The sequence below is a fragment of the Oryzias latipes genome, chromosome 23, assembly GCF_053564925.1.
Source record: "Oryzias latipes strain Hd-rR chromosome 23, Olatipes_Hd-rR_3.1".
Classification (NCBI taxonomy): domain Eukaryota; kingdom Metazoa; phylum Chordata; class Actinopteri; order Beloniformes; family Adrianichthyidae; genus Oryzias; species Oryzias latipes.
Genome location: NC_136259.1, coordinates 16,209,369 through 16,321,806, shown reverse-complemented (window position 1 = coordinate 16,321,806; position 112,438 = coordinate 16,209,369). Strand labels below are relative to the sequence as shown.

Sequence of the window (112,438 nt, the reverse complement as noted above, 5' to 3'; positions counted from 1 at the left end):
AAAGTGGTTTGACTTCTCCAGAGTTTTGCCTTAAGTTTTTAATAAAAATAAAAGGGAACAAAATTAAAAATGTCATGGCTTCTTGTTGTTTATCTTTACCTTAGTTTTTACATTTTTACCCGAACACCTTCTGCTTTGAAGTTATGTTTTTCTCTTTACCTGAAGTTTTCAAGCTCACCTGCACTGACACATCTTTACCAGCAGAGGGAGGCAAACATCCACCCTTTTTTACATGAATACAAATGAAAATTTGAATAAACACTTTGGCAAAATAATCTACTGTCATTCCCTAGGGTTAAACATCTCTGGCATTCCCTCCAGAAAAAAAGGAGATCATAATTCATACCAGACTGTCATAAATTTGCAATCAGGAAGAGCCAAGAATTTTAGTCTCAGTGGCATTTTTAACAAGACAAGACTCATGCTGGCAAATTCCTGGAAAACTATTGCAAATCATCTGATATGACAGCAAGATGTTTGCAACTTTACTGATAATTGTTTTGGTTTAATTACTTAATCAGAAAGACTGAGTGGCTTTGTAACAAGGACTGTGGCTCCTTATTTCATCAGGATACTAACATTTCTTGTATTAAAGATGGACACGTTTTTGTAGAAAAACAAAATATTCATCGACAACAATACAAAAAAATGACACATTTGAATTGTTGTGTGTTTAAACAGTAAAATAGGCTTTTTATGTTTCCATAAAATTAAATCTGTTTGTGTGCACAAAAATTCTCTCTCTTTTTTTTGTATTTAAGTGAGTTGATATTTTAGATAAAGCATAACAATGTTCTTTTGGAAGGTTGCATGCAATCTCAACTGATGCCATCAACAAAGTTGCTCATATTTGCAGGGTATTTTACAAAATAAATTCAAAGCAACAATGCAAAACAGGTAAAAAATTCGCAACCATTAATCATTAGGACATGTTTTCTTTATTTGTTTTCTTATTTTCAGAAAATAAGACTTTTTTTTTTTTTTAAACTGAAACTGGATTTAAAATTCAGTTTTTGCAGTGCACAATTTTCCAGCTTTCCAAGCTTTAACCTAAACAACATCAAGGTTTTGATACCTTGTAGTTATTGTTTAGGATGATAAACTATTGTACAAAAAATTTTGTCCATAATTTTTCTCCCTGTTTCATGGAACTTGCGAATTTTGAAAGGATAAAAATGATCATAAAGATTAAATATCTAAATGGCCTCAAGATGTCACAAGTGAGCTGGCAGAGAGTTAAAGTTAAAAGTTAAAACCAACCTTCTGCTAAACCACAGCTGAAATTCATCAATTATGTTTTTTCATTCAGCAATTACGAAACAAAGATGGTTTCACCTGCAGCTCATGTAAAATTTTGAAACAATTTAACCCTCAATCATTCTTGAAAAAGCAAATGAGTGTGGCAGAGCATCTAAAAATTCACTGAATGAATCAGAATTCTCTAATTAACTCATCTAAAATGGCATAAATTGTAGATTTATTTTTAGATTTCAAGCTTGTCAGTCCCTCATTGATCCCTTGTATCTTTGGTTATAGTAGTTTTGTCTTTTTTGTGAGTTAGTCGGAGTGGTAAGTTGGTAAAAACACTTTTCTTTTAGGTACCTTGACTCCAGCCTTTATAAAAGGCACAAAAGCTAGTTTTAAATGCTCATCTGTTTAAATATTCAGTTTTATGTCCTTTTTCTCACACAGTTTGCAGGTGGAGGATGCCCGCTAGCCTCCATTTTCTAACTGTAGAGTGTCAGAAGACGGGTGGCTGGGTTTGATGTTCTTTCTTGTGCAGCATGTGAAGCTCGCTCAGGCAATTCTCAGGCTATTTTGTTGGCTGCATTCAGGATAGCCGCCAGCCTTGAAGACGATAACAGTGTGTCCATAATGGATTCGGCCTTGAAGATTCAGCCTTAACTCACAGGAGATGTTGGCTCTCCCATGCCTTTAGCTGTGTTTTACACAGGTGTGGCAACCGTAGACTTTGTCACTCAAAGTATATGCAATTTGTGAAATACGATGATTTAGTGTTTCAGTCAAACTCTGAGTTTAATAGAGGAAATATTTTTGTTGTTATGTTAAATGTTTTTGTACCAAGAGAGAAGGTTTCCCTGTGGAACTTTATGATTCTTCAGAAAAATCATCTGGGATCAGACAGCTAGGTATCAACTTTCACAATATTTCAAAAGAGCTGGGACAGGGTTGATTCTGCTCTGAGTTTGATCGCCGTTTCTCTGCTTTCACCTGTCAATCCTGTCAAAGTTGGGTCTGCAGAAACCCCTGATGCTCTACAATCCTCAAAAAACACTGGGACATCTGAAAAGTTTGCCCCAACACTGGTTGAAAGTTGTGATCCAGTGGATTGGGTTTGGGAGTTTAGCCATTTAATTACAAGAACAATAAGAATATTAAAACACACTGGGTAAAGATGTTTGAGTTAGCTGTGTGTTAAAATTCAAAATGGACTTTACTCAAAGGAATTACCAAGAGTTTTCAAATGTTACAATGAGCAACCAGCTAGCCAGAACTAGCTTTATTTAAAATCAAATTTTCAAAAACAGAGTCTAGACATGAATAAACTCACTAAACTTAGTAAAAGTCCCACTCTGTTCATCTTTTGATCTACTGTAAAAATGTCCTAGTGGTCTTTAAATAATGACTGCGCCCTTTTTAGGCAACTTAGAAAAAAGTGTTGTTTTCAAGGACATAGTTTTTGCAGAGCAGCAGGACTTCATTAGAAAATCTCGCCCCACTTCCCGTCACCCATCTGTTTACGCCCTCTCCCACTAGCTTAAAGCCTCTCACACCCTTAACTGGTGCAACAAAAAAGGCAAGCAATATTGGAACTATCCAAGTGCCAGCTCAGATGAGGAAAACAAAGACGCACATAGTCGTCTACATGTGGATGCTTAAAAATGGAGCGGAGCATGGAACTTGTGCAACTACAATCTTTTTCAAACTGCATTTTTCCTCTGCTCCTGATTCACAACAATTTGTATAAAGAAATACTCAGAATTACAAATTTAAGCTTAACTTTCTTTATGTATGTCCTCCATTATGAGAAACCACAAGAACCTGTTAAAAACACAAAAAAAACAATTTTTATTGGAGTGGGTCTTTAAAACTAGCTATTCTTATCAAAATTGTGTTAAAAAAGACTTTTTAAATGCCTTTTGTTTTTATGCTATATTAGTTTGTTTATTTTTCATAATATTGTCATGTTCGACAAGCATCTTAATTAGTATTGTCCCTTCCGTCTGCAAAGTCCCACACCTCGTGCTGGTTCTCAGCCACTTGTCTTCTTTGAAGGATTACTGGAAAACTCACCGGGGGTTATTTTTAACGCGGCACTTTTTAGAGTGTTTACATAGCAATTCAGTCATGAGGCCAGCAGTACACAGCAGCCCAGTTGACTTAACAGGAGGAGCCCTTTTAGTGATGGCTGCTCTGCCCAGTGTGCTCCTATTAATCTCATTTGCTTTAAAGGTTGACTTCTAACCATAATTATTTACCGCCCTGCCAGTCATCCTGGATTTTTGGTCCACCAAATCAGTTCTGTTCTGTCAGGCTGCCCCTTTACTCAGTGTCATGTCTCCAGTTTTCCTGGTTTCCTTAGTCTATTTCTAGATCTGTGTTGTTTACTCCTTGTCGGTTTTCCTTTGTTCAGTTTCACTTTGTTCAGTTTTGTGAATTTCTGTTTCTGCTGTGACTTTTCTGTGGTTTTCTTACATTTAATTAGCTTCTTCCAGACATATTCTCCCATTTATTCTTCACAATACTACTCCACCGACTTCCATTGTTGACAGCTTTACAACGGCTTACAATCGTTATTTTTACATTGTTTTTATATCGATATTCCTCCCAGAGCTCAGGGAGCTAGGAAATTAGATGCTTTGCTCTGTTAGTCTGTTAGTCAGTGCCATATCTGCCTGTAAATGAGGACATAAAAAAATATTGATTAGTCTTTGAAAAAAAAAATGCAGTCAGAGGTAGATATAGCTTTACTTATTTACAGAGATAAGAAGGTTGTAACACAAATATGATGGGAAAAAATGCATCCTATATAAATGAAGTGTTTAAGACACTGCAATTTATTAAGATGATGCCAGAGGAGGAAACCTGTTGGGAAAAGTTTCACAACTTTTTGATTAACATGAACCTAAACAGAACTAAAGTGAAACAATAGGAATACACTTAAAGCTTACAGAAACATGTAATGCACAACAGAAATACAATAAATTGCCTTCAAAGAATGTCGATTGATGAATGGGGTTAATATGAGCTAATAAATTGATACTACATTTCCCTTGTGAAGATCCATACTATATTGATTAATCGATTTTTAAAAATCCCAGCCCCATATAGAACCAGTGTTTATAGATCATCCATTGTATGTTAAAGCTTTAGAAAATGAATGAAAAATATCTCGAATGTCTTTCCAATAAAACCAGCTGTTTTTTATCTTCCCCATGACACCAATTACGATATAAATAATAGTTCTAAAGAACTGAAAACCTTCACACAGGAGGACCATCCAGCAGTTACAGACTGCACCCTTGTTTAAGTTCCTGTGTTTGTATTCTTCAACTCCATCATGAGAGTATACTCCCTCAATTACAAACCTTTCCTTTGAACATATCTACCTGACTGAAGATTTTCATCACGTTTGAAGTATTCCTGAAAGGCTGCCAAATGTTCTTTTGCCTGACTGAATTACTGATGCAGCAGGAGACGGACAGTGTTGAGATGTTCCAAGGAGTAAAAGCGGATATTTCTTCGTGGGCTTCCTTCACAACTGCAGAAAAGCAATAAACTGACATCCTCGTTTGGATGCCCTCCGGATATTTGGTGGTAATTGTTGGTAGATTTTTTTTGTGAGAGTTATTCCTTAAGGATGATAACTAGCAGTGGTGGAAGGCCTTCCAGAGGTATTTTGTATATATGTGAGCAGATGAGCTTTGACTTGGCAGGAAATATCAGACAGGTGGACACTGAGGCAGCCAAAGTCCTGTTGGTTCCTCAAGGGGATGCAAATGTTTGTGTGCCTATTTGGAGGTGTGTGTGTGTGCGTATGTGTGGTAATTACTTTTTTCTCCTCGTGTGTTTGCGGCGGAGACAGTGTGATTAGAGCTGGGTGGCGGGAGGAGGGCTTGTCAGAAGTTATCTTCCCATCTCATCTCATCATAGGCAGTCTGGCGGATTCCCTCGATGGCTCAACACCCCAATGCTGCTGTGCCGCTGTCAGTCTGGCCGTCAATGCCTGCACAAATCGATGCCAATCTCCCTTGGTTTCTATTTTTAACTGAGGCTTAGCGCCCGCGCCTTTGATAAGGAAGCTATGTTCTTTTGGCTCTCTTCTGTGCTTCAGATGAGCAGCCCACCCTTCCAAACCTCTGCAGATGGTAGCTGATAGGAAACAGAAGAGATGGAGCTGAAAGTAAAGGCCTATGGTCATGCAGGTTACACATCACAGTAAAAAACAGGACTTTTTATGTATTAAACTACAAATGATTAACATTTTCTTAGTCGTGTTAATAAAATAAAGTCATGATAATAATCTATTTCAATGTTTTTTTAATGTGAGACCGGTTCTGAAAATGAAAGAACTCTTTTTGTTGTTGTCAGTGAAAAAGGATTAAAGACAAGCTTTAGATGATCTACTCATTAGGTTTGTACTGGTGTGGATTCAGGTTTCCTTTTTCCCCCACCTGCCCCTGCGATGTAGCAAAGGGGCTTTTCTTCTAAAGAATACTTGATTGTTATTTAGGAATTCACTGTCTTTCTTTCGGGATGATATCTAAAAAAGTTTTCCTTTCCCAAGTTTCACTGATAATGTTGGAGTCTCATGTATTTCTGTTGTTTTATGTCACCCCACTGGACATGGTTTCAAAACAAAGCTTCACAATTTGTGACCTGATCTTTTTTTTCTCTCAGAGTTGTATTTTATTAAAAAAAGTTTTAAATTGGATCCTATTGTAACTTCTAAATAAGATCATATGGAATTTTAATGTGTTATGATCAGAGTGTATTGCAAACTGCTGGACAAATGATCAAAAAACACACAAAAAGTAATTTAATTTTTGTTGAGCTAAGAATTTTTTATATTTAAGAAAGAAGGACGATTTGGAAGCAAATAAACAAATTACATTTACATGGTTATTCTGGACTACTTGGAGTTTATGGATGTTTTTTAGGGAGAAGACCAGATGGATGAGAGTTGCAGTGATTTGTGCAGGAGTTGAGACAAGAACTGTTGAAATATTGAAGGTCAAATGAAGTTTTTGATACAAGACTGAAAAGAAACATTCCTGTCAAAAAAAACGTCAAAGGTCTTAACCTGAGGAGAGGGGGAGACAGGAATCATTTGGTTTTTAACTTTAAAGTGTAGATTTTGTGCTTAGAAGTAGGTATCTTGTAGAAAAATAGAGCTGGGTGTCATCAGCAAAACATTAGACTTCAGATCTTCTGTTTATAAAACAACTCATTAAAGCAGTACTTTTTAATTTGTTAGCTGACTTAATAAAAATAGTAATTCAAAAACCAATTTAATTTAATTTGGGGTTGTTTTTGAGCATTATTGACAAAGCAATTTTTTTTATATCCACATATGATTGTGAAGGCTCACAATTACTCTGTTGACAAAGGTGGGTTTTCTTGCAAGATATTAAAATTAGTTTTTGTTGTTTTACTTTGTAATTAAGGATAAAAATTACAAAAAAGAGTATTTCCAAAGACTTAAGTAATTTGGGCCCACCTGAAAAAATAACTAAATGGGGCTAAACTGAACAGGTCTGACCAGTCTCAGCCCCAGCACTGACACACTGGGGAAGCTTTATAGACAGGGGCAAAACCATACTGGATACATGAGGGAGGGGGAAACAAATTAATCAAACATTCTAACTAAATAATCTATGACTGCAAAACAGAAAAACAGCCAAATAACAACATTTAAATAATATAAAAGTAGTTTTCAAATACGGAACTAAATAATTTCCTTTATGAAATAAAAATAAAGTCCATGATGAGAGTTGGAAACCCCTGCAGTTTCTCCAATGAAATGTCCTAGTCTCCTGACTGATTACTATGGATGTGCTCACCTGAGATGGAAACTCAGAAAAAAAGTGAATAAACTACTCTTTCACTTAAAACAAATAACTCATTGTTCATTAATTCTAAGTCAACAAAGTAAAAGTGAATGTTTTAATTTAAAGGAAAAAATTAACGAAATACTAACACCTAATGATCTACGATATCTATAATGACTTAAAATAATGGCCCTTGAAATTATGATGGAGCTTTTGCAGTTAATAGATGTTAACCTAAAACCAAATTATACTTATGGTGGGACAAAAAAGTATTTCAAAATCACTGATTCTACAAGTTGTCCCCTTAACTGAGACAGAATGAAGAGACAAAAAGGGGAGAAAGATTGTCAGTGTGATGGCTGCCTACGCTGCCACACCATCAGGGCAGTAACCTCCTGCACCACACCCTACATATATCTGGTCACTTTATTTGTTTGCAGATACTTTTAGATTTCTTTTTCAAAAGTGACACATGTTTGATCATAAAATGTATTAACATGTTTCAGTTTACTTTAGTATAATTTGCTTTATTAATTTGATGTTTTGTTTAAGTTACCAGTGCTAAAGGGAACAATTGCTGCTGCTGCCGCCATCTGCTGCTGGAACAATCAAGTCAGGCCTGACACAAGAATGCATGCCAGTCAGCAGAGGCCTTATATTCAGCAGGCAGCTAATTGGACTGAACCATCACCCAGAGGACAAGGAACTCTTTTTGTGTTTCTTTACTTTAGTTTCCATTTTGATGGTCCTTAGTTTCATTCATTGTATATGTTAATTTATCACATGTTGGGCATTAGTTTAGTTTGTTCTCTGTGGTTTGTCTTAGTCTCTTTAAGTTCCCCCTTGTGTGTCTAGTTGGTTTGATCAGCCACTATATATGTTCCCTTGTGTTTCCAATTAGGAGGTCAGTTTGATTAAGTTTGTTTGTTCAGTTGTCCTCTGTTACATTTAAAAGCTTGAGTTAATTTTGTTACTTTGACCTCTTTTAAGGGCCCATTTTTGCCCATTTACACATTTTGAAAATTAAATTTCAATATTTTTGATTAAATTGTTTGCTGTCCTTGCCTTCTACTGCTCGGTCCACCACAGTCAGTGATCTTGTATTTTTTCCATTTTTTAATAACACAGCACATTTCTTCTCATCAACCTGCTTGCTTATTGTAGATTGGTTCAGACGTCTTGTTCAGTACAGTCTTGTCTCTTAAAAATCTCTTGAGAGGTGGACAGGTTGCAGTCTGACTGTTAAAGGGTGTGGAAAGGTGTCTTTTATATGGACAACCAGTTCAAACAGGAACAGAGTGGACGATAGAAAAGCTTCTTAAAGAAGAAGTAACAAGTCTGTGAGGAACAGAATTCTTGCTGTTTGTAGGAGCTCAACACTTGCTTTCTGGGTAATCATTGAAATAAATTCTTTCAAGTTTACTAACCTATGATGAACATAACAGACCTCTCATCTTTTTCAGTGGGACAATTTGTAGAATCAGCAGCCGACAAAAACATTTTTTTACCCACAATGAACATAACAGTTATTGATGTTCAGAACTGAGCTTCCCACAGAAAAATTACTAAAGAAAATTAGACTTTTTAAATTTGAGTGGTTTTTCCACCTCTCGTACAGTTCACACACAGATTTGGTTCCTCCTCCTCCACCACTCTCTTCAATGTAGTGCTCTGTCACCGCTCCTTCTTAATAATAAAGGAACTCATGGAGTATTAATTCTCTCCTGGGGAGTTAGAGTTTAGATGTTCCACATTAACAATCACCAGAGAGTTGCCGTACTGACAGCAGTCATGTTGAGAATCACTAAATCTGGTTACTGCAGGTGTATTGCAGAAAATGTGCTGTGTTTCTTGTACTGTTCATTCCAAACCTGAAAATCTGATGTTGAGATTTAGGTAACACTTTTTTCGTCAACGTAAAACACAGCCTTTGTTGTGGGGGAATTATTAGAAATTTGTGTAGATTTTTATCTGATAAATAATTGTTAAGGTCCATAACCTGGAGTGGATGCTTTTTGACAAATGTCAAATCAATGTTGCAATTTATTAGAAAGTTTGTTTACAGTTATATTTAGCTGTCTGAAGTTTACAACCATACTAGACTTCATGGTTCTTTTATGTTATTTAGTTTCCTTCAAATATATGCCTGGTTTAGCCACATCTCATTGGATTAGTCTGGACCAAAAGATGGTCTTTTCCTGAAAAATCAAGTTATGAAGAAAACTCCTTTTTGAGCTTTGATTATCTTGCCTTTTAAAAGCAGAGATGACGCTAGCAACACACAAATAACATACGTAATTATTTTACTTTTAATATGATGAACACGAATCAGCTGATTCTGATGTTGAGAAAAGCAGCGTTTCATATCGGCTTTGCACTGATAAATAACACTTTACTTTAGTAAAGTTGCAAAGCTGCTTTTCTTTGTGACAGAATTTGCTTCTTTACGTTAATTTACGTTAATTGTGTATGCACTTCACTGCTGTAAAGTGTTGCTTTTCAGTGCTAAGCTGCTTTTCTATGCTTCAGAATCCACTAGAATTACATTAATTGCGTAAACGGCTGAAGAGTGGTCGAAAGACCACTGGAGCTGAATTGGCTCTAGTGTTAAGCTACATACACACTTGTGAGGTGCATTAAAGATCACACTGAACGTGGGTTTTTGATCACGCTTTTGATTTCCAAAATACAAAAGATTCCATCTCAAAAATTCCCTCTTTTTAGGAAACAAGAAAAATGTGTTTTTAACATTCCAATCAATGCTGATAGGAGGTTTTCGTCTTGTGACCTTTATGTCATAAAAAAGGACAAGATTTTCTTGCAGATTCACTTAAAATGTGGAGTTATCCTTGTTCTCACCATTTAACATTAACAAATTATAATCTAAAAATGTGCAGATTTGTAATTTGGCCATCGAATATGGCGTTTACACATGTCAGTCGCTGTCCGCTACAAGCACATGTACTCACAGTAAGAAGAGTCTTACTGTAAAATGTCCAAGCGTAGCAAATCTTCTGAATCTTTGCTCCAGTGTTTTTTTCTTTCACAGCTCTATTCTGATATATGAAAGACTTGATGTCATATCGTTCCGTTCCACAAACCGCAATTATTAATTTCTCCTTCGTGATCAATTTTCAACTGGTCGGCACTTCCGTGTTTTAAAAGGATGCTACCCTTACGTCACTACTAAATCCAAGTCCCTGATTGGTCAAAGTTCTACAAGTTTTACTTTCAGCTTAAGTTCAATTGCTGCGAGTTTTATACAAACCCCAAAACGATAAAAATGTGCGCATGAACGTGAGAGTTTTAATGCAGAAGCCCAAAACGTGCATTTACGTGCGCTCATTCAGACTTTTCATTGGAAGTGGCAGCTTAAATGTGCGTTTCCAAGCCGGTGTGATCGTAGCATCACAGGGTTAATGTTAGTTTACTGTTTTAAATGGATAAAAATAATGAATATAAACCATTCTTGGTTCAACCTCTGTAGATGTTTTATCTGCATTCACTTGACATTGATGCAGGGCGAGCAGCTGCAGTGAGGAGGCAAAGCCCCTTGCTGACCTGGCGAGAGCTTTGTGCAACTAGGGATTGTCACAGGTTTGACCTGCGGCGCTCGAGAACATCTGTGTCTTTTTGGCATTGTAACCCAGAGCGAACCAAACTGTTCTGTGATCCAGTTTGGACACCATGCTGAGATCTCTAAAACATAATAAAGGCTCAGTGTAGAACAGAGGTAAATAGATTTCAGGATTTGCCCATCATTTCCGCTCACACTGTTTTGTATTTTGGGTACTCAAGTGTTTTGCTGTAACGTTCTTGGCAGATCGCAATACAAACATTATCTTCCTAATTGGATGTTTTTGTGGACGCTGGATTAATCAGCCGCAGGGTATATAATGTTGTTTGGACAGCTGAGAGGTAATACAGCCAAGCCATTATCATATCATTAAAGAGCCCTAAACAGTAAAATTAAAGCCAGAATGCTGACGCTACACTCTCATTAAGTGGACTTCAGCGGGAGTTGTCTTGCTGTGGTACATTACTGTGTAACATTAGGTACAATCTGCGCACAAAAAGAAATGCACAGGTCAAATAGTGGGAGGGCAATTAAAAAAAAAAACACCATCTTTATTTGCTGTCATACTTTTCTTCTGATTTTGTAGTTTCTTAAAGCTGCATGTTGTGGCTCGTTGGATGTTTCTGTTCTGATGAAAACAGTCGGATGCATTTCCATAATTTTTTCATAGGCTTTCAAGATCTCTAATGAAATAATCTTACGGGCTGATAATCTGCTAACTCACCGGGTAACATGTCTCGGCAGCTACAGAGAGGACAATTAAGAAACTCATTACATTTTTAACTGGACTTAACAGAAATTTCAGAGACCCCTTGTTGCACAGATTCATCAAACTTTCTTTTTGGTGTCAACAGGAAGTTTACTTTTTAGTGAATTATCTTAGCAAGTAGGAGTTTATTGCAAACTTTGCTTTTACAACTTCTGTTGAACATTTTAAAAAACATTCAAAAGGACGAATTTAAAACATAAACCGAATGTCATTCTTGAGGGTCTTTCTGCAGGTTTGTCTCATCCAGGCTCAGTTCGTGGCTCCGTTCTGCTTTCCTATTGAGGTTGTGCATATTTATTAGTTTTTTCCTTACAGACATTAACAACAAGGGACAAATCAATATAAAATCAATGAAGAACTACCTGTCTGCTGCCTTCAAAAGTAATGGCATTGGCAACAGCATTTACTTATAGTCTACAAACTCCATGTGATTTCATTTTCATCGTGATGTTGACCAGACTTTGTTTGTTTTTTCATTCATTATAGATTGCAGCGATAAACAAACTGAACTTCGAACAGTGTGCATCAGCACTTTTTCTTCAACAACGGCCCTTTCGTTGTGAGGATTCTTTTTTCCCAAAGGAAAACATCCCATTCCACTGTGTACGCATTTTATTTTGGCTTTAAAAAAACCCCAGTGGTGTTGAGATAAAGCTCTTTTTGTATTCTTGAAGGACTAACAATCTGCTGAGTTTGTCCTGATAAAAACCCATGAGAGGACCTGTCATGCCTAGATGTTTAGTATGAATATAAAACATACAAACAAAGGCATTAAAATGGTTCCTTTATCTCAAACATTTCATTCATCGTCCTTTTTTATTGCTAAGACCAAACTAAACAGTTTTTTTCTTACATCCTAAAAATCTGCCATATAATGTTGACTCATTCTTAATATCTATCCTTTGCAGGACTCATCTGTGTCAATATTTGGATTGTTTTGTACTTTAATTACATATTCCCTTTTGTGCATTTTCCCAAATTCCAGGGATTATCTAATTACCGCCTGTGTGCGCTCAAACAAGGGAACCTCTTTGCATTTTGCTAATTGGAATCATGGGGGGTGGGGAGGTGGGTAGCTCTCAAAGGAGAAATCTATGACTTAAAATTACTGAACAGAGATGGGGGTGCGAGAGAAAAGTAAAAGGAACCCAGAGGTGTGTGGTCTGCCGTGGGCAGCTTGTGGATTTCCTCTGATTTCATCAGAAGAAAGATGGTGATTCTCCCAGACGACATGCAGCTGATGCGTGTAGGCGAGCTCTGCAGCCCTTAATCTCTGTTCGCTGATTTCAGCCGTGGCCCTTAAAATATTTTCCTCCACTTAAAAGCTCTCTTGTATGAAGTAACACAACGCAGCAATTACAAGGTGTTTAATTATTAATGCAATTATACTGTTGCATGTTGCGCCTTGCAGTTATTTCGGGAAAATGACACCAACAAGTGTGTTAAACTGTGTTTTATAATAGTTTTCAAGGTGTTTCAGTCACTTGTATCCATTTAGAACTTGTCAGGCTTCATAATAAAGTTTTCAAACGTACATATTCTTGCCTTTAAAGCACCATTTTGATTTTTTTAATGTAAAATTTCTCTGTTTATAAGAAAAAAATGCAACAATAATGACATTTGAGGTCTGGTGTGCATTTTGGAGCTTGTATCTGCGACATTTTGGAAAACAACACTAAAGAAATAGAAATTGCTCGACTGAAATGAAACAAGAGCAATGCAGCAGGTTGAACTGGTGTAATTCATAATTTATTTAGCAGCACAGAAGACAAAAGAGCATTATTAATTCCTGGGAAAATCAAAGTGTAGCTTGAGGGGGGCTGGAATAAAATAGAACAACACGTATGCATAAAACCAACTGTACACAAACACACTAAATTATTGCAGTTGTCAGAGGAACATAACTTGATGATTTTCAGTTTTTCTGCCCAAATGGGAAGGATTGTTTGACACTGTTAGATCATAACTCAGAAAGCTGTGACACCATAATAAAAAAAATTGCTCATCTGTTACAATGAAAATGAGGCCACGCTCTCTTATTTCACCAATCATTTTAAGAATTCATGAATGTGAGACATGCAGCACAGTCCGATTGTAATGATGAAACGCACCTTGAGGGGAGATGGAAGAGAGCTACAATGTCTTTAAGCACACCTCCCCTCCCACACATTCCTGAGCTGTTTTAGATAATACTACCTCTTTATCACGGATACAGTCATTATTGATTTTTACCTTCGGAGTCCCACAGAGTTCAAATGAAAACCTGCTTCAGCAGCCCTCAATGTATGTTTGCTGTTTGACTATTCTCTCAGACCTCCTTTGTGACTTAATAAAGGAAGGGAGAAAAAATCCCCGTGTGGGAGTGGGAACCTGAGAAATAAATTGAACAGATAATGCAAGCTAAAGAAACCCTCCCACTGAATATTAGATCATAACAACTTACCGCCTTAAATAAATCATTAGACTTCATCAGCCCTCATCTAATTTCAATTTCAGAACCTTGAATAATCATCCGCCTCATATCGGCGCTTAAGTATGGTCTCGCAATTGCAAACATTTGTCAGAATTTTGTATTATCCGGAGATTAATAATTCAGCTTTTTTGGGTTTCATTTCATTTAAGCTTTATATAGATTCTGTTCAGACAAGAAGGGCCAGGAGCTTCTTTCGCAGCATGGACAGACTCGGCTGACATTTAAACCCAAACCCCCACAGCACCCAAATGGACTCGCAAGCAGAGTGATTTGATTTTCCTGCTTAATTAGTTGACACGGAGTTCAGCTCAAGCTGAAAAGCCAGTGATGATATATAAATACCACTTTTCGTGAGTCTGAATGTTGATGTAAATTAAAAAAAAAAAAACAAGGAAAACAAAGGCTTGCATTCAGCTAAAAGTGGGTTCCAAAGGTTTTGGGGGCAAATGAAGGGTTGAAACTATCAAAAAAGTTTACAAAAACACTTATGAAATTAATCACAGAAAGATTTATGTTTAAACGTTGCAAAAATACAAACGAGATTTAGTTGGATTACTAAGCCTAAATTCAGGTTTCCTGCCATAAAAAAAAATTAGATTTACACACCTTTTTACCTCCTCACGTCTTAAACGTGCAACAAAGTTGTGAGCTTGATTGACTTTGGAGATCTCTTTTTCAGTTTATTTGATAATACTTACCAAAACGCGGCCACACAGTCATTTTTTACTCTACAATTGTATTTAAAACCATAGAAAATGTAGATTAACACAAGAATAAATCAGTTTTTATGACTCGTTAGACCCGTAATTGCATTTAAGCCATTAACAACATTTATATTTGACACTATTGACATGTTTTATGCAATTAATGCAAAAAAAACCCACAGGAAATTGTTGCTTTTAAACAGAAACACACCTAAAACTGGCTTTATTTTGGGTCTATTATCATGATTATGATCTAATCTATTTTTTGGAGCTGCCAATAGTGTATAAGTGTGAATATTAGTACTACAACCATATAAGCAGTGATGTGCTGATTTACTTGTAGCAGGAGACTGCTTGTACCCCAAACACAGGGCAAGTAAATGCAGCAAGCTTCTCTGCCTGACCCTACCAAGGTTTTTGGAGGACATCAAAATTCATGCCAGATGAACTTGTCCTTGTGACACAGTCAGCAGGATGTCACCTTAAGATCACCGCCTACTCATACTTGTTTACAAATCTACCTTTAAAGCCCGAATAATATTATAAATCAAAGAAAACCTTCATGTTTATGTGTCTTCTATCAGTGCCAGGATTTTCTTTCTTCTCTTTACCTTTAAAAAATCAAACTGTGCCAAACGTTTCATTTCTTCTGGCTGTATCCTCTATTTCCCATCCCTTTTTTGAGCTCCATTTTTTTGCCCAGTTTGACCCCGGGGCAGAGGAATAAAAGATATGAATTTGAAATTCAGGACACATGCAGTTGACATGCAGGTGGGAAAAGTAGGTCTGCTCACATGAGGGTTTGGTCAGGCTGACTTTTGAGTTTAAACAAACAGTGAGTGGCACTCTGTTGTGTTGAAACCACGAATTTAAAATCGAATTAGATTCATAATTCTTATGTCCTATGAGCATAACTCTTGTTTGAACATTTATTTTCTTGGTGATCTCTCTGTACCGCCTGTACATTCTGGATAATAGGCAGGACACTGATGTGAACATGGCAGCTGTCATATCCACAGGAAGCTCTCTGCATGTGTTGGCCAGCGTGTTGAGCACTCACCGCGTGTTTAGTGGCTTCTACTCCTACATGAACCCATCTACCATCACGTAGGAATAAAAAGCCATAAGACACAACAGCAATCTCACAGGAGGAAGGGAACAGAGGGAAGGAGGAAAGAATACTAATAGAAGATTCCTTGTGGTCATAAAAGGAAAGAGTTGTTCTCTCAGCTGGAAGGAAAGAAGAGAAGAAACGGATCTTTATGGCGCAGGGTGCATGGCTGAGTGGAAAGTTAATTTAGAAGGGGAAGGTTAAATGGGAAGGAGAGAAAAAGGGAGTTCACTTATGACTTCAATTTTGTGAAGATAAATTTCCTTAAAAATGCCGCTCCCATGAAACCAAGCGTCACGATTTGAGTTCTCTTAAAGTTTGTGTTTTCTTGATGACTCCAAGATAAATATCTTCTCTAAACTAGATATTAATATTCATTTAATAGTCTGTACTTAATGCTCCACTGCACCAGAAAGCCAGCGTGCCGATATGGAGGCTGTGTGGTGGTGGTGGTGGGGGGGTTACAGTACAAGTGTGTGCACGCACAAGCCAGGCACGTCCAGATAAATATGTATGACTCCACCGCAGTAGGTTTCCTGCTTTGTATGCTAATGATCTCATTCAAGTTTAATAATGCAACGTAGGTGCGCCGAGGGTGGGGAGGTGGAGGAGGGCACCAGCAGCCATGAACGACCTCATGAGATGAAGAATCGGCAATGAGGTAACAGATTTAATCTCACTAATCAGACTGCAGGAAGAGCTCGGCTTTCCATGGAGACCTTAAAGGCTGCAGCTGACAATAAAGGCCAAAGTGTCTCTGATTAGACATCAGATTAATGACCGTTAATAGGCTTGTTCAAATTAGAGTTTTGATGTAGTATGGTGATTGCTGTTACATCTAATGAATGCATATAGCAAAAGCAGCTCTATTCATCTGGTGCATGACTTATAAGCTGCTATGAATTTGCTTAAATCAAAACACAAAACTTTGAAATGAACTGCTGCTGAAGTGACGGTTAGGCACTACTGGTTAGAGAGTTTGGTGACCAAATCTTATTGATAAATGTCAGGAACACCCCAAACCTTTCACAATGGCTGTCTTGATGCATCCTGAACTGAATGCCATGGTCACGTGCACCCATTCGGGGGCTGTGGGTTGTTGGGTTAGAGGGTCATAGACAGGAGGTATGCTTTACCGTTCCCTTGAGGCTCGTGCGACCACCTCAAGAAACATCATGAAAATGGAATGTACGATTATTGTGCGTGAAGTATTTGTAAGTTACACGAACGGATGAGGGATGCTATCATGTGTTGTCCTTATGCTGCACTTCAGTCATTTGTATGGTGCACATTTTGGTTCCCTCTTGACTTTTCGCAAATGCTGCATGGACAGAGTGTGCAGGTGACACACAAGTCCCCTTAGGACACCTGTAACATGCCCTCTGAGATCTGATTGTCTGGTTTCTTAATTTCTTACAGTCAGGCTGCATGTACAGGGCACACACTCATCACTTGAGCAGCACTAATGGGCTCCTTGGTTTTGGATGGAGTCAAAAAAAAGAAAAGTCCGTACAACACGTCTGCATCTCCCCTACTTCACTCTTACTCACCTTTGTGTGTTGTTTCAGTGTTTGTTATGACCACAGCATGCTCATAGAGAAACATGTGTATGAATGTTTTTGCTCTAGAGTAGTCTACAATCTTTTCTATCATTTCTGGAAAATAATGCATTTTTATTGTGTATTTCTTTTTCTTCAACTCATCAAAGAACACCTCATGGAGTTCCAATTTTAAGAGGTAATTCAAGGAAAAAACATAATTGTCAACTAAATATTCTGATGCTAACCTCGTCATACAAGAGCAATGTTGAGAGCCAGATAGGAGTGTCAAAAGGAGTTTAACAGCAGGTTAAAAACCACCATTCAGATTGTAAGAAGAGGCAGATAAAACAGATTAAACAAAGACAGTTAAATACATTCCTAGATTTTTATAAACTGTTTTTTTATCGTTCTGCAAAGGGCCTAAAGTAAGTCAAAACAGGTTTTTTGAAACATGTTCTTGATTTTTCTAGATGAATAATTCTTTTTTAAATTTTTATTTTGCAGATAAGATACGAGACCTACCATGACCAGGTCGACTGCTAATTCACAACACTTTAACAAACTGAGATTTGCACACATATTATATATAAGTATATATAAGTTATATTTATACAGCAACTTTTATAATTTTTAGCATTTTGCTTCATTACATGGCTTACCAGATTTGTAAAAATGATTTGTGCCTCAAAAATGTGGATCAAAAAATGTTAGTTTTAAGTCAAATGTTTTTATTAGTCACGCCACTTTTACTCGAAAAACAACACCTGATTTTCCCCACTTTTTCTTTTAGTTTGTGTTCATTTGGAGATTTCACGGTAAAATTTCACTTGTTTTAAGTAATCTTTATAGTAGACCATGTATTTTTTTATGGTGCATTCGTTATATTGAAGTTCACCTCAAATGTGTTACTTTGGTACCAAACTGCTCATAAAAGGAAGGTAATTTAGTTTAAGTTTTAAATTAATTGCAGTTCTGTGTTGGAGGATGGGGGTTGAAAACAGTTTTTTTTTTACATTGTGAATATAAATGTTATTTGCTGAAACACTTTATGAAGTCAGGATGGTGGCTGCAGCTCCGGCTGTCGCAGATGTCGGCGTCAGCAAATGAAGAACCCTGTGACACACAAAAAGAAGAGGGAAAAATTAGGGAGGAGGTGCAGGAGTTCTCCTTGAAGAGTGCAATTTTTATTACTGCGCTACAGCTAGTTATTTAATGAGACAATATTAAGGCTTCCTTATTGAATTAATGATCATTAGGAGGAGATTGAATAACAATGCATGCCTTGAAAGACATTTTTGGAGTGTGCAGTTTCGGCTGCCAGTCTGAAAAAGCCGGTGGTCTTTAGAAAGTGCTTCTCCCTGAGAAAGTGTGAAGTCTTAAAGAGCTCACGCTGTGATTTTACCCGCACGCTGACACTTCCAGCTTTCAGAGCAGACAGTAACCACAAACCAATTATGTTGAGCAGCAACTACTTGTTGATGACTTGTGCAGTTTACTACGACTAATGAAAAGTTGATAGCCAGCAGACAATTCAGCACCTGCACTGAGGTGAAAAGTGTTGAGAGTGAACGGGAAAACTCTTTACAAATGTTGCTCCGAAGAATAATTTGCAGTTTGCAAAGGCTGACCCTCCTTAGGAGAAAAATCTGCGTTTAAATATTAATGTATCACTGAAAAGGCTCTGGGAGGTGTTGGGAATAGCACTCCACACAATGAGCTGTGACATCTTCATTGAAAAATGATTGATTGGGCTGCCAGGGAGAGGTGCTGTTTGAGAGACAGATCACTCAAACAGTCAAGCTGTAAAAGCCTGGTAATATGATGAATGGTCTATTTACTCAACATATGAGGAGAGTCTTCCAAAGAGAACCAACGTGCAGATTTTAGACGTGTCCCACTAACAGAACACTAACAAATTCAATAATGTTCGTGTTTGTGCGTCGAAGAAATTATTTTAAAGACCCACTCCAATGAAAATTGGATTGTTTGTGTTTTTAACATTTTCTTGTAGCATTTTTCTCACAACGAAAGTCATATATAAAGAAAATTAGGCTTTAAATTGTATTTCTGAGCATTTCTTTATTCAAATTTTTCTGCTTCAGTAGCAGAGGAAAAAATGCAGTTTTGAAAAGCTTGTTAGGTAAAATCTACAATCCACAGGCAATAAACCCCATGGTCTGCTCAATTCCAATCCATTCACTTATATAGATCCATGTAGCTCCAATATTGCTCACCATTTTTCTTGTACTGGTTATGTTACTTTGAGGTTGTGAGGGGCGTTAAGCTAGTTGGAGAGAGTGTAAACATAGGGAAGATGGGAAATGAAAGAAGGCTCACTCTTATTTTGGCTAAAAACTGCATAATCCTGAATTAAAGATCACTGAGAATGCTTTTAAAATACCGGTAGATAAAAAGATGATCAGAGTGGGACTTCATGCAGACTGTAATTTGTAAAAACCAAAATCCAGATTCTTTTATCACTCAAATGCCATAAACAAGGTCATTTAAAAGCCTAATAGATCCCAGAATCTGTGAAAATTTGAGATTCATTCGTCCTGAATTTACCTTTTTCTTTGTACATAAAGAAAAAATGAGCCTCATTACTGTTACAGGAAAACTGTTATTAGTAACAAATGCTTCACTATCACCAGAAACCCCTGTGCTGCGACACCCATGTATCATAAATGGACCATTAAACACTTAGAAACTACAGCAAGTGTATCTAAAGTCACACCACTTATCACTTAACTAAACTGCTTCTAAGAGGATGGAGAGCAAGGCTTGATAGAGTGACCAATTTCCTCACACGCAGCATCTTTAATTGATGTGCAACAGATATCGCTGCCTCAGATTAGATAAGGGCTTGGCTCTGATGGATACCCAGATAGGCTTTCGTGGGGTGAACAGATGTATAGTCGCGCAGCAGAGAGGGATGGGGTTGCCTCTGATCGTTTCCACCCTGCAGCGAACAAAATAGCCCTCATATATCCCTGTAATCTGCATTAGTACCAGAGCACAAGCCAGGAGATAGCGCAGAGGGGGATGAGTAATGGGACAACCGCTGATTTGGCAGGAACATATTACACCTCAAATCTGAGACATCCCCAAGCGGAGAGAATATGAAATGAGGATGTCACAAACAAGAATTACTCCTGCCCTGATGGTTGGATGTATAAGATTATCACCTCACGATGCACAATGTTTTGTGTGTTTGGCTTAGGGGATATTTATCTTGAGGTAAAGAGGCATCTGCTTTGAAAACATTTTATATGGGGGCAAATGTGAATATTTGTTGACTTATTTTCATTGTAGTTAACCAAAGAGTGCTGAGATGTTTTTGGGTGGTGTTTTTGAGGAAAATTAAAGCCGCTACAGTAGTTAGTTTTATATTTCTGTCCATCCACTTTCTTCCCTAGCCCCCTATATATCCCTTCTATGGTCTTGGGGTTGCCGGAGACTGTCTCGGCTGCTGTTGGGCAAAGGCAGGGTACAGGTTGCCAGTCTGTCACAGGGCACACGAGCACACACCCACTAACAACCTGTGAAGCATGTTTTTGGACTGTAGGATGAATCTGGAGAGCCACACATGCAAACTCTGCACAGAAAGGTCCCAACCGAAGTTTGAACAGGGCCTTCTCACTGTGAAGCGAGGGCGCTAACCACTGTTCCACCGTGGAGCCCTAATTTGAAATTTCCAATGTAAAAATGTTCAGTGGACATAACAAAGTAAAGCTCCATAAGACAACCAGAGATTTGGGTGCTTAAAAGGAGAAGAACATCTTCCAGCCAGAAAATCCGAGCTGTGGCTTTGTTCATTTTTGGTAATGCCTCTCTGCATAAAGGATAATAGAGTTAGGGAATGTCAAAGAGCAAGTGTCATCTAAGATGTCGTTGGCAACATCTTCGGTGTTAAACGGTTGGGGATTAGTCCCAAAAAACATGGCAGGTGTGGATGATTTGCAACCTAAATCTGGTCTGACTGACAAGGAAAACAGAACATTGCAAAAACCAAAGAAACAACCACAAAAAATCCAAATGCACAATTCTCACAGAGAAAGTACCATATGATTATCATGTTTCTTACATTTAAACCACTAATTGGCGAGTGTTCAATTTCTAAATTATATTTAAAAGGTCAATAAATGCTTTTAAAAAAAAAGTTAATGCTAAAAGTATTGATTACTTGAAGAATAATTTTAGACTAAATTAAATGTCTTTTACTTTCTGAATCTTTGCTTTCTCCATTGTCTGTTGATGGTAAACAATGTTAACTTATATAGCACTTTACAGTCACAGTCCCATTCACTCATGCGCAGTCACATTCACACACTGATGGTGGTTCCACTGCTGAGCATTGGTGCCAACATATAACCATCAGGAGCAATGAGGGTCCGTGTTTTGCCCAAGGACACTTTATTGTTAGGCAGGGCGGGAACTGAATCTGCAATCTTCCGATCAGAGGTCAACCGCCTTACCTCCGCACCATCGCCGCCCCAGTAAGTTTGTAAAATGGATCTTCCACATTATTGATAACCGAAAACTCAAGATACAAACAACTGTCTATTTGCTGAAAGCTTGGGGCGGTAGAAGAAATAAACATGTTTATGTGGAAATTGCAAATAGAACGACATTTTCTCTGCAGAGGAAGGCAATATTTTACCTTCACTTAAAGCGTCTGTAACTTCTTGTATGCTGAAAGGTGTGACTCAGCCATTGCACTCAATATTTTCAATTATGTGAGTACATTTTGCAGAACAAACTATGGCTTTAACTTAACCAGTAGAACGAGTTTCATCACAGTTAAATCATAAGAATTAAGGATGCAAAATGAGAACATATGCCCAACACCGCGCCTGGCACTAAACTCTTGTAATGGCTTGTAAGTGGATATGCTTACTTGCAATTGGAAATTAAAGCATAGCTAAAATCCCTTGAGGCCAATCAAGTAGTTAGGCGTATATTCTACAGGGAGACTTATACACACGGAGCACAGTGTTCTCTGTGAATGTGAATCAGCTTCTTCTATGAATTTAGTTTAATTTCCTCACAGAATTCATAGTTTCTTTTGCTGATAAATAGTGTTACAAGCTTGTTCCCATTTACAATTAAAACATCTATTAAGCAAAACACACAGCTGAAGAAAGAGTGTCTGCCCTCTCCTAATGCTGTTATTGTTGCTTCAAATTGAATGGAAACTTGATTATCGGGAGGAGACAGATTGCACGCCGCAACATAGCAAATGGGGCAAAATCTTAAACTTCTTCATCAAATAAATGCAAATCATTTAGTCAATGCTGGTGCATGAAAGCAACAGATGGCGTTATTAAAATTAAATCTGGGAGTGATGTGCAATCGTGCTGTATATGCTCCAATTCAATTCATCAGTTTTTTTTTTTTAGGTAATGCTGCAGTGTGGCTTTTTGTTATACAAGTGACAAACTTACAAAATGGAAATTACATTTAAAAGAAGTTGCGAAAAACAGTGGAAATGATAAATGTTACAGGGAATCGGGATGACTCAAATGCAGGAATGAAGAAGCAAGTGGAGTGAGAACAATGATTTAATTTAGCCAAAGGTTCCAGTCCAAACATATGAAGACATGTTTAGCCTAGCCGAGACCACAAACACCAACAGAAAACTTCACTGTGACACAGAGTACAGAAGCAGGTGAGCTTAAATAGAACAAACTTATCAACTAAAACGCTAGCAGCTGTACACAACATTGCAGGTAAGAAAGGAGAAGGGGTGGAGCCCTCTAGTATGGAGTCCCAAACTGTTCATAATTAGATAAATAAATATGATTTTGTGCAATCACATGATCAACCAATAAATCTCTCATAAATATATAAAGAGATCATGAAATTGTGTGCTTTAAAACAGCATTTTAAAATATTAATTATAATCTGTACTGATTAACAAATATTCATGAATTTGTGTATCATAACTTTTATTTTGAAATCAAGAAATTTTCATGAAAATGGATCTCTTTAGGGTGTGAAATAAATTTCCCAACATCCCAGCGTAAGTTCCCTACCCTGAATGCCACTTCCTGAGTTTAAAGCAAAAACATTTTTTTTGCTTCTAATTTCTAACTGCTAACAATTTAAGAATGTAAGCTCAGACTGTCTTTTTTATTTTTACTGTGAGAAAGATTTCCCAAGTTAAATTTGTAACAAAAACTGAGTTAACATTAAAATGTATTGAATCAAGTAGATTTCAAATAAACCAAAAATAAATTAATAGCCTCATTAACTATGACAGCAATATGTAAAATTATAAGTTGGAAAAATTTGATTTTTAATTCTTCTAGACCCAACATAAATTTTGTGTTTAAATTCGTAATCAAGAGTTAATTCATTATGTTTGGAAAATACCAGGGATTCTGCTACCAGATGTGCACCAGGAAAATACTGAGTGATGCATGTTTGTTTGATAATTATTTTCACAATTATCACATATTTTTTGTATTTCCAAAAAAAAAAAAAAAGGTTCAACTGTTCTGCTGACCTGCACAGACCGGGTATGTGTTTAATGAAGCTCACTTATTTTCAATGTATTTGATCTTATGTTCTTAGACATGCTGCTCATCATAAAAAAAAAATCCTTTATTAAAATGTGTCAAGAATTTAAGAGAATCTAACATTGAATCGTTTTCAAATCTTTTTTGTTTTTGTTTGCCATGTGAATCTACACGATAAAACATACCATAGTCAGTATGTTAACAAAGAGGATTTATTTGACAGTAAAATAACCTCTTCAGATGTCTAAAAAGTGCTCTTTGTCTTCAAAAAATGTGTCGAAAAATGACACAAAAATCCTAAAAACCTTATATTACAAGGTCTAATTTAACTTAATTCTTAAAAGTTATGTCTGTATTTTTTTGTTAATTACATTATGTGCAAATGAAACGAAGACTAATGCTTTTAGGGTCGTTGCAATGTCTCTTACAAAACATAATCCTTTAATGTACAATTGAGAGCACGCTTCTTCAACAGGCAAGCTTCATTGAACTTTACATTCAAGATATAGTAGCTATATGTTCCAATGTCATTAGGAGCCCAGAACTCTCATTGGGCTGCTGTTAAAGTGTGCATGTGTGAAATTCCCTCATTAGTGACCTTTCTACTCCCGCTATTAGTTGTAAGTCTTTACTGTGGCTGTTTTCCACTGCAGGGGGAACAGAAGATTGCTTTTTCTGTTTCACATGTCTCTACAATAAAAGTGCTGAAAAAAGCATTTTGTAAGTAAGTAGAAGATTAACTCCAGCCTTCTGCAGCTTTACAACAACCTTAGCTTTAAGGGTGTTGTTAGCCTCATCACGTATTCTATCTGTTGATGTAGGCTTTATTAGCTTAAAAAATACACATTTTATGTGAACTAAGAAATAAAACGCGATAAAATTGAAGTCTAAAAACAACTTTTTGTGTTTTATGTGAGCTTACATAAAAAAATCTTAAATAATCATCAAATTTGGTCTGCATGTTCTGTTACCTTGTGGTGATGTGACTCTTTTGTTTGTTAAATGCCAACTTTTTGACATAAAAAAAAATTAAAATCACATATAAGTCACACCTGAGTATAAGTCACACCCCTGGCCAAACTATGCTTAAAACTGCGACCTATACTATGAAAAATATGACAGGTTGTTCAAGAGGTAAAAACTTACTTATAACTTTTCACTGAAAGACTTTGCCTTATTTTCAACCCAATTCTGATCTCGAAAATCATACAAAAAGACATGAATTACCTAATTTACGATGGTGGAGTTCTGCTGGTTTTTAAACATGTCTCAAACAGGGAGTCAAAGTGATTTCCCCCTGGTATGGCATTACTTCTCAAATAGAGTTGGTGGCACTAGAAGGTTTCAAACTGTTCTGCACACCACCTATAAGGAAAATCAGAAGTTTGTTTGCATGCTCAGACATTTGCAGGAGCCATTTTTTGCAGGGCTGCATGTCAGTGAAAAGTGACGTCTCACCTGGTTGCCCTCAAGCATAATTTACAGCCTTGCATTTCAGCAGCAGCTGCTTGTCAGGGGAGCTAAAAAATGACACTGACTGCTTTAGCTGAGGAGATACATCCTAAACCTCAAGGCCTCGATGATGACAGCTTCATCACCAGCCTGTCCATAAAAAATGAATTGAATCATTTCTGTGAAATAATAGGACAGGAGACTTTTTAGTGGAATGGCGAGATCAGAGGTCATGTGACTTTACTCGCGAGCTTTCCATATGAAGGTTTAAGTGTTTCTATTACACCTGAAATACATTTGTTCCAGTCACTTATATTATTTTCATCTTTTTACACATTATGTCATATCGATGAAGGGAAGATAAGATGAAAATTATTTACTGTTCACAAATCCCCTTATCTACACCCATGAGGATTTTTTTTCACTTTTATTTGACTCTGACGGGTTTTTCCTCCGCAGCTGACAACAAAGTGAGAACGTTTCTACTAAGCCAATAAAACGCTCATCAGCGAGGGCCTGAATTACTTTTTAATATCATGACATTTTAATGAGGACTGAAGAAGATGGCTGGCTTGATGGCAGCACCTCTTTATCAATGAGTGGCAGGAAAAAAATGACGGTAATAATGGCACTCAAAGAGTTCTCCTTTTCTAACACAGGAACATTAAAAGGCACAGCAGACAATATTTTTACTTGTTTTAGATCAAATGTAATCAAAATGTCATATTTGTATTATTCAGCTGCAGCAAAACTGAAAAAAAACACAGAGATCTTTATGTTCATCTAAGTAATTCTTAGTCTTCTGAAGTTTTCATCTTAAAAACTAGTAGTTTGTATTCTATTCTATTGTATTGTAATCTATTTTGTGTTTAATTTTCCAAATTAGTTTCTCACCCAACTCAATAACTTTTCAAAAAATGTATGGAAAACAAGAAAATCAAAGAAATCATCTTTACAATGTCTGTCTTATTTTCTTAACTATTTCACAACATTTCAAAGTAGAGAACATTTCAAAGAAGAGAATCATTAGAAAGTTGTAAAATTATCCGCAAGTAATTTTCACTTAACAAGACATATGATTATAAATACTGTTTGATAGAATTAATTCAAACTGAATGTTATACAACCCGAAAATAAATATTTCTTTTGCTAGTGCTGAGTGCTGAGTTTTTATGTACCTAATTGTATATCCTAGCTCTTGATGAGAAAAAAATTCTTGACTGTGTTGCAAGTATCAAATAGTTTACAGTGTGTACAGCAGCACACAGACTTCCCTCTGTCATTCCTTTGCTGATCTTGCTTTTCCATCCAAGCGCTACATCATTGATTGGAATTTAATCTGAGGACTTTGAAGTTTACCTGCCTGAGAAAACGTGCCGGATATGAGCTCCGAGATTGATTGCTCTGACAAAAGGTTGTGTTATCGAACTGGAGAGGTTAGGATGAAATTAAAAAACAGCCGGTGGCAAAACACAAGCCATGCGTGGTAAACTTCCTGAAGAAGCTTTATTGCTTTTTATGCATTCATAAAGTGTTTTTTCTTTCCATATTCTGTAAAACTCCAAGGCTCTTTGTGGAGAGGAATTTCACACAGAAATAGCAACAATGCTGAGAGGTGTTGGGAATTAATGTAACAGAAGTTACAAATTTACATATTAGTGACAAAATGTGCTAAACTAGTCATTTTAATGTGACTTTCATTTAATGCTTCACACCTAATGAGTTGTCAAGCAGAAGAACAAGTGGATGCCTTGAATAAAGTTATGATAAGCAGCAAATTACTGTCAGAATAATGTCACTCACTAGGATGGGTCTCTCACTACATCGTGTTTGAGCGATTAGACGTTGCTTTAATAGTTGATGTTCACTTTAAGCTCAGTTTGCTGACTTGGCTGCTCAAGGTCAGAATGGGAGGAGAGCCCCTTGCCCACCAGATGCTAAGAAAAAAAAAGCAAAAAAAATCCTTCCTCTTTAACGCACAAGGTCGTCTCAAGCTTGCTATGCCTCTGCAATTAGCATGCAGCCTGTGGCGTGGCCTGTCTGGCGGCGAACACACAAGCGACGACGTTCTGCTCTCCTAATGAGATGCCAGTCAGCGAGGGTGCCTGCGGGGCTGTCAAAGTATAAAAAAATAAAAAATAATATAAAATAACTAAAGAAAAAAAAAATCTCCTGGGGAGCACATGCCATACCTCTCCCACCCATCTCGCGGGTGGGAGAGGTGACGATTGAAGTGTGCACAGTCGGCCTGGCCAGTGCAGGCTGCTAATTTTACATGACACACGCTGTTTGGCTGTATGCTTGCATTCAAACAATCTACTCTGACAGCATGAGTTTGCAGGGAGCCGCCGAGGCTCCTGCTTTGGTGCTGCTGTATCTACAATAAAATAAGTCTGTGGAGAAAATCCACAGATTCTATGCAAACAATCTTGTCTCCAGTGTCGTGATGATTAATCATTGAAGTAAAATCTTTTATACCAATTAGAGGCAAACACGATCTACATTAAGACATGTGACACGCGACATATTTTTAATCTCAATTTGTTGTCTTTTGCCAATGCAAATACTAACTGTTTGTGTAGAGCCCTTGCAATGACGTGCACCGTTGTCCACCATTTTGGGAGTCAAGCACACATTGTTTTGTTACATCCAACAGATAAAAACGCAACTTTAGTTTAAGAGAAAATAAGAATAGCATCATGCATTGCTGTTGGTTTTCATTGCAGAAAAACTCCAAATTCAGGCATCTCGTTTTCCTGATTTCTGCGGGATGAAGACAAAAATCAACGAAGGATCGCTGTAGTTAAACCGGAAGGGTGGCAGTCTACAGACGCCAGCAGACTCTGCAGAGTAGTGTTGTGTCAGGCGCAGTAGGTCTTAGGCAAAAGTAACAGATATTTAGGGATGAGACCAGTTTAGGTTTTATCTGGTACCGCTGTCTGTTACTTCTGAAAGGGTGCCACCTGGAACTTGGACTTCTTTTTTGTTTTGTTTTTAACATGGATCGAATAACGGAACACTCAAGACCTTTTCCAGAAACATGCAAATGTGAGGAAGCATTATCACAAGTTCATGCAGACCCTGAATGTACCTGAGCTGTTTGTTTCTCGGTCAGTCTCCATTTTCCGCACCATGTGGATGATCAATCATTATAGGACTCTTAATGCTGTTAATGTTCATTGCTTTGTTATAATTCCCCATGGCGCTGCTGCTTTGGGTTGCATTTGAGTGTGGGTTGAGGGTTTGGGGGTGGGAGTGGTGGTGGTATAAGAAGAGACACCAGACGTGGCGTCTGACCTTGCACAAATCTTGCAGATCTTTATTTTGTCACATTTAAGGGGTCTACAGTGACTGCAACTAATTTTGTATATTTGTTAGCGAAATGGAAAAGTCAACCCAATATGTTCTCTGTTGAATAGTTTAAAATTAAAAGTACTGAAATATACTTAAATATGTTAAGGAAATTTTTAATCTTTAAATGGATGTACTCCTTGATTAACTCCTTTTAAACCGGTGAAAGGGGAGATACTAAAATTCGCTTCTTCTTTTATCATTTTTCTGTGTTTGAGTTATTTTTGTGTTTTAGTTTGGAATAAATTGGGTTTGCCGTTAGGTGTATTACTTGAAAGGGTGTCATGCCATGTCATTATATTCTTCTACACCTGTCAATTATTCCCTTTTTCTAGTACGAAATGTTCAAATATCGAGGGAAAAGGCTGATATTGCGTCAAATTTATAGGAAAATGTTTTTTAGCTGTTTTTTTAGCTTTACATGGAGATTGATGTAACAAAAACGTTTTAACATTAACATTTAAAATGATAATATGTAGATTTGACAGATCCTTTCAAACACAGCTTATAACACCTTTACTTAAAACACCTGCTTTTTCTTACTCTCCAAAACTACTGAAATACAGCACGTTTTTTTCTCCCCCCCATGAGGCATAAAATCAAAAGGAACCTGCTCTCACACTGACAGTCTGACACTGCTGAGAGTAAAGAAAATCCCTTAAAGTGGGAATTTTTGTTGTAAAAATCCTTTTTGGTGCAAAAATATGAACAGCTTAGTAGTAATTTAGTCATGTTAAATCACGACTATTTCTGTTCCATGTTAAATCACGACTATTTCTGTTGCATTGTATGATATACAAGAGATGTTTGATGCTCTGCTTTTATGAAAGTTTGTTTCTAAGTCAGAACTAGGTCTGATCCCTGGAGTCATTGGGAAACACAGTGTTCCATGTTTTGATCCAATTTGCTGCATTTTTTCAAAAGGGAGTGATGTAACAGTTCTTTTATTTTTAAGTGGTGGAGTCTTTTTGTGTGAAAACCAGAGTCTGTATGTCCATCTGTTTATCCATCAAGAAAGACAAACACACTGGGTGAGCATTAACCAGCTAATCATACACATCTAGAAGCCGCCCGGGAGGTTAGATGTGTGAAGCGACGACATGCCTCACAAAGCTTCTGTGCCTACTAATGGCACCCCGTTTGTAATAGCATCCGTATAGCACTGCTTGACGAGCTGCCAAAGGGGGCTTTCTGTTATTGTGGAGCCAATCACCCACTAAGTATTTGCTGGCTCCTATTTCCTTCATGCTAATGTGCGAGCCTCCCCAGTGCCGCAGCTAAATCGACTCTTTACGCCTGACTTGTCACCCTGCAGCGACGCACGGAGAATCCCAAAGATGCATCGTCGTTGGTCCAGCACAAAGTCGCTGTTGCTGTGGATACATTTACTGGGAGGGATATGGCTGGGCGGGTTATGATGCTTTTACTGCGGCCTTAAATCACGGGGAAGCAATGGCTTAAGTGATTAAGATGATGAATCTGACGTGACCTTTGAAAGGGGGTTGTTAGGCAGTGATTGCTCACTTTAATGTGTCTTTGGATCCACTGTGTGTGTGGGCAGGGGGTGTTTGTGTACCCGTAAACTGCTTTAATAAAGGCGGGGTAAATGAAACTTGCAGAATGTCCTAATGGTGAAGCATTGCTGGAAATTAAAAAGAAATCAAGATCACCTTCACAAACTAACAGAAATGACACAGCAGCTCAGCAGAAAACATGTTTATACTTATTAACGTTAAAGATTAAATTACAACAGTAAAATACACGCAGATGACTCCAAAGAGAGTAGAAATGGGAAATATTGCTAAAAAAGTAAAATTATTATTTTAAAAAACAATTTATTATGTTCAGACTTTCTTTTTTTTAAATAAATGCTTAACTTTAGTCAAACAGGATTAGCATTAACACTTTTTGTAGTTAATAACCTTGATAACCGCGTTGCGATTTTTATAGAAAAAAACAACTTCTAATACAGAGAAATATTTTTTTTAACGTACAATTAACTTTATCAGCTGACATTTTTCAATGGCTTTTCTTTAGCTAAACTTGCTTGAAAGATGACCTTTGTGGTCATCAAAAAAATGACTTTCCCTCTCTCAGAGGGAGGTCTTCTAAAATGTTGGAAACTCCTAAAACCAGTGGGCACAGCTAAAAGACCCACTCTGATTAAATTGGATTTTTGGTGTTTTTAAAAAAAATGTATGATGGAGGATGTATATGAAGAAAATTAGGTGTAAAATGGCATTTCTGAGTATTTCTTGCTCAAATCATTGTGAATCAGGTGCAGACAAAAAAAAAACATGTTGGAAAAAACGTATAGTTGTTACATAGAAACTTCAAGCTCCCTGCCCCGCTCCATTCCAGTTTATTGTAGATGGCATCTGGCTCAAAACTGTACGGCTGAATGGCTCCAATATTGCTCGTCATTTTTTGTTGCACGGCTAATTTTAGGTTGAGGTTGTAAGGGGCTGTAAGCTAGTGAAGAGCATGTAAACAGATAGCTCTTAGTTAAGGGTAATGGGAAGGGGGGCGGAGTTGCTCTGTGCCAACACCCCCTCCCACAACACAGAGGTGAATTTCTACTGATGCTCTGCAGAAACTTTGTCCTAGAAGGCAACACAAGCTTTTTGATTTTGGCTAAAAATGTCATAAGCAAACTCAAAAGACTATCAGGACTGGTTTAAAAAAAAAAAAAGAGATGTTTGGAGTGGGTCTAAGAAATGCAATCCTCTCTTGGAACATTTGTGATTTTTGTTAAACTCCAATTAGCGATTTAGTTACTGATTGGAGATGCTGTCCCTGCAAAATAAAATGCAATTGACTGCAGCATCCAACTGCAAGAAGCAGTAAAATGCTGACTCTTTTTCCAATTCTTTGTGGAGTGCAGGCAGACTGTCAGTTTTACTGTGGTTCACAGTGAGAGAAAGTACTGCATACTAAATTGAAAGACGGCCCAGTTAAGAAAGGTCACAATTATACTTAAAATGCTTTGCACTTGAAAAATGTTGAGACTCTCCAAGACTTAAAAAAGAAGAAAAGAAAATTGATTTTGCATCAAAAGTTAGAAAACACTAGTCATTATTAGTCATTCTAGCAAGTTATTTTTCTCTGGAGGGACAGTTTAAACACATTTTTTAACAGCTAGGTATCCATTTCTGTCTTGGTAATGCACCTTCACAGTTAACCAAAAAGCAGTGAGTCCTCAAGAAGTCCATGTGGAAATGAGTCATACGTGAAAACGAGTGGAAGTCTAGAAAGCCCAAACACAGTTTGCTCCCCCTCTGTTATCGGGCTGTGCAGATGTGCCTCAGCCTTCTCCACAGCACTCCTATTCTCCACATCCATCACGGAAGAGCACCTTGGGAGACTGAGACGACGGTGCAAGTGCCAAACCTACCATCTGCCGTCGTTTAGAAATAAATGACAGGCCCAAACCTAGAGGGAGCCAGTCTCATTCTGTTGCCAGCGTCGCTGCTGCGGTGATGGGTCCGCCCAACCTTCCCTTCTCCCTGAAATCGATGTGTGAGACCCCTGCCAGTCATGCTGGAGTCTGCTGTGGAGAGAGTGGATTTGGTCGACGAAGCACAACCCTTTACTCAGGGGAGCGGGCAGGTGGAACAGCGTGGTGAAGCCAGCTGTCTCCCCACTGAGAACAGCAGCCAGCATGGAGTGCTGAAGATCTCATTTTCGAGGTGGATCTGAATGAAAAGCAGCAAAAGCTGCAGTTTGTTTGACGAGAGCTTTATTGATGATCTACAAATGGAGAAACCATCATTTTTAATGAGCTGGAATTATCACAGCTGTCTGTTTCTTCTATTCCATCACCTCACCGTAATTGATGTTCCACACAAGCCTAAAATAACGGACATTTTTGCAGCTTTTCTTGGTTGGAGATGAAGGAAAAAAATTAACAAAATAAAATGGACGGCCAAACTACTGTGCAACAGCTGCAGGAATCACAAGAAAAACACGGACTTCACCCTCATTAAAATGACAAAACTCACAGAAAGACTTCTCTTGCTGCTCTTACCTGCTGTGTGATTTTCTGTAACTTGCAGGAAGGGGCCAAAAGTACTACTTCACTGAGTTCCAGTCTGTGACAGCTAATATAAGTTTAAAGTGAGATGGGAGGAAGACTTTATTAATTCCATGGGTTTGGAAATGAGCCGTGATGATAAAGCTATCACTCTCTTATCTGGGGATGGCGGGGGCGTAATTAAGCCGATAGCCGGTGATGATGAGGAAGTAGTGAGAAAAAGGGGGGAAAAAAAGTCCTGTGGGGATATGAGGGCGGAATCTGAAGGGCTCGTTTACCAGAAGGATGACTAGATTGGCACTTAATTGCCACCTTTTCTATTTGTAGGGTAGGAGGTTTTCTTCTGAGACTTCCACCCACTCTTTTCCCCTCCTTTCCTGTGTGGTCAAGGTGAGATTAGAGGATGTTTCATTGTCAGACACGTCAAAGTTTTATATGGCCGGTTAGCTTGAGTCCACCTCCCCTGCCTGCTGGGATATGTGGGAGATTGGGGTCAAGAGTAGGTGGATTGCAGTGTAATGGCACAGGGAAAGAAGGTTTTGTAGAAATGGCTAAATTTGATCCCTTGAACTTAACCAAGAGGATTGAACTCCAGTATTGTTCTGCAGCAAATTACCTACCTTACCAATCACTTTTTTTATTGATTCTCAGAATCAATATCATGACAAATGATGGAAAAATTCACCATCGACTCCAACGGAAACATCCTTCAGCTTAGACGGATGAAAATTTGAGAGGTTGTGAACTAAAACTCAAAAAGTTATTTTTTCCACATCGATTGTCGTAATTACTTCCCAAAATAAGTAGCAGAGAGGCTGACATGTTGCTAGGAGACTGTACTAGCTGTTGCATCGGTCAGATCCGTTGTTTTTGCATTTATTTTAAACCACTGAATTACTACTAAAAGGACTTAAAAAGCCTCAGTATTGGGTCTGTGATTCTTTAACATTTTTTTGAATTACATACATTATTTCCTACTCTCAAATTTCAAAATATAATTAGGAAAATGGAACTAAAAGTAAAATCCTGACACACTAAATAGTTTGTTGGCAAACTATTTAGTAAAGTCAAACAATTAAAAAAAAAAGTTTTAATCTTCTTGTTAAGATGCAAATAAAATATTAAGTTTTCCAAATTAAAGTTGGCAGTCAAAGATGAAACTGGAAGCTTTGTGGTTACATTAGGAAAGAAAAATAATGTTTTTGCAACCTCATTTTGTTTCTATAATGTTATCTTCTGTTTCTTTCCACAATGCAAAAACACAAAATCTTTGTGGAATTTTTGTCTACTTCAAATCTCTTACTACTCTTGATATGAGACAAAACTACTTTTAATGGTAAATTTTCATTAAGATGTAACGACGTGTTTAAAGAGAATAAATCTCTTTGAATCATTAGATCTTGAAAACATCTGATTTTAAGTAACATCTGCAATGATACTAGTTTTTTTGACCCATAATTTAAATATATATATTTTTAACTTTATCTTAAAATGTGAAAGTCTTGTCTTATTTCGAAAATCAGCATGTATATAAATGTGCCAACTTTAAAGATTTTTCTGCACAGAACCTAATATTTCTAATTATCAGAGCAAATCACCAGAATATGAGTGTTTATATCAAATTTCAAGATAAAATTTTGAATTATGCCGTTTATTCTAGTTACTAGAACTAGAATACCCCTTCTGCTGCCAGATTTCTTTTTACTTACAAGGGAAAACATCTTGTGTTCTAGATTTGTTTAACTTGTTTTGAGACCTGTTGTTTCTAAAGCATTGTCTCCAAACTTCTCCCTCTGTCAGAGCCTGAATGTGACCCGATGCTTGAAAAAGTTCTCAGCAGAACAGTTAAGCTTGCAATCATAATTAGTTGAATCAATTCATTGTTGGTTTTGTTTCTGTCTCGGAGACCAAATGAAATGTCACTAGGCTTTAAATGTTGCACTGCCAGCATTAATGAAAGTAATTCCAACACAAGCCTGACATTTATTGAACGTCGTGATTGCAATGTCCTGGATGCAGCTGGGAGACTCCCCCGAGCTTCTGGACAAAAACAAACCACATCCTTTGAGTGAGGCGGCATTTCTCCAGGTGTTAGACTATCTTAGGAGTTCAGGTGACTTTAAATTAACTGTCCATGATTGTGAAATGTGAAGTCAGGCTCAGAACTAATGAAGACCTTTGTGTGAGACACGTGTGAGAACATTTCTCTGGGGGCCTCATGACACCCATGGCACAGTGTAAACAATCCAGGCTGTGGTAAGGGGCTGCGAATCGGTAAAGCTTCCCCCCGTGAAAACATAATCCTTGCTCCTCAGTCAGACACACAGGAGAAAAGAGTGTTATCACCCTGGTTGACATACTCCTGTGTTTTCTCCCTACTTCCTTGGGGGCTTATCACTCCGGCATTTCATTCTATTATCCTGAGCAAGCTGGGGCTGTCCTCGAAGCACGGAGAACGAGACAACTTGTCAGGGTCTTAGAACAAAGAAGGAGCATGTCGAAAAGCGCATTAGACTGGGCGAAGAAGTCTGGGGCTTCAGGGGGAAGAAAGTAGGAGCAAAACGGATGCGAGAAGACAGAAAACCTGAGGGATGTGAGGACTAAACAAGGACGACGGGTTGAGAAGGTTCACTTTCTTCTTACTGTCAATTTCCCTCCAGTAACATGTTCTCTTTGCTTACCTGATGCAACTTCTGGTCCAAATGATCAAAACCTGCAAAATAACAGCATTTTAAATGGCTAACCCAATTTGTGAGAGTGTCGGATCTTTTTAGTTGTGCACAGAGGCCACAAGAGGATGACTCCTTTTGTGAAGACGAAAACGAGGAATACTTTTAGTCGTTATGAAGAAGAGACACTTTTAGTATTCAGTTTCAAGCATAACTTTAACACCTGCTTAAAGTCCCACTCTGATCGTCTTCTGATCTATTTTTAAAGAGTTCCCAGTGGTTTTTTAGCTATTTTTGTAACATTTTTAGCCAAAATAAAAAAAATCCTGTCGTTTTCTAGGATGTGGTTTATGCATAGTGGCAGGAGTTCATCAGAAATTTGCTGCTTTGCCAGATCAGATGCATCGGAATGGAGCGGAGCAGGGAGCTTGTGGCTTGCTGGAGTAGCTCCTACAGCACCTGGAAGCTTTTTCTAACAGAATTTTTTCATTTGTTCCTTATTCACAAAGATTTGAATAAAGAAATACTTAGAAATGCAATTTTAGATGCAATCTTTTATATATGTCCTCTATCATGAAAAAAAAAGTGCCCATCTGCATGTGAAGGCACCCAGATGTGATACATCAGCCCACAACACCTTAAAAAGGAGCGTTAAAGCACAGACAAAGCCATGCGGCAACCCCTAGATCCCACACTTCATTTCGCGTCCTGCCATTCCTGACTGGAGTAAATCAATGCAGAACAATAGCCAGCACCCTCACTGCTCCATCTCTCCACCCTTTCATCCTTCCAAGCCATTTCTCCTCTTTCTCCCAGCCAGCTTCCTTAGATCACCGCCAGGGCCACAATCAACCCCTCTTTCCTTTCCATCTAACCTGTCTGTTTTCATCCCTGCTGTGGATCGTTCTTCCTATCAAGCTGCACAAAACATGTCTGTTGCGATGGCTGACAGCCCCGCCACGCTGCTTTGACAGTAACAAGGTTAATAAGCTAATTTTGCATGCACTTCTGTTACTTCTGTTTGTCTCCCTATAATTTAGGTCTGCCCCATCTCTGGGGATGGCGGTATTATTAGTCCGCTAAGGATTGTCTGGGGTGTTTAAAGATTCCATTTGGTTAAGGGTGTCACTTTACATGTAAGCAGGAAACTCTGTTATATCTTGGTAATAGCTACATTAGCTTCGTTTAACAATCCAAATTGATAGAGCAGCCAAGAGGGGAGATAAAAGCTGCTGAAAAGGTCAAAGTTTCCTTGAGTCTCCATACCAGCCGAGGAAATTATTTATTGTGCTTAATGGCCCACTGCGGGCCTGTTGCAGGCAATTAAAGATGTGATCCATTAATAGCGAAAAAACAAAAGCAAAATGGCCTGTCATGCTCGCTTTATTCAAATGTGTGAACTTGATGCATGTTGAGCAACTCAGATTCAAGGTTAGAGAGCAAACATGCTCCTGAAAATCAAATTGAAGCTTTAAACAAATGTGTTTTCAAGGTGAAAGCAAACTATATGCATTAAAAGAATTAGGCAACATGAAGGTGTTCTATTCTCTCCCAAATCCTTCATTGTGGGAAAGCAAAGCAACCGTAAAAACACTGAATAATTTATCCGTGGGCATTAAACAGGAACATGAGTAGTGATTTGCGAGGTATTTTGGTTGCTAAACAATGACAGTGGTTTGAAAATAAAATAAAACGGTGCATGAAATATTCAAGGGAGCTGTGAAACAGCAAAGCAGGGGTAACAGCAGGAGAATAGCCGGCTGAGAGGAATGGAAAATCAAAGACTTCAATCCTCCCCCACAATGGTTCGCACACTCGGGGTGCAAAACATCCCAGTGGCCCGGATCAAAACCGCAGTGCAACAAACGTAACAGATTTGGGAAAGTTGGTGTTGGTGGAGAAAACAGCGAATGGATAGATCAGCCAACCGAATTAAGTGAGATGCTTAGAAAAAAAACAAGTAAATGCCAGTCTTGCATTATTCATCTCTGTGGCTTAGTAATAATTATGTTACAGGAATTTTGAGCCAAACAGTGAGGATTTGTGTTTTTAAATGTATCGACACAAGGCGGAGAAAATGTTATTTAGTTACAACAAAACATTTCACACAAAGCTGGCAAGTTGCAAGGAAACTTATAAGCTGGAGGGTTGTTTGGAAAGGGGCTTGGTGACACAGAAAATGCTTTCAGACTGGATTAATGTCACAATCCATTCCTTTGTGTGCAACAAAATAGTTTTTATGTATTTAAATATTAAAAAAGGAGAAGTTTTGGTAGAACTGTGAAAGATCACACACAGTTTAGTTACAGTTAAATTGGCTTACTTTTGGAGAAGACTATTTCAGCAACACAAAAAGGTTGTACTATTGTTTGCAATCAGTTACTTCCCCTGTATGTCACCAACATTTTTTAACTGAAACAAATGGTTTATCCTTCTCCGATCATCTTTTGATTGATTCTAAAACAGTTTCAGGTGGTGTTTTATTCCTGTTGTCCTGTTTTTAGTTAAATAAAAAAAATACTCTCATTTTCTAGGGCATCATTTTAGCAAAGCGGTAGTAATTTATTAGAAATTTGCCTCTGAGTTGTGGGTACTAGGTGTGGAGTAAGCCCACTCCCACTTCCCATCACCCATCATTTTACACACTCTTCCAATATTCACAGCCCTTCACACCCCTAACCAAACATTACTGGTGCAACAGAAATGACGAGCAGAATGGAAGCTGTCCAGCCGTACAGTTTTTAGCTAGATGCCAGTTTTCAAGTTTTCCTTTGTGTTAAACTTTCCCCATATCAACACGACAATTTCATTGCAGAAATTGAAGTGTGTCAAGTTCAGAGGTAAATAAAAAGTGATGGTGCTTCAGCCAGGACTTTAAACTGGTCAAAACCTGATATTTTTTATTTTTTTTAAAAAGAAAATCTCCCTTCCACACCATTAGAGACACTATAATGCCTTTTCCAGGTCAGGCAAAAGGTTTAAACATCAAAGTTTCAAGAGTAAAATATTAACAAAGCATTAACTGAAGGCTGTGTGCTTTAAGATAAAACATCTGGTCACACAACAAACAGCTAAAATCATCACTTTCACAGAGTCTTAACAGTTACATTTTCTTATCTACACGATGAAAAAGTTCAAATTGTACCGACCAAGAACATGGATTTCTTTTCTGTTTTTTTTTTTTTGGCCAATATTTATCTGTAAGATCTTTGGCATTTTTTTTTCTCCATCTGCCCTATCAAGCAACATTTTCCATCAGTGTATCGAGCAATTTTCAGCACGCATGTATGGTCTCAGGTACTATCTGGAGTCTGCACGAACAACGATTTCCACTGCTGAAATTTATCAGCTTTCTGCAATCAGAAGAAAAGCCCTCATACAATAAAGTGAAAGCTATTAGGAGCCCCGGGGAACAGAAACAGGAGCTAAAGCAGAGATGTTTAAAAATAGCAGCCGGATGAAGTTTTAGGAACATTTAAGATGATGACTCCAGACAGACATAGGGAAACATGTAGGTGTGTATATAGGCATATAACTTCTATTTAAGTGATCTCTAATGTGTGTTACTGCCAGGTGCTTAAAGTGGCTAAATCTAATTAAAAAAAGTAATAAAACATCTGGAAGTGTGTAACATCAGGATTAAGTATCAGATTTTTAGACATAATCTGCCCTCAAAAGAGGATTTTCTAGAAGTTGGACGTGAAAGCTTTGTAAGTCTGCCTGCTGTTCACTGATAATCAAATATGCATTATAGCATTCATTCATTACGACAGCAAATATTCATTTTTGGAGCGCCCAATAGATCAGTCATAGTGATTATGGCAAGGGGGGTGAGAAATGGTGTGGATGGAGCAGACGGAGGGTGAGCCACAGCAAACACTGCGGCAGCAGCTGTTCTGCAGTGCAACCATTAAGATTGCAGGAGGCGATGCTTCTAGGAGGAAGCCCTTAATGAATGTGCATCTGTGCGCCTCCGCATACCTGCACCTCCTCACAGATAAACTCACCTTCAAACTGAATTTCGCCTCTGAGCTGCACCTTTCTTCTTGTATTTTTGTCAAATTTTAAATCTCCCTTTTTCTTGGGCAAAAGCTAAAAGACGGGGGACATAAAGGAGATGGGCGAAGCGACGGGAGCGAGGAGGGATGAGCATCCCCTGCCTCCTCCCGGCCTTCCATCCCCCCCTCCCCTTACAACTTTTCTTTGGGGGCTCCTTATAAACCAACCATCTATCTCCATTATGCCCCCAAAATTGCTATTTGTCGCTTTGCGGGGAAGGAATAATCAATATGTCTTGTGGGGGCAGCGAGCGCATTAGAGGAAGCAAATTGATGTCTCTCGCTTCAGCGCTCCTCACCCAGCACACTGCAGCACAGCTAATGGGAAGCCTCGCTGGCTGACAGACAGGGAGCCAGCCTGTGTGTCAGCGCACATGAGTGAATGAATGAGCGAATGGTCAGGGAATTTGTTCATGCAAAGTGAATGCCAGTGCTGTGTGTTTGTGTGCATCCTCTCTGTTTGTGTGTGTCCACTGCCAGCAGAACCTTATCTCTCCCAGCCATCCGGTTTGAGGTCTTCAGGCTGTCACAGGCAGATAGCCCTGTCACTACTGCAGCATCCTCCTTCCCTGAGAGCCTTGAAGGCTTCCTACACCAACTGACACTTCCAGAAAATCCCCACCTGATAAGTGCATCGCAGACAGACGTGACTTTCTCACCATTCTTTCTTCTGAGCCTCGCTTTTATTTCGTTATTCCCCTCTATCTTTCTCAATCAGGGGGACAAAAATACCCTATTTGTCTCCTTTTTTTCATTGAATCACAGTTATTCACCCAACAAGTGAAAACGGCCAAATCTGTTGTTGCTTTATTACATCGTCTATTCCATTATACTGGAAAATCTATCACTGAGTCACAAAAATGCAGCTTTTTATCAGAAAAATTCTGCTCATGAATTTCAATTATACTTTTCTATTTGAAGCTCATTTTTCACTTGGGACAAAAAACACTTGTTGACAAGGGAAATTTCAAAGACTGCAAAGATGCAGGAACATGGAGAGACTATACAAGTTAGGTTTGTTTGGAATTTCTTTTATTTTCTGAAAAAAGCACAATTTTAAGCACTTATTCTGCTTTTTAGTTTTTTCTTCTTAAGAAAACAGGCTTTAGATCAAGCACCTAAAAAACAACACGTTCACTTTAAAGTTGAACATTTACGTTTTCAAAGAACCACATTGTTATGTCACAATTGATTTGATGTTTTAATCTTCTGCGTGCCTCAGAGTAGAAATTATCCCAGCGTGAAGGAAACCCAAGGTGAAGCAGCAATAGCTGCTGGACAGTACAAACCCAGCTAAGGAACTTGCATTTTGACTAACAAAAGCTCAGCTCAAGATCAATGAAGTGATGTTTGTCTCTTCAGCAAAAACAGAAAAACGTCTTTGCATGCCTCATATCTTATTCAGCGTCTCGTGTCCTTTTCCAGTGTCCCTTAAATTGTCTGAACTGGCTGAATGGACCTCACACCTGGCATGTTAGCACATGGTGTTCACACTGGACTGTCACTACCGATAGTAGTGTGTGTCTGCGTCCTGCAGTTGGAAGAGGCTTGGTATGAAATTGCGAAGCGGTGCAAATATTGCCAATCTTGGTCCAGGCTTTTTTCTTTAACAGCTCTATTCCGATATATAATTTAATTCCAGCCGTTCACAAACAGCAATCATGAATTTTTCCTCCATGATCAATTTATAAATGGTTGGCACTTCCGTGAATTAAAAAGGACATAACACATACATCGCTACCAAATCCAAGTTTATGATTGGTCAACATTCAACCTGTTTTAACTTTCAACGTGTGTTCACTGGCTGCTCATTTTGTACATACAGCCCAAAAACGGTCAACTTGCATAGAGACGCGTGAGTGCAAGAGTTTTGAATCCAGAAGCTAAAAAAAACGTCCAAATACGTGCATTTACATAGACCTTTCATTGAAAGTGGTTGCTTGAACGTGCATTGCAAAGGGCAGAGTGAACGTAGCTTTAGAGTTCCTTGATTTAGAGTTCTTTGGTTTGCTTTGATTGGGCCAAATGCGTCTACTTTTACACCCCTAAACCCAAAGGCATCCAAATTTCAAGCAGACTTTATTAAAAAAAAACTGTTTCTTTTCCAATGAAATAAATTATTTTGATTGAATTCCTGCACCGAAATCAAGTGAAATGGAAAATTACAATTTTGTTCTTGGAAAATATTTCGAGAATTTTTTTTTAACTTAAGAGTCGGATGGTTAGGTTTCTTACTTTTCTTCCATCTAGTCTTTTTTTTCTTATATTCTTAACTAAATTAAAGAGTTGGAGAAACGTTTGCATACCTTCAACTAGTTTGGATTGTAAGGTAGTGTAGTGGTTAGCACTCTCGCCTAGAAGTGGTTTGAATCCCAGCTAGGTTCTTTCTATGTGGCGTTTGCATGTTCTCCTCTTGCGTGTGTTGCTTTTCTCAGTGCACTTTGTTTTTTCCCCACAGTCCAAAAACATGCCTCATAAGTTCATTGGTGATTCTAAAGGCTGGAAACCTGTCTAGGGTGTACCCTGTCATTGCCCAGCATGTGGCAGGAATATAGGCTCCAGCAACTTTGTGACCCCAAAAGGGGTTAAGCAGGTTTGCAAGATGGATGAAAAGATTGCTGTTTAGATATTATAAAATGCCTGTGAACAAAGAACACTTTTCTTTTCTCCAAGCTTCAAACTTTTGTTGGAAACATCTCTTAAATTTTAACGAAAGGAGCAAAAAACTGTCCTGACATTCTTCTGCCTTTTCTTTTATCAAAGAATATCTTTTCCATAACATGAGCAAAGTCCTTAGAGTTCCCTGTCAGTTGATTATTCTGTAGTAGTTTTTTTATTTAAAAAAAGAGAAATTTTTAAAAAGTAGATTGAAATAAATGTTTCTCTTGAATTGGGGAAATCTAAACAAACTTTTTTTTTCTACAATCTTGTACAAAAAAATACATTTTTTAGTATCTGCATTTTCCTTTTTTATACCCCTATGAGACTAAGCTGGAGTTTTCTTTTAATACATTTTTACAATCTTTTTTAAAAGATTAAGTCAATGTGAAATCATGCTCAGATATGTGTCTTTTCCAAAAGTTCCTATGACAGCAACACCAGCTTACAATCTTTCAGCAGCCGGTCTACTCAAGTTTGACCTTCTCACAAAGTGAGTTTCTATTTGAGTGCTTCAGAGATAAAAATGCCAAAGGTTTAAGTCAGATTCGTATCTTATGACATGTGTCTTTGCCTGTTCTTTAGAGGTCCGCTGCAATCGCAGAAAAGTACCAAAGTGACATGACACAGATGCGGCAGAATAACATCACTGTCAATATATTTTAATACCACAAATGAATATGTAAATTGAGTGAATGATAATGCAAAATGCTGTGAATAAATTCATCTTTCTGTCATCCTCTCGCTCTTACACACAAAAACACTAAATCAATCTATGTCTGTGTCACTGGAGAGTTCAGACGGCTGTGAGTCTCATCTCAGACGCAGGACAGGGGGCGTCACTGCAGGATTCTCCATTATCCGTTTATTCGCCACAGAGGCCATCGGGGCCTGTCACTTCTCATTTAGGCGGGCTGCGCTCGCACAGGACGTGAGCCATAACCATAAACACATTCCATGTTCTTTTACGTCACTCAAACTACTTTTAAAATGCAACACTTTGCGTGATTTCCTCAACCGATGCCATGTCAGAGTTTAGCTGGGTGACTCGTTTTGGCAGAGTCTGAACGGTTTATTGTTATAAACTGAATCTGCACATGCAGCAGGTTGTGTTTGAGTTTTTTTTTCTTCCAAAACCTTTTATAAATTTGGCTCTAAGCCCCAGGCTTAATTATTTTTCTCTGAAGACCTTGCAGAATTGCATTTGTTGAGGAGTATTTTCAGCTGTTAATTTAGCACAAGTTCCCACTGCCTCGGTATTGACTGAAAATAAACCGATTTCATTACAGTAAAGAACATGTCACATCGTGTCGCAGCATTATGACTTATCGATTCGATTTTATTAGTTTGAGAAAAGATGGACAAGATACAACTGGAAGAGTTAATGCAGGTTCAGATCACTGCTAGACTGCATCATTAAAAGTAGACCTTTTGACATTTGTTATAAATCTGTTTGAGCTTTTGGAGATTTTCGGAGATTTAGAATCTTCTGGTCTTGGTGAAGTTCTGATGTTGCTTCAACTGCAGTTCAGTCACACGGTGCCTTCTAGACTGTTTTGATGTGTTTCTTTGAATTTCCCTTTGATGAGATTTCTGTTCTTTTTTGGATGAGCTTATCTAAAGTCCTCTGATTTTCTCTTGCATCATCAAAAAACACATAATTGACAGTGTTATAAGGAGTATTAATTAAAAGAGCTCACTTGCACTTGTTTCTTAAAGAATCATTGTTTCGATTAGTTCTTTCGTGTTTAAAGGGTTACATGTGCAAGGCTTAATTTGTTGTCCTTTACATCTTTCTTCTTTTTGCCAAATTCAACAGTTTTTTTTTTTTTTACAATTTTGCAAACAAGACCACAGAATTTCTTTATGAGCAAAGATCAATTTCAAACAGTTTCATTTCTGACAAAAAAAAGGTTTTTTTGTACTCCCCTATACTACCCTGACAGCCCAACACCCTTCATCTACGCCAAATCACCTTAAGCATTGATAGAAAAAAATAATCAACATTTACAACTTTTACCTTTAATGCTAACAGAGCCATTTGGTCTAATTTCTTACTGACAAAAACTTATTTTGTTTTAGACAGCAGCACATACGGGTGAGTTCCCTTCAAAATAAAATACACCCTGTTTCAAAAAGGATCATTATGCAGCAGATTTATTTGAGTTAAAAATGCAAGAAGGCTAATTTAAACATTGCATTTTCCATCATCATGACTTTGGTGCACCTTTACCCCCTTTGTCCTTTTACTATGATATATAAACATGACAATGTCAGTTTACAATAAGCTTATTCTACTCATAGGTCACTGCTACCATTATTTTTCTCTGTTATCTGAAATGTTTAAAATATAAATATAAATAACTAAACTTACTCTACTGCAAACTATTTTTGAAAGTGGTAGCTTTTGTCTTCATAGCCAAAGGGTCTCAATGAAAGGATGAAGGAGCTGCATCAGGTTGCTCACCCCTGACCTGGTACATGCACCATTTGAGGAATTTAGGTAAAAAGAAAACAAAAAAGTATTTGATAATAGTCACGATAAAATGTACTGGCACCCCGACTTCACCCAACAGTTGTTGGGTTAGGCTCCAGCAACCCTGTGACCATGAAAGAATGAAATGAGTTTAGAAAATGGATGGTTGGATATTTCAAGATGTCTGCTTTTGTGTCTATTTCTATTTAGACTTGGACATGAAATCCATTTGTGCAAAAACACATTTTAAAGGCTCCCTATACAGCCAGCCTAATATTTACTCTTTAAAACAGTGTAGAATTGTACTCACTTTAAAACAGCTGGTAAAAAATAACTCCTGCTAGTGTGTTCTGTGTGAATGGAAAGCTCTGGATGAAGGTTTGCAGGTAAAAGCAACCCTAAATTGCTCTGAAATCCTTGGTTTCTCTGTGAAAATTCTACAGTATCTTGAACAAAGTAACACAATACTGTTAGAGAAATGATTCCACTTCCAGCTGCATGCGGCCCACAGAACAATCGTGCGGCGCCTCAGGTTAATTCACAGCTTTGATGGATGCTGAATTGAAGCTGTGGTGCAAGCACAGAAGAAACGGTGGCAATTAGAAAAGCCCTGTGTGTGAGAGTTGGCTGCTGCATGCACCGCTGGGCATAAATGAGTCTAGCAGCCCAGGCAACATAGACAGGGCTTTTACACAACATCACAGACACGCCTAAGACTCCCATTGTGCCTCTCACTAATCCATTTCCATCCTAACAAGCTGCTGCTTTCAAACCATCCAACCACAAGCCTGTCCACCGTCTGCTGAGCTTGGTTCTGCTCCAGTCTCCTGACTCTTAGCAGCCATTTTAAGCTCTCTGTCAACACTTGTCCTCTTCTACATTTATAAAAAGCTGTAACCTTTTTGCACTGAGGTGCTGCTAATGTGCTTGTTTGAATGCAAGCTCTCAAAACGCCTGCTTTTGCTTTGTATGGAGCCATTTGTTAGGTTGTTTATCAATTGAATTTCAGGCAAATGATTAATGAAATCTGAGTTTTAAACCCAGACAGCTTCTTTTCTCCGATGTCCAGAGTAAAAGCCTTTCAAATGTCCTTGTTTGGACTGCATGTGGGTTATTTCTGCAGCCTCTAAATTATAGCCACAGCTTGTTAGAACCTCGGGAGACTCTTACATCAGCAGAGAAATAAACAAAAGGAAATATTTTGCACTTATAGTTTTGACTTAACTGGGACACCCCTGAGAAATCAACAGTGGGTTTTCTTTATGAGCTGGTTGGAGCACTAGAACAGCACTAATAATGCGCCTTTCAGAGGATGTTTCCTCAGGTGAAAGTGAGTGGCCAACAAACAAAAGGAAATAATGAAAAAGGCTAAATCCTTTAAGCGTGCGCCTCTTTGAAGAACATTTTGACTAAAACCTCCACAGAGACAAATGTTTTGCAGTTTTGCCGAAAGCTCTCTAAGGTTTGGATTGGCTGGAATAACTTAATATTTTTCTTATTTTTGTGCTTCCTTTTCCTTTTACGAGTTATTCAAATTTCAACAAAACAAACAAAAAAACAGTGTTTTGCTTCAAGCAGTTGGGTGCAACTGTAAAAATTGTAAAAACTCAAAAAAATGTGTTTTGGGTGTTTTAGCATTTTTCTCATGATGGAGGATATGCATAAATAAAACTAAAACTGAAATTCAATTTCTAAGTATTTCTTTATTAAAATTGTTGTAAATCAGGGGCAGACAAAAAAATTGCTGTTTGGAAAAGCTTGTAGTCGTTAGACAACATCTATAATCAGCAGGCCACAAGCTCCTTCCTCTACTGGATATCTTGGTTAGTGTTAAGGCCGTGTTTCACAGCCACTACGTACCTTTTGCGCATTTTTCTACTTATGAAATATCGGTCTTTCATGATATATGATGACATAGATATGATATACCTAATTCATGAGTGTTTCTTTCGTTTGTCATTCATCGATGTGCACAGATGTCTGTCTAGGGTTTTGGCCCACAGGTCTTTACAGGAATTTATTTTTGAGCTATTCAAAACTTTTGGTTGGTTGAGAATTATGCAATCTACATACATAGTTTATATGCATTTATTATGCAAGTTGTGGCTTTCCATAACCGTTTCACGTTCGTGCACGTATGTCTAACAGACTTTTCACGCATGTACCACCATTGTGTAACTTTAATATCGCTTGTACAGTGCACACATTATGTTCAAATTACCTGATTGATGCACGAATCACTTATGAATTGCGAACAAACAGAGCTTGATGTTCTACATTTGTTACGTTTTCTTCGATGGGTTAATTTGTACTTCTTCCATGGTTTTAACATGGTTCATTTGTGATACAATAACTTTTTTCACTTTTTCTCATGTATATTCATGTATGATTACTTTTCATCTGTGCATTATTTGCAGAATGTATAGTGGCTGTGTGACATGGCCTTTAGGTTGGGGGTGTGAGGGGCTGTAAGTGGGGGAGAGTGTAAATGAAAGGGATGATGGGAAATGGGGGCAGGCTTTTTATGCACCAGCAGACCCTCCCACAAATCAGAAGCGAATTTCTAATAAACTAAAACACTAGGGAACACTTTTAAAATTGATCAAAAGATGATTGGACTGGATCTTTAAATATAGAAAGTCTAACATTATGCAAATCTGCACAAAACAAAGCTAAAGCAAAAACCTCTAGCCTCTTTTTACAAGACCTCTCACTTCCCTGATGTATTTTTCTACACAAGAAAATGACACACAGTGAGACAATATAAACACCATCCATTAAGGTTATGAGTCACCTCTTTCCTGAAATACATCTCAGCGATGGTAATGCTCCTTTCAGTCTGAAAATGTCCCCTAATCATCCGTCTTTCGTGTCGCTCCACAAAATGAAAAAGGATTTGAGGAAATTCTCTGAGATCTGGGAGCATTAGTGTGGCTTCCATTGTTGCCTGAAACTCCGCACAGCTGCTTGTGTGTCTTGGAGCCCTTCGGTGTCAGTCTGTTCAGAGTCACTGCTTTCTGGCACAAAGGCAGACACAGTGAATATGAACAGAATAAACTGCAGACAATAAAAAAGGCAGCACATCAATAACTGCTCGGCTTGGCTTAGCAGGGGGGCTTATTGGTTTAATTCTCAAAATACAGCAAGATGGGAGGCTGCATTAGAACAAACAACTGAAGGGGGTGTTTATCTGCAGAAGGGTGTGCTTGAAATCCAATCTACCATATTTTTCAACACGTACAGCAGGCTTAGCACAAATATTAACACTGCATCTTTTGGGAAACAATCTGGCCATTGCCATATTGTTGTTGTTGTCGTCGTTTTTTGTTTTATTTTCCCCTTTTTTTTTGCACACAAGAGTCAGTAAATAGAGCAGAGCAGATGCTAAATGTTGCCATTGTTGTTCTGTTTTTGCAGAGATTGATTTGAGCTGCAATTTCAGTGGCTCCTATCCAGCAAAACGGCACAAAAACACAGACTGGGTGGTGTTTTAGTGGAATTTCATTTTGTTGAGAGTGTCACACGTCGTGCTAAACTGTGCAGACGCCAGTGTCTTATAGTACAACTCCAATATCTAAACATTTTTTGAGCGCCCTTTTGGTTTTACAGATTGATAACTGAGGTAGAACAAACCCCATTGGAACTGAAAATGGAAATTCATCTAAACATGTTGCCTTTTTCACATTTACACAGATGTGATCTATTCCTTTAGTGAGCTACTGATCATCGAAGACATGCCTTGCTAAAAGTGCAGACACATTAGCTCACCACAAACGCACAGGGACATCCTGGTCAAGCCACCACTGCATTCTCTCACCGTTTCCTCTGTGATAATATGAGGCCTCTATCTTAGGCCGGAGCGCTGACGTCTATTGGATCTATAAATCATGTTAGCTGAAGGGTGGGGGATCTTGGAGGGGTGCAGCAAGAGCTCAGGGTCATAAATCTCATTACCTGAGACTGCTGCCGATCCCCCCGCTGCCTCATCCTGTCCTCAATCTCTCCCATTATCAGCTGACCTTGACCGCCTAGACAGACATACACTCAATCAAGGCTGGAGAGAGAAGGCGAGTGGGAGCGCCTTGTGATTGTGTGGCTTTTTTTGTGCCACATTTTTATGATGATTTCTGCAGCAAAAATGTTTTCAAATTAAAATAGCAGTTTATGCTGGCACTTGTCATCTTTCCATGTTAAGATTTGAGTGCAGAGCTTGCCTCTGCCTCTTGAAGGCAAACAGACATTTTAATATTTTCTTTTTATAAAATTGACGTTATTTTTTTATGTTTTAAAAAGCTTTATGATCACACTGTGAAAACACAGTCCCTCAGAAATAAGTCAGAAATGCTTAAAATTGGAATACAAGATTACAAAGGAATCTTACTTAAAGAAAAAAGATGGAGTCATTAAGATGCGTTTTCTCAAGATTATTTTTCCATTGAAAAAAGTTCAAATTTTTTTTTGCACGGCAGAAAATAAACAGTTTTTCTTTTTTACTTTCATAAGATTCAGTTTTTGCAGTGTGGTGCTGCCTAACAAACGGAAAAATAAAAGCACCAGTCACTAAAAATAAAAGTTGCTCAGCCAAAAGAATTATCTTTAAGATTCAAGCCCCTTCTGGCTAAAGTGATAAATTTAACTCCTTCCTCTTTGGTTGTGACTAAGCAGCTCGATTTGGTTGGATGAATCACGTTTGATGATGCTGTAATTCGGCCATTAAACACACACCTGTAAGCACATCACGGTTCATTTCAACTTTAATGAGCTAACGTCCAAACACAAACCTGTGTGTGGGACACTCGGACCTAAACAGCTCCCCATCTGTCAGAGCTGAAGGACAAAGTCAGTTTTTCAGAGCCTGATCTACTAGGTAGTAATTCACTAAAAAATATATTTTTTGGGGGGAGGGGGGGGGGGGGGAGTATAGTAATCAGTAGGGATGCCACAATAATTGGTTTAAAACCAAATATTTCACCATTGAACTGAAATGTGGGGAAAGTGAATCATAGCATCCCTTATGCATACCAGTATGTTGAAACTAACTTGTGTTGGATTTCTTGATTGTCACTTCCTTATCAAAAAAAAAAAAAAAAAAAAAACTTTCTCGTTTACTTTTTTGCTTTTTACTAGATAAAACTGAAGCAAAATCATGACCAAATAATCAAGGTTTAAACCAAATCATGGAGAAGGTGAATTGTATCCTTAGTAACCAGACTGTCATGAGGTTGGTGCAGGACCAAAATACAGAGATGGTAGGCAGGGTATTCCAAAAAACAAACAAGGGATTCTTAATATAACAAAAGGTGCTGCCAAGCAGGGAAACTAGAAAACCAACTGAAAAGGTACACAGAGAAACAGGGTGACAAACAGCATGGACCAGCACAAGAAGTTGTCAGAGACAAGACTTATATACAAATAGGACTGACGAGACACCAGGTGAAATCGATCAGGTGAGATTGGGACAAGGGAAGTCAAACTCACTCAAAGACAGCCAGGAAGAAACTTTCAAAATAAGACAGGAAGTTAAATCAACACAAACAGAACCCAAACCACAACATAGACAGCTGCATTGTGGTTGGAAAACTGGATTGAAAGATGAATTTTCTGAGAATTTTCAGAGTAAGATGTTTAAAAAAAACTACAAATTCGAATCACGTTTGTAATATTATGCAAAACACCCCAATGCCAGAAAGAAATTAATGATGACATTAAGATATTTAATAACGGTAAGAATGCAGTGCTGGTTCTGTGCTGTGAGCCTCAGTGAGCTGAGTGATCACACAGACATTTGCAGTACTTTCAGAACCTCATGCTGTGTCCCAGTTCATTTAGTTTTCACTGACTTTCACACCTTGCAGGCTCAGGACAGCTTTAATGCATACTGCTGGCATGCCTGGTGTTTTCAGAGCTAATGTGAGATTTTCCTCTAAAACAAAAGACTAAGATGTGGTATTGAGTCTGCATGCCATTAAACAGAGGCTTAATGAAGGGTATGGGGCTTGGATCTATCTACAAATGAGCTCATCAGACTGCAAGTGTGAGCTTCCCTTACAAAAATAATAAGAAATTAAAAAATCGACTTTTACAAATGTAGTATTTTAAGCAAACAAAATGGAAAAGTTGAATCTAACTGTTAAAGCCCCATTCGGAAAATTGTGTTTTTTGGTGCTTGTGGCATTTTGTGGCAGACATATATTACGAAAATTAATCTCCATTTCTTGCATTTTTGAGTATTTCTCTATTCAAACTGTTGTGAATCAAAAGCAGATTAAAAAAAATCCTGTTTGAAAAAAAGTGTTTTTATAATGTCAAAAATACGCCAGGTGGGCCAAAAGCTCCCTGCTCTGAGCTCTTAGCAACGGGGAGATAAAAATGGAGTGAAGTCGCTCTGTGCCCAGGATGTCACTAACAACTATGAGGTGAATTTCTAATGAATCAATGCTGCTCTACTGAAACTAGGTCATAGAAAATGACTCAGGTTTTTTGATTTTGCCTAAAAATCAGAATATTTGTAAGTAAAATACCACTGGGAATGCTTTTACAATCGATCAAATGATAATCGGAGTGGGGCTTTAATACGATAGAAGATTCCCATTCAGCTGTCATTGTATAATCAGACTTATGCATATGCACATGTGCTCAGCACCCCTTTGCCAATGGCTGGTAGCTACACTCTTGGCTACTTTTGTACAAAATCTGCTGCGTAAACCCTCATGATTACAATTAAATATAAAAGACTGACAACTTTTGTGTACTTTTGATCTACATATTTATAAAACCCCATGTGCTCCTACTATATTTTTACACGATTGCCTACTTTTTCATTAGGGTTTAATGTGATGTAACTTGTGACATAACATTTTACGACAACTCCTACATAAGTTCTTCTTGAAGTCTTTTAGAGTTCACTGCCTTTCACGCTTGCCTGAAGGAATGAGACAAAAATACTCTTGCCACTTATCATGGGGCATAATTGTGGCATGTTTAGTAGTAATACCTAAGTTGTACTTTTTTACCTCCTTCAAGACCTACAGCGCTGTATAAAATGTCATTCCTATTCACACAAACATTCTTAAACTAAAGGCAACAGAGCTGCAATGCAAAGGCGTTAGACCACTAAAGTTCAGTGTCTTATGTTGACATAAATAAGCAGCAGGGGATTTGAACCTGTGACCAGAGGCTGAGCGTTGTATCTCGGTTGCACAGCCGCCTCACTAACATACTTGTAGTAAAGTAACAGCACTCCCTCTTGTAGCCGTCATACTTTAGACTATCGACAAACCTGAGGTGGGTCTTTACTTACTTCTTCATAATGGTGTAGAGTGTTCCCTCAGGATATCGTGGTTCATCTTTCACTGTCTCACTGTTCAGCAGATTTATTTCAGTGCAATTTTGCATATTTTTTTAATTTTAACAATGTACTGTTCTGCGTCCTGATTGGCTGTTGACCTTTGCAATAAATCCTCTTCCATCCCGTATCTCCTGCAGAATGCTTGCAGCTTGTCACATTTACACAATCTTCAATCTTGATCCGGTATTTGTTTTCATTCTATAATACTGGACTTGTTTTTCTGCAAAAGTATGAACCCTAAAAGTTTAAACCATATAAAAGTGTGAAAATGTTCATGTCTGTCTGAAAAAGCATATGAAGTGTGTAGTGAGAGGTTTTACAGTCTAAAAACATTTATAATCCCACTTAGCGGGTTTCACCTATTGCGTATACTTTGTAGTATCCTAGTGGTTCTAAAGGGTGTACTGCACAACCAGTTATGTTAAGCGTTAGGAAGCTGCCTCTAAAAAAATACTACTCATTACTTTTAAACATAATCGGAAAATCAATACAGTTGAAACACCAAGAACATTTAAAGTAAAGGCTGGCATATTTTTTCCTTGTTTATTTGATTAATAGCTAAAGTTAGTTGTAGAAGGAAAAATTGCTTCTTTCTTACAGTCCATCTATCCATATTCTACACTTGCTTTGTCGCATTTGTATGCTGGAGCCTATCCACCTACTGTCAGGCAAAGGCGGGGTGCAACCTGGACAGTTTGACAGTCCATTGCAGGGTTCTTACAGTCTATTTATCCATAAAAGAAAAAAAAAATCTATTGTCTATAGTCTTAAACTTTTGAAAATTATCTAAATTTAGATTAAAAGAGAAAAAGTGACATGCTCCCATTGTACTACTCAAGAAAAATAATTTAAAATGTCTTTCAAATTAAGTTTATTTAGTTTAGTTGGTTTCACAAATCAACTCTTTACACCAAGATGAATATTTCTGACCTTAATCTTGTTTTGTCTTTAAACATGCCATAGTGTTTTGTGTTCTGGTTGTTTTTCCTAATACTTTGGCAACGCTCCACTCCAAACCAAACCTGGCACTTTGTTTCCGCTCGGTAAAGTGTAAATATCAGACCTGCTCATGGCTTGGATTTACAATCAGCACAGATGCAACAAGCGCAGAGGGACGAAGATGGATGGCAGCAGCAGGAAGTCACGCATTTTATAATAGTATACTTTCTTTTGTCAGTTGCAGCAGCATAAACTTGGCAAAACTTGGAAAAACAATGATGAAGTGCTGTCAGGTCACACTGGGTGAAATGTCTTTTTGTTGTGTAAATCACGCCTCTGGCTGCGCCCTTCGTTTTTCCGCTGCCTTGCTGCGATCTCCTACAGCTCCGACTGCGAGCACCGGCGAAACAGACATAATGAATGTTAGATTTTCAAACAGAGGCTGTCGCTGCAAGCAGCCTCCACATTTCTCTGTCTGGTGACCATTTTTCTTTCCAGTTGTTTTTGTCTTTCCTTTTTAGTTTTGATTCACTTCCTTGGTATGGTATATCAAAAAAGCAAGAATAATTTGTTAAATGACACACAATTCCTCAATTTCAAAATTAACTCATAATTCTCCAGCTTTGTCCTTATCGACCCAACATCATTTCTTAAACTTTTTTTATTTTTTATTTTTTGTTTCCTGCTGCACATTTTAATGGGCTTTTCATGCCTGGAGCAAAGTCAGTGCCAGAGGGAGAACCCTCTGCTCTGTGGTATGTATATCCAGCTTTCTCAGTACCAATGCCAATGACAACACTCTCTGAAATAACACAACCCCACACTTTCAGCACTTTGCTTTTGTGTAAGCAAATTTACAGGAATTATTTCACCAGTGACTGGAGGACAAACTCAAAAAGTACATGGTGTCCACCCTGAGGCACAACTCAGACGAAGGATGACAGTTTCAGTCATGTTTGATAGGTGCAGATGAACCAGCCGTAATCAGCTATAAATCCAGGCACTTCACAATTCAGCACAGAACAGAACCCCGGGCCTCGGACTTACTGTCTGCCGGCACTAATAAGGAACTGGCTGGAGGTCATTATGACATGGATCAAACAGTCACCGGATTAAAAGATCAGCATTTTTTAAAGTGTTTTTGAAAGAATATGGAGTGGTGAGTCATGTTGGGTCGTTTTTTTTAGCAAGTCCCAAATCTTTGGCTACAATTTTGAGTAAATTCTCACAGTAAAATTGAATACTTGATGGGCACTGAGGTCACTCAAGTGAAAATCCAAATTTCATTGTTGGTCAACTCAACAGCACTGTCCTCTCTGAACTCCCTCATCCAGGTCTACAACCCTGCATGGCTCTACAAACGGATCTTTGTGTCATGCAGCAAACATCATCACACCTTAGCTCCAGATTCCACAACAGCGGAAGTCTTATCATTTTTAAAAGTGGTCAAGTCTGACTTTCCTTGTAACTTTCTGTGTTCTTGAAAAATACATTCTTTGGCATTTCTTTCAGATGTGATATTTTTCTTTTAATGCTTATGCCTTAGTCACAACAGCCATTTTTCACCCAAAATATGGGAGAAAATTTGGAAAATCTGTGCAGTGGCCTGCATGAAATTTTAAGATGAGCCCAAGGTGAAAACGTTCATGCACATTTTTTTGTTCAGGGATGCTGCGGGCGACAGGTCATTCCGAGCACTAATTCAACACGCAAGGTGAAGTGCGGTAAGTGAGATGGAGGTATGTTGTACGGATTTTTCATTTTCTCAACCCCATCAAAGCCAGGGCACTGTGCAAGGGGCCCGCTGGGGCTCTTTGCTCGCAGCTTGGTGGCTAGAAACGAGGAAATTAGACAATGAGACTGTAGTTTTTGTAGGCATCCTATGTACACACACTCCGTGCATGCAGCTTTTGCACGTAGTCAGTAAGGAGCCAGTACTCACACCATACTAAAGACTAGTGGGCATCGAACAACAGCACCACTCGTACATCATAAGTACATGCAACTTACTTTATCCTTGCGAATACCTCACAATACACCTACCACACGCAGGACAATGGTATGTTCCATTATCATGACGTCCTTTGAACTGGCAACATGAGGCTCAAGGGAACTACAAGACACTCCTGCGCTTCCTTTAAGATGCAGCCTGTTCCCTCTATAACCCTCCGCGGGCCCAGACTACTCAAAAACCTGCATCTTATGCCCACACACAGGTGCATGTGATGAAGGCCTTAATTTACTTAATGTGCTGACTCTGTCTAAGTCTCGGCTTTTGTTCCTTAAATGTAAGATACTTTGGAAAACGTGCCTACTACATTACTAAATGAATAGACCGTATAGATAAGCTGCATTAGATAACTTTTACAACAAACACATTCTTTAACCTTACTGTTAAATGATATCAATGACTGGCCTTTTGACTGTTTTTTTTTTAACATCCTTTTTTTTGGGTCTGTTGGCTCTGAAACACACCAGGGTTAACTTGCAAGTGAATCGAAACCTTTGTTTTAAAATGAACCAGAATTGGTTGGCTTTGCCCATAGCTGAAGTCAGATACACTTTCACACACTGCAAACATTTAGGTGTTTGAAGATTTGGTGTGGACCAAACAGCTCAGTGTGAAAGCATACTTAAGTGCAAGTCACACGACCAAGTGCACAGCTAGAGCATACAATATTCAATTTATTCAGGGAAAAATCCTGGAAAAGCTACAATCAGAGAACTTCTTCATAGATTGAGTCTCCCGTGGAGTTCTTTCACTCTGTCAGTCAATCTGTTTTGCTTTGAAATGAGAGCAACTCAAGTATTAGAGAAAAGAAAACTCCCAGCCATTGCTGGGCTTGAGTCTTCGAAGCGTGATATGTTCAAACATACAAAGAACCAACTGAGTGAACAATGCTGTCGGAGGTTTGATGTGTGTTTGTGTGTGGGAGGGTGGTTCTGTAAAATGTATGCAGTCAGTTGCAATATTGATAACATCCAGTTATCATCTTTCTGTTTACTATCTGTCACACGCTGACACACACAGACACACCACAAGTGTCTTTTCCTGCTCTGATACACTCTCAGGACCACCTCAGGATGGCACATTGCAGGTTTGTTTTTCCTGTATCTGCTCCATCAGAGGGTAGCGGGCCTCATTAGAGTGCGGGGGCCGTGTTCGGTCCCCGGGTGCTGCAACCCATCCGACCAACCTCCAGTAACCCCTTGGGCGCTGAACCACAAACACAACAAATCATTGAAACAAAAAATCCCTAATGCTGGAATCTTTACACTTCAAAAACACAATTATGCTAATGCCAGGAATCGTTCGCCATTTCAGCTCTGATTTAATGCGCCTTTTAGTGGAGAAAGCTAATTAGAGGCTTTAATTAACATGTGCGACACAAACTGGGGAAAAGTGTGAAGGAGTCTGTCGATCATGGAGAAGCTGAGCGAGGGCGATGGAACAGCGAGAGCGAGGAAGGGAAGTCTGAAAGCAATGCAAATGAGGTGAGGGTGCGCCACAGGAAGGCGTGGATCTCCGCTGCTACATTGATTTCTGTAAATATATCCATGACCCTTAGACGGAGTGGAGTCATCTCATTAACACAGGCTGGAAGATGTCAGCAGAGCTCAGCCCACGAGGGTCGGCGCTGGCACGATTCTGCCCGAGCTCAGTGAAGGTGCCATCATTAAAACTGCGACAAAACACAGGACTTAAGTCCATGTTGTGTAACGCTGAGATTTCACACCACTCACATCATCCTCTTCTGTAGAACCACCTTAAAGGAGGATGATCTCAGTACACCGCTTGAAATTCACTGCAGCTCTTTGGGAAACTCAGAAACTGCTCAGAGTTATTTCGTTCTCTTAGTCTGGGCTTGCATATGCGAATTAAAAGGCAACATGTAGTCAAAAGTCATTTTCTTTGCAGAGCTCCAGTCAGCCCGATAATCTCTAGCTTGTTGCAGCAGTGCGGCTCCTCCTTGGAAATTAACTGGGTTGCAGAATATAAGCTGGAGATGGGAGCTGGAAGTGGGACATTAAGAAAAAGCTGCTATCAACAACTCAGCTTTTTATGCTGTTCTTATTTGCATGTTCTGCTGCAATTCACTTTAATAACCAGTGTGAAGATACTTCAAGGCTTTATTCATTTTCAATTCCTTATTTTATGGATTAAAGTGCTTTTAACATTAAAAGTGGCTGGGTATGTTTTTTTTTCTCCATCTTCTCTTGAGGGGATTTTCATTAAAACACATTAAACAGGCAGATGGCTGGGGTGCAATTTCTTACGCTTGATCCAGTGAACAATGCTTGAGCTCACACCGCTTCCTCTTGATTAGTAGTTTCTATATCGCTGCGCAATTTCCTCTGCAGTTTCTGTCATATTTGCCATTGTGTTCACGCAGAGCTTTAATTTGCTGTAATGCATTTTGCCCAGATTCAATCACGAAAGTTTTCATTTCAGTCGCAGTTTGTTTTTTATTTATTTCCTAAATGCAAGAGTTGGATATGGCTTGGCTGATTCCATATGGGCAGCACTGCTCATTATGTTTTATGTATTCTGTGAAACTGCAAACCTTGCGAAAGCGATGTAATGCAGGAGACGGATACTGTTCGCGCAGTCTTTGTGTCTCTGAAGACTGAAGTCACTTTCCTTCTACTTTGCTGAAGCTCTGTGTGTACTCGGCTGACAAAATGAATTCAGTGCTGTATGAGCACAAAAGGTTTTCCTCTTGGGAAAGAATCCAGCTCAAAGTGAAATGTGCAGCATCTTTGATGATTTCAGATGCTGCTTTAAAATTCATAGAAAAGCAGTTCTACTAACTCTTGAACTATTGATGTTTGAGATTCTCCTCAGTCAGTTTATATCCAAGTTAGTAACAGGTAAATGCACCATTAATATTTATGTTTTTCTGCCCTGCAAACAAGCCCTGAAATTTTGTGATACAACAAAAGTCAACCTCGTGGATTCAACATTTTTTTTATATTCTGTCTACTCTTTATTTCATTGAGTTTCTAAAAAGGGAATTAAAAAAGTGAGACTCACCTTAGCTTGGAGGGTGGGTAGTCTTCTCAGGTTGGCAGCTGTACATCATGTTCTCTTGAGCTGCAAAAAGGACAAATTTCACACTTTTTAGAAATAGCAAACAAATAAATGAATAAATAAATAATCCAGACCCATCAACCCTTTACAGACCCACTCTGGTCAAAATTGTTTTTTTGGTGTTTTTAACATGTTTTTGAGGTACTTTTCTCATAAATGTCATTGAAAAATGCCTGCAGTTGAGGCGTAGAAGCTACCACTGCAAGCCACGAGATGCATCCACCTGTAGACGACTAGATCCATGTCTGATCTGGTAAAACTGTACAGCTGAACAGCTCCAATGTCGCTCACCATTTTTGTTGCATTTATGCATTAATGTTGGCTTGTTGTTGTGAGGGACTGCAAGCTAAAGGGAGAGTGAGTAAACTGATTGGTGATGGGAAGTGGGGGTGGGCTTTCTCTGCACTCAGTACTCACAACTCTGCCGCTCTGCAAAAAACGAAGTCCCTGAAAACAGGTTTTTTGATTTTGGCAATAAATGGTATAGTTATCATCAAAAGACAACGAGGAATGTTTTTACAATAAATCAAAAGAGAATTGGAGTGCAACTTTAACGACTAGTGCATTGAGCGGCTGCAGCTTACTGGAGACCAGGTGTGATCCAGATCAGAGTTTAAATACATTCTCATGCACCAGTTATTCTTCACCTTTCTAAAATTTCAAGCTTTTCCTGTTTCATTCTTTTTCAAAATAACAATGAAGGAATCACACATTGAGTAAAGAAAATATATAGAGACAGCTGGGGGCACAACAGCCCAGCCTTTGAGGTTTAGGCACACGTATGTTCAAAGAGTTGAGATTAACAGTTGGATTCCTGTGGCTAATCATAATTTTGATTATTTCTTTTTAGTTGAGCTAAATCTTTGTGTCCCTCTGAAACAACCAAACTGATTAACTTGATTAAAAAATTATGGGAATTTGGTTTTAAATCACAACACCTGCATGTTGGCCATACGTCAAGCATACCAAGTGGCGGGGGCGAGGGGGGGATCAGATGTATGGTTTGATAAGTGGCAGAAAATATATGTGTGAATATGTAAATCTACATGGACTCCTTACACTTTAAGTAGTAGTAGATTTAGTAGACTTACATCCTCTATTATCTATTTGTGCTAGTGTAAGTTCTGGTTGAAGTCGAAAGTCAAAAAATTTCACTTTATCTCCCATATTATTATGTTTTTTCTGTATTATGTTGGTTTGAATAAAAAAAAAATTGCTGCTATCTGCTAATGTTTTTGGCATTTTACAGCAAATTCTACTCTTCTGTGAAGAAGCTAAAACACAAAAGAAATGCTTATTTACAGCATGTTTCCACAGGCTGAGTCAAATTGTGTTAAAATAAAGCCCTGCAAACATCTGTGCTCAATAGATATAATAAAGTTTGAACGTTTCCCATTTTGCGGTTTTTGCTCCTGACAATGATTGCTGTAATGCGACTAATGAGAGTTTAAATTGAGTTAGAATGATTTGGCTCGTTTTAATGAAACGTGAAGACATCTTCAATCACTGTCTGAGTGCTGAATGAATAGTTTGAGATAAAGCATCATCTGCAAGGTTTGTCCCTGAGTTGCTGTTTAATGGATATTGTCATTGAATCAGCGGGAGACACATCTGCATTCATAAAAATTCAAACAAGGTGCTCTTGTGTAAATGCTCACCTGAATTGCAATGCAGGAGGACAACGTTCACATTATGTGCTTCACTGTCAAGGTCGGCGACTATTAAGGAGTCAGAAAATGTGTTTGTCTGAAGAAGAAGATGTTTTTTTATAATACAAGGAGGACATGTCTGTAATGTAAAGTTACATTCATACAGCCTCAGTGACGTGTGTTTAAGCAACCAAGGAAAGGTTTATGTAAGCAGGCGTTTTGGGCTTCCCAGCTCAAAACTCTGTCGTTCATCCGTCACTTCGCAAGTTTTAAAGTTCAGGCTCCATGTACAAAACGGACAGCCATTGAACGCACTTTGAAAGTTAAATTAGGTTGAACTTTGACCCATCAGGGATTCGGGTTTGGTAGTGACGTATGGATGGCATCCCTTTTAATTTACAGAAGTGCCAACTGTTTGAAAATTAATCATAGAAGGGAATTTAGAAATTGCAGTTTGTGCCCGGCTGGAATTATATGACACCAAGTCTTAAATATATCGGAATAGAGCTGTGAAAGAAAAAGCCTGGTGCAAAGATTGGCGAGATTCACACCACTTCGACATTTTGCACCAAGGCTCTTCCAAGTGCAATTGCATGCGCTCGTATCAGGTTGTGACAGCCCTGTTTGAACACGTATGCTGAAAGGCCGTTCAAGAACCCGCGTTCAGCATGTTCTTGAACATCCCATCCTCGGTGTGTATGTAGCATTGGGGCTTGAGGTGACTTTAATAAAACGCGATTTAATACATTTTTTTAGTTAGACCTGATGGCGAAACTGTGTTGTCTAGTTTTGAAAGGGTAAGAAATTCAATTTCACAGGATTTTTTTACTCAAATTACTTTATAATGGATTTATTCCTACAAGAGCTTCTGTTGTCCCACTTGTATTACTCAACAATAAAATTAGAGCAGTAACGTTTTTATACTCACAAAAATTTTGAAAATCTTTTTTGAGGCAACAAGACCAAACATTTTTATCCTAATCAATCAGGTTATAAGAGAAAAAGGAAATGTGAAATGATGGTTTTCACTTTGTGAAAAACTTTTTTATTGATCCCATCAGACTGTACAAAAAGAAAACAAATAATCAGTTGGAAACCTGTATTCAAAAGCAAAAGAAGCTAAAAATAGAGCAGTAAACAACAAATTATCATTCTGTCAGTGATCAGTATTTGAGGCTGCTCATGAAGAAATCAATATAATGCAAAAAGATGGAGTTGAGGGGAGAAAAAAAGGGAAAGCCTAATGGAAGCGTAGCTGAGGCTGGCTTCAGAGGGGCCTTTATAGTGAACTTGATTAAAAGAAAATTGCTTTCAAGTGCTCTCAGCAGGCTGGGAGGTTGAGTGGAGGTTGTGCTCTTGTGGGGTTCAGGGTGAAGAAACTAGATGAAGAAATGCTTTGAAACTGCCTGAGGACAAAGGCTGTGGAGGCACTGGCGATATGGAGGTGCAATATCACCGCTATCAATACATTTTCATTTACACACCACATCTGTGGCTGCTGGGATCAGACTCATCCATAAATGTATTTGTCTTTTTTTAGTTCTTCTCAATAATAAAAGAAGCTTGTCATTTGTGTTTTTTGCCACCGATAAATGTATACAAATCTAGAAATACATTTGTGAATATTTTACTTGTTCACACCGACAGCAAAGTTCTCTGAATTATCCAAATTTTTGTAATATATTCCATCTCAAATTCAAAATGTTATTAGCAGATGAAACACTGTCCCCGATTTCCATGAAGTCTTCAGCTAATTGACTTTTACAGAGCAGAATACTTTTAACTTGCTTTTAAAGTTGCCTGACTTTGGTGAAAATCCTCTTGAAAATCCATCATGGGATAAGATTTAATTTTTTTTTCTTTTTGAAGCACTATCTAGAAATTAAATTTGCATTTGATTTGATTTAAATGCATTTATTCATCCCAGCGCTCATTAAAACATATCATCAGTCTAGTCATGTATGAAGGCAGTGGGGGCAACAAAGAGGGCGATGACGCACTGATGTAGTTTCTGAAGCAGTCTGGCAACACCAGTGGAATGCTGCAGCAGGTGGATTGTCTTTTAGGATCAAACATGTTGTTTGATTAAAAAAAAGAATAGAATAGAATAGAATAGAATAGAATAGAATAGAATAGAATAGAATAGAATAGAATAGAATTCATAACTTTTTTTTAATTGAGCGCAGAAATCTTTATGATGCTTAAACGTCATGTGTCCTTTTGACAAAATGTGCTGTTACCACACACTGAAGTGTGAATTTTATGTATAAATTTGCACAAAAAAAGCTCTGGACACACTAACTTCTGCTTTAAATTAAATGAAATGAGAAATTTAACCGTTTCTGTCCATACTGTGCATTTTTTGTTAGAGATGTGAGTACAGTATTTCTATTTTATTTTTATTTTATTTATCTTCATCACTCCAAGGCTGCTGCAATTTCATTGTATCACCATGTACAATGACAATAAAGAATTCTGATTCTGATTCTAAATTCTTAAAAAAAAATTTTTTTTCAAATTGCTTAATAAATAAGATTTTTACATTTTTTTTGCATTTCAACCCTTATTTGATTTATTATTTATGTGAGAACATTTTCTGATAAAGAGGAAAATATTGCATTTTGAGTTATCCAGTCTGATTTGGAAAAGGATTTTGCACATCCTATATAATCTCTATGGACATGTTTTTTTGGGCTGCAATCTTCCTTAAAAACACTCACATTCAGGTATTTGATTTATCTGAGTAAAAAAAAAAAAGACAGGCTCAAACAGCCACAGGATGTGGTTTTAATTTGAAAATCTTTAATAATAGGTTTTTCAGAGGCAGCCATGAGTTGACTTCTTTTCACATCAAAGGATATAATATCAAAAAAAATCAATTCCTTTTTTTTTTTTGCATATAAGGAGCACTTAACTGTCTTTAATTAAAGGAAAAAAATAATTTTCCTCTGTTTCTTGCTCTAATTACTTTGATACTACAAAATCTACTGATTTACTTAATCAAGAAAACAAGGAGCAATAAAAGCTTGGAGTGCATTTGACAAGATGTTAGATGTATTTACATACATAATTTGATTGCTTCAGCTTTATCACATTCTAATTTCTAAAAGAAATAGCAGATTTAAACTGGACAAAAAATTAAGGATTTTTAGACATAGATATAATGGAAATAGATTTCTAAAAACTCAACTACAAGATAAATACAGAATCTGCAGGTACCAGACCAAAAAAACAATAAGAAAACTTGCTAAAATTTTAACAAAATAGTGCAAAAAGGTCAGTAACCAGCCAATTTTACATTACAGAAGGGCAAAAATTAGATTCAAAGTGAAAAGAATCCAACAGCTATTGAAGATGTCTAAAAAAAACCAATATGCATCAAAGACAAATGCTAAAGAAAGCGGATGCAAATGAAAACATGACTGCAGGAAATCTATGATAATGCAAGGCCAAACAATTCAAAGAGATGCAAAAGGGAATACAAAATGAAAGCAAAGACTCCAAAACACTCCACATAAAGAAAAGTGCGCTTGGCATCACACACGAGCTGCACAGAAGAAACGAGTAAGTGCTGCAAAATGGGGATGTAAACAAGGTCAGAAAGGAATAATAGAAGAGAGACAGAAATTGAACTTGAGCTTTGGGAGGGAATCGTGATAGTGTGGCATACTGCAGCTGCTCTAAAACATCTTTATTTTTACTTTTTTTTGTTTTGAATTTTCACTCAATCATACAAGTCTTTTGCATGTGTGTTTCCTTTCCCAGAGTAGGAAATTAAAAAACTAAGAGTGTTTAAATGACTCTTTTTGATTTGGTGTGCTAAAGTTGAAGTTGAAGCTTGTGCTTCAATATGAAAAGACTTGGTGGAGCAGCTGTTACACAAAACAGCTGTAAGAAAAGACAGCAGGAGGAGAGAACGAAGGAAGGATCAGTTGTTTCACAAGCCCGTCGGTTGATTTTCAATGAGCAAAAGTGCATTTTTATTGAATTTTCAAATTTAATTTTGACTTAGACTCAGGCATTATTCTGGATTATTCTTCCTTATTTCCAACCATGGGTTTTGATCATATAAAGAACTTTCAGTCCGTTTTTTGTTTAAACTGATAATAAATGGCCTCATGCATGTGTGATTTACAGATTTTCTCTCAATTATTTGAGTAAAAAGTTACGTTTTTTAAATAACAGCCTCTTTTTCCTCTTCTTTGCCATTCCTAAACATTCCCTAACCTGCTTGGGACAGTCAATATATCCTTCTGCCTTGTAGTGTCAACAGAACATGTGGCCCAGGGACAGACAAAGACATGATGGGACACTTTGGTGACCACACTCTGAAGGGTGAAATCGCCAAACTCATCCCGTGAGATCGATAGCTGCTGTGACAACAGCCTTCTCGTCACAGGCTGCAGAACAAGCCGCTGTGAAGGTCTGAGAATGGAAGATAGGCCTGGAGGGGAGGCAAGATTTATGACCCCAAGTCGAGATGGAGGCAGTTTTGCCCACAAGCCTTAGCAGCCTTCCTGCCACATCCGTCTCCCTCTGCCTGCCTTACTTATTCTTTCTCTGTTGCTTTAAAAGCCTCAAATTTGACCTGAGATGACTTAGCAGGCATGTAAAAAGGGAGATGTTTTCCTTAAAGTCTGTTTGCTGTCAACTTTAGAATTGTCTTTTGGCATCAAATTATTAATTTAATCAAAAGAATGAAGCTTATTTCAACATATTGCTCACCAATACAGAGTGAGGATGCGCAGCGGTCAACAGAGCTGACATAACACTGCAGTGACATGTGCAATGCAGTGTTTTGCAGGGTGCATGTCCCCTTAATGCAATAGTTTTCCTGTAAAGGAACAAAAAACAAAACGTGTTTTTCAACTCGGAAAACTGTGTATTATAGGTCTTTTAACTTTGCTGCTGTAGTTTTGGAGCGCTGCTGGTTCAGTGGCAGCACCAACATGATATTTCAGAGAGCTGTTATCAGTCAGTGCTCATGTCCTGACCACATTTTTTTTTGGCACTTTTATTCTAAAACCCCACAGTCCCTCCGACATGCAGTAGAGCTCCCACCCTCTCTTTAATCTGCTGCTGAGCGCAGACACCCTCTCGCCTCCATCTCTCTCTTGAGCTGTATCAATATTCATGGGTCTGCCGGGTGCGTTTGTGCGATGGCTGTCTCATTAGCCTTTGATCCCCTTGCGCGAGGCCTGTCGGAGCGTTGCTGCGCCAACAACAGAGCAGCTTTTGAAGTGCAGAGAGAACAGCTGCTTGCATTGATCTCCATATACTTTCTTTGCCATGCATACGCGCGTCCACACATTCACGGATGCAGCCCGAAGGCCATGAATACATGCATCTTCTGTTACACTACACTTGCTGTACTTGTCAGTCTCTTAACCTGTTTGTGCCGCGCAATGGGAAAAATAAAGCAACAAGAGATCAGCAGGCATGTAACGATTAATCGATGAATTGATTTATTTTTCTACGATCCAACAAGATTGATCTGAGACTAGTAGTTGATCAAATTGATCCATACCATTATAAAATCATTTTAAAATGAAATAATACTAAATCAATAATACTAGAAAATACAATTTGCATTGAGACATAGTGGGTTTATTTTACAATAACATAAAAAACTACCAATTGGAATACCAATACATACCCCATTTACCATTTGTTAGTAAACATATAACATAATTTACAATTGGTTATCGTACTAGGTTATCGTTATCGTACTAGAATATAGATGCATTTTAGGTCAGTGAACCGGATCGAAACCGATTGTTGAAAATGAACCAACATCGAACATGAATCGTACCAGCAACCGCAAGTTCCGAAATGAATCAAATCATTGTTAAAATGAATCATTACAGCCAACAGATTTTCAAAAGTCTGCTACAGAAAACCTTTTTTTCTGAGCTTCTTGGCATTTTTAATGAATATATTAATAGATTATTGCTGAAAAGAAGAGTCTGACAAAACAGGGATAACCCACAACTCTCAAGTTAAGTTGAAAAAAAAAGTCAGCAAAAATAAAAAAAAGATATTACGATTACCGCAAAAATACTTAATTTTTATAAAAACTTGATCTAAACTAGTATTTAAATGGATTTCTTCTTACGTGACATTAGTTTTTCTGACTCACATGTTACGATTGGCTTTAAAATAAGCTGAAGCATCTAATATAAGCTGACATCATGCATCGTGAAGTGACACACTTCCCTCCACATCCTAGCGTCAAAGACAGAAAACCACACAACACAGCCTTCACACCAAAGAGCGGAGTTGTCTCTCCGAATGCTCAGATTGGAGACACTTTGTAACTTTAATCTGTGGTAAAAGCCCCTTTTCTCTATAGGCTGGAGAGGATCCTGTTAGAATGACATCACGACATCTGCACAAAGACTCTGTGCTTCCTCTGAAATGGGATCTGCTCATGTTGATCATGATTCAAAAATGAAGACTAATAGCTGGTTTGGGTTATTGGACCCCTGGGAGCAGCCCAGCTGATCGATATGGCCAATGTGTGCGCTGACATTAAACTGCACTTAATGACACAAATGAAGTGCGTGGCTGACAAATACTCAGGGAGACTCGGGTCAGGGAAGCAGAGAGTTCCTTGGGTCAAAATGTAGTTTTAAATAAGTAATCTTTGTTGTTTGAAGAAAAAATGTTAATTTTCAGATCAATTGAGATGCCATTTAAAAGCACAGATTGAACAGAAGCATCATCTGTACCAATTGTGTGAACAGAACAGTTCTTTCACTGTCCTTTGTAAGCTTAGGTCATGCTGTTCCAAGACCCACAATGTTTGGAGTGAATGTAAGCAGTTTTCAAATGTCAAAGAAGCTGCCTCGGCAGAAATACCCCTGACATTTTTATAAATCACATCCCATTTTGCCTCATCTGATCACAAACACTTCGTGTCCTCCAATTTAACACAGAGCAATCTGCTGCTAAAAAAACAGCCTTGTACTTTTCAGGGTCTCAGTAAACACACACCGCTTGACAATCCCCCCCGACTGCTGCTTCTGCTCCACGGTGAGGATAAAAGGAAGGTAATGAGAGGAGGGAGGCGGGGAGAGGTAACATACCTCACAATGGAAGATCGCAACTTCAGGACCGCTGAGGCTGGCTCTTCTCCGTCTTCTGTCTTCCCCAGGATGGAGACTCAGGAGGAGAGCTGCTCCTTCACTGCCTCCTCCTTGCTTCTGGCTCCCTTTGCTCCCGTTCAAGCTCCTCTCACTATCAAACATCCCTCCCCTTCCCCCCCCCACCCTTCTACTCCTCCCCTTTTTTTAACCTGCTCTCTCTCGTCTCTTGTCTTGCACCTCTTGCACCACCCTACTCTTCAAACTCAGGGGTGACAAAGAAAATCAAGGCTTTTATCGCCACTTTGGGCTCAGTGGTGCCGAGGTTTTTGCTCTCTTTCCACTATATGGTTCAGAAAGCTCAAACTATGACACATGATAGGGAACTGTGATTCATTAAACACAATTTTTTTAACCTCCAATAATTCTGGTTTGCTGGTAATTGTGCTCTGAAAAATGTGAAATACTCCGTTTTTTCCATCTGAAGTTCATCAAATGCAATCAGCTGACAAAAAGATGAATGCATCTGTTGCAGGAAATGAGAAAAACTTAATTTGCTGTCAGTTCATTATTCCCTTCTTTATCTAGCATGAAAACAACCTGGAGTTTTTATAATAGGGTTCCAGAAAAGAAAGTCTTGGTGTTTCAAAGATTCAGAACAGAGGGTGTTATTTTAGAAACTTTGAGGCTTTCATGGATCACAACGCTCTTAGAAGGAATTTAGTTTTAAGCGGCAAATAAGAGAAATTTGTTACCCCTCTAGTTTTTTCCTGCACTGGCCAGCTTCTTGTCTTTTTCTCTCCTCATCTCCTATCCCCCCATCGTCTCCACAGACAGCCCTCCGCTGCCTCTGCCCCTTGTTTCCATAGTGACACTTTCCCCGGCTCTGGCATAAATGGAGTGGGGGGGGGGGGGTTTAGGGGCTTTGAAGGAATGACCAAGATCAAAAAGAATTGTTGAAAAAATAATGAATGTAAATGAAGAATGAGGAGAATTCTGGCGCTCGTCAGAGTGTCTGCAGCATCTGACGGGCGTTGGTCTCACATCAGGAGCTGGGGAAAGCTTTGGCATATGGCTAAAATAATTATCATGCTCATCAAACAACTAGATGGCCACTTATGCTTTGTGACAGTGTTCCCACCAGAGGAGAAATGAATTATGGGAAACTGTTGATCAATCTGAATTTTAATGTGGGCACAGCTCAGCATGTGAGTGCCGCATGATGCCAGGAGAGAAAGCAGAAACCTCCCCGAATGCTGGAAAAATATTATGCACAACATTTCCAAGACATTATAAACCGTCCTGCATTAATATTTTATCTCCACTGTCAGCGTGGTTCGGCCGTGTGGACCAGTCTCCTGGTTGGTCCATCACTCTTTTTGATGGATATTCGATGGATTTTCAACGGATCATTAATCTCCACGACTTTGGTGATCCCCCCCACTCCAACTTTTTTCCAGTTTTCGGCTTTCTGTGGATTTTGTTTCATTTATTGAGTGGATTGGTAAGAGTGCAACAAAAAATCCATATTGGATGAAGATGGACATGAGTCACCACTTCACATAACCTTTTTATTAGAAAAGCATTACTTGACACAGAGAATATTTGGGTGTTTTAAGGTTTATAAGTATAAGTCAAAAAGTCTTGGACATTACTACCAGTAGGTAGATAAAATTGGATAGATGTATTGATATTTCTTGCAATTTGGGAATTTTTAAAATTGTATTCCTGGCACTTTTGTTTATCTATACGGTCGGTTTATGAAAGGCACCTTTCTCACAAGTGCTGCTTTAAATCAGCCCATTAAAAGCCTGTTATCAGTTCTTATCAGCACCGTAGATAAAGCTAATCAGAGCCCTTCCCCACCTCAGCGTAGTTGCTGTGTTATCAAGTATTGGTAAAACCAGACAGTCCACAGGAGTCTGACAGGAAGGGCTGTCAACCGTTTGTCAAACTTTCATCCAGGAATCTTTGTTCTTTTTTCTAACACTTTCCTCTAAGCATTTTAAATACAAATAAATGCATAGTCAGACTATTTTTGTGTCAATTCTTTTACTTGTTGCGGGAACGAGATACACAGCAAATCCGAGGTATGTGCTGCAGACAGGAGTGTTTGCTTTAGAAGAAGCCGCGAGTGTTCCCGAGAGGACTGAGAGGGATTGTGTTGTTGCAGATCATCATTTTGTGGCATTAATCACCATTGAATGGGATTACTGTCAGCCGTGCTCCTTCCTGTGAAATCGACAAGCAGCAGCAATATGACTTGTGAATCATCTAATTCCATATCGATCCCACCGAGCTGCCGTGTTTCTTGATGGCCTCCCCCGGTGTAAGGGTCAGGAGACAAGGTCAGCTGCTTGTAGACCCAGCGCAGATTTAGAGTCATGATTAAAATGACACTTCTGCAGGGAGGACACTGAGGGTTATCCAGCTTTTCAGAACATTTCTGTGCAACAAACAACCACTCTGCAGTTGATATCTTTGGAGAAATTTTTTTTTATACCTTATTTAACCATTTGCATCTTACTTGAAACACACATTTCTGAAACCCCTATCTCATCAGCATGATTCAAATTTTTCCTGAAAACCCATTGTTGGTCCATATTTTCTCCCCTGTAGTTCATCATTATTCCACTAGAGGCAGTAGATGGACATTTTTCTGGTCATTTTAAAATGGCTGCCTGCGCGAAGCTGTAATTCCTGTCAATTTGTCAATTTTCAAAACATTATGCCAAAATAACTCATCTATTTTTCTTATTTTTGACATGACTTTGCTGTAGTAAAATGTAAAATATGTTGACACTTGATTCTTTATATTACAATTTCACAATGTCAAAAATATGTGTGGATCGAATTTGAGACAGTGGGTAATATGATGCTTTTTTCCCCATTTGAGTTAGTATTTTTGTATCTTAAACTAACATTGTTGTGAGCAAAAACTTACCAAATCACCCAATTTGTTATAACTGGTACAATTTTCTAAAAAAATCCTTAAATTTAATTAAATCAAATTTCATTAAAGGGGTTTAAAAAACATGTTCATTCCAAAAAAAAAAGAATTTTCTATCAAGTCTTATATGTTATTGATGTAGTGGACTTTAACAGGGTTAAATTTGCTAAAATTGTTTTTTTGAATCCCAGGAGTTTAAAATTGCTGAACCAGAGCTCGCGTCAATTCACTTTTTTTTCTAAATGTTCTGTCTCTTTTTACATATTTAGTGCAAGAAAACTGCACATCATTTTTCACCGTGGAGCACAAATTACATATTCTCCCCATCCACCATGTTGGCACCATCCCCACCCTCCAATTTGGTGATAGCCCTGTTGCCAAGCACAAACTTGTCGGAAAGATTTATGTCTCACTAACTTAAATTCCGATCTCAGCCTGTTAGTTATCCCCTGCTTTAGTTTAGTTGGCAGAATGACTGACAGACGGCTGATTGGGGAGCTGTGGATTTCTGTTCCCTCAAGTCAGATTCTGGGGGGGATTCACCAATTACCGCTCAAGGGCATCAAGGAAAGGTGCAGAGGGTTGACACCAGTGAAGGTTGTAGTCTGAGCCCTAATGGCGCTGCTGAATGCCAGGAGGCGCAGTGCAGTTGGATGCAGAGGAATCGGAACGGCAGATATTAAGGCAACACGATGAGGCCTGGCAGGTTATCGCCCTGGTGACTGGATGAAAAAGACTTCCTCTTGGAATTGCGACGAAGGTGCTGAGAGAGAGGAAAAAGCAAGAGAAGAATGACAAACAAGTTCTCTTGCTCTGAAACGTGAAAAAAGTAGCTATTCTTACTTATTTTATTCAGGACACCAACTGACTTATTCCTTTTCATGAAGGATTCTTGGGAAATATCAATAAGAAAGTATGATTAACTCGAATAAAAACATGTATTGTATTGAAAAACTCATTCAGGCATTTTTTCAGTCCTGGATTAGATACATTTGGATTAGAAATTGAACACTTTGTTCCCAAAATTAATTATTTTGTATTTGAGAATATTTGTGTCTTAAAAAAACGCATCTTAGATTTAGCTTGAGTTTCAGAGCTCAAGGTGAAGATTTGATCAGAAGTTAAACAATAAACATAACAAGTCCGTACAAGACAATTAACTAAAGGATTTTGTAACACTTAGGGGAAATATTTACATCAAACATTAAGACTTTATATTGATATCAGCTAACATATTGTTGATGCATACATAACACACATAAGAAATTGCATAGGTATCGTATTATTTTTGCTTTATAATGTATTAAGAACGGTAAGGTTGAATAAAAACATTAGTTAACTGTTTACTAATGTAATAAGTAATACACTTAGAAAAGCCCTAAAATCCTGTTAACACTTAATTTAGTAGTTAATGCCCAACTATACACCAAATAACATTAACAAAGGGACCCTTATTATAAAGTATTTCCAAAGGTTTCAGTCACAGCAGAATTGGGTTCAAGAATAAGCACTGATTTTGGTCTCTGATCCCTGATGTGAAATTATACGCAGAGAAAAACTTATTTTTTAACCAAAATTGGATCAGACACACAAATAACAATAAACAATTGTGAGAAAATATTAAGAACTATGATATAAGATTGTAATTTCTTCTTTTTTTCCTCACATTGTGTATTATGGTCATATTGCATGTTTTCATAGCAGACCTATAACTGTTTGAATTCTTCATTGCAGAAAAGCCTCTTAGAAATAAGTTAAACATTTCTAAGGTCCCCTTTAGCAGATTTTCTTTAAATAATAAAAAAGAAATTTGCAAGTAGTTAAGAAAAATGTTTCTTGTAAGATAAAAACTCTATTCACCAAGACCCATTTTCTTAAACTATTTTTTTTTTGCTATTGAAAACCTATCTTAATAAGATTTATTGTCTTGCAGGACAGAAAATAAGAAATTTTTTCTTGAGAAAGGTTTTTCTTTCTTGCTTAAGTCTTAAATTTTTGCTGTGTTCATTACATTAACAATGAATTGTGTGCCACTCAATAAGAGCAAGTGAAGCATTAATTTTCCTTGGTGTGATTCAGTCTCATATGATGCCGAAGTCTGCTGGTGTGTGTTTTGTGTGCCATGGAGGGAGTTTGCAAAGAAATCAGGAAGCAGGGGGAGCAGCCACCAACTTGTAAATGATGTCTTTCATCTCTTGACTTCAGATGTGGCTGTCATCCACTTCCATTATACAGCCCGATCAATTGGGACACACCAGGCAGACTGTAAGACAGGAGACAGAGAACAAAGGAAGCTGAGAAATGCATACACACACATGCCTGTCGGTCAGGTTGAAGGTATCTTGCAGCCCGTTATGGAGCTTCTTTTCTCACTGGTGCTTCTGTGAGATTTTGGGACAGATAATATCATGAATGTCTTGGTGTGGAAAACAAAGCACTTTCAGTTCCTTCACAAACAACACTTTGGTGCCCCCCGAGGAAAGCATTTAAACCCCACATCGCTCCAGCGGAGCTGCTCGGAGGCCAGCAGTAGACTGTGGCTGCACTCGGTAAACGTCTGCAGGAATTTAAAGCAGACTGTAGAAAAAGCAGCGCCAAAGCCCTTCTTCTGGGACATTTTACTTGTAGAAATCTCCATGAAGGTGTAACTCAATGGAATGGCAAAGTCACTTAAGCCTAAGCTACAAGGCGGGGGAAAAAAAAAAAGTCCCTTATGGAAGTTAAGCTCAATTAAACAAGACATTCCCATAGAAGAGTTAAACAGACAGCCACGTTCGAGTCTGATCTTAGTGTAATTCTTTTCACGTGCTTTTAGAATCACTTCTTATGTTTTCGGTGATGTCTTGGAAAGAAATCAACAGAAACTGAATGGAAATTTAAACAGCCGCTTGTCACTGTCATTTATCTGTAACTGTGTTTGAGAAAAAATATCCTGTTTTATTAATTGAAAAGAATTATCATGTCAGGTTACACTAAAAAAGACAGATGGCTTAGTTTTTTTAAACACAAAGTTTTCATAACATTTATTTTATTATGATTATGTAGTTTTTAGCTCACTTAAAAAAACTGTGTTGTTTTCTAGGACATAGTTTCTGCAGAGCGGCAGGAATTCATTAGACATTTACCTTTTAGTTGTGGGTGGAACTGTTGGCTCAACCCTATTTCCCATCATCCATCTGTTTACACGCTTTCCCGCTAGCTTACAGTCCCTCAAAACCCCCAAAATACATTACCTGTTCAATCAAAATGGAGCAATCCAGCCGTACGGTTTTGAGCCAGATGTCAGCTCAGACGAGGAAAAAGAAGACGTATATAAATCTAGTCATCTCCAACTGGATGCATCAGGATGGAGTGGAGCAAAGAGTTTGTGCTCTGCCAAATGTGGTTGGTACGTACGATTTTTAAACAGCCTTTCATCGTCTGCTCCTGATTCTCAACCAATAGAATAAAGAAATACTCAAAAACACTATTTTAATCTTAATTTTCTTTACATATGTCCTCTATTGTGAGAAAAGTGCCACAAGAGCATGTTAAAGCATCAAAAACATAATTTTCCTCAGAGTAGGTCTTTAATTGATCTTTTTACAGGATAATTTTGTTGATTTACATGTAACTGTCTTTGCCATCAGTACATTGGGAAGATTTTCTGTAGCAAATTCTAAAGCGTCTTCATGATTTTCCATTTTGGTTACAATCCTACCGGAAAAAAAAAAAGAAAATTGCAGTAACAGGTGTCAAAATGAACTTTTAGTTGCTTGTTTTAATTACTGTTTTTCCAGAATAAACACTCGTCTGAGCCCCAGCCACCCCCACCCCCCTCACCCCTACAGTGTAATCCGAGCCGAAAACACAATTATAAACCAGCAGCAACGCACCAAATGACAGAGCAGCAGGAAAACTGTGTTAAATAAGTTTAACGGACATTTGCTTGAGGACAGAGACAGACGAGAAGGTGGAGGGGGGAACGGAGGGGGTATTCAACGGCAAAAACGGATCTTAATGAAGCTGCATGCAGAAAAGGATAAGCAGCACTCTTCACCTTATACACCAAGACCTTGGCTGCTGGGACAGCTTCATTAAGTCCACCGAACTATGGAGTGTCACTCCTGCAAACGGCCAAGGCGGCTAAAGGAATGGGAAACAACAACGCCGTAATAACGTTGACATTTACAATAGGCGTCGGGTATCATATCCAATTTCTCCCTGCACACTCTTAATTCCTTTTTAATTGCTTTTCCGTGTTGGTTCCGGGATAAGGCTGTCTCTCTTCATTTATGAAAATGGAGAGATGGGGACAGTGCTGATGTGTGTGTGGACAGCTGATGGTGTGGGCGAAAGACTGGATGAGGGGCCAGGGGTATCATATAGTGAAGTGGGGGTGTTGCTGGAGAGCCTGGATAATTGCTAGCTGTTTCAAAGAAATCAAATACTTTGCAACGGACCTTTGATTAAAAGTAAAACAAAAAAATCAAACCCCATTTGATGAAAACAACTTCTAAAAAAATTAAACGATTTCCATATCGGCTGTATGATTAATTATCTGGCAGCATGCTACAGAATTAACAAGTTGAGAATTTTAGACATGTCTTAAAAGGTGAGTTATAATACTGAAGTGAACTAAGACAGGCAAAAACCAATTGTAATATATTTTCTAGTCTGAGCCAATTTGACTGTTAATATTCTGCATAACTCAAAATAATTGGACCAGTCAGGATTCACTTTTGGATTTGAAGTAGATGGAAATATAAATTAAAATTTTAACTTAAGCTTGTTGGGAAGAATTTGGTGAAACGGGACCAGAGTTGCAGAAAACAGACTTTCCTCAGAGCAATACACTTGAAAAATAAAAAGTAATTTTTATGAATTTTTTAAATTAATAGGAGAGATTTTTTTCAACATATTTTCAACAAGACATGAAAATTCTTGAAAAATGTGTCTTGTAGCAATGGGAAGATTTAACCCCTCGATGCCTACATTTATTTGCAGCGAAAAAAAATAAATATGAAACAAAAATTTATCTGTTTTTGCTTTCAACTAGATGCTAAATTAAGGTAATTTTTGGACCATAAGTGGTTTGGTGCATATTTCTATTAATATGGGTCAAGAGGTTAAGAAGGACTTGACTGGTTAAAGCAAAATGATTTCTTTTTTTAAATTTTTACTGGCGTGTCATTCTTCCAAACTTTTAAAATGATATAAAAGCAAAACTACTCAAAAAATTTGAAATACTAAATATTCTTAATATTAAACTATTAATTAATCAATTAAACCAAAAATATAAATTAAATTATTTCAGGAATTTAAGTATTTAAAAAAATGTCAAAGAAAATCACACAAAACTCTCCTGTTGGCTTAAAATCCAGTAAAAATCCCATCTTTGTTATTGTTTTTTGAGCTTGGTCCTCCATTTTCTGGTGATCTAAAACAAAGCCTGGTCATTCTGCTTTTAGATTTCTGTTTAGGTATAATGACCCAGACCTGAAAGGATCTATATGTGATGAGGTCAGAAGTATTTGAGAGGGGCTGGCCTTTTTATTGACCTAAAAGCTAATTAATTTAAAAAAATCCTTTTTGAGTGAAGTGCACTGCAAAACAAATGCAAAGATTTAAAACCTTGTTGTTAAGACATTTTAAAACCTTTTACTTTAAGTTGTTTTGACTCCTTATTTCTACATCCTAGCTCTTAATGAGTCCAAAACTTTTTGCTCCGTGCTCTTGACATTAGAAAAAAAAACGATTTAAGACACATTCATAAGACATCTAAATGCATTTAATTACCAGGACTACGTCATAATATGGAGACGCCACATTAAATCTCTTCACTTGGTTTTAACTGCAACGTTTATGATCGTTTTTTTGCCTGAAGGTTTGAACATGCCCCTTTATTATGTTATAAAGTTTTCTTTTAGAATTGTTCTTTTTTGTTGATAGATGTAAAAATATGCAGAAAAGCTGCATGCCATTGAATTTACATTTTCAAGTAAAATTTACAAGTTCAAGAAATGTTGACAGGAACTGCACATGGGGACAGTGGTTAGCACTCTGGCCTCACAGTGAGAAGGCCCTTGTTGGGATCCTGGCTTGGGACCTTTCTGCATGGAGTTTGCATGTTCTCCTTGTGCATGTGTGGGGTTTATCTGGTTTCCTCCCACAGTCCAAAAACATGCTTCATAGGTTCATGGGTGTGTCTAAATTTCCTCTTAGACGTGCATGCATGCGTGTGATGAGCCAACAGGTTTGTATTCTTATTTTGCTCAAAAATGAGTAATTTCCACTTATTACATTGACAAAAAACAAAACAAAACACTTTTTGAATGCTTGTGTGGAACTCCTTGTTTCTATATTTTCCTTGTTTAGTAAAAGCAAGGAGAGATAATTTTACTGCTTTCTAGTCATTGTCTTCTGAAGATGAGTGTTATTTTCCTTTTTTTTTGGCTACCTCTTTTTGCGCTGAGGGATGGGCAACTCCAGGCCTCGAGGGGCACATTCCTGTATGTTTTCCAACATACCCTGCTCTGGCAAGTTCTAATTGGCTTGACACACCTGAACCAGGTAATCAGTCATGAGTGGTGCCTGGATATCTGGAAATCATGCCATTGAGGCCTGGAGTTGCCCATCACTAACTGACCATTCACAGACCAATCCAGCAATAAAAGTATGAAGAAACAAAAGCATGTGTCAAACCCTAAAAGGCAAGAAGAGCTGACTTTTTGGTGGCTCTGATCGTAGCAATTAGACAACCTCACACTCTATCTTAACAAATTTGCTGAAAAAAAGTATATTTGGAAATATCTACAAGAAAAGTTGGAGAAATCCTAGAACAAAACCTTGAGGAACCCCACAATTAACGTGAGTGGAGAGGGATGCTGAAACTGCAGGTTTCATTAAAAAAATTTTCAAATGTTTTTATATAAATATGTTTGTACTGTTGACACCTTCTTGTATGAGTTGCTGGAGATTGTGATAAAAAAACAACTTTTTGACATTTTCTGTTAAAAACAGTCCTCCAGATGTTTGAGTCATGTGTGAGTGTTGATTTATTGCTGATTAATTTCCAGGACGTTTCTTAAATGTAGCGCATAAAAACACCACTTTTCTCTTTTAATTTCCACTTTGTCTGGACTACACTAAAAGGGGCTACTTGTTCTTTTTGGTTTTATAGACTACACAATAAACAACATCAATTGAAGCATCAGATCAATCTCACTCCTGACTGCCTGATGCCACAGCCCGGTGCACCACACAACCTGGCAGCCCTAGAGTTACTTTTATCCAGCAGAGTGTGTGGTGGTTAATCAATGCCTCTAATTTCCATAATTCATGGATGCCCATCTGTTTGCCACCTACTCTCATGCCCAGTGCAGAGTAAACAAATTCAGGAGAGGGGCCAAGGGGCTATTTCATGACAGCATCAGCTTACACACATTGTGGAGGACACACACATGCACCGCATCCACACAACAACGTCTAATCAATCTTCAGGTATGAAATATAATTCATCCTGAACCAGGTTGTTCAATCCGGCCAACGTTTGGTGCCTCCAACAGACTCACTGATCTCCATCTAGATGGCTCCCCACAAAGGTGGCATTCCGTTAACCTTCTTCTGTTCAAATTAAGCTGCTTTGATGGTTCTGCAAGTGTTATCTTGGATAGGAAGAAAAAAGGCTCACAGTATTAATAAATAGGTTTTTTTAATTAATAACTCTAGAAACATGAGATTAGTTCAACAAGACATGCAGAAATAACAATTTAAAATGTTTTTATTTTCTCAATTATTGCATTTATATACGATTTTTTAATTTAATACAGAAACATTTTTGCATTTTGTATTAGTAGTTTACCTATGTATTGCTTTTTTCACCTTGTTTTTTTCTGTACTGTCCTGCTGATACATACATCTTATCATGAGGAGTAACTCAAAGTAAAATCTGTATTTACATTAAAGGAAAATGTTCAGATTTGCACATAATGTGTAATTTCTTTTGGGAAAAGATAATAAAAAATACAACAGCAAACAAAGAGAAAAATGTTAATTAGCATTAAAGTCTTCAACCGTTCAAGTATCATCTGCAGCGAAGGGGTCACAGATGAAATCAGAGCCCCTCTGACCTGGGTGTTGAGCTCAATTTATAGCATTAAAGGTGGAATACACAGGGGACCCTGAGGGGCCAAATGACTTTTTCCATTAAAAACACCATGAGAGACAGCTAAAGTTCCCCAAATTGTAGAAACTTTTCTTGCTTGGATGTCTTTGAAAACAAAGATCGTAGAAAGAAATACCTCAAAAAGTATCGAAAGAGCTTTGCTTTCTTTTTGTTCAGAAGTCCACTCACATTTGGACTCTAAGATAAAGTTCTTCTCAGCTCAGGATGTTCTGCAATGAGTGACAGTGCCTAAAAACCCTGATTTGTCTGCTGTCCGTTCATTATACCACTCAGGCAATGTGGCCAACTGCCTCAGGGCCCCAGACCCCCAGGGGCCCCGTAAGTCTCAGGTTTACTGCATGTCAGCAGGGTTTTGGTAATTGACCGTTAGCTAAATCCCTTCCTCTGGACAGAATCCCATGAACATGGTTGTTGTGGCCTGGAAGTATAGTCTTCCATGTTGGAACTGTGTCCATTACTGCTTTTTTATTAAATTAAATATTTTTTTTTAATTATAAAAAAAACGAAAAATGGAAAAGCAGTTGTCCAAATTGATGGAATTGGGATGACATTGAGTTATAAATGAGAGGTGCATTTTCTGCTCTAAAGAAGGCATTTAGCTGCTACCTTCCTTCCTCAGTGACTTTCAGTGCTTTGAGCTTAAACAGAAAAGTGTATCTTTCTGGGTTTTTGCAAAAACTCACAGGCTAATTTAAAAATAAATTTGTAAAAATGGAATGCAGCTGTCCTTAAAAAAACAAACATCAGTGCAATCAAAAACATTTGAGAGAAAAGTCCCACTCCGTTCATCTTTGGAGCTATTTTAGTTATCCCAGTTTTTGGCCAAAATATATTTAGAAAATCCTTTTCTATGACATAGTTTCTCCAGAGCAGCTGCGGTTCATTACAAATTTGCCTCAGAGTTGTGGTTGGGACTATTGGAGCAGAATGAGCCTTCCCCCACATCCCATCATCCCTTTGTTTACACACTCTATTGCTAGCTTGCAGTTTCTCAACCTAACATTAGTGGTGCAACAAAAATGCTGAGCAATATTGGAGCCATCCAGCTGTGTAGTTTTGAGCCAGATACCAGCTCAGACGAGGAAAACAAAGACGTACACGGATCTAGTGTTCTACAAGCAGATGCATCAGAATTAAGTGGAGCAGGTAGCTTGCACATTTCTCTGTAGTGCATCAACCTGTAAAACTATTTAAACCTTTGAGCATGTATGTGTCCTGCAAGAAGCTCAAGCAGATTATCTTGACTTTATGAATTAAAAAAAAAAAAGCGGCTGTGGTAAACACTGTAAGAACTGGCCCCCTAAAAGTCAAAATTTCTTAAAATTTGAAAAAAATGTCTGCAAATGGGGTAAGAAAAATGGTTTTCTGTAAAATGTCTTCTTATTTTAAGAAAAAGTTCTAGTTACTTAGACACTTGAAAAAAATTCAAGTAAGATTGGTTTGACATTAAGAAACTTTCCTGATGAGATTATTTTTCTTGCAAGACAGAAAAAAGATTTTTTTTCTTTAACCCTTGTGCTATCCTATGGGGTCAAGATGACCATTGACTTATTATCCCTACCATGACAAAGGTGGATAAAGGTGGAGAGGATTCCATGTAATCCATGGAAACCAGTGAAGATCACAAATCTTTGAAGAAAAAAGTTCAGCGCACTGTCTTGATGACCTTACTCCCAATGTTACAGTGCCTGGGATAGCACAAAACTTAAACAAGCATGTCTTTACTTTCTTAAGGTTTAGTTTTTGCATTGAAACAATGTGACCTAAGGTATAAATGTTTTTTTTTCCCTCTTTATATATACACTGGTATATATTTTCTAATGTTTTTCCTTGACTTTTAATAAAATCTGGAAAAATGTACAAAGAACCTCATAGTAAGGGTATGTGACATTTACATCATCTGTCAATTGCTTTGTTTAACAACAGGTGTAATTTTTTTTTAAACCTTATGGATGCTTGTTTTAGAATCTCTAAAGTAGACTCACTTCTCCTCACTCTTCCCTTCCTGTCCTCATTTTTTCCTTCCCAACATTCACATTTAGTACAGCTCAACACAAGTAATCAAGCATCGATGTGACCTGTTGCAGCCTCAGGCAAACGTGGGACAAAATGATTTCCTTTCTTTCAAAACCGGCGTTTCCTATGCGAAGAGAAGATAAAGAAAAGAAGCAGTAAAAGTGATTTTCTTTGTGTGGAAAAGAATTCAAGCAGCTCTTATCATGGCTCCAGCTGGGAGACTTCTGGGTCTTTTCACATAGTGGGGAAGCTTTTTAAGCAAAAAGGACTGTTTGTGCAGACTTGCAGCCCCTCAACACACAAGACTAAATATTCTAGATATTGAAAAACCCACAGAATTCAGAATGAAAAGTATTTTATTGTTTCCTGTTTTTTTTAAATACTTTTAATCACATATTTATACATTTTATTTTGTACATTTAGACAAAAAGCATAATTGGATATGTTTTATCCTGAAGAAATACATTTGATGACTTTGTAGGTCACAAATTTTATCACCAACATTAGAAGCCATTTTTAGTATCGGATTAAAACGATGTTTAGTTAAGCTGTAAACAATGAAGAACAAAATCACTCCACAAATCCCAAAACTTGGGTCAAACTTTGTGTTTCCTCAGGAGAATTCTTCATTTAAGTCATTTTTAACTCATTTCTCCTTCAGTGTGGTTTGATCCCTTCAGCCTTGTTTAGTATTTGTTTCTTGGAGCCAATGCTACAACTTGTCAAACCGCTGAAGCCCCCATGGGATCTAACATTCGATTTAGCTTGTCAAAGGGCTCAAGTCATTCTGAAAAGCATTTATCCATAATTACTTTTTACCAACTTGAAATGTCCCTGAGCCGCAGTGCTTCTCAAATAGCTTTCCGAATCTTCTGATGGCTGTTTCCATAATGGCTCGATCTTTTCATTTGTAGATTTTATTTTATCAACAAAAAAAAAAAGTATCATTGGTGACACTTGCTTTAAAATGGGAGCACAAAAAAATATAGCTAGCAATGAAGTTGTTTTAATTGTTATTGTTATCTTGGCCGAAATGACATTGAAAGGCTTTGAAATTACCAAGTTAAACTGGAAGTTGAAAGTTAAAAATGAATTTTGAAAATTATCAAGACCAAAAAGAAAGACTAATAAATCCAAGGTGATCATTAATCAAAGTAATCCAGGCACAAATTATTGGCATGCACACACTGGAAAATAGTCTACAGATTGTCCAAGGATCGGTGTGTCGTTGACATATACTGATTCTAAATAAGGCGTGCCATTTTACATAACCTATGGTTTTCATTTACAGTTTACAGCCACTCCACTGAAAATCTGCCAAATAAATTACAAAGGTTTTTAGTTATCTCAGTACTGCAAAGCAGGAAATGGTACACTAAATGTGTTGGATCTTCTCACACCAGCACCAGTTCCTATTGAAGCTTAACCATCAGGACTTTCAGCTTGACTGATAGAGTGCAAATTCTGTTAATCGTACTAAGAATTGTGTGGAAAACGTTGAGATTGTAAATGAGAATGGAAGATTCATGGCTGCAATAAAAGCAAAACAGCTCTGACACGAAAGAATGGCCTCATTTCAATACAACCCAGAGAAAATGTTGAGAAACCCTGCAGTGTCTGCAGAAGACACATTTAAAGTTCCCGTGTTGCTTCTTGCTTTTCACAAGTTTCCTGCAAAGCCATCTGTCTTCACATGCTCCACTCACTCAAGTCGTTCAGCTTAAGTTCAGAGAAGCTTCAAATAAAAACATTTGTGTACTCCGAAGACAGGATGAGTCACCGATATTTTTTAATGATGATGCAGAAAGTTACAGGCTTTAAAACGTCGCCAAGCAAACATTTTGTCTCAATTTAGTGGGTGGATTTAGATTCCGGCTTATATGTAAATAACTGTTAGACACAAAAGTAATTTTATTTTATGAGAAATATTTTACTACAAGAGGTAAATGTCTTTGGTTTAGAAAAATATGACATTTGTCTTCATTTTTAAAGCAGATTTCCATTTATTTTGAATCAATTATTGTCATCCTGCATATTTCCCAAAATAATATTTTCATCATGTGACAGAGCGCTCCTATGTGACCTCATAAGCCGCCTTAAAAAAACCCGAAAACAAATAAAAAACCCAGAAAACATTTACTTTTTGACTAAAAATCAGAACACTCTAAAGAAAAAGACATTCATCCAATATTTTTGTTTTCTTCCACAAGCTTTGGTTCTAATGAGATATCTTTAGTTTGATAAAACAGGTCAGACAAAAAAAAAGTGGCACCTTTTATACACTAAAAGCTAAAGTGCTGAGGCTTTGTTACACAATAAAACACAGTCATATTTGCTCCTTGTACATGAGTGCAGGCTTCTTTCATGGAGCCAAGTGGAGGTAAGTGGCTTTCATGAAGCTCCCCTTTGGGGTAGAATGCGTGTATTTGTCGCCATCTAGTGGCCAAAGTGTAACACTGCATTTTTGAACGTGGATTTACAGTTTAGACATTAAAGGCCTCTGATATACTTCACTCATTCATTCACATCACTCTGTTTGCACAGTAGATTTTCTCTAATATCTGTTAATTTATTTTGTATAGAACCATCAAACATAACAAATAAGGTTATTTTCAGCTTAAATCAATACATAAGTCTCAACTTTTATTTTTTTTAAAGGAATATGATTTAAATTGACATCAGTTGTGATCAGAAAACACCTAAATTGGTGCTAATTATATACACCAATCTATATGGGGCATAGTGTTCAGACGCTACCTTGAGATCTATTAACATTGCTAAAGTCTGGGAATAAACCACCAGAATAAGGCAAATAGATATGGCTATGGTTTAAGGAACAAGACTAGTGTCTGTGCATGCTCATGCAATTTTTTTTTAAAAACATGGTTCAAAAAGTCCTGAAATGCTCTCATCGTGTACAGCATCAGTTCTGTTTGCAGCTCACTCCTCCATGTGTCTCTAGAGCAGATCTGCTGGCTTGTAGTCACTTAGACTTAATATGCAACAGCTCCACTTTCTCCTTCAGAGTTCAGACAGAATGGAAAATATTAGTATGCAAATGGATATTGACTTCGGTTTGAACTCCAGTAGCAGTCAGATGGAGGCAGTGCAGGAAAAGAGGCAAAACAGACGCGCATCTTCTTGCCAAATTTTCTTTTTCTGTTTTCAGACTGTTGACACAATATGGCGCTAAAACTCAGTGATAGTTCGCAGAGTCATTTTACTTGAGATACAGAGTTAGTCCGGCTGTTTAGTCATGACTGCTCAGGATCAAACATAAATGCCTTCAGGGTTAAGGCTGGAAGAGGCCATGCTCTGCAGAGTACGGAGGTCACTGGGTAAGAGGCGGGAAGAACCGAGTCGCTTCAGAGAGCAGCAGTCCCCCTCTGCAGAGAAAAATAAAAGAAGTTTTATAAGCTACTACTAGTGAAATTTTTCAAGCTTAAGATGCAAAGTTCTTCTCTGAATAGCGTGCTTACATGTGCAGTAGCTGCATATTTGGCTAACCACACTGTCATAATGTAATGGCAGAGAATTTTTTTCCCACCAACAGCTCTCATTCCATTTGCGGAAATAACCACGATTTTTTTCTTGGATCATATTTTATTATCCTGCATCGTAATTTACCAACGACACCCACTCTGTCGCCAATTGAGCCCTGAGGCTTGTTGGCGTGCTTCAATACAAGTGCAGATTTGCAGACTGAAAAGAAAAAAAAGATATCTGCACAGGTTTCCATTTCTTTCATGCTCTCTGTCAAGTAACTATTCGAGCTGTTTTGGGAGTAAATTGTTGTTGCAATTGTGTTTATATCCTAAAAAAGGTTTATATTCCCTTTTGTGTTCAATATCTTGCTTAAGCCATTATAGTTAGCGTGTTTACACCATTTCTTTGAGATTTCTTAAGTTCATTGATGCTATATATGATTTGTACTGTAGCCCTGAAGTGCAAATCACTTCAACAAATCCCAAATATTGGCCCTGTGAAGTTTCATTAACTACCTCTCGTCTAATTTGATCCAGGAGTGGCCACAAGGTGGCACTTTGTACAAATAAAACAATATTGGGAATATGGGAAATTGCAGCAGCGTAAGTGAGGTACTGCCAGAGGCAATGTTAAACAATCAGTTGCGTCAGTGTGAATCTGCGGACCAAACCGAGTGTACCTGCGGCGTTCTCTCCTGTGGGCTGAGCGGGCAGCACGGTGACCTTGGTGCCAGTCTGCTGAATGAACTGCTGCAGGTTGACCTGTCGAAGCTCTTTTGTCAGCTGCTCCAGCTCCTGCTCCCTTTCCTGTGGTGGAAAATACACCATGAAAGCTAAATGAGACCTGCGCCCCAGCCGGCTAGCTGGGAATTGACCATTGCACTCGTGAACTTTTCAGCAACTCTGTTGCATTTAGTGGAGCAACTTCATTGGACGTTTTTTAAAATTAGTTCAGTTCAATCCGAAGATCAGAAGTGGTTGAGACAGATAAAGAATGGAGGCTTTAGGCTGATTACGCAACTTTGAAGTAAAGAATTGAAACTCTAATTAGACAAAAAAAAATGCTATAACGCTCCCTTCCCCCGTCTTATTGCCTCATGCCTCCCCAACCACCCTGAATTTCATACTCGGAAGCAGGAAGGCAGAAATTCCCTCCACATCCCTGCAAGCTGGAATTAAATCTGTGCTTTGCTGCCCACAACTTAAGAAGCTTAGATTTCTGTGGTTCCAGCTGCACGACTTTTTGCACACGTCGCAGCACCACAGTCCTCCGATTCCCTAATATAAATTCCTCAAATATTCTCCGAAACTTCTACTCGCCAAGTGTCAAGCACGGTGTTTCCAGCCAAATGTCAGGGAGGGGTTTTAAGGTCCTGACAACTCTGAGGCCTCCGTGTCAGAAATAGCTTTAAAACACTGAAGGGCAGACTGGGAGCTGACCTGTAATCTCTTGCCTGACTGGCAGAGTGAGCGCTCCAACGCCATGCAGCTGCTCTCCAGCCGGGACGTTTGTTGGCTTTGGATTTCCAACTCCGCTTTAACTTTCCCCAGCTGGGCTTGCACCTGAAATCCAGGGAAAAGAGGCCTTTTACAAAGTCAAAATGAGAGCTACTCCCCAAAAAATAATGAAATGGAACAGTTAAACTCTTCCTAGTAAGTTTATTTTTTCAGATTGACACTTTTTTTCAAAGAATAACAAATTTGTTTGCCCGATTTCAGAACTTCTGAAAGATGTTCGAGCTTTAAATACTACTTCGTTTTGGCTTTGGATCCTCAACATTTCCAGATAACACATTCCAGGCTGAGTGTGAGTTTAGAAAAAGAAGATAAATTAAGCTTTACCTCCTCCTTCTTGACCTTCTGGTTAAGCTCAGCCTCCTGCTGCAGCCTCTCCTGCTCCAAGTTTGTTTCCATGTTCTAAACAATGCAACAATTATTGCAAACCTGGCATGGAAATCTGTGCCTGTTTAACTAAAATTCAACATTAAGGGGGACAATGAAAATGGGGTTTTTGGTGTTTTAATAGATTCGTATTTGTCTACGAGCTGGCCTCTGGCTCAAAACTGGATAGCTCCAATATTGCTCACCATTTTTGTTGCACCGCTAATGTTAGGTTGGGGGTGTGAGGGGCTGTAAGCTAGCGGGAGAGCGTGTAAACAGATGGATGATGGGAACTGGGGCCGGGCTTACAATTAGCCAACAGTCCCGCTCACATTTCAGAGGTGAATTTCTAACAATCTCCTGCTGCTCTGCAGAAACTATGTCCTAAAAAAATGACAGTTTTCTGGGATTTTGGCTAAAAATGTCATAATCATGATTAAAAGACACTGGGAACGCTTTTACATGACATCAAAAAATGACCAGAATGAGACTTTAAGGAATAAGGAGTTTTTTTCTGTGCTGGAAGGCTCACCTGAATGCGTGCTAAGTACTCTGAAAGCTTGGCCTCGCAGTCACGCACTCGGCTCTGCAGCTCTGCTAGCTGCAGCCGCAGCTGACGCTCATTTTCCTGCTCGATCTGCAGCTCGTTCAGCCAGAATTCCTCCTCCTCAGCTTCAGCTTCGTTCCTCCTCACCTGCTGCTCTAAAAGCAGCAGCTCATCCTCAGAGTTTCCTTCCTGCAGAGTGAACAATTATTGGTGGAGGTTAGATTTAATGAATCATTTTTTTCCTAAGAAACAAAAATTCCCCGAGCCTCAGCTGTGGGTTCACTCACGTCAGTGGCCTCGCCGCCGGCGTCCTCCCAGTCTCGGATCTCGTCCTCACAGCCCAGCAGGCGGCTCTCCAGGGCCCTGAGTTTGTCTCTCTGCAGTTGCACCAGGCGACCCAGCTCTCTGGCTGGACTCCCAGGTACAGATGCTGCCCCGCCTCCTCCTAGTCTGCTCAGGCTCAAGCTCACACCGCGCTGCTGGGGCTGTTTGGCTGCAAGTGGAGGTTAGGAGTCAATGTGAGATTGGAAGGAAAAAAAAGAATTCAAGCAATGGAGAGGGTATGCTGCATACAAAAGAAACCTACCTTCACAATCTTTGCTTTTGCCAAAAATATCCCGCAGACCCCTGGCACCCCCGGTGAAGGTCAGAGACTTGCGCTTGGGCTCCCTTCGTTTGAGAGAGCGATCGGCCCCTGACGGTCGCAGTTTGGCCAGAGGCGGGAGGCTCTGGCGGTAGAGTCCTCGCTCTGGGACGGAAGCCAGCCCGTCAGAGGTCGGCCGCTCGCTGACAGACGGGCCGGTCCGCTGCAGGATGAGCTGCACGTCGCTGGCATACTGACCCCACTTATTGAGGGACACCACGGGGTTTTCATGGGGAGCCAAATGTCGCTCTGTTTCTCGCCATTTCTCAATCAGAGTGTATCTGCCAGTGCGTCCTAGGACAAAGGAAAATTGCTTATTCAGTGAAAAAAAAACTATTGCAAAGCCCCCTTAATGCAGCAAATTAACCAAGAAACAAACCCTATTGCTTTCTCGCCAAAGAGGTCCAGATCTGATTTTTTTTTGCAAAAATAAGCTAAAAAGAAATACTTTAACAGAATCCATTTCAACACCAGCCTTTTAGGCCCACATCATGATACTACACCGGTACAGTCAGCAGCTGAAAAAATCTGAATGTCTCAGTTCTTCACATCTCTGTTCTCTTTGGACCAAAGACAATTTATTTCTTTAATCCTACTAAAAAACTTCAAGTCTTTTTATTCTAGCGCCCGTAAGGTCAGCTGCAGAGAGGCGTGGGGTGGAACAGGGCCACCTACTTTGATGATGTAAAACATTACAGATGCTCAAAATAGTTTTTCAGCAGCCTCAAGCTCTTTGAAAAAAAATCTTAGATTATTGCATGACAATGTAAAATTGATTACAGATTTTTTTTTTTACCTAAAAACTGGAAATTCTATGGAGTCAAATCAGGATCAGCTTAAGGGGAATTTGAAAAAAAGATATTGTAAAAATAAATGTCAACAGTTTTAAATAGAAAGTAAACACTGTAGCAAGGAAGGAGAGAAAGAAAAAGGGAAAATATGAAACAGCAGCTATTACAAATAAACTTATCTCAATTGGTAACAGTTTTAGGTTTATAGTTTTTTTAATTCAAACTTTAAATTTACAACTTTGCCTCAAATTTTAAGATTTCTTTTTAGTTTAAGATTTCTTTTTAGTTTAAGATTTTTCTTCAAATGTACATATTTAATTTTTACATTTTCTATTTTTTTTTCAGGTTTACAGTGTCTCCTTTAAAATTAATTTTTTTTAAATTATTTTTAATCAAATTTACAATGTCTGTTTTTCTACTTTACAATCTGTTTTTTTATTTGGCCCCATAAAAATTCTACTAACAAATTGAACCAATGAAATGAAATGTACAGACGAGTCCAGACTTATATTAATATCTAATTTTTTTTAAATCTTTAGAATTCCTAAATATTTTTGGTAAGGATTTTAGACAAAAATGTGAAATTGATGAGAAAACATTTGCAGCTTGAATTTACCATAAATGTATATTTTTTTACACTTTTCTTATTCCTTGTATGATTTCAAGAAAATCCAAAAGTTTTGCACCATTTCTTTTTTAATTATCTTATTAATAAAGATGGATGATGTAGCATAATTTTGCCTCTCAACAAAAACTTAATTATGTGGAGAATCAACAATTAAACCACCGAGGAAAAAAACAGAACTCTGACAAAAAGATGTAATTTTCGGCAAAGCGTGACAATACTGAGCAATAAAGGGTAGATTTTCCCCCTATCAAAAGAACTAAATTAATTCAATAGGTCCTTTTTGCAGTGCTCCCATGCTTGTACAACGCCTGCAGACTCAGAAAGCTCCACCAGTGTTTTGGGTGAAAGAGTTTTATGGTGGGAAAATTCAACTCAACAAGCAGCGATTGTGTTGACCAAAGATTCAATGGTTCCCGCTTTTTTGTGTGTGTCTGTGTACTCCTACATTCCAGCCTGTACACATACAGATAAGAGCAAGACAGCTTTTTTAACCTCCACCCATCTCGCTCCGTAAGGATCCTTGCAAAAAGAGGCACATTCATCACTGTAGCCATTTACATCAAAGTGCCCCCGGACTGAACAAAAGGCACAGCGGACACAAAGGACAGTGAACGCCTTAATTCTCACTAAGCTGTCACTCTGACAGACACCTTTTAACTCTGAGCTCGAGAAAACGCAAGCGATAAATCTCTCCGTCTTTATAGGACACGTTTCAATCTGAACAAACCACAGTCAGATTCGAGAAGGCACATCGCACATTTAACAGAGGCACAGTAGGAACTCCAACTGCACAGCGTATGTCAATTAACCAAAGGGCTGCAGTATGACTCATTCTCATTTGGTCTGTGGTAAAAAATCGTCGTGCACCCTGCTCGCAAAACTATAAGGCAGACATGTATCTCTTGAGTTCTGTCACAACACTTTGTTGACATCTGCCAAATGTGAAAATACATTTTTTGCCAAGGATCATTGTGTGAGTGCTTTGACTGTATAACAAAACTGGACTGAGTGACTCCGCCCCCCTCACGTTCCAAACAGGAAGTACCCACTGGCCCCAAAAGCCAAAATTCCATAGAAGACACGTCCATTGAGAAACAAACAGCTATTGCTCATTCTTTTTTTCAGAATCGCCATTCTTGCTCTGCTATTATTTTTGGACATCCAGTTGTGGACTTCTAACAAGCTTACTCCTGATTGGTGAGAGTGGTTTGGTGTAGAAATGATGACTCAGAATGACTCGGACCAGTCACTGCTTACTGACGAGATCTGGTCCCAACATGGCGGTGTCCACATCATGAAAAAATAACAACTTAATTGATTTCATGTCGTTAAAGGCATTTTCTATGGGTGACATCACACTCGCTCAGTCCAATTCTCATATCCCGTCAATGTGGGAGTGTTTGTGAACTTACCAATGGCTTGTGCCAAAGCGATGACAACTTCCTGGCATGTGGTGAACTCTGTGACTCCGCACACGATGCGCTGCACTCCGTCCACCCACACTTTCAGCTCCATGGCCTTCATTCAGAGGCCCCTCACTCCTCCACACCACAAGGGGGAGCCACAGCTTTCCATCCTTGAGGCAAAAACAATAATGAGTCCAGACAACAGCCCTTTGACTCTTAGTTTGGAGTCAGGGTAGTTGATTGCATAAAATAAATCTCATCTAATCCAGCATATTATACCCAATTTAACAAAAAAAATACACATACCCTACATTCAAAAGCAGTCTAGACTCCGATGTAAATATCAGAACAGCTGTAGGTGAGTTTTTACTGAACTGGATGCTCCATTCTGATTGACTGGTATCCAATCTTCAACCGTCAACTGAATACCTTTGCTTAATTACAATTTGAGCAACTTTCAGGTTTGTTTGTCCAAAGTATCCCAATTTTGGAGAAAAGCTACATTTTTGGTGACGTTCTACACTGCCAAAATAGGTAGAAGGCAAGAACTCCAATTAAATTTTTGCTTGCAACTAAAGCTGCGATTTGGCCATAGCCAAAAAGCCATGTAGACCTTTGTCCATGTCCTGGTTTAGACTGAAGGACAAGCCTTTCTTTCGATTGAACCATGTTTCCAAATAAGAACAGCTGGAGAATCTTTTTGTAAAAAACAAACAAACTGAGAGACCTGATGCAGAAATACTCATTTCTTCATTCAAGTTCAGCTTTGCAACAGAAATAAACATAAAACCTGATTTAAAAAAGTTGTCCATTGTGTCCAGTTCTTATAAATTTTTAAGTACTTATAAATTTTAATTGATGCAAAAATGTGATTTTGATTGACAAAAGATTGTTGTCAGTTCCAAAAGACTGGCTTTAGTTTGGCACGAAACAAACCAATAGGTCCCAGACAGCATCCGTCTCTTTGGTGAGGCCAAAGCAACTCTGGCAGAAAATAAATTGGAGCATTTGTTATAGGAGGAGGATTATTTCTGTCCTACGTTTATAAGGACAATATTCAGACTAGGGCTGCATGGTGGCGCAGCGCTATCGTCTCACACTGAAAAGGCCCTGGTTTGAATCCCGGCTGGCACCTTTCTGTTTGGAATTTGTACGTCCTTCTTGTGCATGCGTGAGTTTTCTCCAGAAACGTTGGTTTACTCCCACAGTCAAATAATATGCTTCACAGGTTTATTGGCACCTCTAAATTGACCATAGAAGTGAAAGTGAGTATGCAGCCTTGTTCAGGGTGTGACCCGCTTTCACCCAACAGTAGCTGGGTTACCAGCAATCCTGTGACCCCGAAAGTGATTCAGCAGGTTTTGAAGATAGATGGATGGATATTCAAGTTGATCAGGTTTAACTGTAAGCAGTTTAACCCCTAACAACAGAGTTGAGGACCCAATAATTTTTCCTCCCATAGATTCAGTTGTGTTAACTTTGTATTTAATTTCAGTGATAGTGTGAGGTAGGTAGAAGCCACATAACAATTCCTGCCCTGTTTCTGGAATGGTTTTTAAGTCATGCATCAATGCAGCTCTGTGCTGTAGCACAGATGGGGGGAAAAAAGCTACAGCTTGATGCCTACACTTGTTTTCTAGAAACAGTGTCGTGTAATGCCGCTGACAAATCGCTGCAAGAGCAACCTCGCGCTGCGGCAGTCGTGACCGCCTAATGGAACTCTTCTAATATATTTTTCATTTTCTGGAGTTTAGCGAGTACGTGCACGCAGAATGAGAGCCATTTTCAAAGCGCTGACACAAGCACCTCAGCAGTGAGGCAGTCATTATGAACCTGGCAACGTCTCAAAAGCAGCCAGAGCAGCGGAGCAGTGAAGGAGCAGCTGCGTGATGCTCAGTCTGCTAACCCTGCTGTGCTCCCTTTCTTCTGGATGCTCCATCAGTTTAACTCTGATCCTTCACTTTTATGCTGCTTGATATGGAATTTAAACACCTTCAATCTTTGCCACAGCTGGAGTGGGACTCCCATCCTTCTTCATGTTTAACTGCTTCTGCCCCTCTAGGTTTATTCCTGCTGAGAGTGCACAGTCATCTGAACTCAAGGCATCTGGTAGAATATGACCTGCACTCGATGGGAAGTTTGTTACAAACCAATAAATCGGATCATTTCCATGATGGGAGCTTGGAATATTAGCAGCCTAAAGCCCTTTACTTGTACATCCACCAGCACACACATCGGTACTGATGGAGCCGCCATGCATCGCACTCGCTTTGCCATACGGAAGCCACTCCTGGTTCATTGGCTTTACCAAGAATGTTTGGCAAGTGGGGGAGCTGGGAGATCAAACTGCTAACACTGCAATTAGTGCAAAAGCTGCTCAAGCGGCTGCCGTCCGAGGTGGGACAGACGAATGAACAAAACAAATCAGGTGGCCCAAAAGAATTTGGGTCAAGAGGCGTCTTGTAATTCATCTGTAAGGAAGCGGATATGAGGAGAAAACGATAGAATTTTCACGATGGTGCGTCAAATCTTTTTTAAGCGCTTACGACTCTATGACGACAATGCAGGCGAATTTAAGTTGAGCTCACTCACTCCCCTGTGATGCAATCTGCTATAAAAATCCTCAATGAGCCACAGCAACTGAAAGTCCTTCAAACGAGGCTGTTAACAGTGAGACACTACACTCACTACTGAGTATTCAATAAAAATAAATATGTACCGTAGATCAGTATAAAGCCAGAAGAGGCTGTACCGTGCAGTTACTGACTTCTCTCAGACAGCACCTGTATACAATAGCCTTGGTTATCAATAGTACATTTACACCTAAAACATTGGTGATCCTCAAGTGAAAGTTTTTGGGCTTTTTGTAGATTCTTTAATGACATTTTCTCCCCATAAATGAGCTTTAACAGTTGGATGTAACATCTAACTGAGGTGTCATTGAGTAATGCATGAAAGTGATGGAGATGGAACCCAAGTAACCCTTAGAAGAAAGTAGTCCATTTAAGTGTACCTTACAATTATCCTTAGTAAATACCAGGGGTGGGCAAATTTTTTTGATTTGTGGGCGACAAAAGGTTTTAAAATTGGACAGAAGGGCCGGATCAGCCTTATAAGAGAAATAAAAAACATGAAATTTTGACAAAAATAACTTTTCATTTTGATTGAAAATGTATATATACACACACTTTAAACAGAACATTTTAGAGTTGTTTTTTAAACTGTGGATTTTGCTCTTATTTTAGTGCCAATTGCACCAAGGGCTTGGCGTCCATCAGGGAAAAACACAAATTAGAGAAATGCTGCATTCATGGAGTGTTGGAATGATGGGAAAAATGACGGTCTGACGTGAACGCAACAACAAATCTTCAGACATTGCATGAATGCAGAATACCTAGTGCAGAATAAAGGTCAATATATCTATAGTGCACCATTCATGGGGAGACACAGGGAAATAAATCATGAATAAAGATAATCAATATAATTTATTCCAGTTTGGTGGGCCAGATGAAATAGTTCAATAAGCCACATATGGCTGTAGTTTGCCCACCCCTGGTCAATACTAAAACTGAGGCAGTAAATTGTTAGTTACTTCTTTATATTTTATCTATGATATGTTGTAAACTTTAAATGTTTCAATTTAATCTGAAGTCTTTAGTTAGTATACTTCCTACACTAAACATATTTTCTATATTGACACTAATACTCAAGTATACTTAATAAACTACACTCCAAGTGTACTACTTTTTGCCTATAAGGGCACTCTTAAAAAAAAGTGTAAACAGTTCTATTTTAACCACTTTGGAATTATGCGTTTCCAAAAACACTGCTTTAGGCCTTTTAAGGACCTTCACTCACATTATATTATTTCTATATTTTCTTCCAAACATTTTATTATCAAATCTGAATTCGTCTCCTTACCCCTCCAATTGTAGGGGACATTTGGAGGGGTAAGGTGTCCGAAATAGTTTTTTGAAAGTAGTGACTTTTGACTGTGTATCCCTCCACCACAAGGGTGATCCTCGTCGCGCTGTGCCGCAGGGGACAAACGCATTTCTTGACGTGGGTGTGGTCTAAGGCACAAAAGTTTAAATTTAATGTAAGTAATGGCATTTTAAAATGATAAAATTGATGTTACGCACAAACGTAGCTCACTATTCATGACGTCATTGAGGGGTAAGGGTCGTCCAAATTAGAAAACACTATTTTTCCAGAACTCTCTGTTTGGAAGGCTAAATGTAGGGGTAGGGAAAGAATTCTGATTCAGTCTTAGATTTTAAAACTTAAAAGAGTACTATGTAAATAAATCTTCTGTCTCTTTCGGCTTTTCCCATCAGGGGTTGCCACAGCGAAACAACCTCTCCTTCGAGGAGGAGTCGCAGGGTTAACTTGGCAATGTTTTACGCCGGATGCCCTTCCTGACGCAACCCTCTCAATTTATCCGGGCTCGGGGCCGGCACAGAAGCAGAGAAGGGAATAGGGAGCAGCCCGGATTCGAACCCTGGTTTCACGGACGGAAGGCGCCGCAGACCAGCTACTATGTAAATGAATACAGATTAAAAAACCTTTCATTAATATTATATATAAAACTAGATTTAGTTCGGTTTAGGAAATAATCAAACTCCTTTGAAATGGTTTGAATGTATTTTTTACCACTATATTATATATTGGATCATATGAAGCTTCGCCCTTTAATTGAACCAATTAGGAGAAAAGCTTCAAACACATTATGAGACTTCTTCTAGCCACTGCTAGTCTTCGATTCTTAACATTCACAGAAATATGGTTAAATTATATTTCATTTATTTGAAACAAAAAAAATGAGCAGATTAAATTTTCTGCAGAAAAATAAAGCATGTTTTGTAAATGTAGCTCATAAATAAAAGTTCAAGCGATGGCTTCAAATGTCTCTGGATGCAAATGTCTGACAAAAAGGCCTCTTCTTTTGCTTCCCTCTAGGAATTTGAAATACTTTTTTTTTCTCCACAAACTCTCAGATCTTTTATGTGGATGTTCCAGCATTACAAAATATTTAATATTTTTATGCATATGTTTTTCATAAAGTCAAAATCTAATTGGATTTTATCTGCAAATTTGTAAACATAAATATGTAAATATGCCATACTTCTGAGATTTTTACATTTCTACCCTTTCCTTTAGGTCTCATACTACAGTGAAACATCTTCCTCACAGGCTGACATATGGTAATAGCTGTTTGCTTTTATCAGAAGCTGCATTTCACGGCATAAAGGCAGGCAGCTGTGCAAGAGCAGATGTTCAGATCTTTGGTGAGGCGGCCTGTGGGCTCCACTGCTTTGATCCAGAACCGTAAAAGTGTCTGGATAATTCAGAAGCTCTCAGTGGCTGAGCTTTAAAGTAAGCCATTTTTGTAAGTACAAGGACTGGCTTATAGAGAGTCAGACCTGCAAACATTAGGTCTCAAACTGAATTTTTTACCCAACTTTTCCAACAAAACCACCACCGAAGTCTACTTCCTGCAGGAAATGAGCTTCGATTTTCTCCACCCTGCTGGTAAGTTGCAGCCCTCCTGTCGCTATGGAGACTATTACCTTGCCTCAGTCACCTTACCTGCACGCTCTTTACAGCCATCGATATTGCTACCCTCAACTACACCATTCCATTTCCACTTTGATTTCCTCTCTGCTCTAAATTAAAGTCTCACACCCCCTAACTAAGTCATACGGGTGAGTGTAAACAAATTAGAAGGCGGTGACGCCGTTTTCTAAATTTGGGGTCTGCTTTATTGTAAACGTATACTTCCATATTTAGAGCAGCTCGGTGAGCTGTGTCCACACGGTTACTCAGAGGCTGTGGAGAGAGGCCACCTTCTGCATTAGTCACCGTTTAATAAAGTGCCAGACTCAACACTTCACACTCCAACTTCGCTTACTGATGCATTCACAGGGGATTGAGTTGTGTAGTAAACAAACACACACTGTTCTTGTACACGCAAGTAAAGATGTCAAGTTAAATTATCTTTATATTGTTTATATCAATACTTGTGATTCACAGCTTTTATGAAATTTTGGAAAATTGCAAAATAGTTTTTTTTTCCACCTGAGGTTAAAGCACAGCTATTCCTTTTAAAATAGTCAATAGTAACATCAGAATACGTTTGTAAAGAATAAAAATTCAACTTTTAAAATCAAAGGGATTTACATAAACACTCTCTTGAGGGACCAAAGGGGGAGTTTACTTTTCCCTTCATTTTACAGTTACATTTTTTTATGCCATAAGGACCTGTTTTGCACATCTGCCTCACAGGACGTATTTAAGAGTAATAGCTCATCATCAATATCTACTGTCACTGTTAACTTCTGTTCTTAAAAACCCAACCTGATCATTTTTTGATGTACTTTAGAAGTGTTCCCAGTGGTCTTTTAATAATATATATATGCAATTTTTAGCCAAAATCTAAAAACTTGCTGATTTCTAATACAAGCTTCTGAAGAGTGGCAGTAGTTATTTAGAAATTCACCTGAGTTGTAGGTGGGACTGTTGGTGCGAAGCAACCCCGACCCCCCTTCCCCTCCCTGTTGCAGATTTTGTCTGCTCCTGATTCACAACAATTTGAAAAATAGAAATACTTAAAAATGCAATTTTGATCTCAATTTTCTCAAGAAACCGGTATTTCATCAATCATCAGAAAAATGCCACAAGAACATGTTAAAAACATTAATTTTCATTTTTAAGTTCTAAAACTGTTTACGTTCATATGACTGTTGTTTTATCGCAAAATTACTTTATTTATTACAATAAATCCTTCTCCCGCTAGTGTTTTTATTTTCTGAATTTTACCTTATCTTATTATTTATTCCTAATAATTTTAATTGAAGTTTATTTTTTCATTTGGTGTTTTAAAGACAAATGAGGTTAAAAAAAAAAGGCCATCTGGAAATGTTAACGCTTAAAAATGTTTTTTGATACCCAAGTACAAAATAATAAATCTAAGACTGTGCACCCAGGGCCAATTCAAAAACCAAAAATATGAGCTTGTTAAAAAACTTTGTCAAATACTGTGTATATAAATGTAAATGTAGGAAGATCTTGTTCCTCAGTTTAAGGTGTGCTGCCAACCAAACACTTCATGAATAAATTAAAACATTCCAAAAATCTATTTCATTTTATGAAAGAGATGGGAGAATAAACACTAAACACAAAAAAATCTTCTAATTATTAAAGAGGCTTTAAGCTCTGCTTTTACTTCTGTTTTCATGCACTTTTCTTTAAACATGGGGACAGTGTGTTATAAGTGCACAATCTAAGTTACCGCAACAAGGAAATAAAAGGAAAAGTAGAAAGCACAGAAATTAAATGTCACAACCAATTATTTTGAAGAAAGGAAAAAGAAAAGTTCTGCAGGATAGAAGAGTTATTGCCATCCATGCCAATCCCTAATGTCAGACTGCTTTTGCCACAGCCATTTAGTTTCAGACACGAGGAATATTGGGCTGTCTGGACTATAAACCACTGAGCTAATCTTAGTTGTGACTTCAGTCGGCCTCCCCTGAAGTTTCATTCTCAGGATGCCAGAGGAAGGCAGAGTCAGGGAGGGGATGAAGAGCAACTCCTTCCATTAAACGTGGAGTGTAAGTCGCAAGATGGATGAGAGAAAGAATACAATGCAACTCTAAAGCTCCTTTAAAATCTCACAATGAAGGAATTAAAACAAAAGAAGACAAAAAACTGAAGTAAAATCTTGTTATCTTCTAACAAGTCTGGGTTAAAATAAGCGCTTAATGTTCTAATTCTCTAAATTTAACAGTCAACTACTTATTTTTTTGCTTTTATTCATTACAAAGCAAAAACAAAAACTAATGTCCAAGCAAAAGCATTACTGATAACAAGTAGAGATGACTTTTCTCAAGTGGTGAGCAGTTTAACACAGCGATGCAGCCACAGTGCAGTTTTTCAACAGGTTGTGGCAGCAGGAGGGGGTCTCTCTAAACCAGTGGTGCACAAACAAAAGAGCACGCCGTAATGTGTGCATGAGCCCCCACAGCTACCAGGATGACTGGACGCAAACAATCCCTCACCATGGCAACAGAGCCCAGTCTTTGTCCCAGCCTTTATACACAGCTGACTGGACTGATTGGAAGACACGGCGTGGAGAGGAAGGACCAAACAACCAGCAACAATTAATGAGCAGCCCGTGCTTTGCTGCCACTTCCTCTCTGTGCATTTTAAAAATAGTGAGCTGAGGTTTATCCATGACTATCTTACATATAGTTTTTGGATTTGGATATAAAATAAATGTTGGAGATAGAGATGTCAGAATAATTATGTCCCTCCTCTTAATGGGATATCGATCTCAGGCTAGAGGGTAAACACTTCCTCTGTATTAACATTGTTATTGTCAATCAGTATCAACCCAATCCCTCCACAACTGTAAGCTCAAAAACATCCTTCCAAACTCTGGTTAAGGTGAACTTGCATTCACATCTGTGGACAAATATGAGAAAATTTCAGAATCTGGGCATACAGCAAATATCTTAATGAAGTTCTAGCCAGAAAATAGGGAAATATGGTTAAAACCCATAATTTTTTTGTTAAAAATGTGTATTATTGTAACATTTTCTTGTTAATGTTTAGGGGGAGCAGAAGTGGTCCTGGAAGCTAAATTGTTTCCATTAGAAGTCAATGTTTAAATGGTATCGTCAAATAACTTCCTGTCCAAAGAAATGCCTCAATTTCAGCTTAATTTTTTTTTCTGCTCACGAGTGTTTGCTTGTAAACTCTGAGGTAAGCATAAGCAAGCTTCTCACAGCGGTGGAGGAACTGGAAAGAATGTTTAGTTTAGATCTTAGTATGAATAAACATCCACATTAGGCCTGAAAGACCCACTCCCATCATCTTTTGATCCATTTTAAAAGCTTCCCAGTGGTCTTATGATTGTTGATTATGAGTGTCGTTTTCTAGGACATAGTTTCTGCAGAGCGGCAGAAGTTCATTAGAAAGTCGCCTCTCAGTTGTGGGTCGGACTGCTGGCATGGAGCAATTATGAGAGCTCTCCATTTACACCCTCTTCTTCTAGCCAAAACAGCCCCTCATACCCCAAACCTGACATGACTAATGCAAAAAAAAAAACAATATTGGAGCCTTACAGCTATACAGTTTTGAGGCAGATTCCAGCTCGGACAAGGAAAACGAAAACAGATCTATTTGTCTGCAGTAGGTGCATTGCAATGGAGGGTCGGTAAGCTCTTTTTCAAACGTAATTTTTTGTCTGCTCCTGATTCACAACAATTTCAATAAAGAAATACTCAGAAATGCAATTTGAAGCCTTAATTTTCTTAATATGTCCTCCATCATCAGAAAAATAACACAAGAACTTGTTAAAAACACCATTTTCATAAGAGTGGGGCCTTTAAGCAGCTTAGCTTTTATACAAATCTGTGAAAGACACTCGGAGTATGGAGAGTATGGTTTGTGGATAATACAAATTATTAATTATTTTACAGGTAATATTTTTGTTAATTATCCTTAAACTTGGACAAGACTGACCATTTTTTGTGTAAAAAATACATAAGTAATGACACCTCCAGCAGCAGTGCAGTTATCTAGTGGAGAGGCCAGAAGAAAAGTCAATGGCTTAGTGAAGTTGGGAGGCTTAATCCTCAGGGGCTGCCTACACAAAAAAACCCAAGGCCAATCTCTCACATTTTTGTCAAGATACTGCAAACTGGCGGACATCTCTGGAGGCCCGCTGCGCTATAGGTGGGGGCTGAAATAGCAACAGGAAACGCTGTTGTCAGCAGGTATTTCAAAGACAAGAAGCAAATCAAATTAGATTTCGACCCTTGTCTCCAGACAAGATGTCACTTTTCTTGATGGAGTGTCCTGGAGACTCAGTAGGGCCTCACTTATGCAGTATTACACTCATGACTTTGTGCTTTGGAGTTGGCATGGAGCCCTTTCATTACAGAGTGGTATTCCAGACATTCCTGCCACGTCAATATCACTCATATGTGCTGCAGCTGCTTAATTTTAACGGATCACACTGGCTGTCTTAATTTTAAAATTGCTTCATGTTTAAATCTGAGATGCAGCTTGGAGCCACTTTGAAGCCCTGCGTCCACATTTTTCTACCAGCAGGAGACAATGAAGCGACTGGTGCTTTCTAAAACGCCTGGCTAAACAGTTTCGGGAAGTAATAAGACGGGAAAGCTTTTCATTTACAAACTTTCAGTCATGTATTCTATTGAATTGGGCTCTCCATGTGCAAAACGACTAATTTTTCCTCAAGTTGTTGAAAACTTCATGGCTACAGAGCCATTTAAAACAGATGCAGGCTTAAAAAGTAGAAAAGAGCTAATCAGATTTGGTGAAGACTGTAAGACCTGAAGCTTAGCTGACCACATGGTTGTAGGTGGGGTTGTCTGCTGAAATTTAAACCTGAGGTGGATTTACTCTGATAAGTCTGTTAGAGGTTTTCCCACAGCTGAAGCCTGGTCCGTCTACAGAAAATGATGGTGTCAGAAGTGGAATAGAAAGCTCTAAAGCCAGTTTTTCCAACAGATTTGTAATATAAAAACAAAAGATTTGACATTTTTACTTTTCTGTCCACCTTAGTCATTCAAGAAGTGGTCAACTTCTGTTTGTACTAAAGTTTGTTGCTTTGGAAAAACAATGTGATATGTTTGGGTTATGAGCTTGTTTAGAGCAGAGTTCTTCAACCAGCGTGCCGTGGCACACTAGTGTACAACATTTAAAAATAAATGTAGCATTGCCAGGATATCAGCTTTGTGTTCATCCAAATAGGTCCAGGTTTCCAAGAAAAATGAAAGATGATAAACAACTTTTTTGGGGGTTTCTCATTTGAAACAGTAATGAGAATGACTGTATATTGTCAACACAGACAACTGAGCTGCTTTTACATTATTAGTTGATTGTGATTTTTCTTAATCACAGACAAAGTGTGCCTTGGTTCAATAAAGTTTAAAAGCAATTGTTTCGAGACATTTAATGGAGCAGAAAAGGCACAAACGAATAAACTACACATTTCTAGAACAAGATGATTGACAGATAATCACATTCCTAGTTAAAACACCTTAAAAGGGTCGCAGTTTTAGGTCAAAAGTGGACTTTAGAAAGACGTCTGCATACATGTAGGTCAGCTGGAGCGGTTCATTGTGGATAAAGATGCTCTCCCGTCAGAACAAATGTAGCCTATTTTTGTGCCATGATTGTATAGAAAAGCATGCATTGCCTTTGAATAAGGTTGCATTTCGTCTTTCAGACTTTAGCTGCAGGGATTTTTTCCCCTCTAAAGCTCCATGATTCAGCTCTTGATTAAAGCCACTGCTGAGTGCGCGCTTAGAGCCCAACTCTATTAGGAGAGGCACACTGACCACTCACTCAGACTCACTGGCCCTGAACACACTTCCTGCTGCCTCATGGATCTGGTATGTCCTGTCCAGAACGCAAGGTGCGGTTGTTGGACACTGGTGTGTCAAATATGGACAAAACGGCTCGTATTTTTGGAGGCAAATGTTCTTTGGAATGAAGGATCTGAAGCTTGTGCGTAAATCTGCCAAAGTTATGCAACAGCTGATTGGCCAAAACAGCTGTTTACAGTCATATATATATACACACACAAAACAACTACGGGTAACGTCATTTTATAACATTTCACAAGAACAAATGCTTGGAAACAGCCAGTTTGACGCATTCAAGTTGCGCTGCGTGGATCTCAGCCACTCACCTCTTGTTTCAGCAGCACCCCTCAGTATGTCGTTGCACCACAACTCTTGATGCCCACTCGCTTCTCTGTGCCTCGCTCGGCTCGAGTAAAAAGTCAGCGCTCCCTCCCTGCGGCGTGTCAGACGCAAGAGATCCCCGGTTTAGTCCGTGCCGACCCCGCAGACGCAGAGGCGAGCGCGCATGCCCGCCTCCGCGATGTAAACACGACAGATAGAGGCGCGTCCTCGGACAACGAGGAATCAATCAGGGAGGAGGGAGAACACACATGTGCCGCTCTGCTCAGCCGCGTCGGGGACCTTAGTTTGTGAATTACCTCGAAACTGAAGTGGGACACCGCAAGGCATGATGGACTACTTAAAGCTGCAACGCACTGGCTACGCGCATGGAGCGACATCCACTCAGATGTTGGAGTGTTTTTGTGCGCAGCGCGCCAGGACATGTGTTCTCACACGTGCTCCCATTTACAGACAACAGCACTGCTGTCTGCACTGCCTGATGGGTAGAGAGCAGCAACAACACACCAAAGTCTAATCATGTCTGAAATTCTGTTGGGGTACACTACAAAACATAATCCCAGGGATAATTGGATTTACATTAGCTAGGAGCAACTAATTAAGTTCCTGAATTGATAATTATTAATATGAAATTGGTCATCAGCAGGGGTGCACACCTCTACAAAAGCATTATAAGCTCACGAAGTGAAGCAATTATTGTTATCTAAAATATGCTATTAATAATTGAAGGGTTATGAGCTCATTTCCAAACATTTTTGAAACCACCAGCCCAAAGGGATCAGAAGTGATTGCAGACAGAAAACATTTCAAACTATTTCCTATCAGCAATGCGCTGTAAGGTCAAACAAGCTGCTAAATATTCATAGTTTACTCTGGGGGTCTGCACTTGTTTGGATTGGTCATGGTAAGAGTGGTAGTGCATTATGGTGCTGCAATTTACCTGATCATAACAAATTGATGCGGAAATGATGTCCTTTAAAAATCCACTCCATTGTAAATTGTGTTTTTGGTGTTTTTAACATGCTCTTGGGATATTTTTCTGATAATAGACATGTATAAAGAAAATTAAGCTTAAAATTGAGTTTCTTAGTAATTCTTCACTCAAACTGTTGTGAATCAGGAGTGCACGAAAAAGGCCAGTGGAGAGAGCCTGTCACAGCTGACATGCGTGTTACAGGCGTGTGCCATAAGCCCCTTGCTCTGCTCCATTCTGATGTATCCACTTGCAGACAAATGGATCCATGTACATCCTGGTTTTCCTCATCCGAACTGGAATCTCACTCAGCACTTTACAGCTGTTTAGCTCTGATATTACTCAACATTTCTACTGCACCACTACACATTTTAGATTGGGGTTGGAGGCTTAAAGCTAGCAGGGGAGAATATAAACAGATGGATTATGGGAAATCAGGGCAGGCTTACTCAATGCCAACAGTCCCACCCACAACTCAGGGGCAAATTTCTAATGAACTACTGCCCCCCTGCAGAAAATATGTCCTAGAAAACAACACAGCTCTCAAGCACGGTGAAGGAAGATTCATGACATGGGATTGGTTCATATCAGCATAACCTTGAATTGGACTGAACGGTACTGGGACTTGTCAGACATATTTCATATTCTAAGGTAACAGTCTGAATGAATGTGGACCAAAACCTGTCTCAAAAAGTGTGATTAACCAGAATAAAACCAAAACTTTTCTGTTCTTCTATTGTATTCTATTTTGTTTTCTCAAAGTGACCCTGGGCTGCACTGTTGTCTTTATGTTGTCTCACAATAAGAAGGCACTCCAGCTTCCTCCCACAGTCCAAAAACATGCATAGGTGTGAATGTGAATGTGCAATTGTGTAGCCCAGCAATGAGCTTGCAACCTATCAAGGGTGTACCCAGCTTTTATACCAACAGTGCTGGGATAGGCCTTGTGACCACCAAAATGAATTCATTGGGTTCAGAAAGTGGATGGATGGACAGTGACCCCTTATGATTGAAAGAGGATGTTGTGCTGCCTTAGACACAACTGTGAAGCCTGTACTGCACTTTTAGCATTTTCTGTTCAAACCATAACAGTGACAGTTTTAGGGGGGGAAAGGTTCAATTTGTTCTTCAAAAGACTAAATTATGTTGAATTTGAACCAAAAAAAATTATTCATAAACTCAAGAGTCTTTTCTATCCACAAGTTTACATATGACCTCAACTAAAGATCAGAAACATGAGACTTTAAACTTAACCATCAGCTAATAAGACACAACAGTAAAATTAGTATATAAATAACAAATTATACACAAAAAATGATCAGTGAAGTATGGCTGATTTGTCAAATTTGAATGTGGTGAATTTAAACCACTGGATGGTTAAAGTGCCTTTTCTACTTTTTTAACCTGACAACAAAACAGGAAGAAAAAGAAGAATAATTGAAAAGGTGGATTCATATTCCTCACAACTTCAACACTTTTGTTATCTTTGGAAATCTTAAAACTCCCACATGAGTTCTTTGACAATTTAGAGTACATGTATGTATTATGTGCTTCATTGCAGAGCTAAGGTACCAGTTTGAGGATTACACAGAACTGCATGAAAGCAAGAATCAATGTGCATTAAAAGGTTTGAAGCTATATTTTCTTTTTAATCATTTTTTATTCATTAATTATTATCATTTTTGTTCAAATAAGTCACATTAGTTTAGGTTTCTGTTTTTTTTCCATTCTCTCCAGACAAGAACCTGTTTCTCTTTTCAACATTGACTTGGAGATCCTGCATTTATACTTTTAAAATTCCAGTCAGGGCTGCATCTCCATGTCTCCTGGCGTTAATCATGACAGCTGCCTGTGCTGATCAGGCGGAATCGAAGATGACCCTCAGTTTTTAGGGCTTCTAATATGCAGCTCTACTGTTAGAAGAAAACAGTTCCCCTTTTGTTTCTTTCATTACACCCAGTATTTTTTTTAAACAGAATTAAAATGATCATAAATCTAATTTAAAGAAACATAAAGCTCAGTTTCTTTGACACCAATAATGCTTTTCTGTCATCCATTCCAGTGTCAACGGCACTGATCCCATCAGAATGAAATAACAGCCAAAGCCCAACATGTGTTCCAGCTGTAGCTACAATCAACCCACAAGCGATTTCTTGCAGGCAGTGGTGACAGATTTGACAGATGCAGTCAAGATCTGCAGACGTGATGCAAGATGCAGTCTCACTGCTGTCAAGCCCCAAAGCTTTGTTAATCAGAGGTGAAACTTTCTTGAAGCAGAAATTGTTTGTGTCAAACTTTACTTTAAACTACTTTGCCCCATAATCCTAAATTTTTATACACAGTTTTTGTTGAAATTACATAACACTGACCCTCTTTTCTTTGCGATCAGATCACAAAGTCATTCTGTCTAAACTTCTGCAGTATTCCGTACTTCTACCAGTCTCAACACAACCTTTTTGACCCAACTCAGAACAGCATTCCCTCATCACTCAGTTCTCATGCTGCCTCTGTTTTCACTGTCTGCAGTGCTCAACCAATAATTAATCCCAGCTCCAGTTTTTTAGAGGACACTTTTTTTTGCTTCAATTTAGCAGGCTTTTTGGGCAACAATTGTAAAATCCCCTAAAAAAAAAGATTTACTGAAAGCTTTACAGTTTCATCATCTGAAGAATTTCTGAGCTGGTTTTATAAAAATAGAAATGGGATATAAACACAGAGGATTCTGGTGGAATGTTGTGTGCACCAATGCACCAGCTTTTAAAGTTCAAATATTAACTGACTTTATGGTCACATGGTTCCCTCTGCATTCCTTTTGTTCTCTGTCATCTGATTTCTTTCCATATAAAATGACAAACAGGTTTAGACTTAGAGCTTTTTGGCTTACGATTAATTACAATTCAATGAAGGACTATAACTTAAGATGGGCATCACCACCTCATTTTATTTCCTTAACTTTAATTCTTCGTAAAACAAAATAAAAAGGCATTTGACTCTGATTTCTTTTCATGTTCATCTTTTAGTCTCAACTCCAAAAATCTAATTAATTCTGAATAAGACAAATGCTCAATTTTTATTTTTAATTTTGCCTGATCTGACAGAAACCAGTAGTCTACACAGAACAGAAGCAACAGTTTTCTAATGCGTGCTTGTATGTTTATGCTCTTATAAAAGCTCTGCACAGCTGAGAGTAATGTATCCTATAATAAACACCAACTACCTGCAGCTGAGCTTGTTAAAGCTGTTTTTAATGAACATGTGTTTAAGTCTCTTTTTGCATCAGATTCCTCCCCTAATAAAAGATCATTCGCACCACAGCAACTGTTTAATGTTGACTTTACAGTAGTGAAGAGGGGTATAAAAGTATATAAGGATGAAAGTCTGCTAATTTGTCCTACATAGGAGAAAGATGTATTTATATATATATATATCTCTATCTATCTATCTATCTATCTATATATAACTATATACACAGTGAGGTCAATAAGTATTTGATCACCCTGTGATTTAGCAAGGTCTCCCACTTAGAAAACATGGAGGGGTCTAAAATTTTCATCATATGTGCATTTCCACAGTGAGAGACAGAATCTGAAGAAACATTCAGAAATCACGTTGTACGATTTTTTTAAACAATTTATTTGTATATTACTGTGACAAATAAGTATTTGATCACTTGATTATCAGATAGATTTCTGACCAGCAAAGACCTGCTGTTCTGCTTTTAAATAGTCCAACCCCACTCTGCTCATGATTCTAAATTAGTGGGACCTGTTTGAGGTCGTTAGATTGCATAAAGGCACCTGTGCATCCCACAATCAGTCAGAAGTCTAACTACCAACATAGGCAAAACCAAAGAGCTGTCAAAAGACACGTTTCTCATGTTCCTTCTTCCTGATGTTCCCATCGCTTGGCACAGCCACATCCACCACAACGCTTTCCTCTGTTCTTTATCCACCATTACAATGTCTGGTTGATTCGCCATTACCATCCTATCAGTCTGGATCTGGAAGTCCCACAGGATCTTTGCCCTTTTTTTCTCTACCACCTTCTGAGGTGTTTCCCATTTTGACCTTGGGGTTTCCAGTCCATATTCTGCACACATAATCCTGTATATTATTCCAGCCACTTGATTGTGGTGCTCCATGTATGCTTTCCCTGCCAGCATCTCACACCCTGCAGTTATGTGCTGGATTGTTTCGGGCACATCTTTGCTTCAGTGCTGTCCTTGTAGGCCAGCCCTTTGCACAGGAATAGAACTCTGTTCCTTAAAGCATCAGAGTACTAGCATCGCAAAGTTTGTTTAAAAAACATCTCAAAATATGGCTTATGACGCATCAGGGGGTATTCCAGCAAGCATGTTAAACTAGCCTGACTTTAAGCCTGAACTCTGGCTGAAATCCGCCTGAACTTGCTTACTCTGGGTATGTCGGTTCCAAAAGACCGGATATGAGTTGGCGTAATTACGCTCGACTTGGTAACCCTGGGTTAACGCACGGTACATAAAGACATTGTCAATAGATCGCCGATTTCTGGAGTCACCATGGAAACGCGTGGAGAAAAAAAAAAGGGCGACACTTGAGACGGAAGTGAGACGGAGTCCGAGATTTTAATGACGGCGGATAGAAATTATAAGTCCATCAAAAAAGTAACACAGCTGAAAGATAATTTAGTTAAATTTATTCAAACTCAATAATTGTTTATACAACTCAAATTTACATATTTATCTAACTAAATGTCACATTACTTCATTAATCTTTTTTCCATCTTAATTACTTATATTTCTTGAACTTTCATATGTCTAAGTTTGAGCCGGCAGATATGCTCATTTTTATAACAATAAAAAGAACGGAAAAAAATGCACGGAGTGCAAAAATTCAATACAAAATGTTCCGTCACTGTCATAACAGGTTTGCGCGGTAGAGGTGCTATATAAACTCATCATCCTCTACTTTACTCTCACTCATGGTGCAGAGACGTAAGCATAGTAGGACAAAATATCTCGGCAAAACACGGTGAAACACAGTAAAACAGCTATACAACTAAACACATTTTGTAAAAAACCCACACTTAAACCCAAATCCGTCCAGACAGGCAAAGGGAATGATATCCCAGAATCCCTTGCGGTGCCGATCTAACGGCAGCATCAAAGTTACACCTACTTAATTGAATTAATTTGAACGAAAGGAAAATAATTGTCTGAAAACTACGTGTTATTTTTAAGGTGACCTAACAAAAAAATGATTTATCTTAACTGAAGCAAATAATTAAGTTAGATCAAAGTAAAAAAGTTTATCTATACAACATCCATATGTGGTCTCATCATCCTCTCATGGTGGAAAAAGTATTATCTGAGCTTTTTCATCCACTAAATCATCTTCAAATGGACACGCCATGCTGCTTCACCTCTCTGTAAACAAACTAATCTTCAACTAAACCTGCTCCGGACCAGGTTATGTTCAGAGCATGAGTTGCCATGGTAACTTGACCTACCCTGAAACATACCTCCATTTCTGGAACCAAAAGCTGAGGTTATCAACTTCCTTAGCCTCAAACTTATCGTGGGAGCTAGCATAACCTGCTTTCTGGAATACCCCCCAGATGTGTCACCACACATAATACCTATGACCTCCTTCAATTGAGCCGTGCCTCCATAAATGTCCACAGGCTTAAATCAAAGGTTTTATCAGTGTTTTGTTCACCTTTCTAAAGAAGTTGACACATATCTCTACTGCATGTTGTTTATGTTGCATATTTATCAATTTTCAATGTTGACATTAATTATTAATTAATTAACTCTTATTTGATTTACATTTTATATATATATATTATATTCTATTGGTTGTTTAAATTCCCATTGTAATTTTACCCTTATATAATGTTGATTTGTAATTTTCATTTTTGTTTACATTGTATTTTGTTGTTAAGTTACATTGTTTTTAGGGAGACACATTTACCACCTGGGTGGAGGGACAACAAATAAAAAATACCCTTTTGGCTAACTCTGGGGCTTTTGCAGGAAGGCTTTTTAATGTTTTTTGTGCAATGTCCCTATGAAATAAACTAATAAAATAACCAACTAAATTGGCATCCGGGTGCACTGGATTCGATTTCCCCGCCAAGGCAATGACCGACTGATCAACTGGTCAATGAGCAGCTGTGTGTGTGTTCAAGTTCTATTAAAAAGTGGCTATAAAGTCATGGGGAAGACTTGACAGATGACCAGAAGAAAATCACCCTTTACAAGGAGGGCAAGCCTCAAAGGGTTGTTGCTTAAACAAGCTGGTTGTTCATAGAGTGCTGTATCCAAGCATTTTAACAGATAATAGCATGGAGAGAAAAAGTGTGGTAGCACAAGTCGCACCAGCAACAGAGATAACCGCAAATTTGAGAGGTTTCTCAAGCAAAATTCATTCAAGCATCACAAGGAGTGAAGTGAGGTTGGCGTTAGTGCATTAAGAGCCACCACACTCAGATGAATAGGATATGAGCTGCAAATGTCACATTCCACATGTCAAACCCCTCCTGAACCAATGAGAAGTGTCTAACTTGGGGTAAGTTAGAAAGTATGCTTCATGATTCAAAGTCCTAGTTTCTAATGAAAGTTAATTTTTCATTGCAGTTGAAAATCAAGGTCCTAGAGCAGGGGTGTCAAACTCATTTTGGTTCGGGGGCCGCATTCAAGGCGTCTGATCCCAAGTGGGCCGGACCGGTGACATAATGGCAAAAAACAGTTTTCTTTTTTGTTTTTTTTTACTTAGTTGGAAAAAAAAGCCTCAGCCAACATGGTAGCCTAATAATTTATTATTGCACATTCATTTACAGAGGCCAATGGATGTAAAATAAAATGCATTTCACTTAAAAAAATTGGTTTATGTAATTTTTATTCAGACTGAATATTTTACATCTGACACTGAATCAAATCCTATAATAAACTCAAGCGGGGCTACGGAAAAAAATGAAACACCTTCCTAAAATGTAAATGTGCAAATCAATGAATAATTAAACTAAATTAAACTTACAAACATTTGTGAACATAACAAGAATTTGGAGTTAACCTCCTTTCTCTCCTCAAACTTCAGCCAGCCATCAATATCAGGATTCAGATCAATTCAATTTTATTTGTAGCCCAAATTCACAACAACAGTCGTCTCGATGGGCTTCATATCGATCCTGTGCAGAAACATTTACTGTCATTCAAGTGTGCCAGACACAATGAAATGTCCAAGGATCTTTTCCTGGTTTCTACCTGAATTTTGTGGCAACACCTGCCTTCTTCCTGACCTTTGTTGGGCGCCATCAGTGACCAGACTGACATCACATGACCAGTTCACTCCAACATAGTCCAGCACAGTAACTAGAGAGCTGACTATTTCATCAGCTGTTGTTGTGTCCATCAAACTCCGCTGTGACGGTCTCTTCATCACCTCTAATAAATATGCACAGCTGTGCATATCTGTATCTGTGCTTTCATTAATAGTGACCGAAAATACAATAAATGACTGGATTCCTTAATATGGCGCCCAAGTCTCCTCAGAGATGTTGGATCTGTAATCATAATCTTTGACAGACTGCTTTTTGGGAACAAGACTTCTGCAGCCTTCAGTATTTTTTAATAGGTTCAGCATCTGAAAATGGTTTGGATGTTTGCTCCAACTCGTCTGCAATCAGCTGTCTGTCACTGCTCCATCACTGATGTCACGCTGCAGTAAATGCAGACGTTTTTCTTTCAGTCCAGCTTTTAGTTGGTATATCCTCTCTTTTCTTAATTGCAAATAGTGAAACCTCATTGTCTCATTGTCTCATAGTATTGCTGAATGTTATATTCTTTGAGAACTGCTACCTGTTGATGACATAACAAGCTCGCAGGTTTTGCTTTCAACTCCGTAAACAAATAAAACTTTCTCCATTTTTCCTGGAAAACTCAGCCCTTCACTTCAACCCTTTTTTTTCTTTTGGACAACGTTTTGGTCATTAGTGTGTCACTGCTGATCATTCTTATAACAATGTAACAGCAGTGGGGCTTGCGGGGAACAAAAATAACATCTTATTCAGACACAGAACCATTAGGTTTCACTTTTGGCAGGTGCAAAGATATGCATTTTCACCTGTTTTGCTCAGCCTTTGCTTCCCCTCGTGGCGGAATTGCGCATTTCGGTTATTTCTTTAAAAAATCATAACTCGCCACAGGAATGGACTAGAAACGTGCTTGTTTTTTTTAAACATTCTTTTAATTTTTACTCTTCATGACTGGGCCTGATTGAACCATCTGGCGGGCCGCATGTTTGACACCCCTGTCCTAGATTCTTGTGGAAAGTTTCCACAGTCAGGGCTGGTTTGAGGTTCCATTCCATCTGCTGGTGTTGGTTCATTGTGATTTCTGAAATCCATGTTCAGTCATGCCTTCTTCCAAAATATTTTTACAAAATCTAACGCTGACCTTTGCTGCTCATAAGCTTAACGGAGATGCTGGTTTCAAAGGACTTGGTACCTCCCAAAAAAATTGCTAAATGTACCAAAAGCTGAATTAATGACTATAGTGGTCTGATTAGCATCTCATCTGACCTCAACCTAGTTAAAAATCTTGACAGTTAAACCCTCAGATGACCTGAAGGCAGCTCTCAAACCAGTATGGACTTCCATTACACCAATGCAGAGCTGCAGGCTGTTGGCTTCCACGCCAAAAAGCATTGATATTGTCCACCCAAAAATAAGTAAAATAAGTTTATATTAAACAAATCCCAAATGGGGTTGGGGAGGGGGGTGCCTGGAGCTCTTGGGTGGTGTGGTGCTGCTTGTCTGGGCTGGGGCATGCATGCTTCGTGCTCCTGTACCTCCCTGCTCTTTGGCGTTGGGGGCCCTGCGGCGGTCCTGCTAGCACTGGTTTGGGTGTCTGGCTGGTTTCACCTGTGGACAGATTCCCTTTATCTGCTATGCCGTGCCAGAGTCCGGGGGTCAAGCCTACCGCTACCGCTTCAGCGGGAAACTTGATGTGGGAACGGCCAGGCACTCTCCCTCTTTTTACATTCCATCATCCACTTCAGCAGATTACTTTTTGGCATATGTCCACCATCATCAGAAAAATGCAACAAGAACTTGAATATGTTAAAACACACACACACACACACACACACACACACACAATTTTAACTGGAGATAAGCGTTCATACTCATACTTTTTTTGTAAAAGTTCTGTGGATTTTCTTCATAGCTGCATCACATCTAATTTACATCCTCACTGCTTAATTTGTTGATTTATTCCACTTCTGAGAACATAAATATTTTAGGATAGGAGCAGTATCTTTCCATTACTGGTGCACTCTGAGTGAAAAAATTAGCTCTGCCTGTTCCACTTCTTAACTGAAGTGTGGAGCTACATTCTAAACATTCCTGAAAGATTTGTCACACAGAGAATTTTCCTGGAAACTGTGGAAAGATAAAGTTCTCTTTTTTTTCTTAAATACCATTAGTTCTCTTTTTTCTGGAACAATGGCATCAGCAGAGATCAGTTTGTTCTTTGTGATGACATCTGACAATGGACTCACTGAAAAGGGAACTGATGCTCACATTTTTCCTGTTTACACTGCAGCAGATCTGTGAATGAGTTCTTTCTCTTTCAGTGTGGTGAACACTTTCAGCCTTATGTGAGAACACACTCCTTTTGAAGCAAACAAATCTATTCTCATGTTTCTACACACCTGCTACCATCGGCTATTTTAGACATATGCCATCTCTTCAGCCATCTATAATTATTCTTTGTGCTTCTACAGGGAAAGTAACTCATCCAAAAAGTTTTAAAAATAAATGTTTATTATATATTTAGATGTATAGTATATATTTATTAAATAAGTTTCCAACTTTCCTCAAAGATTGATTGTATAGAACATGACATTAATAAATAGTTCAATCAATTAGCATTTTGTGTACACAAAACACTGATTTATGCACACAAAACGCTTACATGTGTGCATAAACCACTATTTGCGTGGACAAATTGTTAACTTAAGAAAAACAAAATTCTAAACTGTGCGCACAAAATGCTAACTTTGTGGGTACAAAATACTTGCCTTTGGGCACAAAATACTAACTTGTGTGCACAAAATGCCATCTTGTGTGCACAAGATGCTAACTTGTGCACACAAAATGCTAATTATTGCACACAAGATTCTAACTTTTGTGCACACAATTTTTCTTTGTATGTACAAATTGCTAACTTATACCCACGAAATGCTAACTTGTGTCCACAAAATACTAAGTTGTTTGCACAAAAGGCTAACTTGTGCACACGAAATTTTAACTTGTGCGTACAAGATGTTATCTTATCTACAAATTAGAATTTCTTCCTAAAATAAAATAGACTAATTTTCAGAGCAACACTGCAAAGAAACAAACAACCTTTGTTAAATGGAATTGGCATCTGATGTCTGTGTTTCTTCATAAAGCCCCCCTCATAAAAATAGTAAAAGCTTTAGAGCTTCAGCCTTTGTGATTAAACAAATTCACCAAAGTGTAAAGATTGATCTAGAAAAGGCTTAGAGTCGAACTTGAGAATATGTAGAAGCTCTAGTGATTGTGAAGGAGAATCTGTCTTGAGAGGACAAGAAATGTCCCCTGCTCTTTTTGAGCAGATGCTTTTTGAT

General features: G+C 38.4%; 1 protein-coding gene, 2 long non-coding RNA genes and 1 other non-coding gene across 5 annotated transcripts; all 4 read right to left on the bottom strand.

Moving 5' to 3' along the window:
• Positions 1-15,647: 15,647 nt before the first annotated feature.
• mir135b (microRNA mir-135b) lies at positions 15,648-15,737 on the bottom strand. The gene has a single exon (NR_107211.1). It is a non-coding gene; the product is annotated as a microRNA mir-135b (primary transcript).
• Positions 15,738-16,006: 269 nt separating this feature from the next.
• LOC144989554 (uncharacterized) lies at positions 16,007-66,720 on the bottom strand. Its single transcript, XR_013653803.1, has 3 exons — positions 66,583-66,720; positions 57,789-57,848; positions 16,007-18,361 (listed from the first exon to the last, which is right to left on the bottom strand). It is a non-coding gene; the product is annotated as an uncharacterized LOC144989554 (long non-coding RNA).
• Positions 66,721-70,155: 3,435 nt separating this feature from the next.
• On the bottom strand, positions 70,156-71,795 carry LOC111946969 (uncharacterized). Its single transcript, XR_013653807.1, has 3 exons — positions 71,702-71,795; positions 70,373-70,420; positions 70,156-70,292 (listed from the first exon to the last, which is right to left on the bottom strand). It is a non-coding gene; the product is annotated as an uncharacterized LOC111946969 (long non-coding RNA).
• An 8,255-nt stretch (positions 71,796-80,050) lies between these two features.
• Positions 80,051-101,229, bottom strand: rassf8b (Ras association domain family member 8b). Of its 2 annotated transcripts, XM_011491077.4 has the most exons (9): positions 100,819-101,229; positions 89,100-89,263; positions 86,212-86,562; positions 85,913-86,118; positions 85,611-85,814; positions 85,040-85,114; positions 84,638-84,760; positions 83,878-84,004; positions 80,051-83,098 (listed from the first exon to the last, which is right to left on the bottom strand). In XM_011491077.4, exons 2-9 carry the CDS (start codon positions 89,209-89,211, stop codon positions 82,983-82,985), a joined length of 1,314 nt encoding a protein of 437 aa, XP_011489379.1. In that variant the 5' UTR covers positions 89,212-89,263; positions 100,819-101,229; the 3' UTR covers positions 80,051-82,982. The 2 variants fall into 2 exon arrangements, with proteins under 2 accessions (XP_011489379.1, XP_020569705.1); XM_020714046.3 differs by lacking the exon at positions 85,040-85,114.
• Between the last annotated feature and the right edge of the window lie 11,209 nt (positions 101,230-112,438).

Bases quoted from the DNA above. Each gene is read 5' to 3' on its own strand.
- rassf8b (XM_011491077.4), bottom strand. From the start codon at position 89,211: ATGAAGGCCATGGAGCTGAAAGTGTGGGTGGACGGAGTGCAGCGCATC. The intron at 85,815-85,912 runs GTGAGTGAACCC...TTCACTCTGCAG, and splicing joins CCGGCGGCGAGGCCACTGAC to GAAGGAAACTCTGAGGATGA. The intron at 85,115-85,610 runs GTGAGCCTTCCA...TGCATTGTTTAG, and splicing joins AGTACTTAGCACGCATTCAG to AACATGGAAACAAACTTGGA.